We start from the raw sequence: 143035 nt of genomic DNA on the forward strand, positions 1-143035 counted from the left end.
GTTCCAGAAGTGCACAGATCTCAGGTTTGGTGTACCGCCCCTGTGTATGGGGTTAGCTTGTTGTCTTACCCTCCCATACCATCCAAAGGGGGCAATCAAGTACCTGAGGGATGTTGTCCCCAGGAGGTGGGAAGAATGACCATGCTTAGTTAATGGTAAAATGTTGGGAATACAATAGCTCTGAGTTTCCAGCTAAGAAATATAGATCCTGGGGCTGAGGAGAGGGTTCAGTCGGTAAAGTGCCTACTGGGCAGGCATGAAGGCCTTATTTGGGGTCCATGTAAAAGCCAGATATAGTTTGTAATCTGGGGAGACAGAGACAGGTTGGCTCTCATTGGCCAACCGTGTTCAGTGGGACTCTGTCTCAGACAATAAGATAGAAAACCATTGCAGAACTCCTCAGTAGTGACCGCTGGTCTCCCCTGTACCCCCCCCCATGCATAATCACCCAAAGTGTATGTGTTCACATCCACACAAACATGTGCATACACACACATGTGCACCCCATGTAAAGAAATAAAGATCTCAGAATTGTTGACTTTCCAAACACATTCAGAGCATTTTCTCTATTTAGGAGTAGATCCGGTCATTGCCATCTTATGGATGAGGCCCCAGAAATACGAAGGCTCTCTCACCCAGAGAAGGAAGTTGTAGTCTGTGCTCAAACCCCAGGAGTCTGCTTAGAGCTTGTGTTGTCAGACTGGCTTGAGCTAGCACATCTGGTCATTCGTAGGGCAGGCTGGCGGGTTAGAAGTATGGGAGCCGATAGTCCAGTTGTAAGCTAAAATCGCTTCTTGGGTTTCCCTGGGGATGTCAGCCTGGTTTTTTCTTTATTCAGCTGATTAGAGATGAACACTGTTCACACTATTGAGGAAAGTCTCAAAGTCTTCTTTGCTTATAGCCAACCGATGGCCGATGAGCACAGCATCCATCCTGGGCAACTGAACTCAATACTAGGATGTGGTAGCCTAATCAAGGTCACACAAAATCTGCACATTCCAGGCACTTAAACCCTACCCAAAACTGAAAAAACGTACTAGCTGGGTATAAGGTTTATAGTGAACTAAAGAATTTTCATGCGTACTGTGGCACACCTATCATCACAGCAATTAGTAGGTAGAGATAAGAGAATCAGGAATTAAGGCAGTGTACCAGATTCAAGGGCGACTTACAATCCCATATCACTCCAGTTCCAGGGGATTGGATGTCCTTGCTTGGCCTCCAACAGCATCGAAATGCACACACACACAAAAATAAAATAGATTTTTAAAGAAAGCCAAGAATAGATGTAACAAATTGAGTGGTAGGCCCTGAAATTAACCGGAAGTATGCCTCACCATGTTTCAAATGCAATTTGTTCCTATTTGTTCCTCTGTTTTCAACACAAACTACTTCTCAGATTTAAGCACATAACAGCTAGTACTGGAAGAGCAACTGGCTGACCGATTTAGATAATATTTCATGGAATTTTTCCAGCCATTGAGACCTCTGGCTCCTCTTTTAAATTTACAATCATTTGAGCTAAATGAAGTTAAGATTTTGTGAATGGCCAGTTTCTCATGGGGAGGGAAAAAAGAGCGTTTCCGCATTCTGCATTGAGCATTGTCACTTCCCGCCCCCGACATCTGTCCATTTTCCTTGGCTTGGCAGAGAGTTTTGGGTCTGTCGCTGCGTTAGTTGTGTGTGGATGTGTGTCCCCCATGTTAGCAGTGCCCAGCACTCAGTCACACCATCCTTGTGTCACACCAGGGTTCATTTCCAGGCTGCTCCTTTGTTGAATTCAAATCCGCCATTGGCTTGCAGGGATTTCTCAGGCCTGGGGTCTTTATTCTCTCTCCTTTTGTCTGGTCCTGTCTTTCCCTTTGTCCTTCTGCAGTGCAAGGCCCTCCATTGATTCCGAAGCTGCCTCCTTTCTTGTTGTCACTAGTTCAGACTTCTGTCTGCGTGGATTGATTTGCTGGTATACAGCCCGAATGCCACCTCGTATTTTAAAATCAAACAGCTGTCTCTAGTATGTGCAGATTCCGTCCCATCTAAGAGATGTTACATGGAATTGGCTTAGGTTTGCCAAGTTCCCACGTGGCAAAGCATATAGGTAAAATGGCAATTGGGGAGAGATAGGCAGAGTGGCTGAGGATGTATTTGAAATTTGTGGGGGCTGAGATGATAGCTCAATGGTCCAGTGCTTGTCGGGCATACAAAAGGCTCTGGTTTAAGTCCTAGAGCCCCCTCCCCCACCCAAATAGTTTTCAAATGGTTTATGGTCCATCGAGACAGCCTATCAGGTAAAGGCACTTGCTGCCAAGCCTGACAACCTGAATTCAATCTCTGGAACCCACATGGTCATGCCTTGTCATGCATGTTCCCAGCCCCAACAAATAAACGTCAAAAGAGAAAAAACACGTATGTATGCTTGCTTATGTGTGTAGATATTTTGATGCCAGGGATTGAACCCAGGACCTTGTGCATGCTTGGCAAGTGCTCCACCACTGAGCTGTACTTCCAGGCGTGTGCATGTGCTTGCACGGCCCCCCACTCGCATGCACACGCGCGCACACACACACATACACACGCACGTGCGCGCGCGCACACACACACACACAACTTTTTAGTGAAACCTAGTAGATGCTCAGAAAAACACCTAAGTGTATAGCTTGATGGTTTTTGCAAGCTAAACATAACATCATATAATAATCATCTTCAAAGGATTAGACGACCAAATACATAGTCAGAAATCCCTGTGCCTGCTTCCAGTTATTAACATTTCTCCCAAGGTAACCCGATACTCTCCTGACTTTATTTTTTAACTTTTTTCCATCTTTGACTTATCTTTATTTTTTTAATTGGTTTTTATTGAGCTCTACATTTTTCTCTGCCCCCCTCCCTGCCTCTTTCCGCCCCTTCAACTTTCTCCCAAGGTCCCTATGCTCCTCTTTTCTAACTTTTCCAATTGTGTGTGTGTACATTTTAGTACACCTGCACAATCAAATGACAATCCAGGGGCTGGAGAGATGGCTCAGTGGTTAAGAGCACTTCCAGAAATCCCGAGTTCAATTCCCAGCAACCACATGGTGGCTGACAACCATCTGTACTGAGATCTGGCACCCTCTTCTGGTGTGCGGGCATACATGGAGGCAGAATGTTGTATACATAATAAATAAATAAATCTTTAAAAAAAAATGACAGTCCATGGGGGTTAGTTCTCTCCTTACACTTTGTGGGTCCTTGGGATCAACTCAGGTTGTGAGCCTTAGTGCCTGGGACCTTGATGCCATCCCACTGGCCCCAAATTCTTTATCTTTGAGCAAAAGTAACTGTGTCTCTTGAGTCCAGAGTAGCCTGTCAGGGGGTGCGATTTCATCCATAGTAACTGATAGGAGTTTTCTTTTTGTTTGTAAGATAGGGCATCACTATGTTGCCCTGGCTGGTCTGGAGCCGGGGCCTGTCCTGGAGCAGCAGTATATTGAAAGGCTGTTTTATTATCTTGAGTTAGACATGATCTGGATGCCATAAAGCTGTCCTGTGTGCAGCTGTGTCCACGGGGTTCGGTTTGTTCTCAGAGGGGCACAAGTGCCACCATGATGTAATACTAGAATACTTTCATTGCCAAGGAAGAAGCCTCAGGCCCAACAGCAGTCGCTCCCCAGTTTCTCCCATGCATTTCCTCTCTGCTTCCTCTCCCTGTAGCAACCATTCAGCTACCCCATGTCTGTGTGATTTGTCCATTCTGGGTATCTCATTCAAACGGAACCCTATAGAACTTGGTCTTTTGTGACCATTGAAGCCCCATATTCCAGTCACTTAAAAAAAAAAAAAACAGTAATGTGATGTCTTCACTCTAGTTCACAATATGCTCTTTCTTTGTTGTTGTTGTTGTTTCTTTAATAGAAAGATTAAGGACATTTGGGAAAGGGCATACTGTTAAATAGTTGCCCACCAAGATGCTAAACCTACCTAGCTCAGTGGCTCAAGGCTCGTCTGTCATGTGTGAGGCCCTTGGTTCAGTCCAAAGAAAAGATGAAGAGAAAAACCTGGTTATCTGGCGCCACACTCTGAAAAGGACAGCTCACAGAAGATCTAGACCCCTTTCTGTCCAGAGCAGGAGCAAATCCTGCAGTAGAATTCTTCTTTAGGTAGATGGGGACGCTGGCCAACATCTAAGTATCTCAGAAAGGAAAAGGGGATTGTGATGTTTTCATCACTGTGGCAAAACCCCGAGAAAACAGATTGGAGAGTGAAGGATTTGCTTTGGCTCACAGTTTCAGAGGGTTCATGGTGGGCTGGCTCCATTTGCTTTAGGCTTGTGGTGAGACAGAATATCATGACAGTAGGACCTCAGGCAGGGGAAGCTGCTCACCTCCTCAGAGAGACAGAGAACATAGGAAGGGCGTGGATAAAAGCATCCATTAAGGCATGCTCCTCTTCCTCCAACAAGGCCCACCTACTCATCTCCACCCCCCTCCACCAATAATGCCACCAGGTTATGAACCCATGCATGAATATATCCACTGATGTACAATCACTTCTCTGAATCTCCACCACTGAGCAATTTGTTGCTCCGGGCCCAAATCTTCAACAAGTGAACCCCTTGCAGAGAACACTTCCTATCCAAACGCTGACAAAGTGAATGTGGAGGGGCCAGCTGGAGGATGCTCAGCTGTGTAGAGACTTCTGTGTAGAGACTGGCAGTGTGTACAAATAGCCAATGCATAGCATGGCTCTCAGGCTGGCACCAAGAGAACCTTCTTGACTGCAGGGATCCAGCGTGCAGCATCATTGAACTGGGGTTGGGGTGGGTTTGGTTGGGCAGGGGCTCCAGGAAGAGGGATAGGTATGAGGTGCCCACAGATCTAAGAATCTGGTGGGATCAGCGTGGCTGGGAAAGGGGACTTGAGCAGCAGAGAGAGGGAAGCAGACAAGAGTGGTTAAAGGCACCTGAGACCACGCCGTTGCGTTTTCATTTTCCTTTCTTGGCTCCTCCTTACTGGCATCTGTCGGCTTTCCAGAGTCCAAGACTGCTAGACCCGAGGAGTGGACTCGAGATGTGGGTCATGAGCAGCCATTGGCTTCATCTACATTAATGTAGATGAAATGATTTAATTTACTTTAAAGCTCAGTAGTTGCCCCAAGTCTCTAGACTGTCCTCAGAAAGTCCCTTCCTTTTTCTGTGAAGTAAACTCACTGACAATGCCTGGACACGTTTGGAAAATATCTCTAGTGTCTGTGTATGTTTAAGAAAATCCTGTGCATACGTGCAATGTGTTTATTGCCTGTAGACTTGGTTTAAAATAACATCACACATTTGCCTTCCCCTTGGGAACCTTTGTTAGGTCTTTTATGCCCCCAAAGCTAACAAATAGCATGAAACAAGTGGCCTATCCTTGATTATAGAATCTTGTTTTAGTTAAGTTGTAGTGATTTTGTGTTGTTTTACATTTAGGCTGACATTGGGGTCATCAGAGCATATTTTCTGATATACAGATTATATCATCATGAGTATGGACCACAAGAAAGACCCTGTGCGGGAAAAGAGTGTCCAGAGCCTGGAGAATGTAGTTTATGGTCTCTTGTGTTCAAAGCTAAGCAGTTGTCAATGACTAAATGTTTACAAGGACCCATTGCCAAGTATTATCACCCACGTGATCACTGAGATTTTTATAACACAGTCCTCTGTCCCCCCAATCACCCCAGAATGAAATGCTGGCAGTCATGAGATTCTTGAAGGCAGGGATCCCATGGTACCTACTTTGAACCCCGCCCTCAAGGATACTGAGGGTCACCATGTGTACCCTTGTGCTTAGATCTTGCCTTGCCATGTTTATTAATCATGTGTGTGTTATGGGTTGAGCCAGTTAACCTTTCTGAACGTGCTGATCCTCATTCGTTGCAGGGTTGCAGTGAGAACTAGAAATTAAGTTTCTTTGTAGCAGCAGCCTCTCCATCCTGGGATTCAAGCAAGTGTGGACTGGAAAATATCTGGGGGAAAAAATTACATCTGTATCCAATCAACATGTTCAGACGTCACTGTCGTTTCCTACAGCATAGCAACTGCTTAGGTGGTGTTAAAATTATATTAAAGATTATGAATAACATAGAGAATACTTACTTTATGTATTTGTTTAGTGTGGGAGGGTAAGGGGTTGTTAGCGTGCCTATGGAGGTCAGAGGACAACCTGCAGGAGCTGGCTGTCTTCATCCACCATGTGGATCTGAGGGATTGAACTCAGGTCGTCAGCCCTGCCAGCAAGCACCTTTCTCTGGCGAGTCATCTTGCCAGCCGAAGGTTGTCTAAAGTATGCAGAATAACGTGTAAGCATGCTCTAAAAACACACGCCATTTGTTAATAAGCTCCTTGAGCATCTTCCGGTTTTAGCGTTTTGGAAAAGGGGGATCCTGGAACCAGCCCTTTTCAGAGATGACCAGATAACTGCATATAAAACACACAGCCTGTGCTCAGCATGTAGTATTGCTGAAAAAAATCGAAAAGGCTTTCAAGGGTGGATAGTGAAACAACCAAACACCACTGAAAGAAAATACCACGAGAAAGGAAGAAAGCAAGAAGGCAGTGAATTGCTCTCAGGTAGCCGCCGTCAGTAGTGTGCTGACCATCTCTGATGCACCCGTTATACAGATGCACACATTTTCGTCCATTCTAGGTTTTGTTTCTTCAGATTTGTTTTTATTTTTAAATTATGTATGTATGCCTGTGTTTGTGCATGTGACCACAGGTGCCAGTGGAGGTCAGAAGAGGGCGTTGGATCCCCTGGAACTGGAATTACATGAGGTGGTTGTGAGCCACCTCATGTGGGTGCTGGGAACCAAACTCAGGTTCTCTGCAAGCTCAATACGTGCTCTTAACTACTGAGCCGTGTCTGCAGTCACGGGTCTATTGTTTTAATGGTTGTTATCTTTCTTTAAAGAGAGAGAGAGAGACTTTTGACCATTAAACATTACCACCCACCCTGAAGTCACCAGCGGTGTATCTCAGGTCCTATTCTTACCATGCACATGCCGATATGCACATATAGGCAGGGAGGGAGATAATTTTTGTCATTGTTCACTTGTGAAAATGAACAGTTTGCATCTGTTGCAGATATCACAAGTGTCTGCATTGGGTTTCCATTTCAGTGAAATACACGCCTGCAGCCTGCCTGGTCTGGCAGGGCTCTTGCTTACATATGCGACATTCAAAGGAATGGAGACCGCTGCAGCTTATCCTGTTGCAGAAGCTGTGGGCCACCTGGCTAGCTTATGCCCCCAAATAACAAGACACAAATTGTATTCTTTTAAACACTGCTTGGCCCATTATATCTAGCCTCTTCTTGGCTAACTCTCACATCTGGACTAACCTATTTCTAATAATGTGTGTAGCACCCCAAGGTGCGCTTACTGGGAAGATTCTAGCCTATATCCATCCTGGGTAGGAACTTCATCGCCTCTTCTCCAGAGAGGAGAGGAAATGGCATCTGAGCTCACTTCCTCTTCCTCCCAGCATTCTGTTCTGTTTACTCCACCCACCTATGTTCTAACCTATCAGGGCCAAGCAGTTTCTTTATTAATTAACCAATGACCTTCCTCCATCATTATCCTACTGCTGCACTCATTCTACCGCTGCCCACCGATGGGCATCCCATCTGCTTCCAGTTGTTTCTGTTTGACTACAAGCAGTGTTGTTGTGGCCATTCCTGTGCCTGTCTCCCCAGGTCCCCATGTCTTTTCTGTGCTTAAAGTCCTAGCAGTAGAGCCATGGGGCTTTCAGAAATCTTAACAGATCTTTCCAGACTTCTCCAGAAAGGTGCCACACTCCAGTCTCCGCCAGCACTGAGACGGTCCTCACGGCAAACCCACACTCTAAGTGTCTGCCATTGTTGGAGTCACCCATTGCTCCGTCCACTCACATGCCCTTGACCGCTGTAAAGGCGAGAGGTTAGGTTTGCTCCCTCGTGCATTGCATCGCGCCCTTTCTCTTGTTTATACACGCTGTTCCCATGGGTATTTAAGAGCCCAGGGTTGTTGCATGTTTCCCAGCCATTTAACTGCTCATTTAGTGGCTGATTTCTGCGGCACTGTCTCGGTTTTTTTTCCTGTGGCTGTGATGGGGGAGCAGGGGCAACGGTTCACTTTATCTCACAGTTCAAGGTAGGAAAGTCAAGGCTGCTGGAACTTGAAGTGGCTGGTCACATCCCAGCTGTCGTCAGAACTGAGCGAGCAGTAAATGCATGTATTCTGTTCAGTTTCCTTTCCCACCCAGGGAAATGGAGCCACCTGCAGAGAGAACCAGGCCTCCCACCTCAGTAATGCAGTCAGGATAATCCCCCACAGGTCCATTTCCCAGGTGACCAGGGGTTCTTAACCTGTGGTTCACAGGGATCACATATCATGTAGCCTCCATATCAGATATTACATTACAATTCATAACTAGCAAAATCACAGTTATGGAGTAGCAATGAAAGTAACTTTATGGTTGGGAGCGCTCAGTGCAACATGAGGAAGTGTATTAAGGGGTTGCAACGTTAGGAAGGTTGAGAACCGCTGCTCTAGACTGTCAAGTGGACAGTTACCACTAACAGTCAGAGGCATCTTCTACTTCATCAGATTAATTGTGCGGGGTATCACAAAGCTGCCCTGCCTTGGAGGCTTAGGTTTCCAGATTCAGATAGAAAGTCTCCTCTGCTCCTTGGTTGGGTGTGTCATTTCATGAATCATCCAACATCTACTATTTGTGTTGTTTAGTGTTTTACCTTCAGATAAAGCCCAGATAGGTGACCGACTCGGTGTGCTCTATAAGGTGGGATGCAAACTTAATATCCTTCGTGAAAAGTTATGCCATCGTTGGCTGCATGAATCATTTCCTCATTGATATGAAATGTCGCTTTTCTTAGAGTGCTTTGGAATCCGGTGCCAAGCACTGTGTTCCCCGCTCATGTGTTTGTCTGCTCAGATGCTGAAGCCACAGCTCTGACCACAGTGATTTGGTAGAGCATATTTTAATATTATTTACTAAGGTTGGAGTCCGTAACAGTCGCCCATCTTAAAGGTGCGGCCCGTGGATGATTTAGGAATATGTAGCCGTGTGACTGAGGAGGATGGCTCAGCATTCCAGAGGGCTAGGGTTCATTCACAGCACCCACGCGGCAGCTCACAACTGTCGGACACCCTTTCACGGACTCAAATGCAGACAAAACACCAATGTATATAAAATAAAAATAAATCGTTAAAAACCAAGGCCTGTGCAGCCATGATAGTGAGGAAGCCTTCTATGACTGGAGGAATCCTTTAGCAGATTGCCTTCACTTCCACTCCCATCCCCAGTCCCAAGGAAACCACCCGACAAGACAGATCCAAGTCGAGAAGATGCTCTCTGTAGAGGTGTGCTCTCTCTGGACTGGCCCTAGTGCTTTTCTTCTTTGTTTTTAAGTGGTTTTTTAAAATGTTTTTCTCTATTGTAAATACAGCGTTTTCCTATTTTTCTGCTACCTACTTGCTAGAAAAAATACCTACTGTATTTGTTTTATTTGACTCTTAAGATAATTTTACTAATAAAATATTAAGCCTTTTTTTTTTAAAGATTTATTTTATATGCCTAAGTGTTGGCCTGCATGTATGTAGTTGAGCCATGTATATGCCTGGTTCCTGAGGAGGCAAAAAAAGGGGCATTGGATTTCCTAGAACTGGAGTTGGAAAAGGTTGTGAGCCACCATGTGGGTGCTGGGAATCAAACCTGGGTCCTCTGGAAGAGCAGCCAGTGCTCTTAGCCACGGAGCCATCTCTCCAGACCCAGGCTGTTGGTTTTTTAACTGTGTAGTTGTAATTCATTTCATGTTTATCCTGAGAATGGGGACCATTCACTACTACTTGCGGAAGTGACCCTCTCCTCATTGAGGATGATGTCTTGCTGCTAGGGACAGGCAGGGTGAGGGTGCCTTCCACTGAGTTGGGGACACTGGGACCGGAGCCAAGTGGAGGCAGAACTTTGTGGGGGCCAGTGAGATACCAAAGTAGAAATTTCCAAAAGGCCAGTGGCTCTCACTCAACTTGTGGGTTGTGACCCCTTTGGGGTTATGTATCAGATATCTGGAGTATCAGATATTTACATTATGATTCATAACAGTAGCAAAATTACAGTTACGAAGTAGCAAAGAAATAATTTTATGTTCGTCACCACAACATGAGGAACTGTATTAAAGGGCCGCAGTCTTAGGAAGGATGAGAACCACTGCAATAAGCCATTTGCTGTGCAAGTTCATTGTTAAATAAGTGTACAAGAGGGGATGAGTCAGGGAATTTGATGGCCGTGGCACAGATTTCTTCCACTTGTGTTTTTGTGTTACTTCCCTTCCCCCACCCCTTCGCCAGGGCTATTGCTGACTGCACAACCACATTACTGTAAAAATGCCTTCAAGAGCAAATAGTGAAGCGAGACTGTGTCCCGCTGCAACAGCTCCCCATATGTAATAATATGATGTGCTATATAGACTATATAGATATGTGTGTGTGTTTGAGACAGGGTCTCATGTCACCTGGGCTGGCCTCAGACTCACTACATAGCCTAGGATGACCTTGAACTTTTGATCCTCTTGCCCCCACTTCCTCTGAATGTTGGTAAAATAGGCCTGTGTCACCAGCCCTGGTTTTATGCAGTTCTGAGGGTCAAACCCAGGGCTTCCTGCGTTCACTCCGCTGAGCCACATCCCCAGTTTTCTGTCTTTTACTTTTTATAACTAAGATGTTTTAGTTAGCATTCAAAACCATGCTTCTGCTCTGATATTTTCATATTTATATACCATTGAGCTCTGCTCATACCATATCTGCCTCTATTACTCTCCCTTGTCCCTCCTTCCCCCCGTTTTCATGATGTGTGTGGGGGGCAGTCCTGAACTTGTGTAGCCCAGACTGACCTAAACTCGCAGTCCACCCAAGTGCTGGGATTACAGGAGTGTGTCACCACGCATGATGTAGTGCTGGCTTTTCCCTCTCCGGGCGTCCTTTCTCTTCCTCTGTGCCATTATGACAGGTGTAAAATGTAAGCCCATCTTGATTTGCATTTCTCTGAATGTTAATAAAGGTGAACATCTTTTCGTTTTCTTATTAGCTCTCTCTGTCCCCTCTCCCGGTGGCTCGCTGCTCATATACTCTTCTCCTGTCTTCTCTAGTGGAGCGTTTCCTTTCCTCTGATGGTCTAGAAGCACTCCTGTATACTGCAACATGTCTGGACCAGTTTTTATTTATTTTTATGGAAAGCAATTTGTAGTACCTTTTGCAGTATTATGGTTTCCCAGTATCATATAGTCTTAGTTAAATCAATCTTATTGTTCTGGTTTTGGATCCCGCTGCAGAAATCTCAGTCAAGTTTATAAGTACCTCTATGTCTTATTCCAGTCTGCTTGACTTTTTTTTAATGTAAAGTGTAAATCTTATTATGACACTTCTTTGCTCAAGATGCTGGCGAACCTTCCTGCTGCTCTGAGTCTCAACCACACTCTCGGGGCAGGTGTCAGGCCTTGGAGGATGTGGGCCCTGCCCTTTAGATTCCCACACATGACATGCACCAGTTGTCAAATGCACAGAGCCAAATGTTCCCTGGGACTCCTATCTGAAATTCCCTCGCTTGGCCTCTCCCATGCCCCAGGGAGCTAAACCACCACCACGTTTCTGAGAGGGGTCCCCCCCGCTCCAGTTAGAGCGAAGTCTGTACCCCCCTTTCAGTGCTGATGTAACTCATCTGACTTCCATCACGTGTTGGGAATGTCTGCCGGTGCATCTCCTCCTACTAGAGCCTCTGACTCACCGATTGTTAATGCTCTCTGTCTCCTTGTACAGTGTTATCATAGGGTAGGCAGTGACCTTGTTTGTTTTGATTTTTTTGTCCTGTGTCTGCCCGTCCATCCGTCCGTCCGTCCATCGTCTGTCCATCCAGGTGTGAGGGGATGGCGTCTGGCACGAGAGAAGGGCAGAGTGGCGTCTGTGGCAGTGGCAATGAGGCTGCTTGCTCACATCTCACACATCAGGAAGCAGGGAGCTCAGCCCTTTAAGCAGGTGACTGTCACCTTCAGGGCTCACCTCACAGTGACCTAGTCCTCCAGCCAAGTTCCCCCTCCTAAAGGTTCCACAATCTCCCAGAAACACATGGGGCAGAGGAGGGTGTCCTGATCAAACTGTAGTGCCCTGTCTCGGTAGTCTGGATTGCGATTTAGCAGGCTTCATGTCAGAGCAGTAGAGAGAGCCCCACAGCGATCGGAGCGATGTCGTAGTTCAGGTACGCAGTAAGGGTCAGGCGTGAGCACAATGGGACACACGAGAAGCATGTGCTTAGTAGACAGAAATGAGTTTAAAGTACTTGAGTGCCGTGCTGGCTTTGAGGTGTCTCCTGACCATTCCGCGTGAGAAAGGACCAGCGTGGTAGCCCACGAGCACCACCCGGACCTTGATTAACATGATTGTTTAGAATTACTCCAGCTCTCACCCCTCTGCACAGAGCGCATGACCTTGCCTGGTCCTTACTACCACATCTCCTGAGGCCAGCTGCGAGGTGGGCTCCCTGTAGTACCCTGTGCTAAGAGAGGCGTGCTCGAGGCCGGTTTTCTCTTCTCAGCCACCTCCTCGCCAGTATGGGTCAGTTGCCATCTCCTGACTGAACTAAGGGATTTCAAGAAAGAAAGTAACCATCTCCTTTTTAAAAATTGTATTTATTTATTTAATTTTCTAGACAAATTAACTTATTTATTTAATTTTCTGACTATGTATAGCTTGGATGTCTCCTCCATTCTTCCCCTAAAAGTATCGGGTCCCTTCCTAGCTCTGTTCCTTCCTTTTCTATTCTGAGGGCCACCCAAGTAACTCACCCTGGCACCTGGCACCCACAGGCCCGACTGCCAGAGACATGGTTTTCCTGCCTCCAGGCAGCTGGAGCCAGCTGAAGCTCCCGAGACCTGCCTCCTGTCACGTTTTTATCCATGGCCAGACATCGGTTGTCATTCTAGCTACCGCTGACCCACTATGAGCTGTGTGTCTGTCAGAGCTGCTGCTGCTGGCTCTGCCCTCGTAGACTTCACCCCACGTCTCGAAGCAGCTTCCTCATCCTGGTTCCACCTTTGAGGTCCCAAGACTACAAACGTACTGGCCACCCCAGCTTCTTCAAAAGAAACGAGAGCATGCCTGCCATGGTCCTCTCCCTAGCCCTTGGCCCACCCCTGGCCCACAGAACTCCCAGTGGAGAAGCCTTTTTGGCCATTTCTGTTGGCTCCTCTTTTGACCTACCCAAACGCATGCAAGGCGCCATCATGCTGGCTTATCCGTCCTTCAACCAGTGTTTGGTGAGCCCTTTCATTTCTCTCAGAAGGATGAAGTGAATTCATCCAGGCCCAACTGTCAAGAGCCTGCTTCCTAGGAATTCACCCAACCTTCATCAGCCACAGCAAGAGTCACGGCGGTTACCTCAGAGGGCTATTGTCAGACTTACTGAGGCTGGCATGCAAAGGCGCTCAAGAGTCACTTGATAGCCACAGCGGAATGCTCAGTGGGCTGAGCTCAAATCCGAGGCTCCTGGCGCTACCTCATGCTGAACCCCACTCCCTTCCTCCTCGCACACCCTTAAAATTCCTCATGTCTTCACTCCCTCCCTGTTTGTTTCATTTTTAATTTTAAATGTTTCATGGATTATATATACGAATTCATTTAGCAATTTAAGGACTAATTTGAAGCCAGTGTCTGTGCCTTTCACACCTATGGGTAACACACTCTTGAGCCCACCACCACAGTCCCCTTCTGCACCAGACAGAGCCTCAGGGGCCGTTGTGCCCTTCCTTGATTTTTCGTCCCACCTCGCCACGATAAGCCTAGTCTCTCAGATTCACTTTTGCCTAGCGCAGTCATTATGCTAATGAAATCGCACTGTGCTTGTGTGTTCATGTCTGCCCAGTCCCCTCTGACACTGTTGACAAGTATTATGTGTGGCAGTGGTTAGTTCATACTAATGTTCAGTCTAAATGAGAAAAAATGCCGTTTTTATTCATCTTCCAATCTAAATCTAGATTTTTATTAGGTAGGCCAGAGGCTTGTGGTATTTTGTAGTTAGGAAAACTTGGAGTTTGGGGCTTTTTGTTTTGCTTTAAAAAAAAAAAGAATTTATTTACTTTTTTGTGAGCATTGATGTTTTGCCTGCGTGTATGTCTGTGTGAGGGTGCCAGATCCCCTGGAACTGGAGTTATAGTTGGGAGCTGCCACATTGGTGCTGGGAATTGAACCTGGGTCCTCTGGAAGAACAGTCAGTGCTCTTAACCACTGAGCCATCTCTTCATCCCTGGGGTTTTTGTTGAATTATTGCTGTTGTTATTTCCTGCTTGTGACTATCACACTCAGAGCTTAAATCTCAACCTGAGAGGAATCCGTTGCCTGTCGCTTCTGGCTTCGGACATTTGGCCCTCCACGCCATGGCTGGATTCTGGAGGTCTTGGAACTGCAGCTGCTTCCTTCAAAGGGTGCTGGTGAAATTCTTTCTAGGGTCTGGAGACAGCTGGCTGGGGCCCTGGAGAGTTCAGCAGAGCTGAAGAATCTGCCTGGGTTGGGGAGGGCACTGGCTGCTGGTCCCTGGTGTTGTGCTCTCTGGCTAAAGCCTCAGCCAGGGGTCTAGAGTCCTTTCCTCTGTCAGCCCTTCTCTGGGGCCTGGGGGCTAGGATTGTGAACGTGGGATTTCATTATGCTTATAGCTCTTCAGAGTACTTGACCTCTAGCCATTTAGAAAGAGCCAGTGTCTGCCCACGTGTTCAGGGCAGTATCCAGGGATATATAAGATGCCCATGGAAATTGACACCCAGTGAGGTTGACCTGTCCCAATCTATCCCAACCCACCCCTGACACGCATGCCTGCATGTACACACACACACACACACACACGCACGCACGCACGCACGCATGCACGCACGCACGCACGCACTCTAGCTTCTGACAGCTGCCGCTTTCTCTCCCGTGCCTTCCAGCTAACCTTGCTAAACAAGTGTTCTGTGGTCCGCTTCTTCCCACCCTCTCACAGCTAATCCTTGGGAATGTGGCTGCTGTCCTCTGGGCTCTGCGGCTGGCTCATTAGGACTGGCCACGCTGATCCAGGCCAATCCAGATGAACCGCAGGGATTAAAACCTCTTACTTGATCTTAGCCTGTTGAGGGCTAAGCACCCTTGGATTTGCCTTCCTGAAGTGACTTGTTCCTTCATCTCCTCCCTGGCCTGGGTGGAGGGAGGGGCAGCTGCTCTTGGGTGGGGTTTGTAACAGCTCCTTTGCCTTGAGTTAGTTTTTAAACTAAAAAAAAAAAAAAAAAAAAAGCTGGTCCGGTCATCACATGGGCGTCCTAGCAGTAGGGCTCTCTTCCTTCAGAGCCTCTTAGGGTGCTGGGTCTAATTCCCATCACCTTGGGCTCCCCCTACTTTCTTTGTGCTACAGTGACCCAGGAGAGGAAGTACTGCAGATATAGATGCTTTGTGGTCCCCAGTTTCCAACAGCCTGTGCCAGCCCTCCCCCTAAGTGACACACACCATCTATAGGCCTGATTCTGCCCAGCCTCCAGGTTAAAGAAAGAGGTCTGGAGGAAATTAAACAGGTTCTTTAGTAGCCAGCCTGGACTATCAATATGTTTGTGGGTACAAAAGACCCAGGGCGATGTCACATGTTGGATGTAAAATTTGTTACAACTTCTTTCTAGTTGCTGTGTCCAGATAGCCCTTGTCTGTCTATCTGGTCTTTCTTCGTGTCCAGATCCCTAGCATCCACGTCCCCAGCTGGTCTTTGGAGGTCCCAGACAAGATAAAGAGGTGCTGCCCTTTGATTGGTCCTCCTAGTTCCTCTCCCCATGGTGAGGTTCTACTTGCGGAATCCCTCAAAACATTTTTTCCATGAGCCTCACAACTGACCCATATCAGGCCTGTTACTCAAGCCAGCTCTCCTGGACAGACACACTGGCCTGGGGCTCCTGGAAAAGTCCGGTTATCTGAGACAATTAACAGGGTAATCAAATTTGTTTCAGACAAACTGTGTCCCTACTGCCTGTGGAACATTCCAGAAGGGTCTAGTGGGTATCTGGAGAATAAGAAAATGAGCTCTCATTAACATGGAATGGGTTTGTAGATTCCTGCTTATTTGAAAAAGGAAGGAAGGAAAGAAAAGAGGACCAGGGTTGGTGAAGAATGGAGTTCTAGGGCAGTGGAGTTTGTGGAACATCAGGGAAAAGACATAGGAGTGGAGACAGCTGTGGCCTTCCTCCTCCTCCTCTTCCTCCTCCTCCTCTTCCTTCTCTTCTTCCCTCCTCTGTCCCTCCTCCTCCTCTTCCTCCTCCTCCTCCTCTTCCTCCTCCTCCTCCTCCTCCTCTTCCTCCTCCTCCTCCTCTTCCTCCCTCCCCCTCCCCCTCCTCCTGTGGTCACCTAGTTGTCACTGACACTAAGGAGCGCTTACCTCTGAAAGGACTTGGCTGATGACAGTGCTGAACTTACAGCTCCTCCTGTCATTACCTGTATGCCTTACTTGTCTGTCATACTTTAATTATTTTACATGGTTATAGCTTAATACTGGAGATTGAATCCAAGGCCTCCCACATGTTAAATGCATGTTCTACCACTGAGCTATACCCCAACCCCATAAATACCATTTAAAATTACTCCATTGTTGATTAAAATTATTAAGAATTATAAAAATTTTACTGTTTTATAGTTAAGTACTATTTTGTGCTTTCTAAATTTAGAAATCAATTTACTTAAAAATGGGGCTGGAGAGATGGTTCCCTTGTTAGGAGCTCTGGCTGCTCTTCCAAAGGACCCAGGTTCAGATCCCAGCATCCACAGATCCGATCACAACCATCTGTAACTCCAGTTCCAGGGTATCCGGTGCCTTGTTCTAGTGTTCATGGGCCCCAGTCGTGCCCATAATGCATAGACATGCAAGTGAGCAAAACACCCACACATGTAAAATAATTTAACATTTTTAATTGATTAACTTAAATCCAGCATTCCCCGCTTGCCCCAAAGTTACTCTCTGGTTTTCACGATCTGTTGAAGCTTTGATTTGTTGTTATGGTTTCAACTCAAAAGAGAGATCATTTTCTGGATGGTTCCAGGGTGCTCTGTCAGCTCTCCCAGGACGCCCTTCTTCTTCTTTGGTTTTTCAGTGTCAGGGTCTAGGCAAGCTCTACCACTGAGCCGCACCCCTCCCCCCCATCCTCACACCCTTTGGGCGTGGCTCTCCCAGGATGGCTCTCCCGTAGAGAAAGCTGTTAAATGTCATCTCTGCTGCCTTCTTCTGTGTTGATTAGAGGGGAAATAGCTGCAGGTTTTCTGTTCGTGGTATTCTGGAACAGCTGCAAGTGCTGGCCTTTGATCCCGTGGCGAGTCTCAACGGCCCGCTCACACCGGCTTCGAATCGCACCAGCTTCCCTCACCCCTGGATTGCCCCCAGCTAACAGTAGGTTAGCTTAAATGTCACAGGACCTTCTTGCCATTCTGTCTTTTCTCCTTTCTTTCTTTCTTTCTTTCTTTCTTTCTTTCTTTCTTTCTTTCTTTTTTAATGTCTTAGGGGCATGTTATATGGCAAGCCACATTCACTCTCTCCCCACCCCCATCGACCCCCCCCTTTCTCTTTCTCCTCCCTTCACAGAACAGAAGCAGGCTTTATTAAGAATCATCACAGAAAAGTGGAGAAATCAAGTGAAAGAGACACACCCCAGAGTGGGCAGGGTTCCCAAGGGAGGAAAAAAGTCCCCACACATTTTTGTGTGGAATCTCTCAAAAGAGGAAATGTGAGCCAAGCAGTGCCTGTTAAAAATAGGAATCTATCCCAAAGCTGCAGAGAAGCCGTGTCACCAAAATCCAAAAACCAAAAAAAGAAAAAAAAAATCCGTGTCTTAAAAACCAATGCCTTGTGCAGGAAGGAGCCCCGTTGCACCCAAGTGCCCCTGCAGCCTCCAGCGGAACTGCTGCGGGGGGGTCTAGGGACAGCTGTGCGGGACAGACTGCAGGCTCCCTTTGTCTGGCGCCTCCCCACAGGCACGGGGAGCTGGAAAAGGTGATGACAGAAGCAGACAGTTCCAGAATGCAGACTTGGGGTCGACATTTCCTTGGCAGAACACTGCGGCTTTCTAGGAGTTCGGGGTGTGTGCAGTTCATGGCTGCTGCCTTAACCCTGACCGTCTCTGTCAGCGCGAAGCGCCCAGGGCGGGTTCTGCAACAGGAACGCCCACCTGCGGTTTCCAAGAGGTGGGAGGGGCTTCTGTTCAGCAAGACTGTTGCTGGATAGCGGTAATTGTTGCCATTTTGATCCCGAAGAGGCTGGCTCTGAAGGCCCTCTCTTCCCGCTCAGGGTTGCCTTCGGCCCAGAACGCCTGGATCCCAGCATGACCTGTCCCCTTAGCAGCACTAACCCAGGTCTGACTGAGAAAATGCAGAAGCCAGGCTACAGAATCAGGAAATCTGGGGATGCAAGCTGTGTGCAGTTAGATAAAGCTTGGCACATCAAGAGATGCACCAGCTTGCCGTTGAAGGCCTCACTGCTTCTGAATAAATTTTAGAATTTTTCAGATGCCTCAGTTTGCAGGGGAATACTACCCTGTCCCTCCTGGAGAGTCCTTTGTTGAGAAAGGCCTAGAGACTAGAGGCAGAGTCACACCAAACCGATGACAGGTGTAGTTCTGGAATGCCATGCGTTATTTTAACGGCTTTAACTATCTGGCATTCTCATCAGTTCTGCCTGGGACAGACATGTGTTCTGAATTCTTTTGCCTGCATAGACAAATAACCATCTGATTAAAATTTTTGTTGCTGTTAAATGTATGGCCAGACACATCTAAATGAGGTGCCAATTATTCCAAGGCCCACTTGTCCCTTAGTGGTGATTTAACTATGGTGCTCATTTCTGTCCAGTGTGACGTTTAGTCTATTCACACTGTCAGAACGAAAATGCATGGAACTGGTGATTTGACAGTTCTGAAGCCTGGAGTGCTGAGGTCAAGGTATCCACTGATTTGGTTTTTGATGAGAGCTCCATTCCTGGCTTTTGAGGTGGGGAGTGCATTTATGTTGTATCCTCACAGGGAAGAGAGCGACAACGGGATATCACACTCCTGTTTCTTCTAGTAAACATACTAATCCCATCGGAAGGGCTTCACCTTTAACCTCATTACCTCCCAGGGCTCCACCTCTGAGTGCCATCCCTAGCCCCGGGGATCCAGGTTTCAAGCTTAGGAAGGAGACATGGCATGCACTCTATAGTGTGTAAAGATACGGGCTCTGTCTGTGCCGTTGCGGTGTGATTGGGGGAAAAACGGGGTGATCTGGTAAAAAATCAACCCTAACATTCCATACAGTTTCTGTGTTTTGATCGGAACCTTCTGTCTACAGTGCTGCCTGGATCAGCTGCTGCACCAGAGCAGAGGGACAGATTAGCCAGGGGCATTGGTGACACTAAAGAGCTATATTACAATTGCCCTCAAACCTTTCCCTTTGGGGGACTCTCCAAAGACCAGCGGATCACGCCGACTGTGTTCTGTCCCAAACCCTTCCACAGGCAGCCGGCTGGCAGAGCTGTGGAGAGATGCCAGGAACATGCTCCTTTTGTTTAGTTTAGCAGAGCTGAGCGGGGCAAGCTGTAAGAACAGGTGCTAATGAGGTTACGGGGGAGGTGAGAAGCCTAATGAATGTCAACAGCCAACGGCAGGGGAAGTAGACCGGCTTGGCATCTTGGTGGCACAGACTGGAAAATGGAGAAACCTGTGGCAGAATACTGACGTCACAAGACTCTCCAGCCATCACTGAACAGCGGGTCTCACCCTTGCCAGCTCTGGTCTGGTAGACTGCGAAGGAACCCAGTTAAAACCAGTATCTGTTGGTGTTTATCTCTTTACTTTTCCATTGTGAGGTGGGTACCTGTGTGTCCCTCACACAGTAGGCTTGATTTCCTCAGAGCTGGCCCTGGGTCTTTTCCACAATTGTGTCCAGAAAAAAAAAAAAAAGGAAGTTACAAATGATTACAGTGTTGCATTTAAGGACATAAGCCTCCAGATGTTTGAGCAGGGGATGTATTAAACAGCCTTGCCTTGGTATTATCTGAACAAGGCAGGGCAGGTTGGGGGTTTTCCAGGATAACCATCCACTATGCCTCCTGCAGCTAGAACCCAAGTCAGAACTGGGCTCTGGGCACTGGGTCCCATCCCGCCTCAAGGCTAGGCTGTGGTTAATACCTAAGTGGCTCCACTGGGCAGCTGTAGATCTGGGGGCTAGGTCATCCCGCTTCCATATTGGTAGCATGGCTTAAGACTGTGATTGTTTGTATTTGTATGCCAAGGATGCTGTAACGATGTCACAGAGTGGGCGGAGTAAACAATGAAAGCTTAATTAACTTGCTTCCAGTTCCAAGACTGGAAGTTTAATTTGGGGAGGGTCTGTCCTACTGGTGGGTGGCTGCCTTCTCATATGGCTTCCCATCTTTATTTTTTAACATTCTTAAAAGAAAAAGAAAAAAAAAAGAAAAAGACCATCTGGTCTCTTCTCTTACAAGGGCACAAATCCCATCGGGTCAGGGTTCCTCATCCTATTTATAACCTCATCTAACTTTAAAGATTCATCTCTAGATAGGGCCATCTGCCCCGGGGATACGGCTTCGGCATATACACTGGAGGGTGGGGAGACATGGGGGGGGGGCGGGGAGATGAAATCCTGAGTAAATGCGTGTTGTTGACCCCAGGACAGCCAGGCTCACGGAAGTGGCAAGGCCTTCCGGTGGTGTGGGTGCAGACCCCTGGTCTGGGTGCAGATGCTGATGGTGGGCAGTAAGTGTTGGTCACAGCTCCCTCCTCCTGTGGCTAAGTAAAGAGTGAAGGAATTTCTCCTCAGTGGGTCTAAGTGTGGTCCAGCCTGACTACCTAAGGCTGGCCCAGCCCTGTAGGAATGGTGTCTCCCAGACCAGGGCAAGTGTAGGATTGCCTGCTCTTTTCCAGGGAAACTGTCAGGGCTGCATTTGCTTTCATGGATTTCCAGCTGGGAAGTAGGGGGAAACACTTGTTTAGATGGTGGCAGCCCAGAGAGAAGGGGAGGGAGCGCTGGAGCCCTGTGAACAGCCATGGCTCCTGTGAGAAAGGATGGCATGTCTGAATCCCACCAGCTGGCCTGGATCAGCTTACTCACGCCTGGCTCTCTTTTGTGGGGAGGGGAGCAGGGGGAGGCTTTCAAAGATCAGTTGGACACATTGGTGCAAGCCTTTAGCCTCTGGAGGCAGCAGTAAATGGATCTCTGAGAGTTCAAGGCCAGCCTGGTCTACAAGGAAGTTCCCATTCAGCCAGAGTTACATAGAGAGACCCTTTCTCAAAACAACAACAAAAGCCCAAACAAGCAAACATATGAATATTCCGATTATAAAAGCAACACAAGTTTACTATATGACATTTGGAACTACTGGACCTATGACGAATATTGTAGTCACCTGGGCTTCCAGCTCTGCGTTCCCACTACTATAACTTCCTTGCCCATCCTGAATCTGAAGTACATCCCTGCCCCCACCCCCACCCCAGTGTGTGACCTTTAACAGGTCCTCATTGCCCGTCCTTTCCAAACCCCTGTTCCTCCTGTTCAGCTCAGGCCAACACTTCGTGCTGTGCTCACTCTTCACAGGGTTGCACAGAAAGTGCTCATGATGTTATTGTACTGACAGTCACGCTGCTGTTTCCATGGGAGACAGCGCTCCTGACTTCTGATTCCAGTGGCAGAGCTCAGAGCAGAATCCCCCGTAAGGTTTCCTGCCCCCCACACATGCGCTGTGAGCACCAAGGCAAACCAGTATTGTCCTCTGAAACAGGAATATGCTTGGAAAGGCAAGGGTTATGTGCCTGCACCTCCTCCCCTCTGCCCTGCCCCCATCATTATCTTGTCATAAAAACTGGGCCTACCCCTTCTTCATTACAGCTGGGCTTGATGTTATAATGAGAAAGAAGGGAAGAAAGCAAAAGAAATAATTTGGCCTGAGTAGTTTTCCCCATTACCTAAGAACCAACTCCGTTTCAGATTGTTATAAAGTTAAGACTCCATTTAACTGTGGGGCAAAAGAGTCCATGCAGTGTGTTTGGCCTCAGACAACAACAGGCTACTCCCCATCTTCCCAGCTTCTCTATTTCAACTCCCTTCCACAGCCTGTTTGCCAGTGCCTCCCACACTGGGGAGCAAGGCCCCTTCTCCCCCAGGGTCAGAATGATACCTTGCAGGGAGCAGATGTTCAAGGAGGACAGCCATCACTCCCAGTCACCTGCGGTGTGTCCCGGCACTCCCCTGGGCGACAGCTCCTGATTGCCACAGCTGTCCCCCAACATTTCATTAGCACCTGGTGGCTGGTCTTGGAGGGCGCTGGAAGTTCTCTTGGGGTTGTTTTCATGCGTGCTGGCCTAGGCAGCTGGCAGAAACGCGAGATCTCTCCTCTAACCAACTGTACACAGGGGAGCAAGCCGGACACTCCAGGTGGCTGATGAGTCTTCTTGCAAGAGATGTCTCTTCCCCAGATCCCAAGACCTGAACTTGCTTGGTGGTGGGCAAAATGAAGCGAGGAGGATGGGAGAGAAAATCTGTAGCTTCCTTGGCCCTGATCACAGTACTTTGCTGTGTTACCATGATCTGGTGTCCAAGATTACCAGATGTTCCAGAAACTTCTGGTACCGGCCTGCCGGTCATGCTTTAAGCCACATTGCTTACCCCGCGTGCTGTTAGTAGCTGAGGTCTTTCATTACTTAGTTACTGGTTCCGCATGTTGTCAGGATGAGCTCCACTGGTCTGCTTGACGTACCTGAAAAGAGGGGCCCTCAACTGAGGGGTTGCCTCCGTCAGATTGGCACGTGGGCATGTCTCTGGGACGTTTTCTGAATTGCCAGTTGTGTAGGAGGGTCCAGTCCATCTTGTGTGGTGCTGCCCCTGGGCAAGTGGGTCTGGGCTGTATAAGGCAGGAGGCCGAGCTGGCCAGTTTGTGGTGCTCCTCCAAGCCCTCTGCTTCAGCTCTTGCCTCCGGGTTCTTGCCTGGAGCTCTGGCCTTGGCTTTCCTTCATGGTGGACTGTAACCTGGAAGCCGAAATAAACCATTTCCTCCCCAGGTTGCTTTTTGGCCATAGTGTTTATCAGTTCCATGAGTTCCATGAGAGCCTACAACCCTCTTCTGACCTCCTTGGGCACCAGACACACACATGGTGCACATACATATATGTAGGGAAAATATTCATACGCATAAAAAAGATTGTTTTTTAGAAAGAAAAGACAGTGAGCAACGCCTGAGGTGTAACACCCACGGTTGACCTCTGACCTCCACATGTGTTTACATCCATGCCTGTGTCCTTGTACACACCTAAAAGTGATGTTTCTGTGGTCCCCAGTCCCCCCAGCTTCTATATTAACACCATTGTGTCACAAGTCCCATTAAAAACCCACAATGAGAACAGGGAAAGGCTTGTGAACGGAACTTCCTACAGGACTAGTTCTTTGTTCAGGCTACCCATCTCTATTCCCTGGCTACGAAATTGAGCTCTGAGAGGAAGGTGTGGGCTTTGGTGATGACGAACTGTCACCAAACGCAGTGGCCCTAACCAAATTGCGCTTACCTTCCCTAGGAACATGCTCGCCAACTCAGCCAGCGTGAGGATTCTCATCAAGGGGGGGAAGGTGGTGAACGATGACTGCACCCATGAGGCGGACGTCTACATCGAGAACGGCATCATCCAGCAGGTGGGCCGCGAGCTCATGATCCCCGGAGGGGCCAAGGTGATCGACGCCACCGGGAAGCTGGTGATCCCTGGAGGCATTGACACCAGCACCCACTTCCACCAGACCTTCATGAATGCCACGTGTGTGGACGACTTCTACCATGGGACCAAGGTAATGAATGCTCTTTGGTGTGCAAAGTGACTTGCTCTTTGTTGCTTTATCCTGTTTCTGGGACTGCTCCAGAGGAGACCCGCGTGAACCAATACTTCCCAGTGCCGCTACAAGGGCTGGAGAGATCCCTCAGAGGTTAAGAGCACAGGCTGCTCTTCCAGAGGTTCTGAGTTCAACTCCCAGCAACCGCATTGTGGCTCACAGCCATCTGTAATGTGATCTGGTGCCCTCTTCTGGCCTGCAGGCAGAACACATACACATAATAAATAAATCTTCAAAAGAAAGAGTTTCTCTAGGGGTCAATGTGGCAGTTGGATTAGGGGTTTCAGCTAAATATCCTGGATCATTTAAAAGGAAATATTTAGGTCTGTTTTGATAACTGAATCACACAGGAGCTGACTTGACTTTGATATGTTACTTCCTGTAACACAGACCTAGGAAAAAGATGAGGATCAGCTAGTGTTTGTTGCTGTGCATGTTGGTTTGGTAGATCTGTCTGTGCATAGTAAGCTAGACTAAGTTGCCAGTGTCTGTGGCAGACAGTAAACTCACCTCTAATTGTTACAAACAGCAGAAAGCGATCTTCTGGAATCCTCTTCTAGTCTGTTTGTTTTTGAGACAGGGTCTTAATATGTAACCCTGGCTAGCCTGGAACTCAGTGTTTACCAGGCTGGTCTTGAACTCACAAAGATCCACCTGCCTCTGCCTCCCGAGTGCTGGGATTAAAGGGCACCACCATGCCCTGCTTCTTTTTTTTGTTTTTGTTTTTTTTTATTTTTTGAGACAGGTTCTCACTGTGTAGCTTGAGCTGGCCTCTAAATCAAGACAATCCTCCTGCCTCAGCCTCTCAAGTTTATTATTCTTTGAGTCCGCTTGGACAGTAGTAGTGGGTTCTCTTTTCTTTATGAGTATCTCAGACACAGTTCGTCACCTGGAGAGCTAGAGATGAGCTACTGTCTGTTCCCAACACAAACCACAGAAATCCAGACTTGTGAGACAGGTTAAGTCCAAAGAAAACTGGGTTGTGCAAAAAAAAAAAAAAAAAAATATAAAAAAACCAAACCCGCAAGAGGATGGAGCTCTGGTTATTGCTGCTCTTCCTCATCTTCTTAATGAACTGTCTGTCACGTCCCAGCCTCTCCCTGGACACCAGATCATGGTCTGGTGGCGGACAGGGCCTGGCCACACTCCTCTGCTCCCCCAGGGCCTGTGCCGACTGAAACTAGTGCATGTGCCTGCAGATATTTGCCCAGGAATAAGTGAACATTGCTTATTGATATGGGTCTCTAGCAGGTGTCAGATTCACAGTGAAGTTGTTTTAAAATCCAAAGTTGGATCAAATCCCTGGAACACAAGCCCCTCTGCCATGGCAGCCATCCCGTGGAGGTCTGACCGGTGAGGACTCACCTCTAATGAGAGCTGCCTGAGCGAAAGGGATTTGGCAGTTTCTGTGTCCCACGTGGGCCTGCAGCCTCCCTGAATCCCCCAAGCTCAGGACTCTCCCTGTGAGATTCGTTTTCTGAGGGCTCAGGTGTTCTCGAAGGTAAGCAGCGACTGACAGGTCCCCCAAGCCCACCCTGAGGATTCTGGGTGGAGCTTTAGGGACAGGAAGGACTGGGCTCTGGCAGACATCCCTATGGGCTTGTCTACCCAAGGCAGATGGCATAGAGGTCTTCCTTCAGGTGAAGACATGCCCACTTTTGAACCAGAGGCTGCAGAACAGATGCTTGGAGGACCACGTTGTGACACATCACAAGAGTCACAGCCCAGCCTTTGTGCTGAGGTAAGATGCTCCCTGGCTCTGAGGCCTGCCTCAGCCTGGGGAAGAAAAGGCGGCAGACGCTCTGCCTTCTCTGAGAACTTTGTGCATTCTGCAGGTGGTGTTTCACTGGCGAGATAGGAAACCTCATCCTTATAAACCTGGGATCCTTTCCCGGGTGCTGTGGGGGCACTTGGGACTTTTCTTAAAGTCAGTAAGTGTATCTGGTCATCACCCTGAGCACTAAGGCCAGGCCTATTTTGTTTGTGGTTGTTTTCTTTCTTTTCAGTTTTTCAAGGCAGGTTTCTCTGTGTAGCTCTGGCTGTCCTGGAACTTTCTTTGTAGACCAGGCTGGCCTTGAACTCAGATCCACCTTCTTCCTCCTGAGTGCTGGGATTAAAGGGGTGCACCACCACCGCCTGGCTGTTTGTGTTTATTTTCATTGCCAATTTTATTAAGGTACAGTGTACACACATAGGCTTGCTCTGGTACCCAGAGTCGTCACACCTGAACTTGCTCTTGTCACTGACTCTTTTTCCCTGCTCAGTCTCCATCAAGGGTAACCTCTATCCTGACTTTAAATTCAACAGATTTTTTAATGTAACAGGTATTCACAAATCATATACTTTACTATGTAAAGTATACAAAGGGACACATCTGTAATCCCTGAATTTGAGACACTAATATGGGAGGATTTTTGCAAATTTGAGGCCATCCTGGACTGCACAGAATTGGGTCAGTCAGGAATACATAGAAAATGTCTCAAAATAATAAATAAATAAATAAAACCAAAGCAGGCGAGTCAGTGGTTTTTAGTATATCTTTAATAGATTGGCTTTGAGTATTTACCTAAGATTCTTTATGTAAATGAAATCCAGTAGTTCTTTCACTCAGATCTTACTGCAACTTGCTGCATGCCGTAGTCTGTTGAGTGTCCTGACTTTGTGGCATTCTACATGGAACTTATCCGCAATACTGTCAGTGAACACCAGGTCCTACAGTACGGTTGCTATGGATGTGTCTGTGTCTTTTGGCAAGCACGTGTGTACACAGTGCTGTGCATGTCCCTGGGAATGTAACTGCCAGGCCATGGTATACGTCACTGACATGCTCGGCACTTGTAGATTCTGTCCAGTAGCTTCCAAACTGGTTAGGCCAACTCCAGCCCTAGCAGGCAGTGTGGAAGGCACAGTGATTAACACCGACATTACTGATAACCACTCCAGTCAGTCTTGGAGCCCGTTCTGTAGGATGCTCAGGCCTTGAACCAAAGATTATAGTTGTGGGTTGCTGCCTCTGCTCTGGGGAGACCTTTGATCCTGAGCCAGATGCCACCCTGTCACTGTGCTTTCTACTGGCCTCGCAGAGGTCAGAGTGGCCTTCTCTGTCCTCTTTTCCACACTGACTATGGCCAGGGCCTCATTAGCCAGGAGTGACGAGTTTTCCCCTGAGAGCCTGCAGCTCTCTATAGATGATTAAAAGTTCTGTGCACGGTTGTCTGTGCCAGGTGGAAGGGAACCTTGATCTTTTCCAGGCTGCTTTTCCATTAGGACAGAAAATGCCAGAGAACATCCAAAGGCTCCTGTGGGATTAAAGGCCACTGTTCTGCAGGTGTGAGCTGATGCAGACACCCCCACTCTGTGTAATGCATTGTTGGGAATTTAAATCGTAGACACCCCTTCCCCAAGCCATCTTAGTTCCTGGTGACAGGGACATCTAAATGTATGTGTGTGTGTGGTGTGTGTGTGTGTGGTGTGTTGTGTGTGTGTAGAGGTAAGAGAACAACTTTGTGTAATTGGTTCTATTAAATGGGTTCCAGGGATCAAATTTACGTTGCCAGGTTTGCATGCCAAACACCTTCCCCTGCTGACCCATTTCGCTGTCCTCTAAATAAAAGTTTTTTACATTTATCTCCTAAACAAGCTTCTGTGCCCCAGCCTTCCTATTGCCCACCATTTAGGTAACAAAGGCCCTGACCTCCTCAGAAGTTCTTCCTCAAGTCTCCCATGAAGAGACTTCTTCCATGCCTTCTCCTTCACTGACCCCCACATCTCCCTTCCAGCTGCCGCTCCTAATAGCAACCATTCTGACTCCCTGTCTCAACTAGTCCCTAGTAGAAGAACTACTTCCCTGTTGACTCTGACTGTCCGGGAGCCTGTGGGTTTAATTATGACAACTTGGTCTTCATGCAAAGGCTATACACTCTGGATAAATGGCCACCGATCTGCTTAGCTCACACCAGGAAAGACTAATTGACTCTACAGATGTGGGTGTATAATAGAATCACAGTCCGGAGGAAGAGCTCCTGTGTGGCTGGCCCACAGAGCAGGAAGGATCAAGTTGCATCTCTTCCCTGACTGTCTGGCAGACCCTTGGGTCTTGAACCCTGCATTTCCAGTGCATGTCCTCCTCAGAGTTTGCATGCTTGATGTTTGGAGAACAGCCAACAGGCCTGGGAGAGAAAAGCAGTTGAAAGACCGACTTTGCCAGTAGCATCTGAGTCCACATTGTGCTGGGTCTGAGGGGAATTCTCCCTGGCACTGTAGCGAGCCAGCGGCTGGCTCTGCCATGCTCCCCAGCTCCCAGCCCCATCACTTGATCTTCTGTTATCCTGCCTGTCCCAGGCACCACCTCCCCACACCACTCCAACCTACAAGCTTCCCCTCCAGCAGGACCAACCACTTGCAGTAATCCAGATCCCATTCCTGAAGGCTGTTTCCCACTGTGGGGAGGCAGATGTAGGGAAAGAAACATCCAATTGTATTGGCTAAGAGTAGGGTTGTCCTCTTTGTGAGTACCTCATATTGTGCCACCAAGAATATGCACGTGGGCACTTGGCTGCTGTCAATCAGTGGTTCTCACGACCTTCTGAGATAATCAGTATCAGTTATTCTATTTAAAAAATGAAAGTTTGCTCATCGTGTCTGTGTGTGTGTGTGTTGCCTACGTGTATGCCTGTGGGTCCTCTGGAACTGAAGTCGAAAATGGTTGTGAGCTGCCATGTGGGTATTGGAAATTGAGCCTGGGTCCTTTGGAAGAGCAGCCAGTGCTCTTAACTCTCCAGTCCAAAATCCATTTTTAAAGTCATAGGCACCAGCCTCTTCACTAACATTCTGGTAGATGGGCAGACATGCACCACTGTCAGAAGCTTCCCGTGTGCCTCTCAGGCCTCCTCCAAAAACTATTCTAAGAACCATGGCCTAGGCAGGCTGATGGTTGTCAGTCCTTGGAAGCAACTTGCATTACAACCACTTGGGGAATTTTTAACAGATGCCAGACCAATTAAATCAGGTCTGCCCCTCCCTCATCCCTGTGATTCTAACCCCGGGCAGGAAGGCTGTTGTTTGGAATGGGGCTGTGCCTTGGCTGTGCTATGATGCCCATCTGACTGGCCCTTGCCTTAAGTGCCAAGGCTGGCAGCTGAGTTCCATCTGACAGCACAGCCTGCCTGCCAATCTTATTTGCATCTGTTTCTCCACTCACATTCCAGGCTCCTAGGTGCGGACTCCGAAACCCTAAAGCCTGCCACCCCTATACTTTCTGAGCCCTCCTGGCACCATATTCTACCTTTCTTTATGTCCCCTGCAGAAGTCATCATAGAGAAGTGGGCAGCTGGCTAGAGTAGTCATCAAGCAGAATACTGACTGAGACTGACTGTCTTCTTGGAGGTCCCAGAGACAGCCTCCTTCCTGTGCCAAGGGCTGCCCAGTCACAGAGACCACCTCCTGTAGATAGAAGTTTCTGTCCCTCCCGGTTCCACAGCCATTCAGTCCCAAATAAACACACAGGTTTATATTAATTGTGAACAGTTTGGCTTATTGTTCAGGCTTATTACTAACTACCTCTTACAACTTAAATTAACCCATAATTCTTATCTATGTTTAGCCGTGTAACTTGGTAACTTTTCTCAGTAAGGCATTCTCATCTTGCTTCCTCTGCCTCTGGATGACAACTGAGTCTCTGCCTTTCTTCTTCACAGAATTCTCTTAGTCTGGTCTTAGCCTGGCTGCTGGCCAATCAGCATTTTATTAAACCAATATGAGTGACAATTCTTTACAGTGTATAAGAGCATTCTCCCACAGCATGAAAAACGTCAGCATCAAGGTTTTTATGTGTCAGGTACGAAACAGGCCTGGGGCTGTTAACGGGCACAAACTGAGATGGACTGACATATTCTGCCCCGACTGGAGGGCCCTCGCCCTCCCTTTCCATCTTCCACTACAGAGGAGCCTGTCTGGCCGGGTCCTGAGATATGCCAGGCTCTAATGCATAAGTGAATTCCCTTAGGTGTTCAACCTTGCCAGCATCCATCCTAAGGAACCCATTCCCCCATTGGCCAGGCTGGTTTTGCTTCTGAAATTTTCTCCCTTGAAATGAACTTTTTTGGTTTTTCGAGACAGGGTTTCTCTGTTTAAGAGTCCTAGCTGCCCTGGAACTCGCTCTGTAGACCAGGCTGGCCTCGAACTCATATAGACCTCTGGAAGGACCTCTTAACCTCTGAGCCATCTCCCCAGCCCACAATTTTTTCTTTAAAGATTTATTTTATGTTATTTGTATATGTGTGTCTGTGTATGTGTGTGCACATGTGTGTGTTGATCTTGATGTCAAAAGAAAGCACAGGATCCCTGAGCTGGAGTTACAGACAGGTAGTTGTAAGCTGATGGATGTGGGACCGAATGCAATCCTCTGTTAGTGTGCGAGCTGAGCTTGACCGCTGAGCTGTCTCTCCGGCCCCTCTTCTGCTCTTCTGGATACCCTTGCTGCCTGTGTCCCTGGCTCTGCCACCCTGGCGCTTTCACCAGCCTTCCTTGGGCATCATCCCTTACTTCTCAGCTCGTTTTCCTGGTTCAGCTGCTGCCTTACCATGCCGCCCTCCTGGCTGCCTGCCACCTCTGTAGCCTGGCTCTGCTGGTTGGAATCTGCGTAGCTCTGCTCCTCTTTTTTTTTTTTTCTTTCTTTCTTTATTTATTTATTAAATATTTCAGTCTCTTCCCCACCTCCGCCTCCCCTTTCCCTCCCCCTCCCCCAATCCGTTCCCCCTCCCTCGTCAGCCCAAAGAGCAATCAGGGCTCTCCGTCCCGTGGGAAGTCCGAGGAAAACCCTCCTCCGTCCAGGTCTCGTAAGGTGAGCATCCAAACTGCCTAGGCTCCCACAAAGCCACTACATGCAGTAGGATCAAAGACCCATTGCCATTGTTCTTGATGTCTCAGTAGTCCTCATTGTCCGCTATGTTCAGTGAGACCGGTTTTAACCCAGGCTTTTTCAGACCCAGGTCAGCTGGCCTTGGTGAGTTCCCAATAGAGCATCTCCATTGTCTCAGTGTGTGGGTGCACCCCTCGCGGTCCTGAGTTCCTTGCTCATGTTCGCTCTCCTTCTGCTCCTGATTTGGACCTTGAGATTTCAGTCCGGTGCTCCAATGTGGGTCTCTGTCTCTGTCTCCTTTCATCGCCTGATGAAGGTTAATATTCAGGAGGATGCCTAAATGTTTTTCTTTGGGTTCTCCTTCTTCTTTAGCTTCTCTAAGAACCCGAATTGTAGGCTCAATGTCCTTTATTTATGGCTAGAAACCAAATATGAGTGAGAACATCCCATGTTCCTCTTTTTGGGTCTGGCTTACCTCACTCAGGATAGTGTTTTCTATTTCCATCCATTTGCCTGCAAACTTCAAGAAGTCCTTGTTTTTTACTGCTGAGTAGTACTCTAATATGTATATATTCCATACTTTCTTCATCCATTCTTCAATTGAGGGGCATCTAGGTTGTTTCCAGGTTCTGGCTATTACAAACAATGCTGCTATGAACATAGTAGAGCATATATTTTTGTTGCATGATAAGGCCTCTCTTGGGTATATTCCCAAGAGTGGTATTGCTGGGTCCATGGGTAGGTTGATCCCAAATTTTCTGAGAAACCGCCACACTGCTTTCCAGAGTGGTTGTACAAGTTTGCATTCCCACCAGCAATGGATAAGTGTACCCCTTTCTCCACAACCTCTCCAGCATAGGCTATCATTGGTGTTTTTGATTTTAGCCATTCTGACAGGTTACCCACAGTCGAACTGGGAGCATTCTAGGAGCACGTCATGGTACAGCTCTGCCTTATGAGGCACCTGGAAGAAATTCTCCCCCACCCCACTCCTCAGTGGTACTTAGCCCACTTGCAAGAAGTAGGTTAATTTTCTATGTAACTAATTACTGTATTCGTTGTAATTTACAATAGCCATTTATTAGCTATCTAGCAGGTTGGAGATGTGGGCACAGGTCCTCTGCCACCCACAGTCCCACAAGCTGTCATCAAGGTGTCGCTGGAGTTTAGGGTGCTCTTGTGCTATTGGTAGAATTCCTATCATTGCCGCTGGAGACGGCTGAGGTCCCTGTCCTTGTTGGCTCTTAGCTGGAGGCCGATCTCAGCTCCTCAGCGGCTGCCCACAATGCCTTGTCTCGCGCCCCACCAGTCTTCGAAGCCACTTTCGTCTCATATCCCCTTCTGTCATCAAATCCTGGCCAGAATCTCTCCCATCATAAGCTCTGACCTGGGATGGGTTCACCGAGTTATCTGGGGTCCACTTAAAGAGTTGGCTTCCTTTCTGGAAGACAGTGTGCTTGCTGTCCTCTTCACTGGGTCCTTTCCTTCTCCACAGAAGGGTGCGTGCGCGTCACTGTGAGTTCAGTCATAATTTTTCCCACCACAAGGCATCCCATACACAATCAGCCATTCTGTTGTCCTGCCTCCACTCGCCGGTTTTGTTAACAGATTCTTCCCCTGGGCTGGAGAGACAGCATGGTGGCTGAAAGTATGAAAGAATTTGATCCTCAACACCCACACGAAACCTAGGCCTAGCAGCACACATCTGTCACCCCAGCGCTGGGGTTGGTCACATGGACCCTGAGAGGTTGCTGGCCAGCCAGTCTATCCAAACAGCATGTTCCAGGTTCCTCCAGGGTCAGTGACAGACCCTGTCTCAAGAAATGAAGCAATGAAGAAAGACACTCCGCATCAACTTCCGGCCTCCACATGCATACAGCACACAGAAATAGATAAATAAGATGGTACAAACACGTTTCCAAAAGTTTTGGCTTTTGGTTTTTGTTTTTTGAGGCAGGGTTTCTCTGTGTAACAGCCCTAGCTGTCTTGGAATTAGCTCTTGAAGACCAGGCTGGCCTCAAACTCACAGAGATCCACCTGCCTCTTCCTCCCGAATACTGGGATTAAAGGCGTGCACCACCACCACCCAGCACATCTCAAAAATTTTAAATTAGATTTATTCATTCATTGCTTTTCGGCTTTTTGACTAAGATCAAGTGCAGATTTATTCGTGGTTTTATGTGTGAGGATTTTGCCTGTATGTTTATTCGGGCACCATACGCATGGCTGGTGCCCAAGGAGGTCATTGGATCCCCTGGAAGTAGGGTTGCAGATGGTCGTGAGCCACCATGTGAGCGCTGGGAACAGAATTCCTGTCCTCTGCAAAGGTGATCGGTGCATTTCACCACTGAGCCATCTCTCCAGCCCCAAATAAATACATTTAGAAAATAAATAAATAAATAAATAAAAGTCACCTCAGCAGCAACCCCTCCGCTGCCTTGACCACATCCCAGCTTCAACTACTGTTGCTTCCATTATCCAAAGCCTTGAGCTTAGGTTTCTAGATCTTCACTCCAAAAACCTTACATCTGACCATATCCTAGCTGTCCACCTCTCGTGGCCAGGCTGTTCCCAGCCTCGTCATCCTGGGCTTTGAGATTGCTTCCTGAGGCAGCTTTCCCTCTCAGCCAGGTGGCAGTCTCTGAGGGCCGGAGACCATGGTTTATGTTTGGTCTGTGGTTGCCCAAAGACCCACACAGCTCTCAGCACACAACAGACACCCACTTAACAGCTGACTCTCAGCTCGGTGTAGTAGTTAGGAGTGGAGCCTAGGCATGCTGCCCAAGTGTGAGCATCAGCCCCACCTTCGCAGACTGTGCATTATACAAGTTAATGTCTCCTGGTCTCCTGATGTCCTGATCTGGAAAACAGATGATTAATGGCCCTTTGTTTACATTTATTGAGTTACCATTTATGAAGAACTCGAAATAGCACTTGGTGCTTATTAAATATTAAATAAGCATTTTTTTAAATGTGTGTATTGATCATGTTGACTGAAAGCAGAGCCTCGAAGATCTGCTTGTGGCTGGGCAGTGGTGGTGCACGCCTTTAATCCCAGCACTCAAGAGGCAGGAGCATCTCTTGAGTTTGAAGCCAGCCTGGTCTACATAGTGAGTTTCAGAACAGCCAGGGCTCCACGGAGAAACCCTGTCTCAAAAAATAAATAATAAATAAATAAAAGAAAGAAACCCAACTTGTGGTCTCTCATGTGCATCGACATTAAAACTATAGGCATCAGTTAGGAACTGAACGACTGGATTTCCTTCCTACTCTTAGTATGCCCAACTTAACAAAGCCTTGTTGGTAATTTTCAGTCTCCCTGAACATTGGCTGGCAGTTCAAAATGTAGGAAGGCCCGGTTGGTCCTTCGTAGAACAAGCGTGAGAGAGATGCGTCATTTCTTATTTCAATTTTTATTGGAAATGACCCCTTTTGCTGAGTCCTTCCCACCCCCCACTTCCCAGAATAAAGGGCGTTTGCAAAGAATTTATCGATACAGAGAGGCCATGGCATTTTGCAATCTGGAGACCAGGGTAGAGCTTACCATGCCCGTGTGCATCTTAAGAAGCCTCCAGACCCAGGACAAGGAGCTCTGTGTTTTCTACTGACCTCAGAAACTTTAGAAAGAAGAGCCGGTGAGACGGTGCCGCCAGTAAAAGAGCTTACAGAGTTCCATCCCTGAGACCCTCACTGCAGAGGAGAGAATTGGCTCCCAGGAGTTGTCCTCTCACCTCCGTGCATGTGCCGTGACACATGCAAATAAATACAATTTTTAAAATTTAAAAAGGAGAAAATGTGTGTGTGTATGACAGTGATTCCTGTTGCGTGTAGGCCATGCTGTTTCTTATTCTTTCCTTAAAGCCTTTATCATTTTGCTCTTTGTTGTTATTTTTGATATTTCAAAAGAGATTTTATGGGGTGTGTATGTGTGTGGCATATGTGCACATGCCCATATGTGGATGTGGATGTTCATGTGTACGCGTGTGCACACATGTGGATGTGGATGTTCGTGTGTATGTGTGTGCACATATGTGGATGTGGATGTTCGTGTGTACGCGTGTGCACACATGTGGATGTGGATGTTCGTGTGTATGTGTGTGCACACATGTGGATGTGGATGTTCGTGTGTATGTGTACACATATGTGGATGTGGATGTTCGTGTGTACGCGTGTGCACGCACCCATTCAAGTGCATTTGGAGGTCAGAGGAGGATGCCAAGTGGCCTCTATTGCTCTTATTCCCTTGAGACAGGATCCCTCATTGCACCGGAAGTGAACTTTTGACAAAGCTGGCTGGCCAGCAAGGTCCCAGGATCCACCAGCGCCAGGGTTACAGGCACATGCAGCCTGGCTTTTACATTGGTGCTAAGGGTTTGAACTCAGGCCCACATGTTGCCTAGGAATCATTCTATATATTAGATCCCTGCCCCAATTCCTCAAAGATATTTTAACATGGTCTTGTGCAAAACTTCAGAAGCACTCAGGTGCAAGTCTGTGTGTGCCCTCCCAAGCCTTGCTGAGGTTACCTCTGAAGTCACCATAGTTCTTCACTGGGCATGCAATGCATGTCTTAGGATGACCATGCATGTAGACACTGAATCTGTCCCCTGAGAGGTTCCAGCCTTGCTTTTTTGTTCCCTGCTGCCAACTGTATGGTCCTCTCCTTTAGAACCCTAGGAAGGTAGCCCCGTTGGTAGAGTGCTTGTCTAGCATGCATGAGGCCTAGAACCACATAAACTGGCTGTGGTGGGGGAAAACAATGTCTGCAGTCCAAGCACCTGGGAGGTAGAGGCAGAAGGACCGAGGAATTCAAGGTCAGCCTCTGCTGGTTTGAAGCCAGCTAGGCTACACGGGACTGTCTCACAAACAAACAACAGTGACAAGTAATCTTAAAAGCCAGAGGATACTTACCTAGTGGCTATAGCTGGGACCTGACTACAGGAACAACATCACTGACCAATACCTAGATCTTACACAACATCTGCTCTCACACCCTTAGGCATCCTCGTGGTCCCACATCGACACACACAAGTACAGAGCTGGAAACTGACATGGGGAGTGGATTAATTTGACCGCTATCCATAAATCGCTTTCCATAGTATTTTAGTTAATAGTTAAGAATTAAGTGAAGCTTACTATCTTATTGGTGAGCTCCACCCTTGGGGAGATACAGTTATGATTAGATACACACAACCACCACCCTCTTTTTAATCTATGTCTTTTTCTTTTAATTTATTTATTTATTATGTATACAGTGTTCTGTCTGTTTGTATGCTTGCTGGACATGAAGAGGGCACCAGACCTCATTACAGATGGTTGTGAGCCACCATGTGGTTGCTGGGAATTGAACTCAGGACCTCTGGAAGAACAGTCAGTGCTCTTAACCTCTGAGCCATCTCTCCAGCCCCCTCAATCAATGTCTTTAAAGCAACTTGGGCTGGAGAGCTGGTTCAGCAGTGGAGTGTGTATTACTCTTGCAGAAGACCTGGTTCAGTTCCCAGCACCCACATGGCAACTCATATGTAACTCCAGTTCCAGGGGATTTCACGCCCTCTTCTGGCCTCTGCCACTACTGCATGCACTTGAGGCCCAGATATTCCTGCCGGCAAAATAACATACACATAAAATAAAAATACGTCTTTAAGAAAAGAAATCAACCGGGCAGGGTGGCACACACCTTTAATCCCAGCACTCAGGAAGCAGACACAGGCAGATCTCTGTGAGTTCAAAGCCAACCTGGTCTACAAAGCAAGTTCCAGGATTGTTACAGANNNAGGGAAGAAAAAAGAAAAGAAAGAGAAAAGAAAACAAATATATTAATAAATTTTGTATGTTTATCAATATACAATAAAACACATATTTTAACTTTTTGAGATTATAATGTATCATTTCCCTCTTCTCTTTCCTTTTTCCAACTCTTCCAATGTACCCTCCACCTTACTCTCTCTCAGATTTGTAGCTTCCTTTTCTATAACTGTTGCTCTCTGTGTGTGTGTGTGTATTCCTAAATCTATAAATGCAACCTGCTCAGGTCTTATAATGTTACTTGTATGTATATGATTTTAGAACTGACCATTTAGTATAGGATAACCAAGTGGAAACTACACATTTTTAAAAATATGTTTATTTATTATGTACACAGTGCTCTCTGTCTGCAAGTTTACCGACAGGCCGGAAGTAAGCGCCAGATCTCATTATGCGTGGTTGTGAGCCACCGTGTGGTTGCTGGGAACTGAGCTCAGACCTCTGGAAGAGCACCCAGTGCTCTTGACCTCCCAGCCACCTCTCCAGTCCCAGAGCTACACATTGAAAAGCATACGGTTTAGTACCTTTTGATATAATGATACATTGGCATACTGGCCTGGCATTCCAATTAATATAAGAACCACACCTGCCATCCCTTCCCAGTGTTTCTTTATAGCTTTGTAATCTTTCCAGCTACTTCTGGCCTCTCTGGCCCCAGATCATCACTGACCTTTCTCCCGTCACTGTGCGTTAATTCCCAGCACTTCTGTATAAATGGGATAATGGAACAGGTATCCTCACTCTCCCCCTTCTTTCTCTGCTTTCTGGCTTCGTCCTGTTAAGTTAGGGGCTATTGCAGAAGATGCTACTCTGAGCATCTGCGCCTATGCGATCGTACAGACAGGAGCTACCGTCTCCCTTTGGGAAGTACCTCGCAGCGACTGTGTCAGTCACACCGTGGGTGTGTGTTTGGCTCTTTAGGAGATCATCAGACTGTTCCCACGCGGACTGCAGCATTTCTGTTCCTCCCGGCAGATGCTCTCTTCGCAGCCACCCGTTACGGTCCATTTGTTGAATTTCAGCCATTCTAATGTGTGGCGCAACGCGTGTGCTGTTCATTTCCATTTCCCTAATGGTTGTGGCTGAGTATTTTTCCAAACTCATCCCCCTGCGTGTATCTTCGGTGAAGTGTCTGGTGCCTTTTGCAAGTTTTTGGATTATTGGAGGATGATTTTTTGTTTGTTTGGTTTGGTTTGGTTTTTCCAGACAGAGTTTCTCTGTGTACCAGCCCTGGCTGTCCTGGAACTCACTCACAGAGATCCGCCTGCTTCGGCCTCCCAAGTGCTGGGATTAAAGGTGTGCACCACCACTGCTCGGCTGGAGCATGATTCTTACCAGGTTGCAAGAGATGTTGATGTGGTCTACTCCTTTGTTGAAGATACACCTTGAAAATATTTTCCTCCGATTGCTTGTTTAATCTTAATACTGGCTCTTATTTATTTATTTTGTGTGTGAGATGTGTGAATACAGGCACACAGGTACCCCAGCACTCATGTGGAAGCCAGAGGACAACCTTGGGTGTTGTCAACCTCTGCCTTCTATCTCTATTGGAACAGAATCTCACTTGTAGCCCTCACTGGGCTCAAACTCACTACCTAGACAAGATTGGCCTGGAACTCACAGAGATCGACCTGTCTCAGCCTCCCAGATGCTGGGACTAAAGGTGTGTGTAGCTTGGTTTTTTTTTTTTTTTTTTTTTTTTTTTTACTCGTTGGGGGCCCACCACTCAGCTCCCAAATAAATACACGGAGACTTATTCTTACTTAGGAATGCACAGCCTTAGCGTGGCTTGGTTCTAGCCAGCTTTTCTAACTTAAACTACCCTATTTCTCTTTAGCTATGTTTTGTCTCTGGGCTTTCTACCTTTCTTTATTCTATATGTCTTTCTCCCTTCTTACTCTGTGGCTGGCTGTGTGACTGTGTGACTGGCTCATGGCGTCCCTCTCCTTCTTTTCTTCCTTCTCACTCTCCCAAACCTAGATTTCTCCTCCTACTTATTTTCTCTTCCTGGCAGCCCTGCCTATCCTTTCATCTGCCTTGCTATTGGCCTTTCAGCTCTTTAGTAGACCAATCAGGTGTGTTAGGCAGGCAAAGTAACACAGCTTCACAGAGGTAAACAAATGTAACATATAAGACTGCAACACATCTTTACATCATTAAACAAATTTCCACAGCAGAAACAGATGCAACACATCTTAAAATAATATTCCACAACAAGTGTGTGCTATCACAGCTGAATGACACAAGAGGTTTTTGTTTGTTTTGTTTTTGAGACAGGGTTTCTCAGTAGCTTTGGGGCCTGTCATGGAACTCCCTCTGTAGACCAGGCTGGCCTCAGATTCACAGAGATTCGCCGGTCTCTGCCTCCCAAGTGCTAGGATTAAAGGTGTGTGCCACCACCATCTGGCCACACTAGAGTTTCTTTTATTTCTGCCGCATCCACTGAGCAGCTGGCCCTGGACTTCTGGGAGTCTCCCTTCTCTGTCTCCCATTTTCCTCGTACAAGCTTTAGGGTTACGGATGTATCTGACTTTTATGTGGGTTCTGGGGATTCAAACTCAGGTCCTCATGTTTGTACAGCATGACATTTTCTCCCTGAATCATCCTCCAGGCCCCTCAACAATGACTTTTAAAAGGCAAAAGTATTTTTTATTTTAATGTTCTATGTTTTGATTTCTTTTTCATCTTCATTTATTTGTTGGAGAATCAAGACTTTTTATAAAATCCATGATCAGTAACATTCTCCTGTATTTTTTTTAAAGATTTATTTATTAAGCATACAATGTACTGCTGGCAAGGAAGGCAGCAGGTCTCATTACAGATGGTTGTGAGCCACCATGTGGTTGCTGGGAATTGAACTCAGGACCTCTGGAAGAGCAGCCAGTGCTCTTACCCTCTGAGCCACCTCTCCAGCCCCTCTCCTGTATTTTTAAGGTATTATTTTTATTTTATGTGTACAGGTGTTTTCCCTGTGCCCTTGTTAGGTTTCTGATGCTGTGAAGAGACACCACAACCACGGCAATCCTTATAAAGAAAACATTTAACTGGGGTGGCTCCCTGACAGTTTCAGAGGTTCAGTCCATTATCATCATGACGGGGAGTATGGTGGCATGCAGGCAGGCAAGTGCCAGAGCTGAGAGCGCTGTTCTCTTAGTTCTGGCCACTGAACCCAGGACGTCGTGGTAAGCCAGGTGAGCGCTCCACCAACCACCACATTCCCAGACCTTTTAAGTTCCTTATGTTACTCAAAGGGAAAGAATAATAATAAATAACAAGTAATAAATATTGACATGTTTATAGATATGGCCTTTGTATACGCTGGTTTCAGTTCGAAGTGTGGAAACATGACGGCAACACGGAAGACAGTTTGTACTGCGCTCCCTTGTATCCTACACGGGGGCGTCCGTGGGTCGGCTAGAGGATCCCAAGCTGACTAGACAAGGGTAACTTTGCCTGGACTGAAAGTCTGAGAACTTTAGGGTTCCCAGCTTCTTTGTGATCCATTTCCCATCAGGCCTGGGCAGGCTTCTCCCTCCATGCTCACTTGTTTGACTCTCCCTTTGCCAAATGTAACACACACCTGGACTTCTGTCGCGAATCTCTAAGCCCCAGACTCGGTGGCTCCGAGGTTAGTCTGTTTTCTCTGCCAAGTAAAACACAGTACAAAATGGAGCCTCCTCAGTGTCCAGCCGGCTGGGGATCCCAGACCCCTGCTAGCACCTGGAAGCGTGTAGCCCTCTCCAGAACCTGAAGTTTTCCCCCTGGTCGCAGGGTTCCTGACCCCGCCCTCCATCGGAGCCAGCAGGCTGTGACTAGCTGTTCAGAGCTCCGCCCTCCCCCTCTGCCCTTCACGCACCTGATTTGGCCTTCGGAAGCCAGCTCAGGCAGACCCTGCAATCCGTTCTTCCTGAGTGGGAGGCTATGTCTCCAAGGTTACATCACTTGCCAGGTAGGTAAATCCAGGGCAGGCCTGGCGCCCTTGCTTAACGGCTTTATGGCCTTGTAACCACTTAGTTGTGGGACTAAATGACGGCCCTGGTGTCGCTGAAACAGACAATGCACAGAGAGTAAGTGGGGTTACATACACTTCACTCTCGATTGCTGGTCAACCCTCATCTTGAGCATCTGCGGGCAGCCTGGGCTTTTTCTAAGCATCCATGTGGCCTGCTGGTCTGTAAACTTTTCCACTTTGAGATTAGAAGGGCCTCTGCCAAAGAGCAGGGTGACAAAGGGTCTCTCTGTGCCACGGTACTCTAGAGCCATTTCCACAGGCCCCTTGGCTTCTTGAGCGCTGGCAGCCACGTTCCTTCTGCCACCCAGCTCCCTTTGAGGATCGGCTCCGGTCTCCATGGTAACTGCATGTCGGGAGACAGTCTGTGCGGTGCTGGGGCTTTGTATTAAACACAATGAATTTAAATTGGGTGCTCGGCTGCGAAGATAATCATTCTGGATCAGAGAGAGGCCCCAGGCTCCTCATTTCATAATTTTAAATGTTGGTACAATTCTCAGGGTTAGGTCTGTAATTCAGGGCCCAGCCACACCCTCTCCTCTATGTTGGCTACAGCTTGCTCTCATTTCCCGTGCGCTCTTTTTCATTCTTTGAATTTTGGAAGTAGGGAGCCCCTCGGTCATGTGGGGCTCGCCCGAGCTGAGGGATGACTAAACTGGGAGGAGCCTGGAGCTGTGGTCAGATGGGCTCTCGTTGGGTCTGCTTGTGTGATGTCCTCTAAGCCCCACTATAAAACGGGAGGAGTAGCCCCTGCCCTACAATACATTTTTAAAATGATGTTGACAAATATAGCTAACATGAATGTTCCTACTTTAACCGTGTCTATGCATATCATTCTGTGGGATTCAGGCACATTCATTTGGACACATTGCCACCCATGTGTCCAGAGCTCTGTCTTCATTGCAGCTCCCCATCATTAAGTGCTAGCTAAACCCATCCCCTCTTTCCTCCTTGTAACACAGCCGTTCTACTTTCTGTCCCTGTGGGGTGACCACTCAAGTTTTGCTTGTCCACAGTGGCTACTTCTGTCCCTTAGCATAATGCCTTCAAGGTTCATCCGTGTTGGAGCATGTCGAAGAATGCTCCATTGTGTGCACAGCCACATGTTCTCCCAGCTGTGACTGTGGAGTCGTGCGTTACCTCCATTTTTTAGCTATCATGAGTGCTGTGTACATACGTGTATGCATATCTGTTCAAGTCCCCACTTGTAATTACAGAGCGTTTTCATTGTTGTTGAGACAAGGTCTCACTCTACAGCCCTGGCTATCCTAGAATATACTATTGTGTGACAGAACTTTCCCTGGGGAGACAAAACACACACAACTCATGATTCCCAGCTAGAAATCCCATGAGTGATATATGCATACCACCAAAGTCCATCTTGGTGGGACTTTGGGTTTTTGTTGGGGTTACTTACAGGAATATGGGGAAAAGTTTACTTACAGAAGCAGAAATGACTCAAAAACAGCTATATCACTAAAACCCACCCCAGCATGGGTGACAGCTCTCAAAGCTGGGGACCTGGAGCACACTGCACAGTCTGCAGGCAGCTCGACAGGTTAGAATGTCCTTTCTGGGGTGTCAGTTGGCCTGAACCCCTTCCTGGAACCACAGCTGGTCGGGTCCCAGAGTCCTCTTGGCAGCTTGTCTTGTCTGAGCATCTTACTGCTTACTCTGGCAGGATGGGACCTCGTGAATCTGGTCAGTTTCAGGAACTTCCTAAAACTATTTTGAATTGTTACTCTGGCAGGGGAGGGAGTGCTCTGCTCTAATGAATCTGGTCAGTTTCTGGGACTTCCTGGAACTATTTTGAATTGTTTACCTGTTAGGTTAAAGAAACACCCTGCAGGATGGAATGTTACAATCTTGCAGGAAATTTATACAACTATGTAGACCAGGCTGGCCTCCTACTCACAGGGACCCATTTCTATGGGAAGGTGTACATTACGATGTCCTGCTTACAGAACCTTAAAAACAAAGCTTATTCTTGGGCCATTTCACACATGCACACAATGTGTCTTGATCACACTCACCCCAACCTCTCCCTTCTACTCCTTCCATACCTCTCAACATAGCCTCCTCCCATCTTCAGGATTCTATCTTTTTTAACAACCACTGAGTCCAGCTGGTGCTGCCCGAATGCTGGCTGAGCTTGTCACCTTGAGCATGTTTGGTCACCACAGTTACAGCAAGCTCATGCATGCAACGGTCACATCGTGACCAGAAGACAGCATCTCCCAGCATCCCCTCCTCGTCTTCCAGCTTGTCCTTTCTTTCCATCCTCTCTTTCAGTGTTCCCTGAACCTTGAGGGGATCAATACAGATGTCCCGTTTAAAGCTAAGCATTCAACGGTCGCTTATTTTCAATACTTTGGCTAGCTATGAGTATGGAGCCATTTTGAGGATCAAAAACAATAGTAAATATTAAGACTGCTGCACACCGTATGCTAGTAATAGTTATTATTATTATTATTAGCCGAAGTTAAACCTAGATGTTACTGTCATAATAGGCTGATTATTTCAATGAGGGTGATGATGTCAGTCTGTGTCTGTCTCCCTGGTCAGCCTTGTGGAAATTCATTCATTCTGTGACCTAAAGGGAATGTCTTAACCATGGGAATGTGTGTCGGGCCTCACTGTAAAAAACATACATGTTTTATATCCCTCCCACCAATTGATATTCATGTATTCCTAAATCCCAACATGGGGGAAAAAAACCATTAAGCCCTCTGTGTACACTTCCTTGTTAATGGTCTATTTTAAGTAAACCCTCCAGGAAACCCTGACACTGGGGTGGGACAGCTTGAGGTGCGTGACACCTGTTAGCACAGGAGAGCGTGGGCTCGGGAGTACAATTGCCCGGATTGCAGCCTGGCTGGTCTCAGAAAATCTGGGATGATGGCGGTGTCTGCCACATGTGGGGGCAACTGTGAAGACAAAAGGGAGGTACCCACTCCTGGACCTCTCCATGCAAGTAGCAATAAAGGATAGGGTCTCGGAATGGTTTGGGATCTCATTTTACCAAGCCATCTGTAGGAAGCACTCTCTTGCTGCCCCGGAGCCATCCAAACATGAGAACCTCAGACCTTGGGACCATCTTTCCCTGTGGGTTCTGCAGTGTCCTACCAGACTCCTGCCAATGGTCCCATTGCCAGCCCAAGGCGACTGCAGGCCACGGCCCCAGCTACAGGCAGCTCCGTTGCTGTAGGGGAATGTGTGTCAGAGGGCAAGGAGGACAGGAGCCCTTGCTAGCCTTCTTTGGACCAGTGCAGGTTCTGGATGCCCCCAACAGCACCGTTTATTAAAAGATGAAGGGAGAAGAAAGAGTGGATTTCATAGCTGAGCCATAGCGATGTGCTACAGGCCGTGGGTGTGCACCTGCTGAGCTGGAGCCAGGGCTGCTGAACAGATAAGATAAGCTCACTGGCTCTGCGTGACAGAAAGCCCTGCTTTTTACCCTCTAAACTCCTGGAAGCCAGTGAGTCCAGGAATATCAATGCCTTGGTTCCTATAGCTTCATGCCCTCTGGAACCCTCTAGTTCTTGTCTGCACCTTTGACCCAACATTGTGTGGCTGCCTGGTGGGTCTAAATCCAGACTGTCCTTTTCCTCTTAGCGCTAATCTTTTCCCAGGAAATCTGCAAGCCGACAGCTCTGGGCACCAACTCAGATGCCCTCAAAACAAACCAGGATCCTCACTTGTCACAACAGCCATTCCTCTGCCAGGGATGCCTCCTTCAGAGAATGGTACCACATCCTCCCAGGCTATAGCTTCCTTACCTAATGTCTTAGTGTCCTATTCCTGTGAAGAGACACCATGATCATGGCAACTCTTATAAAGGAAAACATTTAGTTGGAGTTTAGTCCGTTATCGTCATGGTGGGAATGTGGTGGCCTGCAGGCAGACGTAGCGCTGGAGGAGGAGCTGAGAGTTCTACATTCAGATGGGCAGGAAACAGGGAGAGTGAGCGAGCCATTGGACCTGACTTAAGATTCTGAAACATCAGAGCTCCCCCCGCCACACACACACACAAGCACACACTTACTCCAGCAAGGTCACACCTCCAATAATGCCACTGAGTCCGTGGGACTGGTTTTTCTTTTTCTTTATATGCATTAGTGTTTTGCCATGGGTTTCAGGTTCCCTGGAACTGGAGTTACAGACAGTTGTGAGCTGCTGTGTGGGTACTGGGAGTTGAACCCAGAACCTCTGGAAGAACAGTTAGTGCCCTTAAGCCATCTCTCTGAGCCATCTCTCCTGCTCAGCTGTCCCTCCAGCCCTTACAGGGGCTATTGTCATTCAGACCCACCCCCACCCCCACCCCCAGGATCAGAGGACCTTCACTGCCACAGCTGAAAGTCTGGTTCACGCCTGCCTAAAGTTCCACCCTTTGCCTCCATAAATCATTATTGCACTGCGTTTCTAGAAAAGGAAAGAACCCTTAGGGCTCTAGGGATATGTCCCAGTGGTAGAGAGTCTGCCTCGGAGGCACGAGGCCCAGAGTTCAATCCCCACCACTGCTTTAACCTTGTGTGGTGGTGTAGTCATACTAACCCTGGAGAGGTGGAGGCAGAAGGTTCACCTTCAATTATTTGGGCACATTTGTGACCAGCCTGAGCTGTAGTGGTTATAAAAAAAATGCATATGGCACCTACAGCCCAAGCAAAATTTAGGTTTTGTGTCGTGCTGGATTTCTGCCTGGCTCCTAGACCCCTTCGTTAGTCCTTCTTGGCTCTCCCTGCTCAGCTGTCTCAGCCTGCTTTCTCTTGCCCAGCTCCTGGCTTTGGGAGATCCCCGTGACTACCCTAACATGAATCTTCATGTGCTTCTCTTCAACCTCATGCTGGGTCACACCAGCTTTCAGGGAGTTTGGCCTCACTTCCTGTTCTGCTAGGAAGTCTGGGACCAAGAGTGTGCGCTGCCTCAACCCTCCCCGTCTCCTGTATCCACACCCCGTCCCAAATGGGGTAGCTCAGCCTAACCGGTGTGAAGAGCGACTTAGCTTCCTCATCTGACAAATGGGGGTAGTGCACCTTTTTCATAGGTTGTTTTCAGAAATAAACAAGTATACAGTAAGTGCTCGATTATGCAAATATCCAGTTTTTATCTCCACTTGAATCAGCCCTCTCCTGGTTTACCTAAAGCACCCTCCCCCTGCACCCCCTGCACATTTGATCCCCCTCTCCTGGTACTGTTTGTCAACCACTCAGTTCATTCAGCCTCCCCCGCCACTTTTTTTCCTCCTCTGTTGTCAAAACTTTCTTGTTCAGGGAACCTGCTCCGCATCTGCTCTTTTCATCCCCGTCCCAAGTTCCGATCTCTCGTACAGCTGGAGTAACATTCTTGCTGATTGTCATGGTCCTCCTCTGTCACCTGAGGCTGGCCGTGGCTGCATATAGCTTATAGCCAAGAGCAAGGAGAAACCCATCCCAGCACTTAAAACGGCCTCTTTCTGGGCTGTAGACATATCGAGGGATGGGAGCAGAGCCAGGGTTCTCTCTCCAGGAGCTCTGAGGCCCACACTCCCTGAGTCCCATCATTGCTACCACCTCCGTAAATACAGGTTAACAACATTGCTAATTGCATGAATTCCAGGTTAATCAAGGTTCATGCACTCGGTCTTAATCCTTATTGCTTCAGCCTGAACCAAACAGGTCCATTCCCCATCCTCTAGCTGTGCCTCCCGGCTTTACACACCACTTCCTACTCTGGTGGTCATGCCCACTCCCTGCCCCAATGTGACCTTCCTTTCCTCAGGACCTCTTGAAAGTGACATTCGTCATCGTTGAGGACTTTGTCTTATACTGGCTTATATTCCCATAGTCTCCTGAAGTCATTTCTATTGGGAATGAGCATTTTCCCCTCGGTCTGTTTGCCAGTTGAACTCTGCTCCATACGGTATTAATATTCTTGTTCCTGAAGCCCCGGCTGCAGAGCACAGAGGACAAATGATGCTACTTCCGAGTCCCTGCTTCCAACAGTCACAGTTTACTGAGCTCCCCTGTGCAGGCACAGAATTGGGTACTTGACACACATGATACCACTCAATTCTCTTTCTTTCCCCTGCATTAGTGTTTTATGTGCGATCAGACTTGGCAGCAAGCACCCAACTCCCCAGAGTCATCTCTCCATCTCTTAATTGTCATAGTCACCCCCATGAGGGCTATAGTCACCCCCATGGGGGCTATGGTCACCCCTCCATGTCTAAAGTGAGCAAATGGAGTTCAGAGTGATTAAAAATTGCTCACAGTGTAACAGCTACTAAGTTACAGAACTAGGGTGCTTTACTGAAAAGTCAGACTTAAACAAAAGCCAAAAGAGATAAAAATTTATAAAGTTTATTTAAAAATTTTTTTTTGAAAAAAAAAAATAAAGTCAGATTTTCCCATAACGCCAGCCAATCTCAAATTACTCTGTGGCTGAAGCCGCTCTTAAACTCTTCCCCATCCTCCTGCCTCCACCTCCCAAGTGCTTAGGTTGCAGTGTGTACCACTGTATCTGCCCCTGGAACTAGGATTTAAGCCTCCATCTGCACCCCTATCCCAGGTTTAATTCACGCTGGGGTACTCTTGCTTCTGGGTTTAGCATTTTCATTCTTGAGGTGTCAGCCTACACATTAGGAAAGTGCTTTCCCTGAAGTGCATCGTGAACGAATGCTACCTGCATCCTCTGAAGAAAGCTGAGCAGATGAGGTGTGTTTTAGATACAGGAATGCTCCGGATGTGCACACCGAAAGGTCATAACATAGTCTACATAGTAAGTTCCAGGTCAGCCAGAGCTACTACATAGGGACACCGTGTCTCAAAAACAGTCAAACAGAAACGAAACAAAAATACAATGCCGAGAAAAAGCTGGTTTCCAAGAAGGCCGCCGAGCAACGGATAACTGTGGAAGTGAAGGATGTTACCCCAAGTATTATAGAAACCCCTTAGCCAGAAGTGAAGGATGTTGCCCCAAGTATTACAGAAACGACTTAGCCAGTGGTTTTTTTCAGTACTTAGAGAATGTGAATTTTTTTTAAAAAAACGGAAGATTTTAATATGAAAGAAAAAGGCAGTTCAGCAATTCTTGAGAAGCAGATCCATGTAAACAAATGATAGCTTCCGCAACTGCGTGAATATGCATTTATCACGAGAGCTCCCTTGGCCTGTTTACTGTTGCTATAATGAAAGACTACAGGCTGTATGATTTATACTCAAAAAAAGGCTTAGGTTGGCTTGTGATTCTTGAGGTCCAAGGCCAAGGGGCTACATCTGGTGGTGGCCTTTTTGTCAGGAGTATCCTAATAGTGTGTAGGGTGACACAGAGCAAGAGACAGTGAAGACAGGCATGTGGCTACATATTCTCTGGTCTTTGTCCCTGCAAGACTGCAGTGTTAAATCACGAGGCCCCACTCCATGGCCTTATCCTAATCACCTCCTAAAGCTCCCCACCTGTAAACACAGCAAGGGGATTGTTTCTGCCCTTTCAGTATCTCTCAGTGGGGATTAAATTTTAACACACAGACCAGTAGGAAGTTCCATTCGAACTATATCCAAACCATAGTAACATCGGATACTTGTCATCTGAATCTCAGTATATATGTAGCATGAATTCTAGTTGGACTTGGTAAATAAAAATCCGGAGTTAGATATTAGGGGGTGAAAATAAAGAGATCAGAGAAGCAGTGCAACCAGACATAGAGAAAGATCTTTTATATCTACCAAATCCTCAGGCCAAAAGGGCGATCCTGTCCTCAGACAGCATCCTCTGACTGACTGCTTCAGACTGCATCCTCAGACTGACTGCTTCAGACTGCATCCTCAGACTGACTGCTTCAGACTGCATCCTCTGACTGACTGCTTCAGACTGCATCTTCAGACTGCATCCTCTGACTGCTTCAGACTGCATCCTCTGACTGACTGCTTCAGAGTGCATCCTCAGACTGCATCCTCTGACTGCACTGAGCTCCTGTCTCCTCCCTCATTATATTCCTCTCTCCACTCGGCCATATCACTTCCCCTCTCCAACTCTCTAGTGCTGGAATTAAAGACATGGGCTCCCAAATGACTGGGATTATCTTTGTGTGAGCTCTGTTTCTCTTATAGACTGGATCAGTTTTATGTAGCCCAGGGTGGGCTTGAACTAACAGAGATCCGTCTACCTCTGTCTCCGGAGTCCTGGGAATAAAAGTGTGAGTCACCACTGTCTGGCCTTTAGTGGCTTAACTCCCTGCACTCTGATCTTCAGGCAAGCTTTATTTGTTAAAACACAAACAAAACATCACTACATATAAACTCCCTGTAAAGTGAGTTTTCCTCAGCCCTTACAGCTCTGTAGCAGTGTCTCAAAGTTTCCCTTGTATACACAACCCTGTGATTCTGCACCTTTTCCCTAGAAGCCCATGTTTTGGACTTGACCCAAGTGCCAATCAGCAGGGGACAATGTTGTTTTGCCTTGATTTGTTAATTCTTGGCCTTGGATTAAAAACAGCCGCATTGGATGGGGAAGCATTGTCGGGGGGGGGGGGAGTCAGGGGAATCTCTATAGGAAACTGGAGGGAAGAGTAAGATCTGCAGCAGTGTGAAAGAGCATATCCCTTCAGAGCTCTTTTACCTGAGAAAGCTAAGAAGGACCAACTCCTTGTTCCTTCCCGTGTCTGAAAAGAAACATATCTAAATGACCAGTAACTATGCAGTTTGCAGAGCGGGTGCCTGGTTTCCCCCATAGCGTGGTCTGATGGAACGGCTTTCTGACGTATGAAGATAACACGCATAAAAGGTTCAACTTTACTACCAGTTCCTACTCTTGGCCAACTGAGTCATAAAGTGAATCATCATTAAGTATGATTAGTGGTTTTAGAGAACAAAGAAGGGTAGCGTTCCTGGGCATCAAATAAATCCAGATTGACCCAGCAATATGCCATGCATGTCAAGAACAAAGTATCAGTAGCCTTTTCGAAGTCATAAAATTGTGTTTCACACTCTGCCAAATGTGCACAGTATGTATGTGACTGCAGGTTAGATAATTCATGTCCACATTGATTGACAGAGATGTGAGATCCTACAATAGGATAAAAGTCTTGCCCACATACACAGGCAGGAAGGCCTGGTTAGAGAGGTGTGTGTGTGTGTGTGTGTGTGTGTGTGTGTGTGTGTGTGTGTAAAAGGCTTGGATTGCTAGATGGACAGTTGCACAGTTTTGGTCAGCCACCAAGTTCAAGGAAGCCCTGATGGGTTCTGCTTTTCCCGGTCAGGCGTGGGTTGTTGAAGGTCTGCAGACTCTATAAAATTACACTCCCACTTTCCGCCAGTGTGCCTCCGAGTGTGAGCAAGCATGAAGGTCTTCAAGCAGGAGGTGAAACAATTAAGGTCCAAGGAAACAAGTTGCCAAAGGATGCAGACAACATGATAGCATCATGGACTAGATAAACACAAAGAAGTATGTCAGCCTCGGAGCAGGTAATGGTGGAGATTATTGGGTCTATCAGAATAAATGCTATTTCATTTGGAGAGTACCTCAGACTAGAGAGACACTCAGCAAGTAAGTCACTTGCCACAGCGTGAGGACTGGAGTTCAGATACCCAGGACCACACAAAAGGCCAGGTAGGTGTGTCAGCTCTCCTATAATCCCAGCTTTTGGGAAGTTCAGTGACAGGGGGAATCTTGGGGCAAGTTGGCTAGGTAGGTTAGTCAAATCTGTGAGCCTTGGGCCCAGCGAGAAACTGCCTAAGTGAAGACAGTGGAGGGCAATTAAGATGCCTACCTGATGTCAATCTTCGGGCTCCACATGCAGCCACACATATGCAGAGGTACATCTGAACATGCAGGTGCACGCGTGAGAATGAACACATGCACACACAGATGCACACATATGAACATGAAACCACATGTGTGCACACACACTACAGACACGTACATACCCAAATATACAAAGAAAAATATCTCATTGGGGGGTGTACCTCAGTGGTAAAGCAAAGGTTTAACACATGAGACCCTGGATTCAACCTCTTACCTGCCCCCCAAATGGTATTCTTGATAAAAATAAAAGGTTTAAAATATCTGAAGCAAAAAATATGAAATTATCAGTATCTGATAAATGTATATGGTAGGTTACGTGGGCAGGTTTTTTATCTTCTCTGCCTTTACTCTGCATCTGAATATCCATATAATATTCCATAAACATCTGAAATAACTAACATATTTTACACATGGAGACATGGCTAACTAGGTTTAGTTTTAGCTTCTTCCAAGCGGATTTGTATAGTGCATATTACAAAGATGATATTGCTTTTAGTGTATGTTGTAAAATTGATATATCCCATAAAATAAATTTTAGAAAAGAAGAAAAAACAAACCACTCAAGACCAGTCACCCCAAAACAGCCATCAGTAACATATTTGCCTGTTTCCTCCCGCATTGCACAGAATCTGCTGCTTCACTCACTGAGTATTGCTCCATTACTGCTCAGCCTCTCTGCTGCTAGGGCTTTGTTTATTCGACCATAGCCATGTGGGAAGAGGGATCCGACTGAGAAAATGCCCCCACCCAGACTGGTCTGTGAGAGGCCCATCCCACTGTGGGTGGTGCCACCTCTGGGCTGGTGGTCTTGGGGTGTACTAGAAACGGGCTGAGTAAACTGAGCAGCAAGGCATGGCCTCGGCATCAGCTCTGCCTTGAGTTGCTGCCCAGGCTTCCTTGATGGTGGAGCTGTGTGGAACTCTTTCCTCCCCAGGGTGCTTTTTTGTGCGTGGTGTTTCATCCTAACAGTAGAAGCCCTAAGACAGCATCCATGAGCATCATCTTACTGCCTTTGGCTAAGTACCGTCCACAGCTCACCTAAGCAACACTTTCTGTGTAAGTAGTTATGACATGTGACAGGCCCACAGCCAAGTATCCTTCCACACATCCTTCTGGAAGCATCAGGAGCAGGACAGTGCGTTGCTCCAGTGATGTCTCTGCAAGGCCTTCAAGAAGGGGACGATACAAAGATCTGTCACATCTGTGATGCCATCCTGTTCTTATGATGGAGCCTGAGGCATTCATCCTGAGCATCAGAACTGTGCCTGTTTGAAAGGCTAGCCGTGTGTGTGTGTGTGTGTGTGTGTGTGTGTGTGTGTGTGTTGCCTGTGAGAGAATGTACACCTCCCAGTGTCAGGTAAGCCCTGAGCCTGCACTGTGAACTCTGGTTTGGAGGCTGTAGGAGGCCTGCAGGAGCAGTGGTGGTGATAGTGACATTACCAGCACACCCTTCCAAGCCTCCCATAGCTGCTGCCCTGCAGGTGAGTGGCTTGTGGGGGTGTAGAGGGGGCTCAGAGCTGCTCCAGGTAACAGCCAGTAGGTGTGGGAGGAAGCGGGGGGGGGGGGGAGCGTGTCAATACCACCGCTCTGCATATTTCCAGACCTCTTCAGTTCCTATCGTTAGACTCCAGAGGAGGCTGCTTGCGGCCTTGGGCAACTTGTATGCCTTTCCCACAGAACTCAGAGGCTGTGTCTGCCTAGAGCCCCTTAATCCATAGCCACACCACTGTTGGCCCCTGGAATTCCCTGACTAAAGGCCAGGACCCCCTTCCAACATCCACACAAGCCTAACCTCTCTTCTTGGGGCTCAGAACACAACTGTGTGCACACTAGGTCCAAGGATGGCGTTTTACAGCAACGGACAGAGTTTAGACCTGTGTGCTCAGCACGTATCCAGGATGGAAGCTGTTGAGAAGGGTGGATCCCCGGGGAAGTCAATTTCTCTGCATTGTAGCTCAGTTTCAGAGGCCCTTGTAAGATCGTATTTGGCATGGTGGGAGGATAACGGTTTATCAGCCTGATCTGTACTGTCGCGTGCTTGAAGACTTGCGAAGGACTCGCTTTTCCACCCTTGCCTCGGGAGTTCTAATTCCTTTATCACTGTGTCCCCCCCCCCAGTCCCTTTTTCCCCCATCCCTGGCTGCTGCTGTGTGGAAGGGGCACAAAGGACAGCACCAGAGAATCAAAGAAGAACAAACAATTTAGGGTATACAACGCTGGTATACCAGATTCTCCCACGTGCACGTGGACAGGCAAGAACTGCAGGGCAGGCCAAAACAGAGAGCATCCACCCGCTGTGAGCATGAATCAGCCTGGCGGATCCAGCAGAACGGGAACAGAAGTTAGCTTGTAGTAAACTACAATCTGTGCCCCACCCCCTCCTCCCCCACTTCCCCCCACCTCTGTTCCACCGTGTAGTAGTACAGGGAACTACCGCCCTCTGTTGACTACTTTGAGCAATGCAGGAAGTCAGACACCGAGGCCTTGAGATTTTGCCTTGTTGTTCAGTTGCTAGACTCCTTTCTCTTGGTGCCTTAGTCCTCCCCAGCCGTGTCTCCTGCTTGTGGTCAGGGGATTTGACTTTTATAGAGAAGGCAGCGTCTTCAGGCTTTTAACCCCTCTGGAAAAGAATATAGTAAAGATAATTAAACACACCCATCAAGATGGCACTTTACCATTCCAGAAGTGATTTTGGACTTTCTCTTCCAATTGCCCAACCGGGAAGCTAGACCCATGTGTGAAGAACCCTCTCTTTGCTATGTTAATCATAACAACAGGGTTTGGGAACAGCACATTTACTCAAAGCTTCCTTTGGGTAATGTCAGCTTTGGAAGCTCAGAAAAGTCACATGCTCGAAAAGTTTTCTTTTTTGAGTAATGGGGGAATTTATTATGGACTTAGTCATTTTTCCTGGAGGGTTTGACTTGTGATTGTGAGCGAAGCTCCTAAGTTTTCTTTAGGGGCTGACAAGATGTCTCAATGATCAAAGTGTTTCCCTCACAAGTGTGAGGACTAGAATTCGGATTCCCAGAACCCAGCCTCAAAGGTGGAGTCAGGAGACACCATAGCAAACCTGCTAGCCAGATTGGTTTTCCCAGCAAGCTCGGGGTTTGAGACACCTTGTTTAGTGGATAAGATGGAAAAGCAATAGAGAATGATTCTCAGCATTCACATTGAGTCTCCACACACATGTACACCCCATACACACACTGTGCCCACATACATCCAAAGATGCATACACATGCACAAGAAATGGAAAAAAATCTTTTATAATTAGTAGCTTGTGGAGCCTGTGAATTGGGTCATTTTTCACTAGTAAATAGTAAATTAGACATGCATCTAAAAGTGCTCTGTCCCAGACAAGACAGGTAGAAATGAAGCGAATAGGCAGATCTCTGTGAGTTTGGGGCTAGCCTGGCCTACAGATTCCCATTTCAAGACAGCCAGGGCTACACAGAGAAACCGTCTTGAAAAACAAAAATTAAAAAAAAAAAAAGAAAGAAAAGAAATGAAGCTGAGATGCTAGGGGAGAGGGAAATGAGGATGAAGGGATGGATACTGAAGATGCAGTTGAATCTTTAAGTAAAACTGCCTCATAAGAAGCGACAAAATAAAACAATATCTTTAAAATACCATATTACATGAACCCTCGATTTTACTTCACACCATAACATATGTACATATACTCGGGCCTTTGATTGTGTTGTCTGTGTATTGAAGTCAGCCAGAAGTCACTTGGAGGGAGACCCTGCTGGGCAGGTAGGATCTAGCCTTGTGACATGCTAAGTGCTTTTTCCAAAGGTCTGAGCCAGAACTCTGCATGAGGAAGAAGCAGCTTTGTTTGCTAAACCCACAGTTCTAAGGAACATCATCCACCATGCCTCTCTTAACCACCCCTTAAGGCCTCCCCAGCCTTGCTGTGTCTGATCTTCACCATCCCCGTGGTTGTTCCGAATGCACCCTGAGCCCTGAGCACCGTGTCTCTCCTTGATAGTGGCGTGAGTGCAGGCAGAGCAGTGACAAGACGACCTTTCCCCTTGTTCCTTCAGGCGGCGCTCGTTGGAGGCACCACCATGATCATCGGCCATGTCCTTCCTGACAAGGAGACCTCCCTCGTGGAAGCCTATGAGAAGTGCAGGGGTCTCGCTGACCCCAAGGTCTGCTGTGACTATGCCCTCCATGTGGGTATCACCTGGTGGGCACCCAAGGTAACAGTGCTGATGGAACCCCACAAAGGAGGTACTAGTGGTCTGGTTCACAGAGCGGGGTGTAACTGAGCTGGCTGGGGCCTGATGCTCTTCTGGGTGTGTGAACAGTGCCCCCACCACCACTCCCCAATGTGCCAGACACAACATTTAGGAACCCATAAAGATGGGGAGGGGGGAAGGGGACTGTCCTGCCGAACTTAAAGAACCCATTTTCCTGCCTTCACAGCGAGCATCACACTGCAACAGAGTCCAAGGCCATGCTCCAAACTCGGGAGCATTGGCTCCTCGCAGTGACTGCTGGGGCTCAGTATGTTCAGATGTGTGCACGCTGTCTCATGAACATCCAATGGGGAGGAATGCCTAATGGTCGGCTCAGGCACTGAGAGCCAGTGGTCGACTCAGGCACTGAGAGCCAGTGGTCGCCTCAGGCACTGAGAGCCAGTGGTCGGCTCAGGCACTGAGAGCCAGTGGTTGGCTCAGGCACTGAGAGCCATGTCCTGTGTGCACTGACTGGAGCTTACAGCGCGCTGAACCGAGGCCTCTGAGACAGAATTAGTCTTGACCATTCTCAGCACTTTCTGGTCCATCTCTTCACCGGGCCAGTGCCTGCTGGTCTTCCTTGGCACTGACTTTCTGTTTTGCTTCCCAGGTGAAAGCAGAAATGGAGACACTAGTGAGGGAGAAGGGGGTCAACTCCTTCCAGATGTTCATGACCTACAAGGACCTGTACATGCTTCGAGACAGTGAGCTCTACCAAGTGTTTCATGCCTGCAGGGACTTTGGGGCGATCCCCCGAGTTCACGCTGAAAACGGGGAGCTCGTGGCTGAGGCAAGTCAGCAGTAGAGGTTATTGGGTGGGGGTGGGGCCAGTGGGCGCAGTGTTCAGGGGCACCCTGATCATTTGTCACTGTCCTTCAGGGTTCAGTAAATCTAGTAGTTAAATGATGTGAGATGTGGACATCTGCGGTGCCAAATCTTGGTCTGAAATTCAAACTTTAAACATACATATATGTGAAGTTATATATGTTAAAATATATACTAAAATATCTCTTTATGGTCCACGAGGTTTCCTAAGTCTTGGGTAATAATTTAGTGTGGATGTTATGATATTTAAATTCCACTATAGCAAAATAATTTAGAACATCTCTTGGGAACATTTTTTGAGGTACAACGTGCAAAAATAAACAGCAACATTCCATTTTCCTAAACCTGTCCATCAAAACTGTTACATCATAGAAGTCTGTTCTCTGGTTCTCCTAAGTCTTGGGATGAAGCTGATCTTGAAGTCGCTGATACCAGAGACATGTGTTGAGATTTCCAGAGACAGCTCGAACTTTTAAACCAACTAATGGTGTTTGTCTTTGGTACCCCACAGCTGTTGCTTAGCAACTGGGCTGTATTTTTAAGAATAGAAGGTATTGTCTAGTCATTAAGAAGTGAGAAGGGAATCAGGAGGAGTTTACTGCCTGAGGCCCCTGGATTTATTCTTTGGAAAATGTGCATTAGGGAAGGAAGACATGCCTGACATACTCTACGGTCTCTGGGGGTTTGGTAATTTCTTGTATCTCTGTAATTCAGTTATCTTTCTTGTGCTATTATTCAGGGTGCTAAGGAGGCTCTAGATTTGGGTATCACAGGCCCAGAAGGAATCGAGATCAGTCGTCCAGAGGAGGTAGGAGAAAGTTCCTGTGTCTATGGTCACTTTTTTTTTCATGTAGACTTTCTGTATTCATTAGCTTTCTATCACTGAAGATAAGCCTGAGAGAAAACTATTATTGTTATTATTATCATTTTATTTATTTATTTTGCACACACTCATGGTTTCAAAGAATCCAGTGGATGTTTCCACTTGATCAGAATGTCACGGTGACAGGGACGTGTGGCAAAGGAGAGCTATTCCCTTGATGATCAACCAGGAAGCGGCCAGGGAACTACCAGGGAAGACCCATCCCTATGACCTCTGTCCTCCAGCTCAGCCTCACCTCATGTTTCTAGAAACACCACCACTATCTAGGGACCAAGAATTCGTGTCAGGAGACCATGGGAAACCGTCACACTCATGCAGTCTTTTGGAGAAATGCCAAAAATACGTTATATAGCAAGTTTGGAACCAGCTTGGGCTACATGAGACCCTCTATCAGAATAAAGGAAAATAAAATTATATCATTTGCATAGGGGAAATATGTGTTACACCATTTTCCCCCATAGATGAAATTCCCATCTCGAAGCTTCCCAAGGAAAACCAATGTTGAGGCTGCCTTGACCTTCCTTTGGAAAGAGGATAAACCCCTATCATGCGCCATTTAATTCTCATCTTGTGGCTTTGGGGAGATCATTTCAGGGTCACTTTCTTCAGAACTGAGTGCCATGACAAAAGGGACAGAGCCTTCGTGCATTAGGAGAAAATTAAGGTCCAGGCTCTGCGTTCAGGAGATTCACTTCTGACTGAGGAAGACTTGGAGCCTTCCCACCAGAAACAAAGCTCGTGCCCGTCCATGGTCCCTCAGACTCTCCGCTTCTCACCAGGGTGGGAAGGAAAGGCACTGTGTGCACTCATTGGGAGTTGACTTGGATGGCCAGTGTCTGCTGCTGAGAGATCCTGCTCTAGCTGCTGGAACCACGGTTGATAATGCCTGCTTGTGCTTGTACCGTGTTCCGACAGACTCACCCTTTGAAGCAGAAAACTACCTCTTTCTTCTTCAAAGCCCAAAACTCAGAGTTATGGGAGGGTCATGTGGGATCTGTATTCCCAGCTCCAACAAGGTTGAAGCAGAAAGGGCTCAGGTTCCAGGCGGACCTGGGCTACATAGCGAGAGCCTATCCCAATCAATCAACCAATCAGTCATAGCGGGGTAGTAGTTGAAGCTCCAGGAGACCCGATGTGTGATCCTACTATCACTCAAGAGCCAACGTGGCGTACCTTATTCCTGCCTTTATCCTGTGCCTGTTGGCCACCGGTTTAAATGTAGGTCCTGCTTGGGCACCTCAGTATCCTTAGAGAAATAGGCACCAGGGCTGGGAATGCAGCTCATTTGGTAGATGTTTGCCTGCCATGCGTGAAGTCCTGGTACTTACCCAACACCACATGTAACACCTACAATTGAGAGGTGAAGTCAGGAGGATCAAAAAGTTCAAGGTCATTTTCTGTTATGTTGTGAACGTGAGGCAGGCCTGGACTCCAGGAGAATTGGAGCACTTGATTTATGGGGTGGATCTGGGATAAGGTTGGCGAGGGGCCAGCTCAGACTCAGGCTTGAGCTGCCTGTGCCGGGCAACAAGAGGAAGAGCAAGGTTGTAGTGATGACAACGCCTGCTACTGTCAGCATCTACTGCTCAAAAGGGACGGGCCTGAAAAACAAAAATAAAAGGGATCGACCTGGGTCTGTGCCGGGGCAGACTGGCCATCCAGAAAACATCTGGCGGTATCTAGATGGACCTGGGTCTGTGCTGGGGCAGACTGGCCATCCAGAAAACATCTGGCGGTATCTAGATGGACCTGGGTCTGGGCCAAGGTAGAATGGCCATCCAGAAAACATCTGGCAGTATCTAGATGGACCTGGGTCTGTGCCGGGGCAGACTGGCCATCCAGAAAACATCTGGCTGTTATCACTTTGTGTATGGGGGGAAGGGTGCCGCAGTACATTTGTGGCCGTTAGAGGCCAACTCTGTTGGTCCCAAGCAACCATTTCATGTCACCTGGCTTGCCCAGCAAGTACCTTTCTAAGCCCTGAGTGGCATCCACCAGGGTGCACCTGGTATCCTAAATCCTGGGACTCTCTTTCCGTGGAAGTGCTAGTGGTTGGGGTCTGGTGCTCCTGCCAGAGTGTTGCCCCTATCCACAGCCAGTCCCTGTGGATGCAGCCAGCCCCTCTGCTGTGTCAGCTGCTCCAGCACTCTCCCTGCAGAGAGCTCTCAGGCAGGTGCAGCTGGTTGGAAGGAGGTGGTGAAGGTCGGTTCCTTATTGTCCCTTGTTGTTAACAGCTGGAAGCTGAAGCCACTCACCGTGTCATCACCATTGCAAACAGGGTAAGTAGCCCCCATCCTCCACACTGGAGGCCAATGCCACAAGCGGCTCTCAGGACCGCAGCTAAATAAATGGACATTAGTCTCCAAGTTCTGGTGTGCATCCTGCCCGCCCCAGCGCTCCGCTCCACCCCTTTGAGCTGATGAAGGGCTGAAGCTGCGGAAGCTGAGATTCGTTGCTCAAATATAAATGGCTTAGGCAGTTATCATTTAACCCTGTGCTGCTGGGACCTCTGTTTTCCCCGCTGCTTTCCCGGGTTCGGTTCAGGAAAAGCCCTTAACAAAGCACTGGTGGAGCGTGGCGGGAACCAGCTAGAGATTGCGCCAGAATCCAGAACCTTGCTCTTAACTATTAAATACGTGCTTTCAACCACATGCCCGTCATGCCCCCTCTGATCTCCTCCCTCATTATCTGAAATCGGGATGATGATGATGGCATCACTTGCTCTGGAGAGTTCTTTGTGCCTGGGAAGGACTATCCTTTCCTGCAGGATGTCACTGAAGGGTTTGATTTGCTCAGATAATCTGAGCCACTGGCTCTAGAAGGTTAGATTTCCAGTGGTGCGGTTCCTGGATGGCAAAGTCAGCACTATGGGTCCGAATTACAGACTCAGATAAACAGGCTCTCGGGCTCCAGAGAGACCCAGCCAATCAGAAACTGGGATAGTGCCCAGCATGCTGTGTTGAAAGTTTGTCTTCCCCCAACCCCATGATTCTAATGAGGGCTCCTGCTTGGGACCTTCCCCTCTGGCCAGGGCTACCCAGAAGGATGTAAACGCTCAAGTGTGGTCTTAGGATTGTAGGGGACAGGGAGGCTGCATATCACCAGCCCTAGGATTGATCAGCTCACACCAGGTATCTCAAAACCCCTGTCTCCTAACTTGATAACCAGTAAAGACACAGAATGTCATCTTGGAAGGTTTCCTGTTAGCTCCTGGACCTTGTTCTGTTGCCATGACAGCAGCTATCTTACCAAATACTTCCTGATGGACACCCAGCCCACAATAAGGAAGGGTCTGACCAACCATCAGTCCCTTGGTTCTTAGCGCAAGCATGCCCAAAGAAATTAGGCTGTGGGCTATGCTTGCACAGTTCTGTAGAATAGCTGATGCATATGACAGCCCAGATGTTTACAAGACCAGTTATGTCCAGCCCAGACTCTGAGCCTGGTTTTTCTCCCGAGTACATTCTGTCCGTCGATAAAGCAACCTTCAGACTGCCGGCATCGGAATGTCAGGTTTAGGTTATGACTGTTTCTGGGTCCTCACGTTTGTGAACCGAAAAAATGAAGCAGGAAAAAAAAACATGAGATCAGAGAAAATCTGAGGTTTAGACTCATCCTCTGCTACCTGAGGTCACCCTCCGGGTTGGTGGTCCCCGATGCTGGCCTCCATCTGCAGCCTCTTGTGTACTCAGCTCACCAGCCCTGCATCCCGAGCGTAAACTACCATCTAGTCACGAGTAACGAGTGACACACAGGGATGCGTGTCGGTGCAGGACTGAGAGAAGGGTGGTCTGGGGGTGTGGCAGCTTTACAGGAGCAGGTAATGCTACTTCCTGCTGTCTCTTGCCTTTAGACTCACTGTCCCATCTACCTGGTCAATGTGTCCAGCATCTCGGCTGGTGATGTGATTGCGGCTGCTAAGATGCAAGGTGAGTCTTTGTACCTCGTGCCGTGGGATCAGAGGACAGGGTTCCTCAGCTCAGATTCTGCCAGGCTTGGCTGCTGAGACCAGGCTTAGCCTGCCCTACCCATTTCTTCATGATTGTCTGCCTCAGAGTGCCCCAAGCTAGCCTGGGCTCAGTACATGAGAACTTTCTCCTCTCGCATGTTTACCCAGCAGCTTTTCCAGAAATGTCTGTTACCTGGACCCAGTCAAGTAAAATTAAAGTCTTAAACTGAGTCATTAATTGATGTCTTTTTGGTCTGGTATATTGAATTAACAGTTACCTTGGCAACTAATAAAATGCTAGACCAATGCCAGTGGGCATGTCGGGAGTGGGGCCATGGTGGACGTCACTGGTAAAATAACAGTGCATGGGCCCAACTTCCCCTTCTCTCTCCCTTGAGCCCTGTGTCTGACCCTCGAGGGGCCTTCGTGTGGCTCCCAGTGCAGCCCCCTTGGTAGTACTGAAGCTGTGGCCTGGGGCACTTGTAAGGGGTCCTAGTAACAGAAGAAACGAAGCTAAGCTAGAACCCTGTGAGTCTAAGCCAGAGGCGTGGGTGCCACAGCCTTCATTGTGATCTCTGGACCCCCACACTCTGCCTGTTCTTCAGCTGAGGGCCCCTGAGGGATTCCGGCTGGACTGTTGGCCCAGCCTGCTAGATGGACCCCTCCCTCTTCTGACTTCCTGACTTCTGGGTCTGCTGTGGATTCCACCCCAGCTGCTCCCAGAGCTGTCACATCCCCTGCCTGCCCAGAGAACAGCCTGGACTGCCCACTAGGCCTGGCAGTACATGCATGCCCCACTATCCCCCTGCCTCACTCCCCCACAGCTATGTGTACACAGCCAGGCCATACTAGACTTCTCAAAATCTCTATGCTTTCAGCCTCGGGATCCAGTCTCTGGGCCTGAGCAAACGGGGGCGAGCCTTTTCCTGTTTGCTGTCAGTAGTGCGATGTGCTGTCCAACCACCTCGTGATGCTTTCCACTCTCCTTCCAGGGAAAGTGGTGCTGGCTGAGACCACCAACGCACATGCCACACTCACAGGCTTGCACTACTACCACCAGGACTGGTCCCATGCGGCTGCCTACGTCACAGTGCCTCCTCTGAGACTGGACACCAACACCTCTACCTACCTCATGAGCCTGCTGGCCAAGTAAGGCATTGGAGCCAACAGCACTCCACACAGGGGGCTATAGGTCTTTAAGGTGATGTCCTCCAACACTAGAAACCAAACATGGCCTGGATTTGGTTCCATAGGGCCCTCGGGGTGGTTTTGCTTGAACCTCTTCCTCCAGAGCCCAGCTGTCCCCTGCTATCCTGTTGAGCATCTCTGACAACTTCATTTGGAGTGAGAGCATTGACCAGCATTTTAGATGCCATTGAAACCTCATTCTGAAGCCCAGGGGGGAGCTGGGACATAGGACCTCTTCATATGTATGGTCCTCTCTTCCTGACTGCATTAGTTACTGAGGGAGCAACTTGTAAGAGAAGAAGGCTTATTTTAACTCTTTCCCAGAGCTAGGTCCTCTATGAAAGCTTCAGAGCAGGCTGCGGGGACTCCACACCTAAGTGGATCGAGAGACAGAGCAGAGAAATGCAGATAGCTACCTGGATTTCTTTCCTTTTACTCAGCCCAGACCCTCAGCCCTTGGGATGGTACAGCCTGTGTTCTTCCTTCCTCAGTTAGTCCTTTCTAGAAAAGCCCTCGTCTGCACACTCAAAGGCGTACCTCCCTATCACCCTGGCAGCTCTTAATTCAGTCCAGTTGGCGTGGAAATAAGCCATACTTACCTTTACCTCTCCCTGTTGTTGCCTCAGTTTCTCTCCTATGTGTTCCTTCCCACCTCTCTCCACCCCTGGTACACCCTCTACCAACCTCTATTCTCAATCCCCTCCCTATCTAATGCTCAACCCCAACCTGAAGAAAACAGTCCAAGGAACATTCTGGACTTGGCAAGGCACAATCATGAAAATGTTGGTTTTGTTTCCGGGACAGCTTCTTTGTCCTCTGCTAGTGACATTCCGGGAAGAGACAGTACCTTCTCTTACCTTTGGCTATTAAAGTTCTGTCTAGTTTATAGTCGGCTCCTTGACCAACTCCCCTAGCTCTCTCTGTTCATACTGGAGCGGATAAAGGAGGAAGAAAGATGGGACTGTCTTCTCCATGCCCAGACATGGTTTTTAGTCACCTTCCAGCACCAGCAAGGGCCCTCATGAGGTCACTTACCTCAGGCCACTTTCTACAGTACATGGGGCTTAACTATCCCTTTGGTGCGAGAGCGGGCTAGACCACCCATGTCTCACCCAGAGCTTGGCTGTAGGCTAACCTAATAGGTCAGTGTACCAAAGAACCTCTCAGCCCCTGGAAGAGAAGTTTGGGTTTCTGGAGAGGGCAAGAGGCACACATAACTGAACTATACTGGTCAAGGTGTGGTCTTGTCCATCGCTGACCCGTCTTAGTGTAGCTCCAATCTCTCTTTAAAGATAGTCTGGCAGGTTGTCAGATCTGGGTGAAATCTCTTTGCAGAGACAAGTTTTTCCGCTTCCTCACCAAGCTTCCGTCTCTTCTCTCAACATGAAGGTTTTTGTTGAAACTCTGCTTTCCTGGGGTCATTGTTCAAGAGTCTGACAGCCAAGTGGAGGTGCCCAAGTGACCCAGTAAATAAAGTGGGGAGCCACTGGAGAAGGCACCTGGTGGCAACTTTGGGGCTCTGAATGCATGCACAGATGGTGCACCCACATACACACAAATATGCACAACACTCATATATACGTATTAAAAAACACTATAATAAAGACTTGGTTCAACGTCAGAGCGTCCTTTGAAATGTTCCACTTGCTATAAGCAAATTTGCCAAAGGAACAAAAGCACAGTAAACGTCCAATCCGTCCATACTCAAATAGACAGGAAAAGGAAGCATTGGTCATTGAATAATTTTTCATAAAGCCTGTTTTCCATTTACTTTAATTATTTAAATTCTCATGTAAGAATTATGATTTCATATGGTAGAGAAATAGTTCTAGTTCCTTTTTAATCAGTGCACATTGTAAATGTGTGCTATTTTATAGGATTCAGGGCAAAATTTTAACTATTTGTAAGAATTTATGATTACTATAATTTTCTCCTATAACATGTTACTGGTATAGCTCATGCAGTGCAGAATGCTGGCTGGAAACCCAGGTGTCAGTTCCCTTTTTCAAGTCTGGTTTCCTGAGCAAGTGAGATACCTCAGCCGGTGAAAGACCATTGCCACCAAACCTGACAACTTGAGTTTAATCCCCAGAACCCATGTGTTAGAAGGAAAATTGTCCTTTGTTCTCCATGCTCATGCAGTGGTAAGCATGTGTGCATGTATGTGTGTGCGTGTGTGCGTGAACACACACACACACAAATAAATAGGTAAGTAAGAAATAAATAAACTATAATTTTACCATCATTCATTCACACTTGCTGAGTGGTACCTGCTTCTGAAGAAGATAGGTGCTCATTTAAAGGTGGAAGTTGAGCCTGAGTTTCAGGGTTTCTGACCTGTAATGTGTTATTCTGTGTTGGTCTCTCCCCTGGTCTAAGCCTCATCTGGATATCTGGGGGGTCTCTGAGAAGAGAGTAAACCCTGAGACATCCTCATTTCCCATGGCTTCTGTAGGTGCAGAAGGTGTGGGGAGGCCGGGCTGTGGTGGCGCACGCCTTTAATCCCAGCACTTGGGAGGCAGAGGCAGGCGGATCTCTGTGAGTTCGAGACCAGCCTGGTCTACAAGAGCTAGTTCCAGGACAGGCTCCAAAAACCACAGAGAAACCCTGTCTCGAAAAAGCAAAAAAAAAAAAAAAAAAAAAAAAAAAAAAAAAAAAAAAAAAAAAAAAAAAAAAAAAAAAAAAAAAAAAAAAAAAAAAAAAAAAAAAAAAAAAAAAGGTGTGGGGTGTGGGGAGCCTCGGGGGCCTAGAACACTCCTGCTCTCCGGAAGTCTCTTCCTGTCTCTGGAACCCTGACTGAGGTCAGCCCTCTTACCAAAGAGCCTAGTCATCTTGCTGTGGACTTGCCAGGAACATTAGTCTTTGGCAAGAGCCTTAACTGATGAGCCTGAGAGCTCCCGGGAGAGACAGCCCTCCATGTAGCCTGACTGGCGACTGTCCGGTAGCCTCAAAATCTGCCCCCATACCCATCACACCCTGTTCTGAGTCCAGAGCCCCTTCAGAGTGGGTGTCCCCTGTAGCTCATGTACTTACCTACAAAGACTGTGAGAGCCTTGGGGTCTCTACTGGGCACTCCCAGCAATGTCCCTGGTTCCGCATGATCTCCTTGCTGCAGTCAGGTCCTTCCTAGGGTTGCTTTGCCTTAGTGGCAGAAGCATTTTCATAGCTGAGGCTTCTAGTCTAGAAATCTCCCTCTTTGGCAGACAGCATGCTGCAGCACGCCTCCCTCACATCCCTTCCCAGTTCTGTATCTGCCTGAGGTCCTGGTTGAGCCTTAGGTACTCATAGCCCTCACCGTGTGAAGACTTTGCCGTGAATGACATTGGTGACAACGTCTTCCGCTTCTAGATGGTGGCTTGTTAAGTCTTGGCACCCTTTCTCCTGAATGCTTTGACTCCCAGTCACTTAGCAAGGTTAGCACTGAACTTGGAAAAGCTTTGTCAAACACCTGTTGTGTGTGTCTTGCCGGGACAGTGTGAGGCAGGCAAGCTGGTGGGAACAAGCTGGCACGTGAGTCCTGGACATGAAGCCCACCTCTGCCATCTCACCCCCAGCTAAGCCCTAAATGGTGGGCAAGTTGTTCTCCACCTGCTATTTTACCAGTCACCAACCAAAGGGTTGGAGTCTCCTGGAACATGCCCTGTGCATATGCCAATTCTGTGGATAGATAAACTGTTCATTTAAAGGAAAGAAACAAACCGTTAGAGGTCACCCAGCAAGTAAGCAGCAGGGTCAGGTTGGAAATGCATTTTCTGGGTTCCCAAGCCCAGGCTTTCCCCCTCAGCTTGTTCCCCACCCACTGGGAGATCGGCCTCCTGTCCCCTCACTTGTCACTTCTCCCTCTCTCCAGCGACACTCTGAACATTGTGGCATCAGATCACCGGCCATTCACCACGAAGCAGAAAGCCATGGGCAAGGAAGACTTCACCAAGATCCCACATGGTGTGAGCGGCGTGCAGGATCGAATGAGCGTGATCTGGGAAAGGGGCGTGGTAGGTGTGATCTGGGAAAGGGGCGTGGTAGGTGTCTGCAGCCTTGCCCACACTGAAGATCCCAGCGAAGCCCACTCATCAGGGTGTGTTAGTCAGGGTCCTCTAGAGGAACGGGACTGATAGAGGCTGGATGTCTCAGCTGGTCCCTGGTGTATGTTGGAATCCCAGCAAAGCAGGCTCTAATATCAGTGAAGGAATGTCTCAGCAGCAGTGTGTATGAACTTGCCAGCAAGAGTGAGGACGAGCAGGCAAAGAGAAAAAAGCTCCCTTCTTCCATGTCCGTGTGTGTGTGTGTGTGTGTGTGTGTGTGTGTGTGTGTGTGTGTGTGTGTGTGTTTGCTTTTAGAAAGTGTGGTCCAGATTTAGGGGTGGGCCTTCTAACCTCAAATGATCCAATCAAGAATAATCCCTCACAGTCGTGCCTAGCTGCCTGAGTTTCAGCTAATTCCAGTTAAGCTGACCACCAAGAATAGCCTTCGCAGGAGAGCTGTGGTACCCAGTAGCAAGGCAAGAGGTTGGTAGTATCCGTAGATGGCGGAGGTCAGGCTTAGCTAGCATAGCATCAGCTCACACATGCGAGGGGCGGAAAGGCTCGCCCCATTACATCAGAAAGTGATAGGTCCTGTTAACAAAACGTGACAGTTTAGAAGACTATGGGGGAAATCCATGCAGTTGGAACTTTAGCATTTACTTCTTCCTACTTCGGCACATGTACTGGATTTTTCCTGTTGGTTTCTGAGGCAGGATCTCACTGTGTAGACAGGTTTGGCCTTGACTGTTTGGAGGTCTTCCTGCTTCATCCTCCCAAGTGACAGGATTTTAGACGCAAGCCACGGTGCCTAGCTAGATACATTATTTTAGTAACTGGATTCATCTTTTCTCCCCTACATATTTTAAGTCCTTTTGAGTGTCTTCCTAGAACTCTACAAAGCTGTGGGCTTTTTAAAAAGGTGGAATTTGGGACTTGTGATCTAACTTAGCTCTTCATACACACTAGGCTGGAGTTCCACCGCTGCCTACATCGCAAGGCTCAAAACGTCTTTTTTAAATTGCTATGTAATGCTCCTTTCAATGGAAATGCTGTATTTAATTCTTCTTTGTTCTCACACTTCAAATGCCACTCTGGAGCAGTCCTTGCTTATGAATGTGACCATTTCCAATTACTTCCTTAGGAGAGATTTCTAGAAGGGGATTTTTGGGCCAAGAGATATAAATATGAAGTTCTGGGTCTATTTTGTCTAACTGAATTTCAGAAAGATAGGGGCTGGGATTTCATCTGAATGCCACCTATTCTGCCCATGGAGAGTAAGTAGTTTTTGGTCTTGGTCTGTCATTGTTACTCTCAACACTCAGTATACGCGCAAAGAGATTTGAAGCCCTAAAAACAGCCTCCTGGGCTGCGACTTAGCTCGGGGCATTGTCCCTGGAGGAGAGGGACACGGCTATCTGCGGCAGAGCAGGCAGCTCTTTCAGAACCCAGAATACACTTCAGCCTCTCCCAGCCATCTCCAGCTTCAGGTGGTCCACAGTCCACAAAACAGTGGGAAATTCTAAAAATAAGTCATAGTTTGCGGAAGTTGTTTGTTTGAGACAGGGTTTCACACTGTACCCCAGGATGGTCTGGAACTCATTTTGTAATCCAGACTGGCCTTAAACTCACAAGAGTCCTACCTCAGCTTTCCCAGAACTAAAATTACTGACATGAGCTACCACATCCCATACTGTAAGTATTAAATAATTTTTGTTACAGTATATTGATAAATTATTCTATTAGTTTTTGTTAGCTTCCTGCGGTGCCTAACTTTTGAGTTAACTTGGTTGTAGGTGAGCATGTATATGAAGTAAGCCTACTCTGAATCGGGCTCAGTTCTCTGTAGTTTCAGGCATCCTATGTGGGCCTTGGGACAATACCAGCAAACAAGGAGACATAAGCTTTTGCACACGAAGGGAAGCTCCTTAGTCATCCCAAGTGGGCACATGTGTGGACCTTATCTAGGGGGTGCATTTGCCCCAGGCAGGCAGCCTTAGGCACAAGTCACCAGCGTGGCTGAGTGAGGGATGAAGGGGCACGCAGGGTCTCAAGCTCTGCCCAGTGCCTCGTATTGGGACAGTGCCTATAGCACTGTTTGCCTTAGGACCACAGCTGTGGCCCTCTGAGCTAAGACCACAGGCTGGATAGCAAGTGCCTGCAGAGGAAGCCATACGTCCAGATCCAGGCTGGTCTGACACATTTGCCACATTCCAGGTTGGAGGAAAGATGGATGAGAACCGCTTCGTAGCTGTCACCAGTTCCAACGCAGCCAAGATTCTCAACCTGTATCCTCGCAAGGGCCGCATCATCCCTGGAGCCGATGCCGACGTGGTGGTGTGGGACCCAGAAGCCACAAAGTAAAGCTTGCCGCTAGTCTCCTGGGCCTGGGGGGACTTTATTCCAGAACGGCAAAGGCGAATGACCTTTGCAGCGTTTCCAGGGTAGAGGAATGTGACGGTGGCGTGCCTCCCATGTGACTGTCCGCCTCCCTTGCTCATGTATACCCATGTCCAGTGTCTCTGTACCTGCTTCTAAGGGACCAGACAGATGGGAAAAATACACACTAGTTTTTGTTGTTTTTGAGACAGGATTTTTCTGTGTAGCTTTGGAGCCTGCCCTGAAACTCATTCTGTAGACCAGACAGGCCTCAAGCTCACAGAGATCCACCTGTCTCTGCCTCCTAAATCCTGGGATTAGAGCCGTGTGCCACCACTGACCAGCCTACACTTCTTATGTACAAAAGCCTTAATTTTTTTTTGCATTAATTCTCTAAAGGCTCTGTGTCTCCATTCTGAGATGCTAGGGATAAAGATTTCAACACAAGAATTGTGAGGGGAGGGCTGGAGAGATGGCTCAGAGGTTAAGAGCACTGACTGCTCTTCCAGAGGTCCTGAGTTCAATTCCCAGTGACCGCATGGTGGCTCACAACCATCTGTAATGGGATCTGGCGCCCTCTTCTGGCCTGCAGGCACACATGCAGACAGAATATTGTCTACATAATAAAGAAAGAATTGTGAGGGGATGGAATTAAGCCCCATCAGACAGCTCTGGGTACCATGCCTTCCTACCGGGCAGCATCTCGTTGCATCAAGCTGTACTCTCTTTACTGGTACTCAGATCTTGTTCCCCCCTCATCTCCCACCAGGACCATCTCAGCCAGCACCCAGGTGCAGGGTGGAGACTTCAATTTGTATGAGAACATGCGCTGCCATGGCGTGCCGCTGGTCACCATCAGCCGCGGACGCGTCGTGTATGAGAATGGCGTCTTCATGTGCGCAGAGGGTACTGGCAAGTTCTGTCCCCTGCGGTCTTTCCCAGACATTGTCTATAAGAAGCTGGTGCAGAGAGAGAAGGTAAGATGGGGTGGGACGAGGTCAAGGCCCCTGTGGGGGAACATGTTCACTTTTCTCCATTAACTCTCAGATACTGTCGTGTTCTATGTTACTTCTGCACCAGTGTGACCCGAATGCCTTAAGAGAGGAAAGGGTTAACTGAGCTCATAATTTCAGAAGCTTTAATGTGACCTGGTAAATTCATGATAATGGGAGTGTGTGAAACAGTGGTTCTCAACCTGTGGGCCGTGACCCCCGCAGGGGCCACGTATCAGATACTGACATTACAATTCATAACAGTAGAAAAACTACAGTTATGAAGTAGCAATTAAATAATTTTATAGTTGGGAGTCACACCACAACATAAGGAACTGTATTAAAGGATCACAGCAATTGGCTTTTGGGAACCTGCTCCCCATGCTGAATTACCTTGCCCAGCCTTGACACAGGGGAGGAGCTCAGTCCTGCCTCCCCTTGAGTGTCTGAGAGGAGGCCTGCCCCTTTCTGAAGTGGAGATGGAGGAGGAGGGAAGGGAGAGGGGAATAGGTGGAAAAGGGGATGGGAGACTGCAGTCAGTATGTTAAATAAATGAAAATGTTATTTAAATAAAATATTAAAAAATGTAAAAAGGGGTCGCAGCATTAGGCAGGCTGGGAACCACTGGTGCAGTGGCTGATGGTTCGTGGGCAGCAGGCAGGGAAGAAGCCGGAAGTCAGAACCAGAGGCCGGCTGGTAGCCTTCAGAGTGACCCCAATGACCTGCTTCTGCCAGCCAAGTCCCATCTCCTAGAGAATTCCATTCAGACAAGCTGTAACACAGCGTTTCCTCTGGATGCTGTCTGTCACCATCTGTGCAGGACCCTATGTGACAGAGGCAAAAGGGATAGTGGAGTTGGAAAATTCTGGTTTCCACATCCCATTTTGCATAGATCTATTGTTTTATTATTATTATTAATGTGTTTGTTTGTACGTGTATGTATGTATACACATGTGAGGAAGGGTGCCCATGGAGGCCAGAGGGTTCGGATGCCCTTGGAGCTAGAGTTACTGGTGATTATAAGAACTGAACTCAGGGCCTCTGCAGGAGCAGCACACACTTTAAACCTCTGAGCCACCTCTGCAGTCTCAGCAGACAAAATGTAAACGGGCAAGCAGAGAGGGAGGGAGGCTGGTGGGTGTGTCTGTGGCCAGTGAGCTCCTCCCATATACAGGCTGATTGCTCTGTTCCTGGCCCCTCTCGCTAACGCCAAGGACGCCTTCAGAAATCCCCGTGCCTGTTGTTTCTCTCAATTAGACTGGGCAGGCAGCATGTAAAAGCGCAATTGAGGCTCCCTCCCAAAGGAGTGCTCACATCTCTGCCGCTATTGCTGCTGCTCCCTTGGCCACCTGCACGTCCTCCAACACACTTCCTCCCAGTCACCATGGTACTTCTAATATAGTGAGTCACCATCACGGACCTAGGCCAGGACAGCTCTAAGTGACAGAGCTGAGGCCGGAGCCTTGGTGGCCTGATTTGTGCAGTACAGCTCCTAACCCTTTATTTAGTATTGCTTCCGGCAGTGTCCCACAGCTACACCAACTCTATCTAGCCCAAGTTTTCTCTGGGTTGTCAGACCACACTGAAAGGTCTGCCTGTTGGGAGCCTGATCTTGTCAGGACACTGTCAGGATGTTCACTGTGGAGGAATTCCTCAGCTGTCTCTCTGGCAAACTCCCCTAGAAGGATCCCACCCAAGCAGAGGGCAGAGACTGAGGCACTTTCTGCACACGCACATGTATGTGTGCATGCATACACTCATCCTACATAGAAGCTAGGAAAGCATTACGTCAGCACTTGGAACTACAGAAACTAGAAACCTGTTGCCTATGCATCTTGGGTCCTGTGGGTCCTAGCGGGTGTCGGTGGAGGAGGTTGCAGCTGTGTGCTTGGCCTTGACATTCCTGTCTTTTCTCTTCACCAGACCTTAAAAGTGAGGGCAGTGGACCGCACTCCCTACCTAGGGGACGTCGCTGTTGTTGTCCACCCTGGGAAAAAAGAGATGGGAACGCCACTGGCGGACACTCCCACACGGCCAGTCACCAGGCATGGGGGCATGCGGGACCTTCATGAATCCAGCTTCAGCCTTTCCGGTAAGGACGAGGATGTGGAAGGTGCTGGCAGGTGCAGGCAGGCAGGAGAGAGGCCTGGGCAGTAAACTGCAGCCTGTAGGTCCTTTGTAGAGCCATGAGGACAGGGGCTGTCCCCAGGTGCTCAGCTTTGTGCTCTTAGAAGAGCAGCTTATGCCAGGAACCTGTGGTTCCCACAGGAGGTGCTAGTGGCCTGTGGGGAGGTGACCTCCAAAAACACTCTCAAAGGGCTACTCACTGCCACAGTGGGACATGAATGCTAGGTGCTGTTTCTTGTGCACTGTCTGAACACACTGTGTGGGATGTGTGTGGGATGTGTGGCTTCTCAGGGTCTCCCAAGCACACCACAGCCTACAACAACTGACCCCACATGAAGTGGTAAGACCCTGAGCCTCTGGGGCCTCACTAGTCGGTTGCCTCTTCTGCCCCAGTCCAAGAGCCATGACTGGACAGTGGCTCCTTCAGACAAAGTAGACATCAAGTTGCCTGTCATCTCTCTTCCAGCCCCAAGTCTTAATCTGTTGGAGGTGGGGATCACTGAATAATGCCCCACTGTGATCTCTGGGGCCCTAGACCCATCTTTCTGAGTCTTAGGATTCCAGAGGCAGGGCCTTTGGAGTATGGGTCATTCATTTTCCAAAAGAGTTACCAGTTTCCTGTTTCAGTGTCTGGTCTATTCATTGAGTGTAACTGGAGGTTTCTCTCCTGTCCGCCGGTTCCCGGATAACCACTCAGAGGCTTTGTATTAATTACAAACTGTTTGACCTATTAGCTCAAGCTTATTATTAACTAGATCTTACGACTTAAATGAGCCCATTTCTATTATTCTACATTTTACCACGAGGCTTGTGACTTCTTAACCTCACATCTTGCTTCTCCAGCGGCTGATAGCGTCTCCCTGACTCCGCCCTTCTCCCTGTATCTGTTTGGACCCCCCTCCCCCCCCCAGCTTGGCTCTGTTCTGCCTAGCTATTGGCCAAATCAGCGTCTTTATTAACCAGTGGAAATATAACCTATTCACAACATATAGAGGGGAATCCCACATCAACCGAGACCTGTGTGTGAAGGTCTGTGTGACCGCTGGCTGATCCGTTGGTCTAACAGCACAAATATTGCTGTCCACGTGAGTGAGTGGAGAAGCTCCTAAAGTAGCTGGGAGTCAGGAAAACCTGGGTTCACACCCCTGCTGCTGTAAAATGTGATACCCTGAGCCCTAGGTTTCTCATCCAGATAATGGAATAGAGTCATGAGGGTTAAATGACTGAATACCTGGGACTTGAGGAGTGGCTCCGTCAGTAAAGCATTTGCCTTGCAAGCGCGAGGACCTGAGTTCAATTCCAAGAAACCATGTTGAAAAGGCAGGCACGGGGCTGGAGAGATAGCTCAGCAGTAAGGAGCAGGTACTGCTCATCCAGCGGACCTGTGTTGAGTTCCTAGTTTCCCAGCACTCAACTACCAGCAAATTCCAGCTCCAGGAAAATCCAACACCTCCTCAGGCACATGCACATACAAATACACAGTCCCTGACCTGCCCTAAAAGAGGTGGACAGCATTCCTTTGAGGGGCGGGAGAGGTCTGAGCCTCAGCGGTGACAGGGAGCCTGCTAACCCAGAGAGCTTCTGCCTAGTTGACTTTTCCGACTTATTTCCCCGCAGGTTCTCAGATCGATGATCACGTTCCAAAGCGGGCCTCAGCTCGGATCCTTGCGCCCCCTGGAGGCAGGTCGAGCGGTATTTGGTAAAGGCTCTGACCAGCCCCCCCAAGTGAGGATGCTCCACCGCCACCCGCCTGCACACCTTCTGGCCACAGCTGCAGGGGGTGGGAGAGGCTGGGCAGGGCAGCGCTCTGCTGGTGGGGGCTCCAGGAAGCAGAGAGCCCTCCCCTTGTCTGAACGTGTTTCACGGGGCTTTGACCCACCCCTAACAAGGCACTTTGAGCTGTCCCTCCTGCTCTGCTCCCTCCTTCCTTCCTCGGCCCTGGGGTTTCTCTGGGCCCCAGCGGCCACACTATGCACAGCACCCAACTGCATAGCGCCTGGCCCCGCCCCTCCTCTCACGACAACCACCAGTGCAGGCTCTGGGAAGGCCCGGACTGGAGTGCCCTGCCCTGCTGCCCACCCAGACAGGCGTCCAGAGCACTTTAGCAGATGTGTGTTATAAGTAAGGGCCTTCCCCCCTCATCCCTTAGGTACTATGGTGACATTTCCCAAGTCAGACAGGTGTTAGCTTCCCAGCCATGCCCGAGATGTCCCATCTTTACTGACTCACCCCTGTGTAGGTACAGTCAGGACACCCTGGTTGTGGCTGTGGTTGGGACACCCTGTGCCCTTTGCCGGCCTCTTTCCACTCCTTACCCACACCCTCTGGGAGCCCCAGGCCCCAGATGGGTAGCTGGGTGGGCATGGGGCTGGTGCCAGGCGCGTGTAAATGGTTTTGTTTTGCACGTTTGGTTTGCGCAGTGGTTTGGTTTGACTTGTTTGTGCACCCTGTGGACAATAACGGTGCTTCGTGTCACTAGCGTAGCATAGAATCGGGAGTAGATTTGGTTCTTAGGAGATGCTGCAGTCACCACCAACCAGATAGTCCAGGGCAGCGGTGGGGACAGGCTGTCCCCCAGCCCCTTTCCCCCAACCCAGGGTCCTGCTACAAGAAGCAGCCCTGGACCATGCCTCCCCTGTCCCACACCCCTACCTCTTACCACCCCCATCTTACTTTTTCTACATTCAAATGTCCTGGATGCTGACCCTGGAAACCTTCAAGCAACAAGGCGGCCCCTCTCTCATCGATTCTCCTGGTCACTCCCAGCACTAACCCCCATGTCCATACCCTCACACCCCTACACATCTTCCTATATGTTGCCCCTGCTGGACAAGGCCTCACTACTCCTCCTGTGTGACTAGCAAGAGGCCTCATGCCTGCTGAGAGAGGGAGGGTAGGAGAGGGTTGGCCAGCCAGCCACCAGGCGGGGGGCTTCAACATGCAAGCCCTAGCCGGAGAATCGGCTCCACTGCCCAAGTGCTATGGGGTCCTGCACTCAACACCACGCTCTTGTTGGCTGCTGGTTAGGCCCGCCCTGCCTCAGAAGCTCTTTGGGGGTTCTCATAGGTGGCTACCCAATCTGAGAAGTGACCCTGCTGTCTGCCATTGATAGGCCTCATCATCCCTCCCTCCCCCTCCTTGGGAAACGATCTCACTTTGGCTTGAGCTCCCCAAACCTGCCAGAGGCCTCAGAGATCTTGGTACTCATCCCTGCAGTTTGTACTGCTTTGGGTCCACCAAAGCACTTCCACGCATCCGCTCTCGCTCCTCCTTATGGTGGGATGCTTACCACTCTCCCCATCTTACAGATTTAAAAAAAAAATAACCTGAGGCCCCAAAAGTTAAGGCTGGCTGGCTCCAGAAGTGTCCATGACTGACCTTATGGCCTTGGCTGGTCTAACCTAGTTGTGGAAAGCGGCTGTGGACTGATACCCCCACCCCCACCAGGAGTTCCACCAGATAGAATGAATGCTTTCTCCCTGGGGAGAAAAATGCATTCTGCCTTGCTTTGCACACATCGATCTTCATTATCATTATTGTGAGCAGACTACTGTATACTCTCGGTTTGAGCCTGGACTAGAAAAGTGTTGGGAACTTGTGTGTGGTTTTAGTTTCATCCTCATCTTCATTGTCCTCATTTTGGAGCTGAAATGATAACCCGGAGAGCTGAGGAAGCCATGGGAACAGTAGGCAATGACGCTGGAAAAGCCTCATGGGTAGCAAAAGCAGTGATACTGATCCCTGGTACAGTCCTAGCCTCTCTCCCCTCCTTTTTCTCCTTCTCTTCCTTCCTCTGCCTCCTGCTCCTCCTCCTCTTCTTTTTGAGACAAAGTCTTGCCTATGTAGCCTGGCCTTGAACTCAGAGCATCCTGCCTCAGTTTCCCAAGCACTGGAATTCCAGGCACAAGCTACCACACCTAGCTATATGTCATCTTTGTCTATTTTTGCCCTTGCTTGGTCATGGGCCTTGGGCAGATGCCAAAGATTGAGGGATGGTAGGACCAGCGAGGCAGGGCACCTTGCTTGGGCCAGGAAAGCTTTACCTGAGTGCCTCCACCTGAGAAGTGCATGACCTGGCGTGGTGAGAGAGTACGTGTTCAAGGGGCCGCTGTAGGCCTTCCACTTCATCCACCCCCACCCTTGAGTACACCCAAATCCACCCTTCCATAGACTGTGCTCACCCAGGAGCTTCTGGGTGTGAATCAGGAGGCTCGAGGAGCCAAACAAACCATCACACACCCCCACCCCCGTGTCCACTCCCTGCCCCCATCAGAGCTCCAGCCAGCCCCATCCCAGGCCCAGTGGCTGCTGGCTGGAACGGAAAGGGTCTCTGGTTGCACCGAATGCAGCTCTCAAACTGGTCTTGTACTTGCTGAATAAATACTGTTGTTCTTGCCTTAGCTGCTCTCTAGGTTTGTGGGGTTAACGCACCCAAAAATTGTGCTACTGTGTGTGTGTGCGTGTGCGTGTGTGTAGTGCTAGGAGCCCACAGTAGGCCTCTTGTCAAGCCAATGCCGTGATAAGGGCATCTCTTATACTGACCCAGAAACCACAGAACCACATGGAAGCCAAACCCCCTCCAGCTGCTGAGGCAGCAAGCACACAGCCTGGGGTCAGAATGGAGCTGTCGGTAGCACCCCAGCACCCAAGGGACTTCCTCACTCCTCTGTAATGTCATGGTGCTAAGATCGTGTCAATCCCACGATGACACATAGTCCTATGCTTTGGCCACCGTTTGAGGCAAAAACCAAACAGCCCAACACGTTGTGTTCTGGTGCAGGTTTGTATTAAACTGTAGCTACTTCTCACTCGGCCTCTGTTGTGTTTATTCAAGAAGTGGCCTGGCAGAAAGCCACCTCTACAGCAGTTATGTGGTGCTTCCGTTGCTAGGAGAACAGCTTTGCTCCATCACTCTGATCCAGTGGCAGCTCACTGGGAGGTCCGGGCAAGGTCTGGAAATGTAAAAATAAAAAGTTTAAAAATAAACATTTGTTTTTAAGGGTCATCCCTCTCCCAAGAGCCCAGGATTTCTGATGGTGCAAAAGCAAACATTCGACCAGATTTCCTGGGACGGTTGGCACATTATCTGAACTAAGAAAAAAAAATTTAAGGAGATATTAGAAACAGAAAGAAGGGATCTAGACGCCCCCACCCAACCGATGACACTTGTTCTCTTAGCTACCATTTGGAAGCCTACAACCCCATTCCGTTCAGCAGGAGCAGACGGACTGTATTCCCATAAAGACATGACAAAGTCATCCCAAGGCCCCAATGTGTGTTTGAAGGGCCTTTGCCTGCTTACTAGCTTTCTAGATCCTCCCCACCTTTGAGTCTGGCTACTGGGCCCTCCAAACCCCTTGGGTGTTGGGAGGACTCCTCTGATTAAACTCACACTGAAATGAGTGATGTACAGGCTATCGTTGCAGTACTTGGACTGTTGAGGCAGGTGGATCATGAGTGTGAGGCCAGCCTGGGTCACACATAAGCAGATCCAGTCTCAAAGAGTGGGTGTACCATTCATTTTAGTACTGTGGGACACCTTGTGCCAATTTCTTAACCCCCAAAGATGCAACTCTAATGAGGAAATTCTAGATGGTGGAGAAAATCTGAATAGCACACGGGGGCGCATAGTCGGTTACCTAACTGCCCCCAAACTATAGTAAGTATGTGGGGCTGGGAAGACGCAGCCTTTGGTCCCAGCACTTTGGGGCAAAGGCAGGCAGAGCCACAGAGTGACACCGGTCTCAGGAAAGAAAAGGCACTGTCCCGTGTCATCGACTGTTCGCAAGGCACGAGGCGTGTGCAGATACAGACTTGGGAAGACCCCGTACACCTTAATACGTGTACAGTTGGAAAAGGACCACAGGTTTGGACTTGAAAATTGGGCTCAGCCCAATTGTTTTCAGTGGCAACAATTTGGAATGACTCCATTCAGTCAGCAGGTGTGCAGCCATCAGCCGAGATTTCTTAACTTGGGGTTATAGGTTGACTCATGCAGGCACAAGTGACATTAGGAACTGTGGAAGAGGCTCAAGGAAACCCTGGGTCTGAAGAACAAACAGTATGATACCGGTACTAAATGATTTTTAAAAAAAAAAAAAAAAGACTTTTATTTTATTTTACTTTTTGAGACAGAATTTCACTATGTAGCCCAAACAGATCTGGAACCATGTAGACCAGACTGGCCTTGAACCCAGGGGAATCAAAGACACACACCACTACACCTGGCCATAAGAAGCTTTCCCACAACACTGCCAACGAACTTAATACATTGCTAAAAGTTTGTTTTAAAATCACCTTGCTCTTCTCTGAGTCCACCTTTAGAGTGTCGTCCGCATCCTGTCTGAGCATTGTTTCCTGGCTACTCACACAGATGCATTGGACATTTTCCTTGAAATGCAAGATGTTCATTTTTTTTTTAATTTGAGGAAAGTGATCCTTTTGAGACGAGAATTTTTGTGCATCTTTCTCATTGGACAGAATGACAACTGGTTATAGCAATTAAAGCCTTCCAAGTCCCTCTGAGAAGACACTCTCTGCAAATCCAAGGTCACCGAACTGAAAACTGTCACAGGCCACTCTGCGTGCTTTGGTGACACCATCTAGCCAGTGCCTCTCGTGTTGCTGGAATTCGTCACTGTAAACTGGCCTGAGTTTGGCGGATGGATGACCCTGGAGTTCCTCCTTTCTGGTCGGCCCCCAGCAGCAGCACCAGGCCACATTCCAAGGCACCTGAGGGGTTAACTTCACTAACAGACTTCTCAGGAAAGGCTTTGACCCTTCATTCCTGAGGGAACCAAAGCTACTGGAAACAACTCCCAAGAGGACAAGGCATGTTTTGAGTCTCAAGGACAAGATCCCTTATGGCCCTGCTCCGATGGCAGTGGATCATCTGAAGGAATTTCTGGTGGCCACAAGAAAATCTTCCGGCCACCATGGGTATAGTAGGATGAGTTGCTATGTGGGGGCTGCTAATGTTTATTCTGTGTTCAGCAGGTCTCTGTGAGCAAACCATCTGCCATGTGGCCTGGTAGTGTCTTCCTTCAGAAGGCTTTGTAATTCCTCCTTACTGGCTGCACTGTGGCCATGAAACTCCCAGAAATGGTGCCACAGGCGATGAGAGAAGGCTGTGCCTTCCGTTTGTAATCCTGTTCTTCATATACAGCACGTTCATCTGGCATCATGGTCATGAGAACGAATATCCCAATTCCAGTCACTGGGCAAAGTCAATACTTTGGGGATCATACTTGTTCACCTGGTGTGGGCGAAGTGGGGCTCCCTTCTGGACCCTTGGACTGAAGTTGCTCATTTAGCCCAGTGCCTCTCAGCCAGGGCCAGTTTTGTCCTCCAGGAGATACGAGTAGGTGATATTTGGACATTCTTTTGGCTGTTACAACTTAGGGGACTGGGACCTACTGGGATATTGGGGACACCACTCCAGGACACTGCTGAGCATCCTACTCAGGAGGTACTCAGGGCAGCCATCACAATAAGGAATTGTCCAACCCAAAATATCAACAGCACCAAGCTGGAGAAAACTCTGTTCTAGCATAGTGATAAAATGAGATCATTGCTTTAGAAAACTGCATGAGGAAATTTAAGAAGGAAGAACGGCCAGATGGTGGTGGCACACACCTTTAATCCCAGCACTTGGGAGGCAGAGACAGGTGGATCTCTGTAAGTTCAAGGCCAGCCTGGTCTACAAAGCTAGTTCCAGGACAGGCTCCAAAGCTACAGAGAAACCCTGTCTTGAAAAAGCAAAAACAAAAAAGAAAAGGAAAAAAAAAGGAGGCAAAGCTAAATTTATGGTACAACTGTATGACAAGACATTCTATTCAAAAATCATCGTGTACAGCGCTGGACCATAACATCCCAGTAGCAGTCAGAAGCAGAACACCAAGGAGTCTTAGCATATTCTTTCTGTTGACTTTACCTGTTAATCCTCTGCCACCAAGATCAGGAGCCATATTGTACTAGGTTCTGCTTGACCACTGAGTTGCTACAGGGAACAGAAGGCTCTGCATGCAGATCCGAATGGGGTTCTAAATGCAGAGGTGACCTAGCCATCTCGATTCCAGAACCATCGCATTTATAGACTAAATGCAGAGGTGACACGGCCATCCCGATTCCCTAACCATCGCATTTATAGACTTTGTTTTGTTCTGTTTTGGGGTTTTTTGTTTGTCATATTCTGAAAATGGATCCTCAGATTCTGTATAATACCCATCAGAATTCCAGCTTTAAAAAGATGTCTGGCTTTGAAATTTATTTGAAACCACAAAGGATTTGGAAGAATAAACTAAGGAAAATCTTAAAGGAACTGGTGAAATTGTCTGTCATTAACCCACTCGTAAAGATGGAGCCCCCAGTGACCTAATTGCCTTTCCAAGGCCTTTATTCTTCCACATCAACCTTGCCACACTGAGGACTGAGCTTCCAACACAACAGCCTTTGCGAGGTACACTCAGACCACAGCAAGCACACACCCAGCATGGCAGGAGTGAAGATCCTAAAGACACACATGTCTTCGACTGTCGGACTACTGAGACAATGAGCTCTGAAGGAATTGGCATTTCCCAGGAGTCCCATTCTAGGGAACGAAATCCTGAGACCTTGACATCAGTCAGGGGGGAGCTCGTCTCCTGGAACAAGACTGCACAGTACACTGATGGACCACCACAGACTGAGAGCCAGCAGAAGTCCATGATGGGTCAGTGATGGGCGGGACCACATCCTGACTAGAAGTACCCAGTGATGTGCACCATGTACCCTCTATTTAAACCTCATGTCAGAACTCCAGATGTGGATTTAGAGCACCATTGGGCCTCCTTACTTGTTCTTCTCAGTATGACTGCACTGAATAAATCTTTTTCTGTTCGTTCCTATTATCCACCTGTTAGTGGCCTGTTGAGATGGTGGCTCGGCCTTGCTAGTTAGAGCTGCCAGGGTCCAGGCTCTGACCCTAAAAACTTCAGTAGCAGTATCAAGACACTCAGTAGAGAAAAACAGTATTCTCCATAAATTGTGCTTAGACAACTGGATATCCACATGCAAAAGAATTGAGATTGGAATTTTGCCTTACGATATGCAAAACTCAACCAAAATGGATAAAATATTTAAATCTAAGAGCTAAAGTTATAAAACTTTTAGGAAAGAGCATAGTGATAAATCTTTATGGCTTTGATTTAGTATCAGATCCCTACATATGATAGGGAAAGCACACATTTAATTTCAGTGGACTCTGAAAATTTATATGTCAAGTGAGGCTCTTCTCCCCCCCCCCCAGAGAGAGAAAGACAGGGAGAGAGAGAGGGGAGAGAGAGAGAGAGAGAGAGAGAGAGAGAGAGAGAGAGAGAGAGAGAGAGAGAGAAAAAATGTGCATTGGAAGATGTTGAGATCAACTGGAGAAGCAAAAAAAACAGGGAGAGGAAAAACCTTGGTATTAATCTCCTTTGGCATGCCTTCAGCCTTGGTTAGAGCAGCAGCTGACAGAAAGATGTATCTTCCCTTGTCCCATCCACTTCTGCTCCTAGTCGGACCTCCTGCTCTCCCAGCGCCTTTCCAGGTTGAGTGGGCGACTCGAGCCATAGTTCTACCCAGAAAGACCTCCAGATGGCGCTATAAACTCACCAGTGACTACCTCGACTTAAGCAACAGGCCACTGGGAAAGGCTCAAGGAAAAACAGCCAGTTTCTTTGCTTGGTCCTGGACACCCCCAGAGGAGCCTAAGGTGGTGCAGTCAACACATGAATGAGATGCCATAGCAGTTTTTCTCAGGTCTAAACAACTCTTAAGAGTTGTCTCACTCAGCAGGCAGAGGCAGGCGGATCTCTGTGAGTTCCAGAGCAGCCTGGTCTACAGAGTGAGTTCCAGGACAGCCAGGGCTACTCATAAAACAAACAAACAAACAAATAAATAAATAAAAATAAAGGTCTCACTCAAAACCAATCTCCAATAAATAAAACAAGACTGACATGTTAAACTAAAGACAAAAAGGAGAAGAAAAGAAAAATCAGAAATTCACATTTAATTAAGATGTCATATATTCATCTAGCTTACTGAATGTCCCACCCTATTTAATCGGTGCCTACGGTCACCCACTGGCCCTCATTAGGTGTAGAAACGCAAGCCAAGGACAGACAGCTCCTCCATTAGAATTGAGTTGGGGATAAGATGTATTGACAACTAGTTGTAGTAGAACAAGCCTGGGATGGAGGGGAAAGTGGAGATTTGGATGCTGGCTCTAAGTTCAGAACCTACTTTTACTGTTTACTAATCCTGTGATTGTAGGCAAGTTATTAACTTCTCTGTGTAGCAAGGAGGCTGCTTGTTGGTTTTGGCTGCTTAGCCCCGAAATAATTACACAGAACCTGTATTATTTAAATCACTGCTTGGCCCATTAGCTCTAGTTTCTTATTGGCTAACTCTTACATCTTAATTTAACCCATCTCCATTAATCTGTGCATCACCACCAGGTTGTGGCCTACCGGCAAAGTTTTAGCATGTCTGACTCTGGCGGCGGCTCCATGGCTTCTTTCTAACTCCACCTTTCTTTCTCCCCGAATTCTGTTTAGTTTTTCCCACCTAGCTCTGTTCCCCTATAGCTCTGCTGTAGGCCCAAAACAGTTCCTTTATTAACCAGTGATAATCACAGCATACAGAGGGGAATCCCACATCACCTCTGGGCCTTGGGTGTGAAAATGGGAGTGTCACCACTGTTGGGAGGTGCCCAAGGAGCACTGTCCATGGCAGAACCAGAGGAGACAACACTAGAACTGGTGGTAAGCAGTGGGTAGATGTTCACCTGAGGAGAGGCCACCCCACAGCTGAAGTCTCGGCTGTGAAACACCCGCTTGCGCGAGTAATTCCAAGTAGTTGTTTTTGTATGTGTTGAGCAGTGTTGACATGGGAAGGACATAAGAAGAGTGGAGAGGAAGTAAACCGGTTGCTAGGGATCAAGTCATGTGTCTACTGTATGAAGGAGCCTGAACTTTTTATCTTTAAGAAGGTGCCTCCCAGCCAGGCGGTGGTGGCGCACACCTTTAATCCCAGCACTCGGGAGGCAGAGGCAGGCAGATCTCTGTGAGTTCAAGACCAGCCTGGTCTACAAGAGCTAGTTCCAGGACAGGCTTCAAAACCACAGAGAAACCCTGTCTCGAACCCCCCCCCCCAAAAAAAGAAAGAAAGTGCCTCCCAAACTTCATCATTAAAGTGCCCCTAAAGACAGGACAATAAATAAATAAATAAATAAATAAATAAATAAATAAATAAAGACCATCTTAGCGGAGACCCCAGATTTCCTTAAAAGTCTTCAAAATCATGTTGTTTTGGACTCTACTCCATGTGTCGTTTCACTGTAAAAGATATTATTAGCCAGAAGGTGGTGGCGAACGCCTTTGATCCCAGCACTTGGGAGGCAGAGGCAGGTGGATCCCTCTGAGTTTGAGGTCATCCTGGTCTACAGAGAGAGTTCCAGGACAGCCAGAGCTGCACAGAGAATCCCTATCTCAAAAACAAACAAAAAGATATTGTTGTTCTTACTTTCTAGACAAAACAAAAACCCGGAGAAAGCGCTATTCTATAGCTCTTCCATCCTAAGTAATTATATGAATTTCCCACAGGTCAGTTTGTGAGGGAAAGCCCTGGGGGTTTAAACCTAGGTTATGAGAAAGGCTTTCGCTTGCGGAAAGAGCCCCAAGCAATGGTGTTGAGGGTGGATAAGAAATGGAGATACTGACAGAGAGGAGAGGTGTGAGATAGTGCCACTCCTAGGTTGGAGATGGTCCTGGTGAGAGACAAAGGGGGTAACAAACAGATGTGAGCAACATTTCAGAAGTAGAACTGACTATAATGGAAAATCGTCCTGGGGGTTGGAGAAGGGGTGGGTTAGGATCGTGCCCAGGTTTTGGACCCCATCAACAACATTAGGACTAGGATGGGTATCGGTGGGTGGGAGGGAAATTATATTTCGCTTAAGCATACTGAGCTTTCTATGTCAGGGCTGCCTAGAAAGTCTAAGACTTGGGAGAACCACAAGGATGGAGTCCCCCAAGTACAGAAGTCACGGGACACGATGAGGTCATTTAGGAATGTGTATGGAGAGGAGGAAGCAGACAGGACTCTAGAACAGGGGGACTTACTGTTGGAGAGGGTAGAGTTTCAGTTTTACAAGATGTTTACAAGGGTTCTTCTGAAGAATGGGGGTGATGGGAACCAGGGAGACCACCCAGTGTTTGGGTGACATTATGGGATAAGGTAGAATGAAAAAAGAAATGTCAAAAATGTCACGAGAGAGCAAATGGGCAATGAAAGAAAACGTGAACACATTGCATTCCATGATCATTTTTTTTTTAAAAACTGGAGCATTAAGAAAAACAGTATCAACTGAGTGAAAAGGAAACCAGAATGAGAGAAATTATTTGCAGTTTACATATCTGATAAGAGATCAATTCCCAGAAAACATTCTGAATACTAAACACCAGGGAAAAAATAACCACAATTTAAAAATGGGAAAGAGAGACAACTCAGTGGTGGCGCACGCCTTTAGTCCCAGCACAGGAGGCAGAGGCAGGACTATCTCAGTGAGTTTGAGGCCAGCCTGGTCTACAAAGCAAGTTCCAGAACAATCAGGACTGTTGCACAGAGAAACCTTGTCTCGAAAAACAAACAATAACAACAAAGATGGGAAAAAGAATTCTAGAAGACATTTCTCCGCCCCATCCACAATGTACAAGTAGCCAGTAGAATACAAAATAGTCTCAAAGTTAAAGGCAAAACCAAATTACAATGTGATTCCAGCTCATAGACATTATGACAACTATCAAAAAGCAGAAAATGACAAATGTCTCCTCTAAAAACAGAACTACCCTGTGTTTCAACAATTCCACTTCTGAGTATATACCCCAAGGAATTTAAAACAAGGTCTCAAAGAGATATTTGTGTGCCCACGCTTACAGTAGCATACAACACACTAGCCCAAAGGTGGGTCCAAGCAAAGGGTTCACTGACGGGCGAAAGGATCAGTAAAATGTTATATGAACATACATTGTCATTATCATTCGGCCTTTGTACTGAAGACAGCCTATGTGACACAGGCCTGTAGGCCAGCATTCTGGAGGCAGAGGCAGGAGCACCAAGAGTTCAAGGCCAGCTTCAACTGCATAGGGAGTTTAATCAGGCTACTTACAACTTTATTCCAAAATAAGTAAAGCCGGGCAGTGGTGGCGCACGCCTTTAATCCCAGCACTCGGGAGGCAGAGGCAGCAGGGAATCTGTGAGTTCAAGGCCAGCCTGGTCTACAGAGTGAGTTCCAGGACAGCCAGGGCTACACAGAGAAACTCTGTCTCAAAAAAAAAAAAAAAGAAACTAAATAGACAAATAAAGAATGTATCTGTCATAAATTGAGCATCAAGATAAGTTATCTGGGCTGAAGAGATCTCAATCAGGAAAGTGCTTGCCAAGTAAGACAAGGACCTGAATTCCATAACCAGAACCCACATTAAAACAAAATAACAACAACAAAACCAAATGTGGTGGTTCGCACATACAACCCCCGCACTGAAGAGGCAAAGACGGGTGGATCCCTGTGTCGCTGGCCAGCCTAGCCTGTGTGTCAAGTTTTAGCTCAGAGAAGCATCCTGCTTTTAATTTGAAAAATGTAAACCAGGCCAAGAGAACAATTCCCAAGGTTGTTCACCCCCCCCCCCACACACACACACAAAATCTTAGGAAAGAATTATAACCCACCGGGCAAAAAAAAAAATCTATATCCACATTTATGTAAGTAAATGGAGCAATGGCAATACTGAACTGGTAGTGTGTCGCTGAATTTCAGTCACCGTGGACCAGTAACTACGATCTACACCTTCGCCTTCCTTCCTCTTTGAAATGAGGCTGTCTGTGTCAACGATCCCACGTCTAGACTACCACTGTATGTTGACTATGTAAGAGGCAGGCAATGAGGTTTTTGACTTCATCCAAAAACTGATGGATGGAGGTACCCAGGATTTGTAACCAGAATACAGGACCAGAGGAGCCATATACACCCTGGGGCCTGATTCAGATGATGAGATCTGTCATTGGGCTGCTGGAATGAGACTTGAAGGTCTTGAGGGAAGAGATGGGTGAGTTTTGTAAACAGATGTCCAGATGTGACAAATGACACTTCCCACGCTAGGAGCATCAACATAGCTCCCATTCATATAAATGTATTGGACTTCAGTTCATAAAGGCCTGCCACACAAGCATGGGGATTTGGGTTTGATCTCCAATACCCAAGTAAAAGCTGGGCATGCTGACATGAGTCTGTAATTCCAGTGCTGGGGATGGTGGAGACATGGGTCCTTGAAGCTTATTGACAATTAGTTTAGAAAATCAGTGCGCTCCAATGGGGCCAGTGAGAGATCCTGCCTCAAAAACCAAGGTAGAAGCTGGATGTGGTGGTTCAAACCTTTAATCCCAACATTGGGGAGCAGAGGAAATTAGATCTCTATACAGCTGAGGTCAGTCTGAGCTACATAATAAGTTCTAGGCTAGTCAGGGCTACATAGTGAGACCCTGTCTCAAATAAATAGGAAGGGAGGGACAGAGGGAGGAAGCAATCAGACACTGATATTGACCTCAGTCTTACACACACACACACACACACACACACACACACACACACACACACACACACAAACACATATGAAAAAAATTGTTGCATACTTTTGCTATATGACTTTGACCTTTCTTCCACGGAAACATGGAATCTATGCTCCCCGCCTTGCAATTGCGTTTTTTGTTTGTTTTGTTTTGTTTTGTTTTTATTTTTTTAATGTCATATAAATTCATAGTTTATTAGTCAAGATTTTTAAAGATTTATTTATTATATATATTGTTATGTCTGCATATATGCCTACTCACCAGAAGAGGGCACCAGACCTCATTACAGATGGCTGTGAGTCACCATGTGGTTGCTAGGAATTGAACTCAGGATCACTGAAAGAGCAGCCAGAAGCCAGTGCTCTTAACCTCTGAGCCATCTCTCCAGCCCTGTTTTTATTTTTTAAATCAACAGGACATGACTCAAGTATAGGATTTTGAAGCTAGGTTATAAAAAGGTATTTCATTTTTCTGTGCATTGTAATATCTACTCTTGGAACCTTCCAACTACCATGTGAGTAGCCCAATTGCCCTGAAGCTACCAGATGGTAGGAAAGCCAAAAATCTAGGAGATACCATGAAGGCAGGAGGTCGTCCAGGAAGCCCCTAATGTTTAAGCCCAGCCACCATTTGACTGCAATGACACTAGAGCCATCCAAAGGAGGTTGCCCTAAACTCCCAGCCCACAGAAATTAAGATAATGAAACGATAGTTTACACCATAGAAGTTATGACGATTCACTATGTAAAAACTAACAAGCAAACCTTCAAGTGTTAAGGCGGGGAGACTCTGGAAGACGGGTAAGTAGAGTGTGCTATAGCTCCTCTGGCCTCCCGTGTGATGAGAGCTGCTGACTTAGAACCTTTCATCTCAGGATTACTCAGGCTGTCTGCACCACTCAGGTCTGCACCTGCCAACACAGGGCTGCGCTAGAACTTCACAAGGAAGCAAAGTGCCCAGGCCTGAAATCTCACCCTCGCTTTCCTAGCATCCAGACACCTTGTAGGTGCAGTCGGGAACCACGTCAGGTTTCCAGGTCTGCGGCCAGGGGCAAATGTAAACTGGTACCTGCATTTCTAGTGGGAAGTATTTGACAGATTTCCTGAAAGCTCCTTTAGATGGGAAGGGGGACGAAGGACTGGTTCACTACATGCCAGGTTTTGTAGTTTTATTTTGTTTTCTCCTTACTCTCCTCTACCTCCTCTTTTCCCTGAGAAAACAGAGCTGTTTGGGGTGCTTTGACATCAGTAGTCCTTGGGGGGTATTCATGAGAGCAAGAAACAGAGATTTACAGGAGAAAATTAGACCTCAAACGCGACTTTTAAGTCACTCAAAGAGAACATAACGTCTCTGGTGTGTCAACATGTCCAGAAGAATCCATTGATGTTCACCAAAGGGGTGTGATGAGAATAGTCCTGTGTTCATATGGAGGGTGACTGAAGTCAAGGAGGGGAGGAGGATGTCCAGCCAGTATGGACATACACCTCACGAGAAACGCCTGGGACTGCAGAAGGGAGGACTGCAAAAGGTGAGGATTCGGGATACAGAAAACACCAGAGTCTTGGTTAGTAGATGACGAGAGCCTTGGCAGCAAGATCAAAAGGTAAGGGTGTGGGCCAGCTAAAATAGTGCCATCCGTAGTCTACAAAATATGTGCATAGACAAGGAGGAAGATGTGGACTGAGTCCGAGGGAGTGGGGCCAGAGAAAGTGGGGGAAAATGAAGCCTTTGTCTTCCGTGAGCCAACGACATACACACGCTTCTGTGTGTCACACTCTGTGCGAGATGCAGAGGAGGCTGATGAATAGGACAGAATTCCTGCCCACCCGGACACGTAGTCTGATGGGGGAGACAGACGCGTAAACAAAGGATGTTACTGTCAGATGTGTGTAACAAAGGAAGTGTGTGTGAGGTGGGTTCAGAGGTCACCACAAGGCATCCATGGGAGTCAGGGCTGGGTGTAGAAGAGATGGAGAGCCTAGCCAAGGAACGACATCTCGTTGAAACTGGGCATAACAAACCTGAAGAGAACAGTGTGAGTCAAGGGACTGCAGGCATTGGGAGGAAGATGCTTCCAAAACCGAGGCTGCCCATCAGAGCATTGGAACAAGGAATTTGGCAACATGAATGGGTATGTCAGTGAAGGATCTAGTTGTGAAGAGTAGAATACACACCGGCGTGGGGGCCAGGGGAAGGAACAAGAGCTGTTGTCAAGTGCACTTGACTACATGGCTGGTGGACACTCAAGGGATAGCTGATCAGAGATGGTAAGGTCAAGGCCACCAGGCTACAGAAAAGAGCTCCTGTATTTTGTTTTTGTTTTGTTGTTGTTGAGAGAGGATGTCACTCAGTAGCCTAGGAATGACTTTGAACTTTTGGCAACCCTCCTGCCTCCACCTCCCAAGTTCTAGAATCATAGGTGTGAGCCTGTAATTTACCAGGCTGGGAGGACCTGTCTCAAACAACAACGGCAAATAAACAAACCCTCGGATATGTGTACAAATGCCATTCTGTTAGCTAGACTTCGGGGTAAAGGTGCAGGTTTCCTCGCGGGAGGCTAAAAGGGATGCTTGGCTGAGGGAGAGGAAAACTACACGCCATTGAAGATTAGAGTAACAGACTGCAATTAGAAGGCAGAAAGCAAGAAAGGCCATTACACCCGGCTTCACTCCTCCAATATCAGCGAAAGAGAAGAAATAGACTCTTCTTTTGCCTTTGCTGAAGCGGTAAGAAAGAACCCATCATCCTGCCACTACGGAATCAGAAGTAAAGGCTTGTTCCTTTGACTAGACAGGGTGGAGGAATTGTTACCCTGTTGCTAAGGAAAAAGGAAGGGGCTGTTCCCAGTTGCCATGGTGACAAGGTAAGAGCGTTCCCTCGGTACCGTCGTACGTTTTCCTGGCGGTTTCTTGTCCTCGTTGCTATGGCGATCTAGAGCGATTGTTCTCGTCTCCCGCACCTCCCGCCGCCGTTGCCAGGACGAGTTAGAGGTAGGGGTTGTCCGCCTCTCGCCGCCCGGTTGCCGTGGAAACGGCGGGTGCTCTGGCCCCGCCCCGTTCGGGCTGACAGCGGCGGCCGCATCGCGCCTGCGCACTGCTCTCTTACCCCCGCAGTCTCTGTGCGTTGAAGCCGGAGACCGCGGCGGCCTCTGCTAGGACCCTCCGCCCCGGAACCTCCGGCCGGAGCCGCAGCCTCTGTCGCAGCGTCCCCGCCGCCCGTCCCCTCCCCTGCCGCCTCCACCGGAGCCGCCTCGTGCACTGTGAGTCGGGGCCGAGGCCACGGTCGCCGTGGGGCTGAGTCAGCGGGAGGCCCGGGCCGGGCTGGGGGAGGGGAACCGGGCTCCCCATCTCCGCCGGCCCCCACCCCCACTCCCACCCGTGTCCCATTCCACCGGTCTCCGGCCCTCGGTAGCCTCCGGGGCCAGGCCTCCCCAGCCACTCCTCCTACCCTGCCCTCCTTCCTTTCTCCGTCCCTCCGAACCTCGGGGTTCTTCCCTTCTGGATGTGGCGCTGTGGCACCTTTGCCCGTGGCCTTGTATTTTCTCCCAAACTCCCTCCTGCCTGCCCTTGTCCCTTGTCCCTTCTCTTTACTCCGGGGCCTGACGTCTCCCGGCCTCTAGTTTCCCCAAGTGACATTCCAGAAAAAGAGTGACAAGTGAGACAGGCAATGGAGACTTGGGGGAGGGTGACATTGTATCTGTCCAAACCTTGGGCCCCTAGGAACCAACTCACCTACCCTCTTCTGACCCACTCCTGACCCTCTCCTGACGGATTTGGTTTAGGAAAGCAGGTCTGGATAGTTCTAAGTAGCTGCAGAGAGCCGGCGCGGCTTTCTAAGGGGGGGACAGGCTACCATGTGATCAGCTAAGGGGGGACAGGCTACCATGTGATCAGCTACTGTTGGGTGAACGGGGCTCGTGCATGGTGGCCTTCTAGTGCGCTGAGCCACTGCCCTGGCCACAGGGAAGCGAAGGGAGGGGGGCATAGTTGGTTTGGGAGTTTAAGCTCATGTGCTTCCGGTGCGTTTTTAGAGTCACATTACATCCTTGGTATATGTGAAGTTTGAAGACCAGCCTGTAATACCTACAGCAAGTGCTTGCTGTGTGAGAGGTTTGGGCAGGACTTGATTTCCGATACGTGTAAAATTGGTGAAGTAACCAAGCAGGCAATAGTGGGTTTTGACGGCGGCGTGAGCAGAGTTGGGAGGAGGGGCGTCGTGAGTCCTCATGAGTTACTGGGAGACCCGTATTCCTGCCTCCTGCAGCTCTGAGTCTCCGCGGTGGCCCATGACTCCTAGGATTCCCAGGGTTGCCTTTGCCACCCACCCACTTGCCCATCTTGCCATACCTAGTGTTGAAATAGAGTCCCAAGCTATTTTCCTTTTTTTTCCAGCAAGAAACTCAGCTGAAGTTCGGTTTTTGCGCTGGTAGCCAGAAAGTTCCTCATAGACATGCCTCAACTCGAGGGCTCCTAACTACTGTGTGTACCCCATTGCCAGCCTCTTTTCATTCCCTCCCAGATTTCAGTGTAGTGTTAGAAAAGGCGTGTAACTGTAAGGCAGTTCTGATAAATAAGAGGCTTTGGATTTCTTTTTTCTTTTTTTTTTTTTTTTTTTAAATCCAGGCTACAAAGGGCATGGTCTGCTAAAACCCAGGGTGAAAGATCCACTCATCAGGTGTTTCAGGAGTTGGAAACAAGGGTTTTGCTCCCAGGCCTGCTCACTCATGGACTATTGGCAGCCTCCTCGGGGCCACTCCCTGCCCCCATGCCCATCAGATTCATTTGCAGCAGCAAACACGGCTGTCGCTCTAGTTTTAAGCACAGAGGTGGAGTGGAGGAAAATGACAGCCCCCATCCAACAGTGGCGTGTGTTCTGTCTCGGATGCCAGTCTGGGGTTTGGCGGGACACACCTGCCTGTGGTGCAGTGGGAACTCTGGGGCCTGGGAGTTACATTCCTTTTTGTGGTCCCTCTGTGTCGCATAGCTTGCCCAAATACCCGAGGAGGGCAGGCGGAGACAGCTGTGCTGGAGAGCTGCTCTTCCTGGACTGAGTGTATTTTGGGAATCAGTGTTATTACTGGGGTGGATGGGGGTGAATTAAGCAAGGAAATGTGTCAAGGATAGAGTGATGAGGGGAGTGTGAAGTGCGGTGTTCCCTTTGCAGTCTGCTACGGGAGAGAACATCGGCGTGGCTTTTATACGGGTTGATTTGCCTTTGAAATCCTAGCAGTGTTTTATGAGACAATGACTGAATGCTTTATAAACTGATCCTCTTAAGAAACATGGCTGAGACCTTTTTCACACACCTCTCCAACTGCTATTGAAGGTGATTGTTAAGATGAGGGAGTGGGGCATGATTTGGACCAAGTCAGACTAAAGATGTGTGACAGATGTTAAATGGTTTTATAGGAGTGTATTTCCTTGATCTTGAGACAAGCCTGTAATTTACCAACAGCTTTTAGGTAAAGTGTGTGTGTGTGTGTGTGTGTGTGTGTGTGTGTGTGTGTGTAGATTCTGAGCTACATCCTAGTTTCAGAAGCAGGAGTTATCAAGCCTTGAAGGAGATATTTGTGTGTCTTCGAGTTAGAATGGTGTTTTATTTTTTGTGGAGATGCCAGGACTGCCCCACCTGAGTGCGTTCATTGTCAAGATAGGTGTCTTCAAGCCCATGCTCCTTGTGGGCTTAGGTGATTAGCCTGACTTAGGTATGCTAGTAGTGTATTGTTTTGTTTTGTTTTTGTTTTTCGAGACAGGGTTTCTCTGTGTGTCTTTGACTGTCCCGGAACTCACTCAGTGGACCAGGTTGGCCTCAAACTCACCAAGATCCACCTGCCTCTGCCTCCCGAATGCTTGCTAGTAGATATTGAACAAAACGAAGTTCCCAGATGGGAGTCCAACTCAGGGCAATAATATAGTACTCTCCAGAAATTTAGCAAACAGCTGGAAGCAAACATCTTATGAACTAGCCCTGAATATAATAAGCAAGTAGCGTTTTCCAGAAGTTGAGTAGAAAATATAAGTGTTTTTCATATATTCATTTTACAAGAAGCACATGCTCCAGTTCATTTGTAGGCATGTTTGTGAGGGTGCCAGACATATGTTCCTCTCCCTATAGTGTGTTAGAAATGACAGGACCAAAGATGTCATAATGTTCTTATCTCCATGTTTTGACACGAGACACTAAGAAGTGATTTGCCCCAAGGTGACTCAACTAATGTAGAAAGTATGTGAAAACTGTCCCCTGTGTATCGTGTGTGAGTGGCGTTGGCGGCTCTCTGTGTCTGAGTCAGGAGCGTTTCCAGACGAGGGCTACGCTGCACCACCACACTGCTGCATCTGTCACGTTTAATAGTACAAAGGGCTTTAATAAAAATAATTTAGTAGTCTCTAATTATCCCTGTAGACAAAGGCTTCTTTTATTGTCTGAGATGTTGCAAGGCTAGGCAAAATTTAATGTCCAAGTGTCTAATTAAATATTTATTCTTGCCACCTTAAAAATAATAGTTTTTCCTCACGTGTTCCAACTTCGGGAGGCCTTCGTTTTTACAATGTGCGTCACCTAACAGAAAGCAATGTGAAGCTGGGTGTTGAAGTCTTCTCGGCCCATCCGGGAGCTGCTGCATTCTGGAAAGCGAGGAGAGAGCAGAAATGGGGCTGGGGCTGAGTGGGAGCCAGCGTGAGAAGCAGCTTCAGGGTCACCTTCCAGCTCTCAAGTGCGGCGTTTCATAGGTCCCGGGGGCCACGTGGTGTTCTCATCCCCAGCCTTTGGAAACTGAGTTGATCTGGCCTCTCAAAAACAAAATATATATATCTGAGCACATATCCTAGTCCTTCTACTTGTAGCTGTGTGACATTGAGCAGGTTATGTAACTGCTGAGTGTCAGTTTTCTCGTCTGTAAACCTGGACGGTGGCTGTCCCCCAGTGCTGGTAGAGGATGCTAGTAAGCAAAGCTTGTAGAGTAGCTGCTTCGTGGCTTATTTACATTTACTGGTGCTTTAAGTTTAAAAATAATATCTCCAAATTTGTCAAGACAAATCCATCCTGAGCTAATACTAAAGCCCCATTCCTCAGGAGCCTTCCTAGTATGTTCAGTGGGAACAAAGATTTGTTCCATGAAAAACTGAGACTTGTAGTGTTATTTCAACTGCCAAATGAGAGAGCATGTATAAGAAATGGTCCTTTGTCTCCATGCGTTCAGCTGACTTGGTTGTCTGACAAAATGACCAGGCATGAGCAGTTGGACTGGAGCAGAGCACAAGCTGGGTGACTTGGTGTGGCGTGGAGTTGCTCCGTCCTTCTGCTAGGAAGGCTAGTCAGAAGAACGATCTTTTTTTTAGTGTTTTTCCCTGCATGTATGTCTGTGTGAGGGCATCAGGTCCCCTGGAACCGAAGTTACAGACAGTTGTGAGCTGCCATGTGGGTGCTGGGAATTGAACCTGGTCCTCTGGAAAAGCAGCCAGTGCTCTTAACCCCTGAGCCATTTCTCCAGCACCCCCCACCCCAGGGATGACCTTAATTTGAAATAGAAAAGCTGAAGAGGGCTGGCGTTTTAGTAAGCCTCACATGATCATTGTCGTTTGCTTCTTCTACTGTCAGGGGTGCACCTTGAACCCTGACTTTGTTCAGATCAGTTTCTGTACTTGTGAGATACAGAGGCCATGGGAAAGGAGCCCCTCCTCCCCAGAGGTGACCCTCCTCCCTGAGTGAGGAGAAGAAATGGGGGGCCTTCTGGATGGAGCAATTACAGAACGGTTACTAGGGAATTAGTCAGATGGCCAGACCCAGGTGGATCTAAATCCCTAGATCAAGTTCGTGTCCATCTGCAGGCCTCTAAAGACGAGCTCTGTAGTAGGTAGAGAGACCCTAGCACGTGCAGCATCCGGTTTGATTCCCGGCACTGCGGATAAACTTCGACAGTACCTACCCGTGAGAAGTGGGATTTGGGAGTAGAGATGGGGAAAGGAGACCAAAGGGGAACTTTTGTTTCCTGTGCTTCAGTCTTTGACCTGTTGGAAGATACACTGTTTCATGCAGGTAGCTCAGTAAACACATTTTAATATAACCCCAGTTGGAGCATTCAGTGATGGAGCAGATAGCACTAAATTGCTTCCTTCCGCAGACCAAGCCAGTGTCTAAACCAGGCTCTTGAGGAAGGAAGGGCCCTCTGAAGTGGCTGCTTCCCTGGCGGCCAAGAATGCTTAGTGAAACACCTACCTGTCAGTTCTTTGTCCCTTCACGCCCCTTTTGGAGGATAGTCCCCTTGTCTTGATTATCTGAAGCAAGCAGTACTTCCTAATAAGCGAATTTAATTTCAACTATTGACAAAAGTGGCATCTGCCCATGTGACCTTTACAACAAATCTGTAAGGTAGAGATGGTGCTGCCCATGGAATCCCAGCACTTGGGATAACGTAGGCTACATAGTGAATCTGAGGCTCAGATAATGACAAGATATTAAGTCTTGTGCTGCTCATCTCAAAAGAGGTTGAAGCTTAAGGACCCTACCACAGAGTGGGTGCAATCTAAATCAGGCCTGGCTGGTCCTTTAACACAATATTGACAGATTCTGTTGGAAATGACGAATAAGGGGCTGGAGAGATGACTCAGCAGTTAAGAGCACTTGCTGTTCCCGTACAGGACCTGGGCTCAGTTCCTAGCACCGACATGTTGGCTCATGACCATCTGTAGGCACTCATATGGTGCACATACATGCAGGTGAAACACTCAAGCACAAAAGAGAAGTAAACCTAAAAAGAAAGGAGGAGGAGGAAATGGCCATTACAGTGTGATCAGAGTTCACTAAGTGATGCTGAATTTTTAATTTTGTCATCAGTTGGCCTGTTGTCTCTTTCGACCCGGTGTCCTGTTGAGTACAGAAAGATGACACGCTTATCAGTCGGGCATAAGCTTTGGGTACTTACCCAGAAGTGACATGGACCACGCTGGGTAATTTACAACCCATCGCCCAGTCTTTCCTTTGGCTAAGACAAATCTGCATGGTAGCTGGCCAGGGTTGGTGAGAGACATCCTACAGCCAAGGGTGGATTTTCCCTAGTGTGAAGTGGGCTGGCCAGTTGCCACACACTAGATCATGTTTTCAGTAGCACCATTGCCCTACCAACTTTGCTGAGCTGACTAGATGTTGTTTCCCAACTCCTTATCATAACATCTGTGTCCTACGCTCTGGATGCTTCATTTCTCACAAGTAAATAAGGACTTAGCCCATCTCAAATGTTTGTACTCCACACAAAATGTTTTCATGAAACTATTACCTATATATAGGAAATACATACTACTTATATAATATGATTAAAATAGCTGAGCAAGAAGCATGACTCCTAATCTGTCTAGTAGTTCAGACTGTACATACATACATACACACACATACATATGTACACACACATACACACACACATATAGCCTTAAAAGGAAACATATCCTTAGACCGTAAATTGCCATTTTCAGACTATTTAGGACCTTTGGTGCATTTAAAAATATATGGATTTTGGGGGCTAGGGAGATGGCTCAGTGGTTAAGAGCATTGCCTGCTCTTCCAGAGGTCCTGAGTTCAATTCCCAGCAACCACATGGTGGCTCACAACCATCTGTAATGAGGTCTGGTGCCCTCTTCTGGCCGGCAGGCATACACAGAGACAGAATATTGTATACATAATAAATAAATAAATATTTAAAAAATATATATATGGATTTTTATTAATACATTATTAATAATATAAAATATTTAAAACAGCCATAATTGTTGCCCTGGAAGTGCTGGGCATGGTGGCCCATACCTTTAATCCCAACATTTGGGCAGCAGAGTCAGGCAAATCTCTGTGGGTTCAAGGCCTACCTGGTCTATGTATTGGTCTATACATAGTTCCAGGCTAGCCAGGACTGTAGTGTGAGTACCTTGTCTCAATCTCCCCACCCCCAAATATAAGTAAAACAACCAGAAGTGTTAGACACTGAGGACTGGGTCAGGTTCGCAGAAATAAAATACTGCATAGGCTTTAAAAACATTTGGTTAATATTGAAGCCAGGAATAGTGGCACGTGTCTATAATCCTAGCACTCAAGAGCCTGAGGCGAGGAGCTCCAAGTGCAAGGCCAGCCTGGGCTGGACACCAAGTCCCTGGCCTCCTCAGCCACTGCACATACGTGGAACATACACATACATGCAGACCAGGCACCCTTACACACAAAATAAAAATAAGCTTTTTTAAAAAGTGGATCTTAAAATAGCCTTATTTCCTTTTAACTTTTGCTGTCTAAATTTATCTGCTGCCACAGCCCCGACCTCTGTTTCGGGTGGCCTGCCTTCTCTCATGCCTCTCTAGATTCTCTGAATTGCCAGCTCCCCAGTGCTTGGGCCTTCCTGTAGGCTTTCCTTTGTGTTGAGTGTACATATTTCCATTTGAACTGCTTTCAGTCTATGCTCAGGCCTTCATAGCCCCCTTCTTTTCTCTGTCCTTGGTCCCATTTTGTTTGCCCACCAGCTCAGAGATCCTTTCTCTTCCAGTGATGGATGTGGATGTCTAGGTTAGGCTTTTGCCGGTAGTGGAGTTTGTTCATCTTGAAATGCTAGGAAAGGGACACTTGTAACCTCCTCCTCCTCCTGTGGATTGGCCCCACATGAAGTGAAGGGACATATGGCCCGGCACACAGCTTGTGTTTGCTAAACGGGGTCTGTCTCTGCTTTTGAGTGGTTTTGACTACCCAAACACTCATCCCAGATGGGACAGATGCAAGCCCTGCTGGCTGCCTTTATTAGTGAACAAGTCTCTGGTTATGTCTGGCTGGAAAGACTCCACTAACAAGTGATTGTTGAACAAGCAGTCACCTTATCTAGAGGGCATTGTTGTCCTGGTTACCTCGTAACATGATATAATTATAATATAATGTCCTGTTGGCCTTGTAGTGCTGTTTCCTGGCTGGTAAGAAGTGATATCTTAGCTGCTTTTGAGTCAGCAAGATCATAGTTAGGGTTGATATGTGTGTGTTGCCATGTGGAAGAGGCAGGTCTGGGAGCCCTAGATGAAATTCAATATTCCTTCTCGTAGGAGGAGTGTTGTGCTGAGGGCTTATCTCCAGGGCTGAGAAATGTACCCTGTAGCCAAACTTCCCTGTAGCACCAGACTCTTGGCCACCAGCCAGCCCTCATCCCCTTCCTTGTGGGTTATTGCGTCTGTCAAGCTCTCGGGTTTTGTCTCAACTTGTTCTGATTTTCTGTAGGTAGAGTTCACAGCTGGAAACTTGCCCTTTGGGTGTCACATTCAGACCCGTAAGCGACAGGACTCTGGCTACCGAGATGTGATGTGCTGGCCCCAAAATAGCAAGCTACAGTGTTTTTAGACAACCGATAAGACTTGTATTCCCCAAGAAGTAGAGTTTCCAGGTTTATAGGTTAGTCGTAGGATTGCGCATATTGTCTTCATGAGGCCATGGTGTAAGTAGAGTCAGCAGGTACTTGTCCAGTGTTTCTCTGACTTGCATACATGATTGTTATGTGCTGATGTGGTCCAGCTAGCTTTCAGTTAGACGTTAGCGTTACAGTGATTTTGGAGAGGTCTTTACATATTTAATGGCATAAAGAAGATGCGCTAGAATCAACCATCTGTATCTATAGACTTAACCAACCAAAAAGCAAAACTTGAGTTTGGCATGTGCTGAGAGTCTGTGCTGAATCCGTGTGAGGTGCTGTGTAGTCACTGTGTTAGGTATTACAGGTAATCCTCTTGTGTCCTCCTGCATCATCCCCTTGACCCTGACCCTGATTTAAAGTATAAGGAAGATGGCTATACCTAGGCTGTGTGCAGGTCCTAGGCTATCTTATAGGAGAACTGAGCATAAGACTTCAGCATCCATTGGAAGACCCTGGAGCCAGTCTCCTATGAAATTATGTACCAAGGGACATTTATATTTGGAGACATTCATTTAGTACAAAGGAGAAAGAGCGCAGAAAAGAACTGTTTTTGAGAGACCAGGGAAGGGTTGCCTTCAGAGGCGAGGGCTCTTCTCCCTCTGAGACTGGTGGAGGAGTGGGGAGACCGCTCTTTCTGCCCAATAGGTAAAGTTCAGGGAAGATGGCTGGCTTCCTGGTAAGAAACGCCCTTCCCTTCTTCTGAAACTTGACTGTCAAGGCTGCCTGCTAAAGATGAATGGGGGGGTTGGTGGTGGGAGATCGAGGTCTTGAAGACCTGAATTAACCACAGTGAAGATTTAGCCTGGGCATTTGGAGATGAATAAAAGTCTTATTGTTCAGGGGCAAGGGCCTATTTGGGCGTATGAATTCATAATGGGCCAGGTCTCCTTGCTGGGCCAGAGACACAAGCAAGGGGGAGGGGCACTCGGGTTGGGGTTTGTGACATTTTCTAGGCAGGAATTCTGAGGAGGCCGAGTTTAGAATGGCTATGAAGCAGCCAGGCCAGAAAGGAGTGATCCCGATTTAAGCAGAGATGGCTGCCCACCAGAAAGTGGGAGGAGAGTGCAGGCCCCAGTGAGAGCAGAAGACAGGTTTGCAATGAGGGATGGGCCATGAGGAGGCCAGGAGGTCTTCGCAGCTGCCTTTACCTTTGCTTACCGTCATGCAGTACTTGGAATTGCTTTAAGTGGACATATAGAACCAGCCATATCTGTAGTAGCTAAAATCTAAGAGAAGACCTGGGGTTTCGTGGTCCAGCTGGCTTGCTTGGACACTGATAAGGGAGGCGTGATGAGGGAGACGGAAGCAGATCGCGGAGTCTGGCTCTACAAGTTGTCAGAACTGGGAGGAGACTCTGCTTGTCAGCTAATGGCTCTGCCGTCCCTGCTTGTCACCACTACTGAGGCGCCCAGCCATTAGCCCTTATCTGCCTGCACACAGGGTTTGAGCTTGAGGCACTGACGATCCTGGAGGCTCCAGAGCTGTATCTTAGACATGCAGTTGTGTGGCCCCGGGCTGTTTCCCGTCCTCTGCCCACATGCCCTTCCAAGCCAGTCAGTCCTTCCTGGCCTTTGTCAGGGAAGAAGACCACTTCTGTGTCCTCAAGACTGATGCCGCCCCTTGCTAAAAGTGTAGTCTCCTCACTTAGCCATCGCCTGAGCTGGGAGCTTTGTGCAGTGCAGAAACTGGACAATTTTATGTCCAGAAATCCTTCTTTTCTCTCCTGTTTTCAGTCCTAGCCTAAGGCCCTTGCCTCCGCTGACCCCTCTGTCCCGATGTCCTTCTAGAGCGTCTACTTTGACCCTGACCCTGGCTGACATCCTGCTAGACTCAGATTACTCTCGTGCTGGACGACTGAAGGCATTTGCCAGCTAGTGCTCCGAACCAGTTACAGGGCTGATGACCCTGGACACACAGGGCGGAAACCTGAGGGAGGTCAGGTGCGAGTATGGGGAGCTGGCAGAGCGGGCTGCCTCCAGTCCTGGGCTCTAAACCTAACCTAACCCTTGCCTGGATGCTGTGACCATACCCCTCCCTGAAAGCCAGGGCCCAAGCAGGAGCCTGGATCCCAGCCAGTCCCCACAGGAAGGAACAAACAGCCTGCACAGGCCTCAAGCCAGGTGGGTAGAGCGGAGGCACATTGTTGTACCCGGAGAATCAAATGGGCTCTTTGTGAACAGCCTTGTGCCCATCTTCTTCCCCTTTCTCCCAGTGCGCCTGGAAGAGAATCGTTAGTGCTCGGCTCATGATTGGGTAAATCAGGGAAGGACGACAGCTCAGGGACTGCAGTGGTGAACCTGGAGCTGGAGTTAGGAGACTTTGAGGAAGTCATATCTCTTTGATCTCGGTTTCTCTTCCTGTACCATGAGGGCGACCTGGTACAGGACACATCCTTCCCTGGCTGTGTAAACCTCCTCTGTCCTGGCCTAACTGCTGTGCCCCCAGCAGCATTCTGCGACTCCTACCCTGTTCTCCTGGAGTTTAGGGTTCCTGGGTTACCTTTCTGTCCCTATGACAGAATCCTAAAAATCAACTTAGGAGAAGAAAAATATACATTTTAGCTCATGGGTTCCAGAAGTTTTTGGTCTATTGTCAACTGTCTTCATTGTTCTGGGCCTGCGGCAGGAAGAGCAGCCTGGCTGGGCGTGTGTGGTAGAGCAGAGCTGCTCACCTGTGACGGCCAGGAAGAAGGGGGGGAGAATATCCCCAGTGACCTAACTTCCTCCTGATAAGTCCCACCACCTAAGGATCCCACCACTTCCCAGTAGGACCACAGTGTGACGACAACCAGCCCTTAATATATGGGACTTTAGGGGAGATCCCAGATCCAAACTACAGTGGCCTCCATGATAGGCTTTTCCAGGTGGTGGGTCACAGTCATTAGCAGCTGAGAGCAGTTAATTGGGGGTATAGTCACTGTTTTTAAAATGAACAAGCCAGGGACTGAGGATATACTCCAACTGACAGAATGTTCAAGCCCTGTGTTCCAGCCCCTGCACCATACAAGCTGGGCATGGTGGTACCTGCCTGTCATCCTACTGCTGAGGAGGTGGGGAGGCAGGAGGATCAGAAGTTTAAGGTCATCCTTGTCTGAGGCCAGCCTGGGCTACGTGAGACATGTTCCCTCACCTCCCCCAAGAAGGAACAGATCAGAAAATACCAACAACAATTGCTTATGATACGAATAAGAATGCTTTAATGAATCATGTGTTATTACATACATCTCTGTCCATATGTTTGTATATATGTTAAATTATAAAATACATTTTTATAAGTAGATTAAAGGCCTATGTTTTAGAGATCTTCTTTCCCAGTACGTGTCCTTTGTGATATTTAATGTGCTATGGCAACAGCTTATAATTATCTCGAGTTATGGGTATTATTTATCATAACTAACAGGCTCCTTGAGGCAAAGACCAAGACTAACTCACTCATCCACATAAGACTTGATGGTAATTTGGATGTGTCCTTATTTTGTGTTGGTGTGTATATGTATGTATGAATGTATGTGTGGTCTGCATGTATGTAGTATTGTACATATCTGAATACATACGTGCAGGGACAGAGGAGCCTGTCAGTCCCCTCCTCCATTGCTCTTCGCCTTCTTTCCTTGAGACAGGGATTTGCACTGAACCTGGAATCAGATGGGCACCAGCAAGCCCCGGAGACACTCCTCCTGGTCTTTGCCTAACACAGCCCTGGGGTTACAGACGCCCATACTCAGGTTTCTGTGTGGTTCTGAGGATTCAGAACCTTATACTTATAAGGACTCAGGTCCTTTTACTTGCATACCAAGGACTACCCTGTCTTCTAGTGATAGGTTGGGATCAGCATGTCAGTGCCTTCTAGCCTTCAGGTTTATGCTGTGTTGTCTTTCCTTAGTCCTGTGGCATGTTCCTGGAGTCAGCACAGTAACTGTGAGGACAGAGGGAAAGCCTCACTATGTACATAATGGACAGTAACACAGGGAAAGCAGCCTTTCCACTTCTCCATCCTCAGTCGGGAATGACGCTAGAAAGTCCCCGCACCAGGCTGTTGGAGGCAGGAGGCCAGCTAAGACACCCCTGAGCACCTCGGGTCCAGCTTTTCCAGAGCAGCTGCTTCCCTTCCCCTCAGGCCCTTCCTGCTGTTGGGGTCTCAAGGACTGAGGTTTCCATCAGTTTCTGCCACACGTGCAGCTTTTCCTCTAGAGAACTCCATTTCTGCACTGTAACATGAAGGTCCTGCTTACTGGGGTTTCTATCCCACCAGGTACCCCACAGCGGGCAAGCCCCGAAGAAAATCACACAGAGATCTCTATAAGTTATAAAGCTGACTGACCCATTAGCTCAGGCTACATATTAGCTCTTGTAGCTTATATTAACATGGTTTGGTACCTTTCTCAGCAGGGCAGCTCACATCTTGCTTCTTCAGAGTCTGGGCAGGAGTGGGAGGAATCAACTTCCTCCTTCTCAGAATTCTCCTGTTCTCATTGCATCATTTCTACTACCTGTCTGGTTTTCCTGCCTATACTTCCTACCTGGCCAATCAGCATTTATTTAAAACATGATTGACAGATTGCAGACAATTCTCCCACACCACTGCATCATTGCTTCATCTTGTCCTGGTAATGTCTGCACCAGTGGGTCTGCTTTTTCAGGAGCTGAAGGAGAGAAAAGACTACTCTCAAAAGCACTATGATTTTGCCCATGTTTTGAGAGAAACTTCCAAGAATACCAGATGTAAAAGTTCTCCATAACCTTGTCCCCAGAGAGTCACTGCTACTATTTAGTTGAGCAGTCCCCTTTTCTGCACACACTAATGTGACTAGTTTGTCTGTTTATTCAAGGCAGGGTCTCTCGCTATATAGCGTTGGCTGTTCTGGAACTCATACTGTAGACCAGCCTGCCTCTGCCTCACAAGTGCTAGAATTAAAGGCATGTACCACCATGTCCATGTCTGGCTTTAATATGTTTGTTTGTTTGTTTTTTAACAAACAAAGCAGCAACTTGAGGGGCTGAAGAGATGACTCAGAGGATGAGAGCAGGCTCAGTTCCTAGGACCCACATGGTGGCTCACAATCACCTGTAACTCCAGTTCCCGGGAAAATGTTGCCCTTTCTGGGTTCTACAGGTACTAGATATGAGTGTGGTACACATACACGAAAGCAAACACTCAAGCACATAAAATAAAAGTTAAATAATTGAGCTCTTACTAATTTTCTTTCATAGAAAAATCAAGAGAGGTAAAAAAAAAAAACTCCTTAGGCTGGGTGTAGTCCCAACACTTAAGAAACTGAGGCTAGAGGATTGTGATCTAGGCTAGCCTGGGCTACACAAGATCATGTGTCAAAAACTCAGAGAGTTGGGTGGTAGTGGCACATGTCTTTACTCCCAGCACTCAGGAGGCAGAGACAGGCAGATCTCTTTGAATTTGAGGTACAGAGTGAGTTCCAGGACAGGCTCCAAAGCAACAGAAACCAAAACACAAAACAAAAACAAACAAGCAAAAAAAAAAAAAAACCCCAAAAAACCAAGCACCTCAGAAGGAAAAGAAAATAGAACCATTTTTAATTATACTACTGAGAAGTGGTCCTAAGGGGTATTTAAGTGGGCTTCAGCACTACCCAGTCTCTTCAAGCAGCCCTAAATAGAAACAGTACAGATTGTGTGTGTGTGTGTGTGTGTGTGTGTGTTCTGCTTGTGTAGTTTCAAGACCCTCCAGGCGACCTTCCTGCAGAAGAAGACTTCTTGCCTCTGAGCTGTTTACCTTGGTAAAATGGATGCATTTTCTGGCACGTCCTCTAACTAAATTAGAATCATCCCCTAGGGTTTCCAGCAGTCATGTTCCAGTCCCAGGGCAGAGTCCTGTGGGAAGCACTGCTGGTCGCTCCACAACTCTGGTGCTAGTTCTGCATTATTTCAAACAGGCGGAAATAAAATATCAGGAACTTTGCTCTGAATTACTGTGTCCTAGTCAGGGTTACTCTTGCTGTGATGGAACACCATGACCAAAGCAACTTGGAAAGGAAAGGGTTGATTTGACTTACACTACCACATCACAGTTCATCACTGAAGGAAGTCAGGACAGGAACTCAAACAGGACAGGAACCTGGAGGCAGCAGCCGATGATGCAGAGGCCATGAAAGGGTGCTGCTCACTGCCTTGCTCCTCACAACTTGCTCAGCCTGCTTTCTTATAGAACCCAGGACCCACCTCCTGAGGTGGTCCCACCCACAGTGGACTGCGTCCTCCCCCATCCATCACTAATTAAGAAAATGCCATACAGGGTTGCCTAGAGGTCAGTCTGGGAGAAGCATTTTCTCAATACAAGTTCCCTCTTCTTATGTGATGACTTCTGCTTGTGTCAAGCTGAGATAAAACTACCAGCGCACTCTCCCATGCTTCCGCTGTGGTCGCTGAAGAGCTAAACACTAAGGCCATCAGTGACTAGCTCTGCCCTAGCTGGACTCACCTGTGGGTGTCAGAATGCAAAGGAGCAGCAGGGGCTTCCTGGGTCCTAACCTCTTTGAGCCTGGGTACAAGTTGCTTCATGCCAGGTCCTGCTCAGATGAGCCTCTGCTTTGAGAAAGGCTGTTAAAGACACGCCATGCTAAACCTTTCTTCCCTTTTGTAGAAGGTTGTTGTCAAAGTCTTCTGGGTGCTGCCTGGTCATGCTCCATGCCACTAACATATGACATGATGATCTTGCCCACAGTGTTTCACGAGGTCCTCTTCCATACATCGATTCTCCATGAGCACACACCTTTCCACAGGGACTTCTGAGAGAGTCAGGCTGAGCAAATGATGAAGCTATTCCTTTAGAGGTAGCATGGCAGAGCCACCATATCAGACCAACGCCAGCCACAGCCAGGCAACCATCATAACCACAGGAAGCTCTACAGGGCCAAGCAACAGAGAGACTTGGTGGGCCTAAGTGACAGGAGATAAGATTCACGCAGTGATTTTCAGTGATGCCTCTAACAACTTAAAAATGTGCTGGCTCGGAATAGCACATCATCTTAGGGCTTTGGAAGCTGGAAGCCCAGAATCTTTGCCAATGGGTGTAATGGGCAGAATGGAGTCTCCCAACATGTCCTAAATCCCAGAACTAGAGTCTACTACTTCACAGGGCAAGACAATGAACATTACTTTATATGACAAAAGGTGGAGCTAAATTAAAGATCTGGTGATGGACACACTGAAACACAGTACTAGGGGAGCAGAGGCAGACAAATCTCTGTGGGTTCAAGGGCAACGTAGTCTACATAGTAAGTTCCAGGACAGCCAGGGCTAGGTAGAGAGACCCTGCCTCAAAAACAAACAGCAAAACAAGTAACTATCTTGAGCCTGGGTTATCTTGGTGGACCCTAAATGCAGTCATGTCTCTTTACTGGGGATGAGATGTAGCTCAGCAGCTTAGTGGTAAGACCCAACTGTGTAAGACCCTGGGGTTTGTCTCCTGTTCTGTCCCCAGGCAGGCATGCAGCCACGCACACGCACACACACACAAACCCTCCTTGTCTGTGTGTCCTGATGAAGGAGAGGTAGAGAGGGATTTTACAGAAGAAGAGGAGATTTGGAGTGGTGTGGCTGTAAGCCAAGGGATGACTGAGGCCCCCAGAAGCTAGAAGAGAGGCCAGGAGTGGATCCCCAGAGTCTTTAGAAGAAGGGGTGCAGCTGGGCCAACATTTTGATCTGGGGTTTCTGGTCTCCAGGGTAGTAAGGAAATAAGCGTCTGTTGTTTTAGCCACCCAGTTTGTGACAGTTTGGAATTGATTGTAGCCAGAGGACACTCAGCAGGTCAAAGTTCAGTTGTTGGCAGGGCGTTTCCTGCCCTCTTAGCTCACAGGCCTGAGTCACTCTACCTCTGTCACCATCCCCCGACCGCCAGCTTTCCTTGACCCCACTGGGCTCACCTAGATAACCCAGAAAGGCCTTTCCCTCCCATGATGGTAGCTCATCCTCACCACAGGGCAAAGTCCTCTTTGCCACTTAAAGTTACAGAGCCAAAGGTTGCCAGCAAGAGGACATGGATTCTTTGTGTGTGGGGATGCTCAACACAGTCTATAAACCTGGGTGTGGGGAGGGAAGATGGGTCTGTTCACCACACCTCAGGGTGTTCCTGGGAGAAGCTATTCTTAAAGCTTGAGAATGGTGGAATTGAGGAAAGCACTGGAGTTGTGTGGACCACGTTACTCTTCCAGGTCCTTTAGGCAGGAAAACATAGACAGGTCTAGATGAGCAGTGGCTGAAAAGGTGAAGGTCTGGGGCTGGCTGTGCGGCCCAATGGGTAGAGGCACACACCCACTGGTCAAAGGACATGAGTTCAATCCCCAGTTCTACAAGAAAACCGACTTCCAAGAGTGCTGTATGACCTCCACGTGCTTGCCATGGTACACATAACATCTGGACATAAACCCCAAAAATAAAAGTGATAGATGAAGGTGTGGATTCGACCAGGCTAAGATGAAGTGCTCCCTTAAAATTTTTGAGGTGACGGGGGGGCCAGAGGGTTGTCTCCCGTAGCACTCATGAGGCAGACTAAGCTAAAGGGACCTTTGACTTAGGCTGGTGACATTTTGTGCAGCCACCAGCTCTAAAGCTGGGGTGGAGATACTGGCCTCCAGAGATATGTCACAGGAAGTGTGCATAGTGGGGAAGGGGGCTAGAGGTGATGGGCGAACTCTCACACTGAGAGTAGCATGCTCTCTGGCAGATGCTGAGGCTCTCATCACAAAAGATGGAGCAGCCTGTGGGGTGTTGGTCAGAAGGGAGAATGAAGAGCTGGGGAGTGGCCATCAGAAGCACTTCCACCTAGACAGAAGACAACTTGGGGTCAAGTGGCGTTGCTGTTGAAGCAGGTAGTGTTTGAGGCCATTTGAAAATAAATCAAGACCATCAAAAACAAAGTCCCCATTCTGTTCCCGACTGTCTCTCCAGCTCTGGAAAATAATGATTTCTTCCTCAGAAGTAAATAAAACTTCCTTCTCGGAGAGGATGAGAAGGCATTCATTATTAATGTTTATCTTCACATTTGTGGATGAAAGGCACACTGACTGACTTCAAAGCGGTAGATTGGGACTGGGAAAGAGTGTTAATTCTTGACATTAAAATTACCTGCTAGAAAACACTCACACCAGTTTTGAAAAAGTTTCTTATGGTTGAATATAAAGTTGACAATTTCAAAAAGAGATTTGACAACCAATAAAAGTGAACAGTCTATTAAGACAGAAGTGTTCCAGTTCCTAGGAACCAAAACTCATTTCTAGGACAAGGCTTTAGACAAGGGTGACAGCAGGCAGCCACGGCAGGCACGTGGGGACAGTGAGAGGTTCTGGCCGGTTCTCACAGGTTCTCAGCTGTGCCACACCCCACTTACAGAAGGCCTCACTGTGTATCCCTGGCTGGCTTACTTCCACCTCAGCTCTTCTGTCATAGCACAGAGATTTGGAATTCTAATTGATGGATTTCCCTTTTAAAACAAGCTTTTAAAACAATACTTGCTCTGATTTAGTGGTTCTCAACCTTCCTAATGCTGTCACCTTTTAATACAGTTCCTCATGTTGTGGTGACCCCCAACCATACAATTATTTTGTTGCTACTTTGTAACTGTAATTTTGCGACTGTTATGAATCATAATGTAAATGTCTGCTATGCAGAATAACTGATATGTGACCCCCAAAGAGGTTGCAACCCATGGGTTGAGAACCGATGGTTTAAGGTAAAAGACACCAAAAGAACCCATCCTGCAGCCACCTTTACACAGACACACTGCCACCTAACACACACACTCCCGATAGTCTCAAGTAGGCTGGCCTAGAATTTACCGTGTAGCCGAGAATAGCTGATCCTCCGGATCACACCTCCCTAACGCAGGGATGATGGGCATGACCACCACACTGTGTTTACGCAGCACGGACCAGGCTTAGGGCTTCATGCACACTAGACAAACAGTCTGCCAATCAATATTCCCCGCTGTGCCTCCTCACCCACTGTGCCTCCTCACCCACTGGCCTGTGCCACAGTAATGTGGCTTCAATGTCACTCATGGACCAGCTTCCTGATGTGATGGTAGAGGTGTTCCTTGATGGTTTTTTAATTAAGGCCATCCCCCCCCCCATCTCAGCGTCCTGTGATGCTGCAAGACAGTATCTATCCTAACTATTTGATTTTACATGTCTAATCGTCAAGAAAGAGCACTGCGTACATTTATCTGCTGTAGAAGAAACCAATCAGCTGATAACCATAACCTACGATCCCCAATCACTGATGTGATTTTGGGTTTTGTTTTAGGGGGTGATTTTTTTTACATCTATATAAGAAGGCAGCACTTAAAAAAAAATTCTTCACATTGCATTTATCCCATCATAACATTCTGGAACCCAAGAGAAAATACTGAGGCTTTTGGAGATGAGGGCTGTAAAATACCATGTCTTGCAGTGACCCAGCTGTTTACTGGTCAGGCTGCTGACTGACCAGAAGTGTCAGGAACGGGGCCAGAGGCTGGAGACTTTGTGTGTGTTCTCTGGAACTGACCTTGTCAGACATAGTCCTACCACTGAGTCACCAGGCAAGTCTGTGAAAAACGCAACCCCAAGCCCTAGCCCACATAAATCCTTCCCTGTGCTCACCTTAGACTCTTCAGTAGAAATAATCCAGTCCATCCATCCACATTGTAAATTCTGAGGACTCTGCCCTAAAGAGTTTTCCTTCTCAGGGTCAGTCTTGGTCTGAAGGTGTGTGTGTGTGTGTGTGTGTGTGTGTGTGTGTGTGTGTGTGTGTGCTCGCTTTGAGCCGGCTCAGCTCACTCTGGCTCAGCATTCTCTGCAGGGAAGCCCTGACTTTATCTCTCATTGCCACTCAACTCTTCATAAGAAGCTGACAGTTCTGGCATTTTTGTGCTCTAAACTGACATAGCAGCCAAATCTTGGCTTGCCACTGTCGTCACCTCTTTCATTGAATGACGGTGTTCTTGAGTTTTTCTTAACTCCCTAGGAGGGAAGGGCTATGAAGACTTTCTGGTTTGTTAGACATCAGGCAACATCCTCTAGTCTCCAGTGCCCCAGGAAGCCCCTCCTTGGTTTGGTCCAAGAGAGAAATGTGTGCTTTGCTGAGCTCGCACCATGCAGAAAGCTCTGCACACACACCTTAATTCATAACGAGCGCCATCCTTCACCGTGTAATTCAGGGGAAAGGACAGTAATAGGAACAGAATGACCGACAGGCTTGGCTGTGTTTTCACTTTCAGTGCTGTTGGCCTGCCATGCTGGGAGAGTCAGCTCCTCATGCCTCTACATATCCTTCTGGAAAATAGAAAATGAGGTTGCTGTCTGTTCCCGGTGCTGCTCATGAGACAGTATTGAGAAGACTTTTAATTTTTCAGATGAAAGCTGATATAAAAGCCCAACATGAGGAGCTGGCTGCAGGACAGGGTGCAGGGTAACTGCAAAGGAGGCTACAGAGCACAGCTGCAGCATGTCAGGGTGTCCTCCACTGCCATGGGGGCTGGGGCATTTGTCCCACGCTTGTCTAATGAAGGATAGGAATGTCCAGTGTCACAAAGGGAGGCAGCCTAGTGGAGTGACCACAGCAAAGCCTTGGGTCAGAACCAGAATTGTTGGGGATGGAGGCAGAGCACATTCCTAAGATGATCTAATGCACTCCAGAGGTGGAGGAGCATCTCTGCCCCACCAGCATGCTTTTACACACTTCCCCCAAAATGCACACACACACAGGAAGAGAGAGCATTCTCCTTTCCCACTCAGTCCCTCCTGAACAAGTGTCTTGCTCGTTACACATAAATCAGATGGCTCACTGCTGATGAACCAACTCTTCCTCCAGAGCCAGGGCGCACATTACCCTTTGCCCCAAGCTTTTCAGGCTGAATTACTCTCAAAAATGAAAGAATAACATGCAACTGAGAGACAGCGGGGAGTTTTTCCATACCTACACAGAGATATGACCATGATGCTTTGGGAGGGAAAAGTCACACTATATTCTGATTCTCTGCTCTCTAAATATTGATTAAAAATATGTGTGCATATAGTTTAACTTATATAAAGGTTCGAAGAAAACGTACATATTAAGAGTAGTTTATGTGCTGGGCAGTGGTGGTGCACGCCTATAATCCCAGCACTTGGGAGACAGAAGCAGGTGGATCTCTGTGAATTTGAGGCTGGTCTGGTCTACAGAACGAGTTCCAGGACAGCCAGGGTTGTAACACAGAGAGACACTGTTCCAAAAAACCTAGATAGATAGATAGATAGATAGATAGATAGATAGATAGATAGATAGATAGTAGATAGATAGATAGTAGATAGATAGATAGTAGATAGATAGATAGATAGATAGATAGATAGATAGATAGATAGATGAGAGAGAGAGAGAGAGAGAGAGAGAGAGAGAGAGAGAGAGAGAGGAGAGAGAGAGGAGAGTAAGTGTTTGCATAGTTACCAGGGAAGAGTTGGTTGTCCTTGTATGTCATCTTTGTGCTTGTCACTTTCCAGTGTTCAGTGACGAACTCTATAATGACAGAGCCCTATGCTGTGCGTCTTCTTGTCACCAGTGCTCAGCACTGCCCCTGACACTTTGGGGATTATTGGGTTTTAAAGATCTAAACATCTCTGCCTGGCGTTGAGAAGGCTGAGGCAGGAGGAGTGTGACTGAAGCCAACCTGGGTTCCTGTTGAAGAGAGGATGGGAAGGGGGAGAATCTAAAGCATGTTCTGGGTGTCTCAGATGGTCGTCCTGGGGGGGGGGGTCAGCTCAGAACTGATGAGCAGCTGGTGGTCATGGTGACACCAGCAGGAACGAAGCAGCGTGTGGACCACTATTCCCTCCCCAGAGAAAGAATTTGGCAGCGATGTGAGAAGGAAGAGAGCTTGGCAGTGGCGGCGGGGACACATGGTCCGGGTGGGTGCTCACTGCCACTGGCTTCTTACAGGCTTGACTTCTCAGTTCTACAGCCTGTGTCTGCCCAAGAAACTGCTAGTCTTTCAAGATACAATAAAACACACTCTTCCATTGTGGGACATAAAGAAATGGTGTCGTCTTCAGCAAATGTCGTCCTTAGTGTCCTCAGTCTTTTCCTGTCCAGACTCCTCCCTCCTAAAATCTCCTCGGTGGTCTCTCTGGAAGGCCACCCTCTAGGCGTCCCCTTGTCTCACGCTCACAGTCAGCTTCTCAGACCCTAAATGCAGACAATTAAAAATAGGCGCCACTTCCCATGTGCTGGTCAAGCTAGGCTGGTCACTTTGACCCTCATTGTCCACCCACATGAGAACTGAGTTCCTGCCCTTCACTATCAAAACCAGACACAAACTTTGTGCTAACTTACTGGTAGAAATTGGATGTGTCGAAACGTTTCAGACTAATGGGGAGTTCAAAGCTGTGCTGATGGATGTATCTAGGAAAGAACAACAAATGGGCTGTTAATGTTGAGAGTATTTATCCAAAAGCTCTCGCTATACATGTAACACGTAATTTTAAAACTGAGGATGTAGCTTAAAGCTGGAGTGTTTGCCTAGCATACTCAACACCTTGGACTCAATCACCAACACTGGTTTTTTGGGGTTTTGTTTTTTTTTTAATTATTTATTTATTATATATACACTTTCCAGGACACAGTGCCAGATCTCATTACAGATGGTTGTGAGCCACCATGTGGTTGCTGGGAATTGAACTCAGGGCCTCTGGAAGAGCAGCTAGTGCTCTTAACCTCTGAGCCATCTCTCCAGCCCCCTTGTTTTTGTTTTTGTTTTTTTTTTTTTTTAAGCAACTTTAGGTGCTGGAAAGACGGCTCTGTGGTTAAGAATCAAAACTACTCTTGCAGAAGACCCAATTTCTGTTCCCAGCACCCACACCAGGCAGCTCACAATTGCCTATAAGTCAAGCTCTGGGGGACCCAGTGTTTCTACTCCAAGGGTACCTGAATCCACACGCACAACACTACTTTTAAGTGCATTTTCAAAATTTATTTTAGGATTGAGGTCACCATGTCATGACACATGTGTAGAGGTTAGAAGGCAACTTGTGGGAGTTGGTTCTCTTCTTCTACCTAGATCCTGGGGATCAAACTCAGATCATCAAGCTTGGTGGCAGACATCCTCACTCCTCAATCTCTCTGTCCCTCTAAAAATTGATTTGAAAGTAATACTTTAGAGGAATCATAACACTTGATCTTATTAAGAATTGTTCTTATGCCGGGCAGTGGTGGCGCACGCCTTTAATCCTAGCACTCGGGAGGCAGAGGCAGGTGGATCTCTGTGAGTTCGAGGTCAGCCTGGTCTACAAGAGCTAGTTCCCTGACAGGCTCCAAAGCTACAGAGAAACCCTGTCTGAAACAACCAAAAAAAAAATATATTGACTTATTGTAAGAGTTGAGATGATGTGTGCGGGGAAGACAGGTCACCCAATAAACACTATAAATCGACTTAGGCCATGTATCAAAATGAAAAGATAAATATTAGGCAATGCTACCCATTCCTGTCCTTGAATCCATACTTTGGTTTTAATATACTCTGCCATAATCTTGAAAATGTTGCATAAGTCCCCACACTGGGACTGAATGGAAATTGATCGATATTACTCATCAGCATCCTCGTTAAGACACTGTGTGGGCCGCAGTGGGAAGACAGCTCAAAGCCTTCTACTCCCCCCCCCCCCCCCCGTGTGGAGGCTGAGTCTGCAAACCGTATCGTTTCTGCCCAGGAAAGCCAGGCTTCTGCTTTGTCCCCTGCACACATTGTACCTTTCTGTCCTTTTCACCATTCTGTTGTCTCAGGTGGGCTCCCCTCAGAGCGTAGCTCCTACCTGATTTTCTCTGGAGACGCTGTGCTTGCTGCAGTAGAGGACCTGGCCAAGTGTGGTGTTAGAAACTGATCCTCTGTACTCCTTTCTAGCCCCTTCTAAGCCATCTGTGTGAGTCACTTTAAGCTGTCTAGTGTCAAATTGGCTGGGCATCCCACCAGATTACACCAGTTTCCTAGTCACAACCTAAGTCCCTCTCTAAGATACAAGTTGTTCCCAGGGACGGGAGATCTTTGTCTAAAGGGAAAGTGCTGGAGTGATCAGGAGGAGCTGTGGGGCCTGCCTGACTTAGTGCAGCGTGCTGATGTCAGAGGTGGGCGTGGTGTGTGAGGGGCAGGAAGACAGACTCATCAGCAAACAGACTAACAGTATAGATGTAAGCAGTGCCTCCAGAAAACCTGGAGCTGGTGCCAGATGGTGGGCGCTGTCCAACATTTCAGCCTACTGGAAGGAAATGGAGTGCATGCTGGCCATCTTGACTGGAGGTCATCAGCATGACTGGATAAAGGCATCTGCAACTGTCTTAGTTACTGTCACTGTGACAAAAAAAACACGACCAAGATATAAGTTGAGGAGGAAGTGTTTATTTGGCTTACCCTGCCTAATCGCTGTTCATTGTTGAAGGAAGTCAGGACAGGAACTCAAACAGGACAGGAACCTGGAGGCAGGAGCTGATGCAGAGGCCATGAAGGGTGCTGCTTACTGGCTGTTCCTCATGGCTTGCTCAGCCTGCTTTCTTGAGGAACTCAGGACCACCAGCCCAGGTGACACACCCACAATGGACCCCCATCTTTTGGAGGAATTTTCTCGTTTAAAGTCCCCTCCTTTCAAATAACTAGTTTGTGTGTCAAGCTGACGTAAGACTAGCCAGCATAGCAACCAAACCTGAATATCTGAATTCAATTCCACAACACACATGATGGAAGGAAAGAACTGACTCATTAAGTTTGTCCTCTGTCACAAGCTCACAATGGTGCACATGCACACACACATACACACACACTCACACAAACCAATAAATAAATGCAACTTTAGAATGTATTGTTTGTTGTTTGCCATGTTCCAAGGAAACCAACATATCTTACAGTGCTAGTTTCTCAGGTTTTTGGGTCTAACAACTTTCTGAAGGTCACAGGGTCTTGAGGACACACTCTACAGTTACTTCCCAGAGATTCAGTTTAACATAGTGGGGACATGCTTCTTCATCCACTGTGGTGCCTTGGAAATCAGGAAAGTAATCAGAGCTTGCTTTCTGAGCATGAGTCGAGAGCGCCTAGAGTTGGGAGAGGCTAAGGAACGATGTGTCGTCCACATGGCTAGTCCGTGTCCTCCACATTGTGGCTAGTCCGTGCCCCTCCACCATCATCATGACCAGAATATCAATTCCAGCTGAAAAGGATGCTACTCCACCGGACAGTGTCAGAAATTCTCTGGTATAGTTTCACTCTTCAGTTGCCCTTTCTAGATTCTGTAATGACTACCACTTCTGTTCAAAACCGTCACGGCAACCAGACTCCACATTATGCTGTATTACAGTTTTCCAAGTCTGTAGATTAGTTTGCATTGATGAGTTAAGTCAGTGCTGCCTGGTGGCATATAGGAGCTATAGTGGCCATATTTGTAGCACAAACTGTTTCTCCTGACAGGTGACCTTGTGCATAACAAGTAAATACTCCTTAGTAGGAACTTAACAGGCACTGGCTCTAAGGGCCAATTACAGAAAATTGTACCTTGGCGGGCCAGATGATCTCAGTCACAATGACTCTACTCTGCTGTTGCTGCCCACTATGGGTAAATGAGTGGGTGTGTCTGTGTGCCCGTAGAACTGCTAAAGAGAAGTAGGGAGTGCCAGCTGCTTGTGAGTCACAGCCCCAGAGGGAGCTCTTTCCTGGCTTTGCCACAAGCCTCTTAAATATTGGCGTGAAGCTTACACCTTTAAACTGGATTCCATCTGCCTCTCAGAAGTCCGGGAACCTGGACATGGCATGCTTGAGGCCGAGACTGGGCAGTGCCCACATGGTAGCTCATACCTGCCTGTAACTCCAGGTCCTGGCGTGTGGTACCCTCACACAGACATCCATGCAGGCAAAACACCAGTACACATGAAAACAGATTGGGGGGGGGGGGGGAGACAGGGTTTCTCTGTGTGGTCCTGGCTGTTCTGAAACTCACTCTGTAGACCAGGCTGGCCTCAAATTTAGGGATCTCTCTGCCTCTGCCTCCTAAGCACTGGAATTAAAGGTGTGTGCCATCACCACCCAGCCAAAAATATGTCTTTAAAATAAAAAGAAAGGGAGGGAGGAAAGAAGACAGAAAAATTGAGTGCCTTCTTGAGGAATGGTGGGATGTGTCTGAAAGCCCAACAGGCAGCTGGGTTCCTCATGGATAACTTGTTTTCCCTGGGTTTTACTGGGACAATTAGAGTATCAAAATAAATTATATCAATGTGTTATAACCGCTCAGATAGAATAACAGTCTCCATGGTTACAGCAATCTTAATAAATGGGAAGCCAAAGCCCTTTCTAGGTTTTGGATTAGGGGGAAAGAGTCAAGCCATGTGGGGTGGCACACGCCTTTGATCCCAGTACTCAGGGCAGGCGCAAGCAGAGCTCTGTGAGTTCAAAGCCAATCTGTTCTACAGAGTGAATTTAAGGACAGCCAGGGCTTCACAGAGAAACCTTGTCTTGGAAAGAAAAAAAATGTGATTGTCCAGCAAACTATAGGGAAGGCAGCATCAGGCCATTTCACAACCTGAGCCTCTTGCTGGAGGGTAATGTGCAGGAGATAAGCTCTCCTGGTGAGGCCCATGAGGCCCTGGAGACCCTGACATCCAGGTCACAAAAGACAGAGGACAGTAGAAACGCAGTGGGGACCGTAAGCCTTCCTGCCGTCCCCACTGTACTGTCTGTACTTCCTGTTAACATGCTTGATCTTCAAGCCTGGAGCTCCAAAGCCAGGAACTCCTGCCTCTGAGTCCTTGGGCAACTCTGAGAAGACAAGAGCCTTCTTCCCTAGTGATATTTTGTTTGTGTTTTAACAAATAACGCTTGCTTGAAGATTCAGAGTGCAGAGCTAAGCCACTAGAGGCCAAGCAATTGTGGCACACACCTTTAATCTCAGGACTCGGGGGACAGATGGATCTGTTAGGTCAAGGCCACCTGGGCTACAAGAAATTGATTTAGTCTAAAAGAGAAACAGCTCACACACAGGTGATTCCAGCACTTGGGATCGCACACCTTTAATTCCAGCACTAAGGAGGTGGAGACAGATTGATATGGCTGGGTGGAAATAGGAGCCCAAGGCAGTCTGAGGAGCAAGCAGTCTGAGGCAGTCAGTTGAGGATGCAGTCTGAGGACAGGATCGCCCCTTTGGTCTGAGCATTGGTAGAGGTAAGAACTCTCTAGGGCTGGCTGCTCTGCTTCTCTGATCTTCTGGCAAGTTTTTTTGTTAAAACACAGAATATCACTATATTCTTCAGTAGCAAAGGACACAGACATATAGAGTACTTCTCTTTCTTTTTTTTTTCTTTTGGTTTATATTTTGATTTTTCCAGGCAGAGTTTCTCTGTATAGTCCTGGCTATCTTGGAACTTGAACTCTGCAGACCAGGCTGATCTCAAACTCAGAGATCCCCCCCCTGCCTCTGCTTTCCAAATGTGGGTTAAAGGCGTGCACCACCACCCCATTACTGTAAAAAAATTTAAATCCAGATAAGTCTAAAGAATAAAGTAAAAATTCCCTGTAGCTTCCCCATAGACAGAACTATTGAGATTATAGCGTGTGTTCTTAGATTATTCTTCTGAGCCTGTTTGTTGTCTGGTTCAGTCATCCATCCCTTTAAAATGCATTAGAGGTCTCTTCACCTGTCTTCTCGGGACTTTAAAAAACATTTTAATATTTACTGGATGGCATACACATGCCACAGCATGAATGTGGAGAGGTCAGTTGACTTGCAGAAGTCGGTTCTGTCTTTCTACCATGGGGGTCCTGTAGAACAAACTCAGGCTATAAGGTCTGGAGGCAAGTGCCTTTACCTGCTAAGCCTCTTCAGCCCATCAGGATTGTTTTGTGGATTTTTTTAAAGATTTATTTTTTACTTGTATTAGTGTATAGTAAATATGTAGTCTGTTTGTGTACATGTGGTATCCAAGGAAACCAGAAAATGATGGTGGATTTCCTAGACTTTGAGTTACAGACAGTTGTGAGCTGTCTGCTGTGGGTGCTGGGGACCAAGCTCTGGTCACCTGAACAAGCAGCTAACCATCTCTCTAGCCCCCAGCATGGTTTCAATGCAAAAAATAGCAAGCTCTGTTAGAGACCTTAAGCAAGGGGGTGTGTGTGTGGTGTATGTGGTATGTGTGGGGCATATGTGTGATGTGTGTGTGGTGTGTGATGTGTGTGGTGTGTGTGGGGTATGTGTGGGGGCATATGTGTAATGTGTGTGTGGTGTGATGTGTGTAGTATGTGTGGTGTGTGATGTGTGTGTGTGGTATGTGTGGTGTGCAATGCTGTGCAGGGTGTGTGTGTATGTGTGTGTGGTGTGTGTGTATGTGGTGTGTGTGTGGCATGTGTATGTGGTGTGTCTGTATATATATGGGGTGTATGTGTATGTGGTGTATGTGTGGCATGTGTATGTGGTGTGTGTGTATATATGTGGTGTGTGTGTGTATATATGTGGTGTGTGTGTGGTGTGTGTGGCATGTGTATGTGGTGTGTATGTGGCATGTGTATGTGGTGTGTGTGTGTGTGTGTATGTGGTGTGTGTGTGGTGCGTGTGACTGTGTGTGTTGGAGGTTGTTTTGCTCACATAATGGAATCTGGAAGAAGTTCAGGGTGGTAAAAGCTTAAGGACCTGCCAGCTCCCTTAGGCTCCTCCTGGTCTCAAGGTGACTCGGCTCTAAGGGAGGCTGGGGAAGCAAGGGTCTCCATTCCTGGCCTCTGGACAGGCAGGAGAGGAAGACGGGTGGTGACTCAGCGGCTCCCGGTGCTGAAGCGTCAGCACATACATCTGAAATAGTTCTCGTTCATAGTGTAGCTGAGATGTACTGTGATGTGTTGAACAGTTTGTAATTGAGCATTTCTCCTGCTAGCTTTTCGTGGTTATAGATAGGCTTATGCCTAAAACCGGGTATGGCAGGGGCATCTTTGTAAACTCGTCACTCTAGGGGTGGAGGCAAGAGGATGAGGAATGCAAAGCCAGTCTCCGCTACATAGTCAAGGCCAGCAGGAACTGTAAGAAATCATGTTTTGAAACAATAAATAAATACATGCCTAAAGTGTGGACATGCACATAGTTATTGATTTATTAGCGAATTCCTAGAAATGGACTTAAGGTCAAAGGGTATATTGGAAATGTAAAGGCATTTGATTTTTCTCTCCTTCCTTCCATCACCACCGTTCAAAATGCCTACTAACTAGTGAGCACTTTGCCACTGTGTGTAGTCATCCAGTGAGGATCAGCCACCCCGTGCTGCAAGGCCTTGGTGCAATATCCGTGGTGGGGCCGCTATGCCCACAGCTGCTCTATGATGTCCACACCTGTCGGCAATATCATCCTGAGTCAGCAGAGGAGTGGGAAACAAGCAAGGCAGCTACATCACACGCCAGCACCATACCACACCACTCTAGAAAGAACATTCCAGAATCCTGATATTGGGGGAGGAGGGTGACAAGGATTCCATTTTAATGGTCCTTTAGGACCACCCAGCCAAGGGTGACTCCAGAATGTGAGAGGCGCTGTCTTACAGAACACGGGTTCTTCAGATGCCTTCTTGGGTGTGATTTTCCTCCTTATTCATGATTACCACCACTGGAGAAGAGAAAGGAAAACCAAAATCCATGAAGCAGCTCTTGGGAATCCAGCTAAAGCCAGGACTGGTGCCATGTCCTGTCACTACTGTCTTAACTCCCAGCTCATGGCTTCTTCCCAAACCCCTCCCTGACTCCACTGTTGAATGTTGCTTCATGCCACACACAACTCTAGCTATCACAGCCTCCAGTCTCCTCCTCCCTACCTCAGTAGCCCATTCCTGACCCTATGTTAGGCTTCCTAAGAGTCTCTTGCAGTCAGAATTGCATTTAATAACCTCTGACCTGTAACCATTACTAACCCAGACTGGTCAAAGTCAAGTCCTGTGTGACTACCACACTACCTGAACTTTGCCCTTCATAAACTCTGTTGACTTTGTTTGACTTACGTTCTATAAAGTTGAGTTTGTATCCTAAATTAGCCATTTACACTCACTTTTCCCTGGATCGTCTGATAACCCCATGATGGCTGAAAGGCACTGTATTATATAGTAAGAACTGCCCTGGAGAGGCCACCGTCATCCAGGGCACTGGCAGTCCTGAGAGGCAGAGCAAGTGGGGTATGTAGAGTTTTTCTTACAGCTTTTCTTTCCTTTTAAAAATTTATTTATTTTTATTTCCTGTGCACTGGCGTTTTGCCTGGATGTATGTTGGACATCAGATTCCCCTGGAACTGGAATTGTAGACAGCTGTGAGCTACCATGTGGATGCTGGGAATTGAACCAGTGCTCTGGAAGAGCAGCCAGCGCTCTTAACCACTGAGCCATCTCTGCAGCCTCTTTTATTGCTGGTTGTTTTTACTCTTTGCTTTTTGGGGGGCCTACCACCCAACTCTCAAAATAAATGCACACCAGAGACTTCTTATTACTTATGAATGCTCAGCCTTAGCTTGGCCTATTTTTAGCCAGCTTTTCTTAAACTAGCTCATCTATTTTTTGCCTCTGGGCTTTTTTGTTTTCTTCTGTGTATCTTAACTTTCACTCTTACTCCATGACTGGCCCCTTGTGTCCTCTTCTCCTTGGTCTTTTTTTTTTAATTTTTTTAAAAATATTTATTGGCCAGGCGATGGTGGCGCACACCTTTAATCCCAGCACTCGGGAGGCAGAGGCAGGCGGATCTCTGTGAGTTCGAGACCAGCCTGGTCTATAGAGCTAGTTCCAGGACAGGCTCCAAAGCCACAGAAAAACCCTGTCTCGAAAAAACAAAAAAAAAAATATTTATTTATTTATTTATTATGTATACAATATTCTGTCTGTGTGTATGTCTGCAGGCCAGAAGAGGGCACCAGACCTCATTACAGATGGTTGTGAGCCACCATGTGGTTGCTGGGAATTGAATGCAGGACCTTTGGAAGAGCAGGCAATGCTCTCACCCTCTGAGCCATCTCTCCAGCCCCCTCTCCTTGATCTTACTCCTTCTTCTCTCTTGCCTCTTTATCCCTCTTTTTCTCCTTCTGTTTATTCTGTCTGCCTGCCAGCCCTGCCTATCCTTTCTCCAGCCTTCCTGTTGACTGTTCAGCTCTTTATTAGACCAATCAGGTGTTTTAGACAGGCAGAATAACACAGCTTCACAGAGTTAAACAAATGCAGCATAAAAGAATGCAACACATCTTTGTATCATTAAACAGATGTTCCTTAGCATAAACAGATGTGAAACATCTTCATATTCTACAGCACCCTCTCACGGCTTTTCTTTCCGTGCACCACACTGCCTGTCTGCATAGCTGAGTGTAGGTGCATACACCACATCATGAGGCTGTCCGGAATATTCCTAGGTACGTACACCCCACAATGCTGTCCTTGGTAGTTTTCAGTCAGAGTTTGTTCTCCGAGTTCTGCACTCCCTACTCATATCAGCACCTTGAGAAACCCCACATCATTTTCTTTTTCTGAACAAGTCCTTCCCATTTAACTTTTTTCCCTTGACAAAAATTTAAGAGGGGAGTCTCTTGGGCAAGCTTCAGCTTCTGCTTGGTCCCCTGATAATTTGTGTTTTTCTGTTGGTATCAAATTCCCCCTTTTTCAGTATAGCGGGAACATTCTGCTTATTTAAATAATTTCTTTCTGTGAACCTTCAAAACCTACAGTAAGTCTAGTGTCAAGTTCTTCAAATAAAACTCATAGACTAGTGAGTAAAAAATACAATTAAGTATTGTGGATATGTCCAAGGTCCATACAGATTTGCCTCAGGAGGCATGACTTGTGAAAATTCATCAGGATTCCCAGATGTTAGACATGCATGACTACACAGATTTCCAGATGTTAGACATGCATGATCACACAGATTTCCAGGTGGTCACTAGATATTACCATCTCTCAAATACTACAGCCAGAAACAGTTCACAGAAGAGAAAATGTGTTTGGGCAATAAACATGAAAATAATTAAACCTTTACTAGTCACCAAAAAATAATAATTAAGGGCTGGAGAGATGGCTCAGCGGTTAAGAACACTGGCTGCTCTTCCAAAGGTCCTGAGTTCAATTCCCAGCAACCATATGGTGTCTCACAACCATCTGTAATGAGATTTGGCGCCCTCTTCTGGTGTGTGGGCATACATGGAGGCAGAATGTTGTATACATAATAAATAAATCTTTAAAAAAAATAATAATTAAAAGAACAAAAACTATCAATTTCATTAAATCAACCCATTGAAAAACAATAATACTCAGGGCCTGGGCCTGATTTTATCAAGAATATTTAAAATTATACTGTTTAGTTCAGGGGTCTTGGATATGAACAAAATGTTTTGAGAAACACCTTGGAACAGTTCAGAGGACCAAGTGACAGCTATCCAGTTACTCCTCAAATTCTTAGGGCTGGATCTACTGACGTTCAGAATCACCTGGCTCTCCATTTCTCCACAGACTTGTACAATGCCCTGTGAAGTCAGAACAAAGCATAATCGAGAGAGGCCTTGTGTGCTCCTTGAAAGACCCTGACACTCCTCGCAAAGCGCAAAGTGTGCCACTAGGTGGGATTATAGATTTGCTCAGAGCCCTGAAACCCTAAATCATTGCTTCCTCATTAGAACCAAAAGAAAAACAGTGTCTTTAGTTTTTTTTTTTTTTTTTTTTTTTTTTTGTTTAGTTGTTGTTTTGGAAACTTCCTGGGATTGGATTGGTTGTTTGTTTTTTAGATAAGGTCTCACATAGCTCATGCTAACGTAAACTCACTCTGTATTGAGCTCCTAATCTCTGTCTCTGAAGTACCGTGATTACCCGAGTGTGTCACCACTCCCAGCTTATAGTTTAATTAATGATATATGTGATGATCAGGTTTAATTGTCAACTTGGCACAGCCTGGAATTCGCTGGGAAGAGTGTCTCAGCGAGGGATTATCTAGATGGAGCTGGCCTGTGGGTGTCTGCAGGGTTGGTCTTGATTACCTACAGGTGGCCGGACCTAGGCTCTTGAACTGAAATCTTGAAAGAAATCAGGTTGAGCACAAACAAGTTTGCATCCATTCAGTTTCTGTCCTGGACTGGGTGTAACTAGCTGTTTCCAGTAACTGGGGCCTTGACTTCCCTGCGGTGTTGGGCTATGGCCTGCAACCATGAGCCCAATAAACCTTCTTCTTTTAAGTTGCTTTTGCCCAGGTGTTTTATCACAACATGAAGATAAGGTAACAAATGTAATGACCTGTTGTTAGTAATTGTGTACAGCCTGACAGGAGGAAGCTGGGAGAGTCCCGATGAGAACGCCTGAGAACCCTATTTTTGTTTGAATTTCAAGACTCAAATCACTTTAAAATAAAAAACTTGCAAAACTTGGAGCAGTCCTTGGAATCAATTCTTTTCGGTGTTTCATAGAAAAGACGATATAAAACGAGAGCTCTGGAAGTTGTCCCTGGAGTTAGGTTACTAAATGCTGTGGCTCGATGGTTTCTCTTCAGAAATGGTATTGCTGTTCTAACTGCGGTGTTGTTGCAAACATATTGTATTCACAAAAAAATAATCTTTGGCAAATGTCCGCCTTGACCCTGGCATCCAGAGCCGCTGGTGATGTGGCTCACTTTGCTTTAGTCGTGTCCTTTACCCACACGTGCATTCTGGGTAGGCTCTTGGCTGTCCTCTCTCTTCCCCCATTCATTTCCCTTCCTCCTCACTCAGTTCAAACTCTGCTTTTCCTAACAAGAAAAGGAGAGCAGCTTACTCAGCTGAGTGTGTCTCCTCTGGTCATTCACTTCTCTCCAGCACCAGCCTGGGTCTCATGGCTTCCTGTAGGCCACATGCCTTGCCCAGTAGCTGGCATGGAGCCCTGTGTGTGGGGCCCATGGTTCCACTGTGGTGGGCAGACTGGAGGGTGGAGAACAGGGCGGTCTCTATATGTCCCTGGAAATCCTTTTGTTTCTCCTTATCACCTTACAATAGCTTTCCTTAAAACAAGTCAGAAGGGCTTCTAGTGAACCATACAAATAAACCAAACACCAAGTTAATCCTGAAAACATTAGTTTCTGGGCTGGAGAGATGTCTCAGTAGTTAGGAATGCTTGAGGACCCCAATTGGGTTCCTAGCACCCATACCAGGTTGTTCATGGCCTCCTGTAGCTGCAGCCCCAGGGCATCTGAAACCCTCTTCAGACCTCCCAGGTATCTACCTGCACACGGGCAGCATATACAAGACACACACATACACATAAATAAAAATAGTTTTTAAAAAACATTTCTTCCTAAATATTCAACTTCATGTAGATTTTATTAACATTTCCCTCATTCTTTGGGGTACTGGCAATTAAAACCAGGTCCTTACCCAGCTAAGCTGGCCCTGTAGCTGAGCTATACCCTCAGCCCTGTTCATCCTTTCTTCCTTCCCTCCTTTTAATTTTTGTTTGTTTGTTTTTCTTACTTTGAGACAGAGTCTCACTAAGTTGCTCAAGCTGGCCTTGAACTTGAACTTCGCCTTTTTCTTTCTTGATCCCGTGTTGTAAGCATGGGGGATATGCTCCATTCCTAAGCCTCCTTGCACATAGATCTAGAACTGACCTGGGCGGGTAGACCATGAGTTCTGAAGGAATGTGGGGCCTACCAGGCCACAGAGAACAAGTCTATAGTTAATCTATATGACACTTAAAATCTCACCACTCTCCAGGCTGCCAGTCCCTTGTCTGCCACAGGCACAAGTGATCTTGATGACAAACTCCTGAATTCCTTCCTTAGCATTCCTCTGGCTGGGACTTCCCAGTCACTTGGAGGTCCAGCCTCCTTCCTCACGCAGACAGAATGACTCAGGACTCCTTCTCCTTCTTGTGCGCACTAATGACCACTCCATTAAGTTCTGGTCACGTCATTAACTGGACTGCCACCCTCCTCCTGGAACCAGCCCCTCCCTGGCTCCTGAGACTTGCCCACCTGGCCTGGCCTCCTCTCCTTTGATGGCACACCCTAACATTCCTCCTCCAGGACTTAGTCACGAGTCTCATGCTCACTTTGTCAAATAAAAGTGACAGTAAACACACTTTCCATACCCCAGGTTCCCCGTGTTCATTGCTCTCTGACATCCTGTCATCTTACAGGCCCAGACCAGGGATCCCTTCCCCCCAGAATTACCTGCCTACTGAGCCCACTCATCCTTTGCAGGCCAGTGGGGTGCCTGAAAGTCAGATGTGCTGTTCTAGTGATGTGGTCCCTTGTTCTTTATGAATGACTTTATGTCTTCAACCAAACAAAAGACTCCTTAAAGACAAGACCTGGCCTGGTGGTGCTGGGGCTGCAAGGTGCCTCACTGTGTTGAACGCATGAGTCAGTGGTCAGCAAATACTTGTTGGTTGAAAGTAAGGCTGTTGAAATGATATGTTAGAGAGAGAGACAGACGAAACCTCTGGAATTCCTTCCCTCCTCTTCTTACTTAGAGTATGGAAGCCGAGTGTAGCATTCTGCACTGCGGCTGTGCAAACATCAACCCTTCTTCCAGTCAGGGTGATGGTGTTGGAAAGAATTATCTGCAGTCAGGAGGCCTGGGCTCAGCCCTCACTTGGCCAGTAGATAATCATAAACATGGGGAAATTGCTTGAATCCAGAGCCTTCATTTCCTCATATGCAGAACTGAGTTGGTGATTAAAGCCTTTGGTGGAGAAATGCTCTGACCTCTGTGAGTGATGCTCTCAGTAGGTATTTCAGGGCCTGTGATAGGCCAGAAGAGAGGCTCCAGGAAGGTAGGCGGGCTTTCTGGGACCTCACCAGTGTGCATCCTTAAGGTGGGATCCGTCTCCACCTGGGGTTAATCCTGTAAGGTAGGCAGGGAGGATGGAGTGCTGGACAGAGGACAGAGAATCAAACAACACTGAATCCTAAGTTTGTTCTAGACAGCTTTATCCATGTAGGTGGATAGAAAGGCTGGAGGTTAAATGAGCAGTCTGTGCTCTGTCAAAAGGGCAAGGGGGTAAAACTGGAGGATTCTAAGGGGACACTAAATAGGGGGAAGGAAGGAGAAAACAGTGAAAGTGTCGAGCCACGGCCAGAGGAAACAATCAGTTCATGAAATCCAGCATTTGAGGAAGGCCAAGAACTTAACACTGTGCTGGATTACTATAGTAAGATTCAGATCAGAAGAGATGTAGCTCTGCTTTTTGGTTGTGTGTGTGTGTGTGTGTGTCTATGCACATGTGTGCCATGGTGTAGATGTAGAAATCAGAGGATAATTTGGAAGAGTTGGTTCTCTCCTTCCTCCACGTGAGTCCCAGGGATTGAACTCAGGTCATCAGGCTTTGCTGCAAGCACCTTGACTCACTGAACCATGTTGGAAGCCCAGATGTAGTTTTAAAAGAACATAAAGTAATACGGTTTGTATGTGTCTGCGGAGACATGGACAGGCTTTGGGAGCATGGAGAGCCACAAAGGAGATGCCAGACCCAATAGGTCTCTGGAAACGGGAATGTTCTCCTCCCAACATGTCCCAGTTCCATTCCCTGTCCTTGGGCCATCTGCAATGGGCCAGCTATCTGTTTCTCTGGACATGCTAGGGGGAGAGACGCTCCTGGAACGTGGCCAGATCCTTCTCTGGAACCATCCTGCAATTCTTCTCTGAGTAACCTGGGGAACTGTGTTGTCTGCTGCTGAAGAAAAGGCTTCAGACTATGCTAAGAGTCCCAAGGCTACTGTATGAGTAGCCAGATACCTAGTTAGTATTTCTTCTCTCCTTGTAGCCAACAGCACTTCCTTGGAGTAAACACATAAAAAGAACAGAAAACCATCTTTCTGAGCCCTCCTCTGCTGTCTGAACCCTGCCCTCTGGTGATGCCTCTCTTACCACTCAGCAGCTGTTGCATACAGGCTTTTAGGCCCACTCTAACTGAAGAAAAAGAAGGGTACCCGGCTCCCAAGACACCTCTCTGCTTCCTGCCGAGATCCTTGGCAGCCAGGCAGCAGAGAAGCAAAATCCAAGTCTGTCCCTGCCCTCTGCCTGCTCAGGACCCTGAGTCAGGAAAAGGAGTTGAATATATTGATGATACTCAGAGTTGCTCAGCTGCCAAGGTGATGCAGCCTTCGGTCCTCACAGCAGTGCCTCCTCCTTCCCCTCAAGCCAGCCCCACATTCAATATTGTCACAAATCTGGTTCTTTAGTCGTGAAAGCCAGGCCTCCTCCCTGGGCTGTCCAGGAAGAAGGTACTTTTCTTGCTGCACACATCCTCACTGCATCACATCCTCACTGTACCACATCCTCCCTTGCGGCGGTTGGATTAATGAGCACCAATGATAATAGATATTTGAACAAGTTTAATAACAAAACCAGACTCACGAAACCAAGGTTCCAGCGGAGTACCCGGCGGAGGCAAGAAGGGGCACGCAGCGTCTGCGCGCCCAATTTATCAGTAAACATACGCCCGAGGGCAGCCCGCCCCCAAGGGGAGGGCTTATCCCTACACTCCCTGGACCACATCCTCACTGCATCACATCCTCACTGTACCACATCCTCCCTGGACCACATCCTCACTGCACCACACCCTCACTGCACCACACCCTCACTGCCCCACACCCTCCCTGCACCACATCCTCCCTGCACCACATCCTCCCTGCACCACATCCTCCCTGCACCACATCCTCCCTGAACCACATCCTCACTGCACCACATCCTCCCTGCACCACATCCTCACTGCACCACATCCTCCCTGCACCACATCCTCACTGCACCACACCCTCCCTGCACCACATCCTCACTGCACCACATCCTCCCTGCACCACATCCTCCCTGCACCACATCCTCCCTGGACCACATCCTCACTGCACCACATCCTCCCTGGACCACATCCTCACTGCACCACATCCTCCCTGGACCACATCCTCCCTGGACCACATCCTCACTGCACCACATCCTCCCTGGACCACATTCTCCCTGGACCACATCCTCACTGCACCACATCCTCACTGCACCACATTCTCATTGTATCACATTCTTCTTGGTTTGATGATGGGTCCATGGAGTTTTGTTGGCTTAAAATATGTTAATGGGGCTGGAGAAATGTCTCAGTGGTTAAGAGCATTTGCTGCTTCTACAAAGGATTCCAGTTCAGCTCTCAGAACTGACATGGCAACTCACAACAGACTGTAACTCCAGTTCCAAGGAAACTGACACTGTCTTCTGGTCTCCCCTAGCACCAGGCATGCACATGGTGTACAGACTTACATGCAGGCAAAACATATCATCCACATAAAATTTAAAAAAAAAAAACCTTGTCTCAAAAAGTAAAAACGTGGCCTGGTGTGGTGATACGCACCTCTAATGCATTTAATCCCAGAACTCAGAAGGCAGAGGCAGGTAGATCTCTGAGTTCCAGGCCAGTCAGTCTATAGAGCAAGTTCCAAGACAGCTGGGGCTACACAGAGAAACCCTGTCTTGGGGGTGGGAGAGATAGATATCCAGAGAAAAGCCTTTAAAAGAAATGGTTGTCTTTCTCCCTGCCCACTCAGATGGGCCTTACTAAAAGGGCTACTTTGGGCAATAAGAGCTATTTCTACACGCCTAGCTCTCCCTTAGCCCTTTGAGTTATGATCAGATAGAGCACACTCACTGTGACTCCCCCAAAGACACCATTCCCTTGGCAGTGACCAGCCCATGGAAACACCTGTACAAATTCAAATCCTGTTTGACAATACAAGACCCAACCCAGCACTGAGACCTCAGCAGGGCTCACAGCAGGGGAGAACTCGGCTATTTAGGAATGTTGTGAGGATGGACTTCTGAAGAAGCCCTGGTCCCTGTGTGCCTCTGCCACCACCCAGATTTTATGCTGGATCTGCCAGAGTGGGTGCACGTGCGTCCCCTGGTAAAACCCTTAAACCACTTACCTACCCACCTCTGCTTTGACTGATCAGCAGGTTTTTGCCAGTGAACAGCTCTGTGAGTCAGGTCTTCACTCAGCCATGAGAAGAAGGTGATTGGCTAGGCATGCCAGGGCTTTGTGACCCGCTGGCAGAACCCTGTGTCTCTGCCAGCCTCAGCCCTCCATCCCTGCTGTCACATATTGCCTCCACGTGTCCCAGGAATAGCATGAGTGTGTGAGCCAAACGGGGAAGGAAAAGCAATTCTGCAGTGTTTTCAGACAGGCGACTTCAGCCCCTGGGCCTGGCAGGAAGGGGTAGCCCAGGGACAATGGGCATAACCCCATATCAGGAGTGGAGATATTTTGGCAGGATCCACAGAGTTCTCTCCTCTCAGGTCTCACGAGCTCTGTTCCAGTTTTCCTTCAAGGTAGGATACCCTCTGAAAGCAGATCTATGGAGCTGGGCCTGGTGGTGCACACCTTTTATTCCAGCACTTGGGAGGCAGAGGCAGGTGAATCTCCGTAAGTTCAAAGCCAGCTTGATCTGCAAAGTGAGTTCCAGGCCAGCCAGGACTATGTAGTGAGACCCTGTCTCAACAACAGCAACAAAAGGCTGCTATATGGGGAAACTTGGGAGGGGATCATATCAGACCCTGATGGCTATCCCAGGCAGAAGGACGGAGAACAGGACAGTGTTGGCGTATCTTCTGAACCACTGTTAGGATCCCTGAAACCTGACAGGAGTTGTGTGCCAGGTACCCGCTCTGAATCAAGTGTTCTTGGACTCTTTGTCTTCTCAGTAATATGGTGACACTTAGCAATACTGGGCACCAGACTTTGATGTGCTCCGTGCTCGGTACATACGTAGTTCACTTAGCTCTCAATAGCGCCATCTGGTGGGGCCACCCATTTTATAAATGCGGAAAAGTAAGGCCTAAAATAGAACAGGACATGGAAGAGACAGGATTTGAACTTGAGTGGTTTGACTAGAGATCCAGGACTCTTTGAACAAAGGTTTTGGAGCTGACACGGTATCCATCTCAAACTGGGGAGAAAAGCTATGTGAGTTTATAGCTGTGCTGAGCGGAGATGGGGACCTGGGACCTGCAAGAGAATTCTCCAGAGCCAGGCTGAACCTGAAGGAAAGGGATCTCCAGAGATTAGAGAAGACGGGAGCCCCCGAATTGTCTTCAAGACATGGGTAGAGGATGGATGTCCATTCAAGATTTAAAAACAGCCAAAATGAAATGTAGTTAAGATGATAAGGCAATTAAACATTAGAATGTAAGACCTCGGGACCTTTAGACATACTGTCTGCAGTTTAGGAGCGGAAGTGCCAGCCAGGGAGACCAGGTATCTGAGAAGTACTGGGAATCTATAGAAACCCTTTAAAAGAATTATTTGTGTGTGTGCATGTGTGTGTGCGTGCATGTGCTACAGTCCATGTGTGGAAGTCGGGAAAACCTCAGTTCTTTCTACCTATGGGTCCCAGGGATCAGGAAAACTCATGTTATCAGGCATGGCAGCTGAGGTCTTTACCCACTGAACCATCTCACCAGCCCTCTAGAAACCCTTCTGACCGAGCTATCAAGGGTTGTTCCTGGTAACCATTTTTCAAGGCCCCAGCCAGCAGAATAAGCAGCAACTCCCCTCCTATCCAAAGCCGTGGGCCCCCAGACCCTGAGGATCCTGGCTCAGGCAATGACTTAGCAAAGTCACAGGATTATACATCCTTTCTGACTCTGGAGCTGGTAACAGGAGTCAAGGCCCTGGAAAGCAGGCTTTTCCCAAAACCACATCTTGGTGTGACCCTCGAGTTTCTAGCTAACCTGGAAGGAAACGTGCTATAGCCTACTCAGAGGACGTTTCTCCAGACAGTCACCTTGTCACAAGAATGGTGGTAGAAAGATAAGGACATTAGAAGACCCGGCTGGTGTAGCCCCTGGGAGGTTTCCTGTCACCCTCTTCCGGGAGTTAAAAAGCTCTTGATGGCAAGTCTGTTACCATTACAAGGTATGGCAGAAGGTGACTCTGCTGCCGTTCAGGCAGCTGCTCCAATGGGAAGCAAACGTCTGGGCCAGTGCTTTATATGCCTTTGCCCCAGCCACTGAGTGCTGGGCCTGAGTCAGTCCTCAGCCCAAGGGGCCATCACACGCTGAACCAGTTGTTGAGTTAATGGCTTTCGGAGAAGTGAAGGCTAGAGTCATCCCAGAATCTGAGTGTAAACTCTGCTTGGGCCACTCCAGCTGACCTGGCTCTGAGGGGACAGGCATCCCATTCACCCCCTTCCATGTTGTTACCAGATTTGGGGGGAACTTGACCTTCTTTGGGGAAAGGGAAGCTCAGATCCAAGCTATTAGGGAGAAGGCCCTGATTGGGAGAGACAGTGCAAGGAAGGACCTAGGTGCCACCTGCTGGCGTGTCTGTTTCCATGCCCAGGGCCAGACTCAGGACAGGAAAACTGAAAGAGGGCGCCCGTCTGCCCCTGTCCCCAAGCCTAACAAGGGGCCACAAGGCTGGCTTCTTCATGGCACTACAGGAGGTGTGTAGGTCTCCACAGGACCCATCAGATGAGTTCCCCTGACCCAAGATGGACCCAGCCAGAGCAGAGAGCGCCCCGCCTGCAAGAACCACTCTGGTTCTGGTATTGGCTGCTCTCTCACAAAGGCCAGTGATAGGGGGTTACATGATTGGTTACTTGGCCCTTAAAGGAGCTGGGAAGCATAGGAAATGACCCTTCCCCCATCGGGGGCACTGACAGAATGGGAGGTTTCTGGCCAAGGAGGAGACCTGGACACAAGTAGTCACGTAGCTCCTGGTGACTCCTGAGAGCAGTTGTAGTCTAAACTCTAAGGAAACTATAGAGATTTTTCTTGATACCAAGGAGGAGGGCACTAACATTTTCCCTCAAGAGCAGTGGCAAAAATAAATAAATCCTGCTGTCCCAGCCTATGCCATTGCCAAGATGATGACTGTGGTTCTTAGACCTGGCCTACAGCAGGATCAGCTGGGGTTTAAAAAACAATGTGTGATAGATAGATAGATAGATAGATAGATAGATAGATAGATAGATAGATGGATGGATGGATGGATGGATGGATGGATGGATGGATGGATGGATGGACTGACAGGTGGGTGGATGGGTAGATGGAGAGACAAATAGTATGCATATATAGTACAAACACACACACAGGCACATGCACACACATTTGGCTTCTCCTAGTGTGGAGCCTCTGGAATGCATGGAGTGGACCTAAACCTTCAGCAGGTCTGGTTCCATAGAAGCTCAGGAAGGCCTCCCTCAGGCTAAATACCCTTTTGAAGGTCATAGACTGTAGAGTGAAGTATAGGACCATTGCCTTCGAAAGTCTTACCCATTACACAGAATAAAATCCCTTATTTGACTCAAGAATTCCCAGGGCAAAACTAAGAACAAGAACCACCCACAAGCCTAGACCCTTTTAGGCCTGCCCCAGAATGTCAGCAGACTAGAGCTCAGGGGCCGCCTGGAGAAATGAGTCCATATGGGAGAGGCTCATTTTGACAGCTACCAGAACAACATGTGCCCACTGCACCCAGCCCAGCAGACACACCCATTTGGTCCACCTCTCTCTGAATTACATACCTTACTTGACTTCCTGTCGTGCTTTTGTTTTGCCACGCATTGTGGCGTTTGATTTGACTGTTTATCTCCTGAAACGTGGGACATTTGATTCGACTGTTTATCGCCCTGAATGTGAGATGAAACGTCATCCTTGACTCTTTCCCATTTTGCCCTTGAAAAGCTTAGGATCCACCCACGCTGTTCACCACCCTGCTAGTACTCCGGAGGACTCCCCTAGAGGCTCAGAAGCCTTGACTCCAGCCTCCACCTTCCACCAATGTGGTTAGGCCATTACTGCTCACCAAGTGCTAGCAGGGAATCCAGAGGTAAATCACACAGCCCGGCCCTGAGGAACTTGGTCAAGTAGTAGGGGCAGACACACTGATGCTTTTGCGAGTGCAAGAATGCCACTGTTAGCTTTGCCCAGGATGCCATAGAGTCCCATAGTGAAATTCTCTGTGGAGAATGCTGGCACCAGACCCAAGGAGTGGAGCTGGGGACCCAAGTCAGAGAGTGACGGCAGACACTGAGAAAGGGTGTGAAAGGTGTTACCCATCCCTTCAGCAGCTTCCCTGAGTGGCAGACCATATTTCCATATTTCCGGGCCCTTCCTGCAGGGGAGCCAGGCATAGAAACATGACTAGTGGTGAGTTTGAGGGTCAGGCACAGGGCAGCGGGTTCAGACTCAGTCAAAATTATCCTGGGGAACCTTTGAAATTGCCAGATCCTGAGTCCTTAGAAAGTCCCACGATGATAATTTTTGTTTTTCTTGACTTTTGAGCCCCACTTGGTCTCCCTTTCCCCCAGACAGTGAAGGAAAGGGCTTATTTTGAAACAGAGAAGAACTAGGAGTAAATAACAGGATTTTTCTTTAGTGGTTTTTATGCTGAAGGAAAGGTTCGTTTAAGTTAAAGACGCATGTCATAGGTTCCACTAGACAGCGGTGGTGAGGGCCAGGGACAAGGCAGCCCACACAAAGCTGAGTGAGCCCTGTTCTACAGCCGGACTTGTCACATTTGCCTGGTCTAGCGTGAGCGGCTTGATCAAAGTCCAGTTTGATGGTCTAGCTAGGTCTAGCCCATCAAGAGTGTGTCTCCAGGTTGATGTGGAGGAGGACGATACCATGTCTCATGCTACCACCTCTGGTTTTTCATGCAGATCAAACCCAGGGCTTCATGCATGCTAGATACCCCACCAACTGAGCTACATCTCTAGCTCTGGAAATATTTTAGTGGGACCCCCTTCCTACCATTTGTGCTACTCCTAAACAGATCCTGTCTCTCTGCCTTATCTCCAAATTCTTCCAGCTAGGAGCCAGAGGTAGCTCTCTCCTCAGCCTGCCTTTGGCAGTCTGTCCCCAGTCCCAAAGTCCATTCATTTACTCCCCCAGTGGTTCACAACATGTCATCCCTGGTCTCACAGCACTGGGCTGTGTGGACGCCATCTCATTAGAGATGATAGTCCTTGTGCATCTCTGAGTATCAAGTTGGGGGTACTTGTGGGAGGGGATGACTGCCTGCAGGGTTCTAGGAATTGGGGCCGTATTGTCTTCCTTACCAAAGACACTGCACATTAAATCTAGAAAAATAGCCAGGGATGATGACCTTTAATCCCAACACTTGGGAGGCAGAGGCAGGTGGATTTCTGTGAGTTCGAGGCCAACCTGGTCAATAGAGCTAGTTCCAATACAGTCAGGGCTACACAGAGAAACTCTGTCTCAGAAAACAAATGAACTAACAAAAAAACCTGGAAACATATTTTTTATTCCAGAAATAAGAGCTCTTCAGTTCTTAGGGCACATAGTGCTTTTATCTCACTTGTTTCTCCGTTTCTAATAAAGACTTGTTCCCACTTTTCTTTGCAACGACCAAGCGCAGCTGATTCCTGACTTCTGTTCAGGGTGGTAGGTAGCGAGGGGCTCACGCCTGCCTCCTGGATTGGATTGAATGCCTCTGCTCAGCGCCATCTGTAGGAGTGGGGAACATTTTGGCCCAGAGTGGCAAAATAAAATAAACCTTCAGAAATCATCAGTGGTCTGTGCAAAGTATCCTAGCCTGTGAATATCAAGCCCAGATGTTTCCAACATTGCCACGGCTAAACAGTTCAAGTTTGCCAAACGAACGCATGCCTGGGCACCTTATTTACCACTGTTGGCTTGAAGTTGGGGTGTGGGTGTCCAGGCCTGCTGTTAAATAAATTCAGGGGTGTTGGAATGGATGAGGGAGAAGAAATGGTGGCCGGAAGGCTTTGTGGGAGGTACCCGGTAGCTGTGGCTGCCAGAAACTATGAGAAAAGTCGGAGGGAGGGAAGAGCCTGGACCATTGAGGAGGGGGAGCTGAGGAATGAGGCATACTGGAAGATGGCAGAAGAGAGCGTTGGTGGGCTAGCAGACCTCACAGGTTTATAACAAGACTGATTCAGGGCTGGTGTTTATAGTCTCTGCAGTTGTAAATACCGAAGATGTTTTATGAGACAGTTCTGGACAAATGGGACTTAGTTGCCTTTAGGTGGGTCATCTAGCAGACTGCTGGCCACAGGAATGGGGATGCAGAGGCAGAGGAGAAGCAATGGCTAGTTGGCGTTAGAACAGATATCTGATCCGGTTACTGTCTGTTTAAAACCTTCCAGTGACTTCCAGTTGACTAAATAGAATTTCCCCGGGGGTAAACAAAACCCTTCCAGATCTGTCCCTGCTAATCTCACTGCATCATGCCTCAACACAGAAACCTATGCCCCAGGCCTACTTAGCACTCAGAGCTCTTGAAATGAGTCATGCCTTTGTTCTTGCCAGTTCTCGGGCTACTGGGCCCCTTTACCCCATTACTTGGTCTGCCCAGAAAATCTCTTCCCATCTCTGCTCTGAGCCTTCACAACCCTAACAAGCCAGAGATTCTTTCTCTCTCTCTCTCTCTCTCTCTCTCTCTCTCTCTCTCTCTCTCTCTCTCTCTCTCTCTTTCACATACACACACACACGCATGCACATACACATATACACACATGCACACACATACATACACACACACACACCTTTTTATTTTTTAATTTTTACCATTCTTGACCTTCATGTGTTCATCAACTGCTCTTCTCTCTGTGCTGAGGTTTGCCTGTCTCCTTTAGGTAGAAACTTAGTTAACTTTGTATCATTCACCAGCTCCTGGAGAGAGCCTAGGTATAAAAGACACTAGTTAACTTGTCTAAGGAATCAAAGTAAGCCCATTCATTCTCTATGGGAATTGCAAGACTGTGTAAAGAGTGCTCCTTGTGTCCCCAGGGCTCAACCAGGCTGGGGAGAGCTCAAAGCCATCATCTCTTCTTTCTTTACAGCTGGGGTATGGCCGTCAATGTGTACTCCACATCTGTGACCAGCGAGAATCTGAGTCGCCATGATATGCTCGCGTGGGTCAATGACTCCCTGCACCTCAACTATACCAAGATCGAACAGCTCTGTTCGGGTAGGTGACCCATGGGAAAGGTTCACATGACTGTAACTAACGTGAAGATGAAGAGCAGGGAGAGCACGTGATACTTAGAGTCGGAATCAGAAAACTGAGACTGCAAAGGTGGAGAGCTGACAGGGCATTCCTGGGTGACCAGAGCCAGGACAGACAGGGAAGCCACCATTTAACAGCATGGGGGTCCCATGGAGCCACTTTGAGTCCAACTCTGTTCTCTGCTGCAGCCCTTGTAGGTGCCAGTTTTCCCATCCAGTCAAAGAGCCATCCTCTGTCTCTGTCAGGTGGCTATAGGGCTCTCCTACTTACTGAAGTGCTTGGAATGGCACCAGTACATGGTTTGGATCAGTATGGGGCCTGGGCAGGTAGCTCAGTGGTACAGTGCCTGTCCCATATTTGCAGGGCCCTGGGTTCAGTCCTTAACACCACCACCAGATAAATACATAACTGGTGATCATGGATGTTCTTGTAAAGCCAAGGAGAATTTAACCGTATCTAACATCCCAGATGGACAAGCCCTAGCTGCAGGACAAAGGGAGAGGGACCAGGCTTTGGAAAGTAGAGCAGCAGGGGCCCTGGTGGTGGGGGAGGCCCCTTCGTCAGCCATGCCTCTCTTCTCACAGGGGCAGCCTACTGCCAGTTCATGGACATGCTCTTCCCTGGCTGTGTACACTTGAGGAAGGTCAAATTTCAGGCCAAACTAGAACACGAATACATCCACAACTTCAAGGTGCTGCAAGCGGCCTTCAAGAAGATGGGTGTCGATAAAGTAGGTGTCTGTACCCCTGGGGTCCATGAGGAGCGGTATAGCCCTGGGGAAGAAGATGACCCACCAGCCAGGGTGACAAGGGATACTTGGTTTATTCTACCACGTCTTTATACCCTGAACCCCAAAAAGAATGCTGTCCACCCAGCTCAAGTCACAGTGAATGCACCTGCCCAGACTCCACCGAGACAACACCTCCTTCCCTTTCTCCTCATTGGCCCGCCCACTCCAGATGTTAAGGCTCTGGGTATGACCCCTGCCACATCTCTTCAGAGGCCCACAACATGCCAGCTGGCTATGCTGCCCGTATGGACCCTGAGCCTCCAGTTCACCTGCGGGCGGCAGGGTCACCTCCCACACAATTTTTCCTGTGCCTGTAGGAAAGGAATGTCCCTGAGTTCCTCCCTGGTGGGGCCTGCCAGCCTGCTTGTCCTCTCTGGTGCCATGGGAGGGGGTGCAGATGGAGAAGGTAGACAATGCTGTGGCCTAGGCTGGCTTCCCTGTGCTCACAGTGGAAGGCCGTCCTCCACAGCAGCTGCCTAAAATGATGTGCTTCTATGGTTTATTTCAGATCATTCCTGTAGAGAAACTAGTGAAAGGAAAGTTCCAAGATAATTTTGAGTTTATTCAATGGTTTAAGAAATTCTTTGATGCAAACTATGACGGGAAGGACTATAACCCTCTGCTGGCACGGCAGGGCCAGGACGTAGCGCCTCCTCCTAACCCAGGTGATCAGATCTTCAACAAATCCAAGAAACTCATTGGCACAGCAGGTAACATGCCCAAGCTGGTGGAGGGAGTTTGGGGGGCTGGGCCGGCAGGGCTATCCAGCCAGGAGTGCCCCCTGGGCTACCGGCCCAGCCCTGCCAGCCTGGAGGAGACTGTTATCACGGAGTTCAGATGACATCACCTGCTGCTTACCTAGATGGGGAGTCCCATTTTGGGGTGAGAGGGCTCCAAAAGTTGTCCTGAGAAGGGAGCCACCTGCACCAGGTATGGTAGCAGCTTGCTGAGACCCAGGACGCTTTGTTGAATAACATGAGCTAGCTTGTTTGCCTCAAGCTGGGTGGGGCCTGGCTCCACTGTCCAGAGCCATCAGGCTGAGCTCCCGGAGCCCGGACCCAAGCCCCTTGTATATCCCTGCCCACTGGATACCCGAAAGCAGGTTCCAAAATCCCATAGCCCAGAGATTCCTTTCCAGAAATGAAACCTTGCTGGGCTGCTAGGAGCAGCAACAGAAGCAATGAGGCCTGTGGTGACAGCAAGTGTGTGGCAAGAAAGAGGGGAGCAGCTCCCAGCCGCATCTGACCCGTCATAGCAGAGCCACCTCCTCCGTTTGCGCTGCTGTCCTGCCTGGGCCTGGCCCACCCAACTGCTTGCTTTGCACTAAAGCAGCTGCTGTCTAGGGAGGTGCCAGTTGCTAAGAGCAAGTAGCCACAGCATGCAGGCTGTGCTAGGGAGGAGCCTGTGTCCTCCACCACTGTGCGATACCGGTCCAGCCCAGCAGGGGGAAACGGAGCCCAAACTGAGAGGGAGCTGGAGGGGTGGGGCTGAGATTCACTGAGGGTGGCTTTGGCTTCTGCTGGGACAGACTGCATCAGCTGCTCTCTTGGGTCTCATCTGTCAGTATAGAGCCAACCAACTCCACTTCATCAAATTCACCATCAAAGTGTCCTGCATCCCGCCCTCAGGCCAGCTCTCCTCAGGTCCCCTTCCCTTTAGCTTCCTGTGGCACTCACGCTCCCAGGCTTGCCAAAGGGCTGTGCAGTGGCTCTAGTGTCACATGTGGCTGAGGCTGAGGCCTAGATGTAGCTGCTCTTCTGAGGGAGAGTGCCTGTCTGTTGCATGGTCCTCATACTGGGGTCTCATGGGCCGTGCCGTGTGGTCTGACTCTTGTCCTCTGGACAGTTCCGCAGAGGACGTCCCCCACAGGCCCCAAGAACATGCAGACCTCTGGCCGACTCAGCAATGTGGCCCCACCCTGCATCCTTCGGAAGAATCCCCCATCAGCCCGAAATGGTGGTCATGAGGCTGATGCCCAGATTCTTGAGCTCAACCAACAGGTGAGTGGGATAGGAAAGGGGAGTTGACGCTGGGGACAGGAGGAAGGCAGGCAGAAGCGTCAGAGGCAGGACCATCTGGCATAAATACTTCTTCCTGCCTAAGCAGCTGCTGGACTTGAAGCTGACGGTGGATGGGCTGGAGAAAGAACGAGACTTCTATTTCAGCAAACTGCGTGACATCGAGCTGATCTGCCAGGAACACGAAAGCGAAAACAGCCCTGTCATCGCGGGCATCATCGGCATTCTCTATGCCACTGAGGTGAGCCTCACTCACCCCTCCCACTGCTCTACCAGACCTCTGAATCTGGGGCCACTTGGCCCTGTCTCCAGACTGTGTGTGGAACCTGAGCCCTCAGTCTGGGCAGCTGGCTCACTGTTCTCTCTCCTCTCCAGGAGGGATTTGCACCCCCTGAGGATGATGAAATTGAAGAACACCAACAGGAAGACCAGGACGAGTACTGAGGGCGGCACCAGCCCTGACTGACTGTGGCTTCCCTGCCCCCCCATGCCCACCCCACATTATAAGTCCTTTCCTACAGCCAGTCAGCCAGCCGGGTGCTTTGTGTCAGTGCCGCAGCACTGGGGAGCTGGGCAAGTGGGGTTCGGGAGGTTGGGGCTGGTAAGAGGATGAGGCTCTGTCTGGGTCCCTCAAGTGGCACTGGCCCAGGGGACGTCCAGGACCCCTGTCCACTCCCCACTCCTATTTATTTCCGTTGTCTCCATGCTGTGTTGGCCAACACTTTCCAGGGTGCTGCCGTCACCCACCAGCCAGCCCCCTGCTCCCCGACAGCCAGCAGCTGTATATTTGACAAAGGCATTGGTATATTTTTACTTACTGGATTGTCCTTGCACTTTACTGCTCTTCTTCAGGGCTGACAGCAGGGCTCGGGGCAGTCTTCCTGGCTTGGCTCCCCTTCCCCATAGCCGAGACTGGGCAGGACTCACCAATTCTTATTTATTTTGTCTTTTGACTTCTCTCTCAGTAGTTGAGGGAAAGGCTGGTATGAGGAAGTGGGTAGGGGGTTGGGGAGGCAGTGCTGTGAGTCCAGGGATCAGGGAGAGAGAAGGGAGCATGCGAGGGATAGAAATGACCTCCTGGCACTGGGCTCACCCACCCAAGGCCCCTGCCTCAGCACCGAAGCCCAGCACTGCCCCAAGGCTTCCTAGCCACTCCCTCCTGCAGCCTGGTTATACCACACAGACTCTGCCTGGCCCCCATTTTCTGTCTGTCCCCCATTCTCCCACCTCCCCATCTTTGCCCCCTGGGCACTAGCCTGCATATGTGTTCACTTTTATTTAAATAAATTTGTGTGGTAAAAGTCCTTGCCATGTTTCCCTCAACTGAGCCATAGCCAGATATCAGGGCACATCCCCTTCTGTCCTCCTCTCTCCTGAGGGACAGCCACGCAGCACAGCTCACATTACTGTCACCACTGTCACTGGGCTTCGACCTACACCCAGCTCCCAAGGCTGCTAACTGCTCTTGAGGCAGGTTTTATGTGACTCCTAAAATGGGTTGGCACCAATAGTCCTGAAAATGACTTGATCAGGTTGATGAGTAGCATCAGTTACTCATGGCTGTTATTTATTATTATTATTATTATTATTATTATTATTATTATTATTATTGTCACATTATCTTGATGAGTAGCATGAGTTTATTAGGGATATAGTATTACTGTTGTTATTATTATTATTATAATCACATTATCTTGATGAGTAACGTGAGTTTATTAAAGACAGCTTACAGGCCAGTGGATGACAAAAACACCTTCTACACAAACCCCTACTTAAGCAGAGGTTTTCGTCAGGACCACCAGCTCCCAAAATAACCATACAGTGACTTACTGTTAATTATAAATGCTTGACCGATAGCTTAGACTTATTACTAGCTAGCTCTTTCAGCTTAAATTAACCCATATTTCTTATCTATGCTCTACCATGTGGTGGTACCTTTTTCAGCACAGCATGTTCATCCCCTGTTTCCTCGGTGTCTGCTGGTGACTCTGCCCTTCTTCCCGGTGTTCTCTCAGTCTGGCTTTCCCACCTAACCTCTTCCTGCCTACTTATTGACCAGTTGGTTCTTTATTTGGTGGTGCACGCCTTTAATCCTAGGACTTGAGAGGTAGAATCAGGCAGATTTCAGTGAGTTCAAGGCTAGCCTGGTCTACAAGAGCTAGATCCAGGACTGGCTCCAAAAACTACAAATAAACCCTGTCTCGAGAAAAAAAAATGAGAGCAAAACATCTTTACAGTATACAAAAGGATTGTTCTTCAGCATTTCCCCCTTTTTGTCTAATTAAAAAGGAAGGCTTTAATATGCAAGAATTTCAACTGCACTATCCAGTCCATTTGTATTTGGCAAATTTAGAGAAAATACTCTATTATCTATCTTATCTTTGTGAGTCTAAAGTTTTATGCCTAATTTATTTTTTAGCATAACTAAGGAAAACTAAGTCTAACTATTTGGTCTTTAACTCCATCAAAGACCATAGAAGGATATAATATTACCTAATGCAGAGACATCGGCTGCCTGGACAGTCACCCAAAGTTCCTCTGTAATGTTGGCATATCCATCTTTAACATACAGGCCTAGTATATCTGACAGACATTTCTGAGAAACAAGGGATTTTGATGGATTGTCCTGCCTTGTCAGAGCTTGGCAGTCACTCTATTTTGCATCCTGCTGGTCCAGTTTGGACAGCATACTCAGCAACTGAGGCAAGGACGGTCTCTTTGCATAGTGGCTAGCTTTTTGCCACAAAGAAAGCAAACTCCATGCAGAGTTTCTTCGATGTCCCTTATCTTCTCTGAAGCAAATTGGTGCTTTTAGGAGCAGATGTGTCTCACTGTCAAGAAAAACCTTATATTATTAAAACATTTTAAATGTTATACTCTTTAGGTTTTTGAAGTATTTGAAGATCACCTATCTAAATATATCTGTTTAACCTTGAAAATATACTGAATAAGACTACAAGTTTGATTACTATAGATGACTACAAATCTGTATTTCTTAATTATACATTACATTTTTAATGAGCTGCATAAACACATAAACCCAAACAAGAGTAGAAACACACATACAGTGTAACAAAAATAACTTTAAATTTGTATCAGTAAACCAAAATCCATACCAATGTAAAATATTTAAGATTAATAGTTGCTTTTTGGATTAAAGTAGATTTAATAACCTACCTTTTTATTTCATCTTGTCTGTATTCCCCCCTTTTTTAGAAAGAGATCTTTGATTTAACTTTTTTGGTTAGCTTTATTCTTGACTATGACCAACACAACTTGTAACCAACTCCCCTTAAATGATGACAAACATCCATAACCCATCTCTTGGGAATGTGGGCATTGTTTTCTCTAGAGTGCTTCCTATTGTCCCTGGCATTTTGGGGGGAACCTTGAGGATATCAGGATAATGGTTAAGTCTTGGCTGGAGTAGTCTATAAGGGTAGACCACCTCAGCCAGCAGCCTTGAAGTTGTTATGGATGCAGAACTCTGAAGAAATTACAACAGAGGTGTTCTGAGATGCTGGTTCACCTGAGCCATTCATTTTTATTGTTACCTGGTTCCCTTTCTCTGAAAATACATAAACTTTCAAAGGTAACATATATATCTGCATTAATACAAGTATAGACTTGTGTTGTACACAAGTTAGCCAAAGATAATTTTTATTTTATGTTTGAGTAAGTAAAACGTATGTTGTATGTCATAGTTTTTCTAGGTTTATTTCTTTATGTCTGTAGCCAAGATTTTCAGGGGGTCTTCCTCCATCAAACATGATCTTCTCTAACCCTGAACAAATCTATAGCCTTTCATTTTCTATGGGAACAAAAGCATAACCCCTTCCACAAAGCAACACACCTTTTGATCTCCATTTTGAAGTCAAAACATTTAAAAAATACATAGGTTAGATTAATCCAGCAGCCATCACAAGCCAGTGTGTGTCTCTTAGCAACTATCACTTGTTCATCAGCAATCAAAAAAAATCAAGACAGCCCCGTAACATACAGACTCCCTTAGTATTTTTCATCTTTTCATGGCCTTTTTCCTTTATATTACTTTAATGTTTCTTTAAAGAGTTTATTATTTTTAATTTTTTTCTAGGACTGTCTATACTCTTTCTCTTTTCTCTCCCAAGCCTATGTACATTTGTAAACTATAACCCACTTAGAGGTTTTCCCCATCTGGATCTGTCTTTACTGCGTATCTGCAATCTTTTCTGTCTGCATGACCAAAACCTTAAACCACTGCACAGTTTAGCTCATGGCGTGCTGCCAGCTGTCTTCTCCCCCTCAGTTCCCTGAGAGCATAGCCTCATGCTCTAGGAAGTTTTTTGTTCTACGCTGCTTTGAGCATTTTTACCTAGTCTCTTTATCTTGACCACCAGTTTCCCAAATAATCACACAGAGACTGATTATTAATTATAAATGCTCAGTCAATAGCTTACTTAGGCTTATTACTAACTAGCTTTTTCAACTTAACTGTATTTCTTATCTACGCTCTGCCATATATGGTGGTACCTTTTCTCAACATGGCATATTCATCTCCTGTTCCCTCTGCATCTTCTGGTGACTCCCCCCTCCTCCTTCCCAGTGTTCTCCCAGTCTGACTCTCCCACCTAACTTCTTTCTGCCTAGCTATTTGACGTTTGGCTCTTTATTAAAACCAATGAGAGCAAAGCACCTTCACAGTGTACAAAAGGATTACTCCACAGCACCCTACTGATCAGTTTTGTACAGTTCTTATGTCTAGAGCAGAGCAGGTTTGCATCAGCTCTGCTCTAGACAGAGTACTGCTTGATGCTAAAACACCAAAGGTGACTAAAGCTCAGACAGCATAAGGCTCAGACAAAACTAGACAATAAAATAACTGTGTTTACACGTACTCAGTCCTTGTCCTTGCCAGGAACTGAGTCAGTTCCAGCAAACACCGTCCAGCTGAAGTAAGGAATGAAATCAAGGATGGCCTGTCTTGCTGCAGTCTGGCACATAGACCCACCGAATGGTAGCTTGCTGCAAGGCAGTTACTCCAGCTAGGATCTGGAATGGTCTCACAACAGGGGGCCCTCAGGAGGAAGGAGAAAGCCTGCAGCTGTGGCTGTAAGATGGGCAGCCCAGAGAGTGGCTGTGGGGTGATGGGGTATACTTGGCTAAGGAATGTCTACATGATAACCCTCGACTGCTTGTCAAAGTGCTCGTACTTCACAGCAGCTGTGCAGTAAACAAGCCTGGGGCCCAGAGGACAGCCGTGTCTATGTGGTTCCCTTTGCTTTATTTGTGTCTGTGTGTGCATGTGTTATATACTGGGGGTAAAAACCAGAATACCCAAGTACCCATCTGATGCCCCAGCCCCCGAGCAGGTTGTTCTACAGAGCAAGATGTAACGGGAAGAAGGACTCGGGAACAATTCCATGCCGTCCACACGGACCCACACTCCTGGAGCATGTTTGTTGAAGAGCCATGGTAGCCAAGGCCTTGGAAGCCCAAGAATTCTGAAGTGAATGCCAGCCCCTTGGGACTCTCTGAGAGTAGTGGTTCTCAACCTGTGGGGTCAGGACCCCTTTTACAGGGATCGTCTGCTGTAATTTTTAAAAAGCAGCATGAGAGGGAAAGATGCCATGCAACAGAGCTCAGGTGGAGAGGTTTTTTATTGGGGGAGAGTGAATGGGAAAAGGGGAGGGAAGGAGAGAGGGAGACTGGCCTCTGGGACAGGAGCAGAAGGGAAGAAAGAGAGAGAAAGATGGGCGGTGGGCAGGGCCCTTTTAAAGAGGAACATAGTATATGTGCACAGAAGGTGCTCTTAGTGGCTACAGCTGAGGACGCATACCCAAGATCAGGCCAGTACAGATGCCTGAAGACTAACATCACCTAAGACCATCAGAAAACACATATATTTACATTATGATTTATAACAGCAAAATTACAATTATGAAGTAGCAACATAAATAACTTTATGGTTGGGGTCGCCACAACATGAGGAACTATATCCAAGCACCACAGCTTTAGGAAGGTTGAGAACCATTGACCCAGACCATGCATAACGAGGCTTACTTAAGGTGGTAGAGATCTTGGACTAGAATTCGCTATTTATGAACATGTGTGTATCTGTGTGTGGCTATGTGCACATGCATGTGTGTGCTCTCTGGTGCCAGAAGAGGGCATTAGATCACCTGGGGCTGTAGTGGGAAAACCAAGTGTTTCTCATCACAAAATAGGGCCTCTTCTGTGACCATATACATGTGACATCTGCGA

At 47.8% G+C, this 143035-nt stretch overlaps 2 protein-coding genes across 4 annotated transcripts; both read left to right on the top strand.

The window, feature by feature from the left end:
- Window positions 1–23610: 23610 nt before the first annotated feature.
- On the top strand, window positions 23611–72678 carry Dpysl5 (dihydropyrimidinase like 5). 2 transcript variants are annotated; one of them, XM_050128510.1, is made up of 12 exons: window positions 23611–23871; window positions 54416–54574; window positions 55224–55403; window positions 56178–56246; window positions 58556–58600; window positions 60175–60250; window positions 61263–61419; window positions 65309–65450; window positions 67695–67837; window positions 68626–68833; window positions 70772–70940; window positions 72593–72678. In XM_050128510.1, the coding sequence occupies exons 1-12, from the start codon at window positions 23611–23613 to the stop codon at window positions 72676–72678; spliced, it is 1695 nt and encodes a 564-aa protein (XP_049984467.1). The 2 variants fall into 2 exon arrangements, with proteins under 2 accessions (XP_049984467.1, XP_049984468.1); XM_050128511.1 differs by lacking the exons at window positions 54416–54574; window positions 55224–55403; window positions 56178–56246; ... (6 more) ...; window positions 70772–70940; window positions 72593–72678 and adding exons at window positions 24226–24236; window positions 25172–25193.
- Window positions 72679–88730: 16052 nt separating this feature from the next.
- On the top strand, window positions 88731–138096 carry Mapre3 (microtubule associated protein RP/EB family member 3). Of its 2 annotated transcripts, none has more exons than XM_050128508.1 (7): window positions 88731–88877; window positions 133818–133945; window positions 134569–134714; window positions 135283–135484; window positions 136620–136774; window positions 136881–137033; window positions 137168–138096. In XM_050128508.1, the coding sequence occupies exons 2-7, from the start codon at window positions 133825–133827 to the stop codon at window positions 137234–137236; spliced, it is 846 nt and encodes a 281-aa protein (XP_049984465.1). In that variant the 5' UTR covers window positions 88731–88877; window positions 133818–133824; the 3' UTR covers window positions 137237–138096. The 2 variants fall into 2 exon arrangements, with proteins under 2 accessions (XP_049984465.1, XP_049984466.1); XM_050128509.1 differs by having other exon boundaries at window positions 135283–135439.
- Window positions 138097–143035: the final 4939 nt, after the last annotated feature.

The sequence above is a fragment of the Alexandromys fortis genome, unplaced genomic scaffold (assembly GCF_014885135.2).
Source record: "Alexandromys fortis isolate MF-2015 unplaced genomic scaffold, M_Fortis_MF-2015_v1.1 scaffold_304, whole genome shotgun sequence".
Classification (NCBI taxonomy): Eukaryota; Metazoa; Chordata; class Mammalia; order Rodentia; family Cricetidae; genus Alexandromys; species Alexandromys fortis.

Bases quoted from the DNA above. Each gene is read 5' to 3' on its own strand.
- Dpysl5 (XM_050128510.1), top strand. From the start codon at position 23,611: ATGCTCGCCAACTCAGCCAGCGTGAGGATTCTCATCAAGGGGGGGAAG. The intron at 61,420-65,308 runs GTAAGGCATTGG...CCCTCTCTCCAG, and splicing joins CTCATGAGCCTGCTGGCCAA to CGACACTCTGAACATTGTGG. The intron at 70,941-72,592 runs GTAAGGACGAGG...ATTTCCCCGCAG, and splicing joins ATCCAGCTTCAGCCTTTCCG to GTTCTCAGATCGATGATCAC.
- Mapre3 (XM_050128508.1), top strand. From the start codon at position 133,825: ATGGCCGTCAATGTGTACTCCACATCTGTGACCAGCGAGAATCTGAGT. The intron at 133,946-134,568 runs GTAGGTGACCCA...CTCTTCTCACAG, and splicing joins GATCGAACAGCTCTGTTCGG to GGGCAGCCTACTGCCAGTTC. The intron at 136,775-136,880 runs GTGAGTGGGATA...CTGCCTAAGCAG, and splicing joins TTCTTGAGCTCAACCAACAG to CTGCTGGACTTGAAGCTGAC.